The sequence below is a fragment of the Acipenser ruthenus genome, chromosome 4 (assembly GCF_902713425.1).
Source record: "Acipenser ruthenus chromosome 4, fAciRut3.2 maternal haplotype, whole genome shotgun sequence".
Taxonomy (NCBI): domain Eukaryota; kingdom Metazoa; phylum Chordata; class Actinopteri; order Acipenseriformes; family Acipenseridae; genus Acipenser; species Acipenser ruthenus.
In genome coordinates this window covers 58838102-58982280 of record NC_081192.1, presented here as the reverse complement: position 1 = coordinate 58982280, position 144179 = coordinate 58838102, and positions in this window count along the sequence as shown.

Here is a 144179-nt window from a genome sequence, read left to right as displayed (position 1 = left end):
GGGTACTTTAGGGAGACGTGACGTCGTAATCGGTTCCTTTGTTGTGGTTAATGGGAGGAAACAAGGATGGGAAAACGTGAATGAAGTGTTATCCCATTGATAAAAAGCCTGTATTTGTCTTTGCCAGATGGCTGATACGAAGCCGGGCGCTGCAGCCAGAAGCCAGCCCGGACCTGAACGCTCAAACCACCACCACTCAGAGCACCGCACCTGCACCAAGAGCACACACAGTCTGGAGACGTGTTTTTGTGTCTGTGTTATGTGTTTTGTGTTCGCATTATTATTTCAGAACTGCAACCCCTTGTTTTGGCGCTGGCAATACCCATTGCTGGGTAGAGCCAGCTTTATTATTTAAAACCTTTTGTTCAAGGAAATTAAAGAACTTGAACTATGAACTTTGTGTTTGTCCTTTGTCTGGAGCACCTGAAACACCTGTACACCTGAGCACTGCATACCACATTTGCCTCAGGGATATACCTCTTTGTAACCCAGTTTACCTGAATACGTATGTCAAAGCTGCCCTGCGTCAGGCACAGAGTCCCTGCCTGTTAGGGAATAAAGTGCCACGAGCGACAATTTTCTATTCAGGCCTGCTGTGTTGGAGTGAACACAGCGACCTCGAAAGTGGGGTCCGCAGGGCCTCTGATAAGAGGGTCTGCTGATAAGACATAACCATACTGAGCATATTCATTTGGCTAAGAACCCGAAGGGGACGCAGTGGGATGGATGAAGTTGCTGTGCCGGTGTAAGGGATGCAGAACACTCCTTAGACTGGCGGGCACGTCTGCTTTCCAGTATCCGTGTTCCGTACCCAACCAGGACACACACTTATCATGCTTATCCTCCGCTGGAATTTTGCTCTTGCATAAAACTCATGGGTGAAATCCAGACATGGTGCAGAGAGCCGTATACACAACAACAGTTCAGTAAATGTGGTATAATTTGAAGTGAGCATATATTTAAGTATATACAGTAACTTAAATGTATTTAGGTATTAGTAAATACAGTACAGCAGAGCTGTCCAGGTACTGAATGATGCACTGAAGCACACAAAGAGATGCACTAAAATAAAGAGCAATCTGTCTTTTTTATATACTGGAACTGGTTTGGAACCAGATGCAATCACCCAATATCCGTGCAGGACTCGGCAACGACCAGTGGGTTCAGCCCCAACCAGTACGGAGCAACTATCAGAGCCTGATATGTAATGCCAGCACCAGGTTAATGTTGAGCAATCCCGCTCAGATTGAAAACCCAGTACTCACTATTGGGCCGACTGGTGCATGGTTTCTCGGTACCGATTGGTGACTGGTCTTCGTGGTGGGAAGTAATCAGAACCGAGGGCAGAAAACACTCGCGAAAGTATGATATATACTAGAAGCGTGAATATTTTTACTCAAGGAAGAGGAAGTAGAAAAAATGTGATTTCTCACCTAAAACAACTGTGACGGTCAGACAGTCTCTGGCAAAGCCTGATGAGAAAATGGTGCAGATCCCTCCTGCGCGCGACACTTTATCCCCTTGGAGACGGGGTCTCCGGGCCTGACACAAGGGGAGCTCTTTCAAGCAGCTTTGAGATACGTGCTCAGGTAAAATAGGTCTACACAGACGTATCCCAATCAAATAGAAAACATTTGTACTTGAAAAAGAATGCTTGGTTACACCATAAACAATCTAGTGTTGGTAGAGTATCATAGGATCTCATTTCAAACCAGAAGAATAAGCATGTTTAAAAAAAAAAAACTAATGTAGGTTGTTTAAATATCTAATGTAATTTTGAATATTTTTAATTACAGGAACATGATCTAAATAGAGAAGTGGCACAATAAATTTTACTGGTGATTACTTTATTGCCTTAGTCCAGATCCAATTTAAAACCCTTGGTATTTTGATAATGGCAGTTATTACTATAAAAAACACCCTACAACATTTTAAATTATTATTATTTTAAACTAACACATATAGTATTAAGTGATGTATTATGTTATGCACTGTATGTGTAAACAACCTTAATTCCTATCTTTAATTCAGTGCAAATGAAATTAGCAAAAGTAAAGTACCTTTTCAATCACTTTCGGTTACAGTGCACATAATACAGCATTTCTACATTGTAATGGAACTATCAGGTAATTATTTAAGCATTACTGTGTACTATTATTTGGTAGCAGTGTTCCATGTAAATCAGAAGTAACAAAGTTTAATTTTCGTAACAGGACACAGTCACATACATAATAAGCATGTCGCATTAGTAACTGTGGAATAATTTAATTATAATACATTGCTAGTTCAATGATCTCACATGAGACAATAATAAATAAACACATGTAATGTGTGTGCATTTTATAATTAATTGAATTAAATGGCAGTAATGTCAGAGTTGTTACCAGCTAATGCTAACATAATTACTTACTGATGACAGTATGATGACCCTAGAAATAGCTGTTGTGCTCTGGAATAAGAATTATATGCACTGCTGATTGTATAAATAGCTGGTCCTACTGCTTGCATGCTTACCAGTACTGACCACTTGCAACCTTGTACTGCAAGTAAATGCATGCAGAACAGTTTCAGTTCATTTAACCGATTTCCATGTAGAAGATAGTAACAGAACGTGAAAACAGATTTGCTGTTGCATTAACTAGTCTACATAATCAGAAGCTGTGTTTTCCTTCACAAGACTATTTGATTTAAACTAGCTATGTCTAATGAGTTGTACTTATCCATTGATAAGGATTGAAATAACACATTACAGACATTTGTATCATGAAAAGGAATGTCTGCAGCATGATGAATAACAAATTCTCATGCATAGTTTCATCAAAACTGGACAAGTTCTTCCATGATACTGGGGTCTATTCAAATGATCAAAATGCTGGTGGATCAAAATACTGCTTGTTGTTGAAATCATTAGAAAATAACCTTCCCTTGAGTTCCAGAGACTTGCATGCATTGTAAAAGGTTTGATTTTCATAACCTTGGCCTTATTGGCCAATCTAAGCTGTAGTGGTATTTAAATCTGCCACCATTTAGACCTACTAAATAGACTTAACTGACTTCAACAGCTTGGACAATCTGTGTACTGTAACGTCAAGAACATTCACATCTTAGAAAAGCTTTAGCTTTAGCAATATCCATACCAAGGTTCGGTGTAATCAGAAAAGTGATTCTCAAAATGGACAGATGGATGGCACCACTAAATCCCTATTGCCAAGAATATTACAGGTAGAAAACTTGTACATAGCACCTCCACATGTCCCTTAGAAAACAAATAAGCCCATCTTGCCTGCTTCATGGACATTACATATCATCACTCATATTTAGGAAGTGATGAAGCTCCACAAAAATAACTTTTATCTTTAAATGTGTAGTGTCCTCCACAGCTATTAAACACTCACTAGTGATGAATTTAGAAATACTATTATGTGTACGCACATACCATGCACATGCCACATGTTATAGGAAGTGCGCATCTAAAACATTGTACGACTTTAAAGAGTGGGTAAATCGCCTTCTCACGCTAAAAAGCCTTATAATTGATTAAAGAAAACTTTTTTTTTTTTGCTTGGCAACATGTCTGGCAGCCATTCCTTATGCTTACAAGACTTCAGCAGTGAAAATCCTGTTTGTGACGTAACCTTGCGCAACTTTCTACTATAGTAAAGGCCGTACCAAGCAATCCTTTATTACCTGAGAGCTGCTGAAAGTAGCCATGGCAAGGTTCTTTGACCAAATAGGAAAGAATAAGCATACAGTACGAGGGGTTTAGAGACCTTCTCATTCAGTATTTATTTACATTTTTATGTGACACCATTTATTATGCCATTTGACTCAATAGTGCTTGTTTTTTTTACACTAGAACCACCACGGTAGTCATTTTGACAGTTTGAGGTTTTCAAATTTAAATTACTCTGCGTGTCTGAAAGTTATGCGGTTGTGCGTTTATGACTTTTACTAAATACATGTATTAAATACCCTGATGCTGTTTGAAAGGCAGGATCACGAAAATAAGTAAGTTATTATCCTGCCCACCTAGAACACCCAGAGCAGTCATTTTGACTGCCTTTTACGATACATGTTTTTATTTTGAATATAACCTACAATAGTCAATTTTATTTTTTATATACAAGCCTGTTGTTATCTCTACTGGACCTGGCAGCCATCAATTCCTTTGTTTTGTACAAGGAATGCACCGGGGAAAATATCAGTAGGAGAGATTTCATCTTGAAGCTAGCCACAGCGCTTCAGCAGAAACATTTCAATCAGAAAACTGCAAAGCAGCAGCTCCACCTGGATTCTGTGCTGCGCCGAGTGACACGTGCGTTACTTTCGTTTTAAATTAAAAAATAATTTCACGTTTACAGTTGTGTATGTACATATACCTGTTTACACACAAGTTTCTTTTGAAATGTTTATTTTATTATAGTTTTTCATTTTTTGAAGTAGTGCTTTATATGTGGTGAGTTAGAAAAAAAACACTTTTACGTTCAATTGTTCATTTAAATACACGTTTCGGTTGTGATGTTTGATATGTCGTGCTTGAATAAAATGTTTGAGCTTCATGCCTAGGCTTTTCTGTCCCTTAGCAATAAGATGCAATTAATGTATACTAGCCAAGTAGCATCTATCATGGGTACCTACCAAAGAGAAACTAAAGTCACGTTTGTACCAAATATTGTACCAAAATATGTATTCAATTAGCATAGTTGTATTTTTGCTGCAGTATACCAACAACACTAGACTTGATCTCTTAAACTTAATTCATTGTGCAAGATTTGTTTTAAAAATACAACAACATGAAAAAGAAAAACCCTGGTTCCCTGAAATAGAAATGAAACCATTACCAAACAGGTATTTACCTCCTAAAGACCCAAAACCTGAATAAGATATAACAAAGCTGCAAAGCCGAGCTTGTGAGGATGACATGCCAGTCACCGAGGGTATAAAGACTGCACGCACAGATCTCAGGGTCATTTTTCTTTCAAGTGTGCTGCAATCGTTGACGCAGCGACCAGAAGGTTAACGGTTACATTTCTATTTCAGGGAACCAGGGATGTTATGATAACCTAACGTTCCCTTTCAAGTACGAAATGTAAGACAGCATTATACACGAATGTAGATATTAAATATGTAAATAGTTTACTACAGTGTTTTAAGTATTGTTTTCCCTACAGTTCTACATTGGTATATTTAAGTAAAACACACAATGCACAACACTAACGCTGTTGACCCCAGTATGTTATTTAACAGAAGCAGTCATACAAGTACAGCATAAATGGAGGATAACTTTAATAGCAAATGATTGCAGAATGTACAATAAAGTAACATAAAGGGTTATGTTTCTCTTATATTTACGCATTGGTTTATTATTTAACTGAGAATACATATATACACACAAAATAAGCTAATGAAAGACATGTGATGCAAATCAAAAGTACAGTCAGTTTACTAAACTAAATATTGCAGTGCATCTCTGATAACACGGCCGTCTTGAGAACGCTGCAGTGCAGGTACTGCTGGCAGCTGAGGTAGTTGTTCCTCAACTTCCCTGACAGGCAGCAGCCAGTCCTGCCTGTACACCTCCTGACAGTCCTGGCAGAGATTGTGCAGTATACACATGCAGATCCTGGCATTCCACAGCAAATGTCCCTGAACCTGTAGGCATATTACTCAAAATGAAATGGGAGTATTAGGCCATACATAAACGTTACTGATTCGGGACCTACTTAATCTAATTTATTTGACACGAATAACAGTCATTTAAGTTAATTCCGGAGACATTTTCATCTAAACAAAATAAATATTCGTAAACTATGTCAACAAAAAGTTGTGTTAACAATACACACATCATAGTACTCTTTACCATAACGTGAGAAAACAATTACTTTATTACAAAATATGTATATGTTTTTGTTTCCCTTGTCATCGACCACTGTCTGCAGAATGTACGAAGCCCAGAATTTCCTATTGAGATAATCTCTTAGGCACTGCTTTGGTGCTGTAATAGGAATGTGTCTATCATGCCCATTACTTGGGGTAACCCGTACTTTTCACAGACACGTAAAGCGATGCTTTTAGCCTCGGCTTCATCAGGCATCGCTATATATGTCTTGCAGTGCCTCTGCACAAGTGATTTTACAAACTTGTACACATACGTATGCATAGCTGACCTATGCACACCAAACACATTCCTAACTGTGCTGCCAGCCTGTGGAGCTATAACCATTCTTTTCTCAAGTGGTATAGGCATCTGGACATAATTTAATTCTGGCTGCAGGTCTTTTACGAGTTCCACTATTTTGTGGAAGGTTGATTGTGTGACCCAAAAGGATTCCATCCACTTTTGAAATGAAAAAGAGGAATGCAGCACAACCTCTTCCCACCAGCAAGACGGACGATTATGTGCCCACACTGCCCTATTGCTAGCCATAGCCAGTGGGTAAGAGGCATAGGGATCTGTGGGTAAAGGATGTTAGGGGGTTCAATTGCTGTGAACAGTGTAGCATGAGACTTCTACGCTGATACAGACATGCTTTATCCCACTGCGCCGCCGGTCAGCTGTTGGAATGCCCCCAGTTTTGATGCTTACATCCGTACCTGACGAGTTTGCACTGAAAAGGATCTGCTCGACTCAAAATCTCCAGCTTCCGGTTTTAAAACCAGCAGTATCCGGTTACATTGAGACTCAATTTCACATGTTGCTATACATCAAAATAAACCAGGGAACGCAAGCACTTTGATATCCATACCAGTTACACTAAGCTATTTATTTATGTTTTGAAACAGCACATATCGCACAAAAAAATAAATAAATCCCGAGGTTCGAACTAGCAACATGAGTTCTAGGCTGTGACACAGACATGGTTTTACCTGCTGCGCACTTGGTAACTGTTCAAATATGTTTAATTTTTAAACTTACATAAATTAATAAATGGCAAGCCAGGAAAATACATGAATTGGTTTGGCTGATGCTTTTATCCAGAGCAATTGATATTTGTATAGTATGGAGGATACTCCCTGCCAAAATTATAAATAAATAAATAAATAAATAAATAAATAAATAAATAAATACACAGATATGTATTTATTCATTCATTTATTTATTCCTTAATTTATTTATTTATTCATTCATGTATTTATTTCACAATTTCCACTTTTTACATTTCGCTTTTTACATTTCGATGTGACGCTCGCTATTCCTTTTTTGATGTGGTCTCCGTATTTCTTTTTTCTTTTTCAATGCCCTGGATATTGTCTGCTAAGAAATATATTAATAATCTTCAGTCCTGCTTAGTGCTTTGTTTTAAATACCGGCCATGTAATCAACACGTATGAACATTTTAAAAGTGTTACAACTCAAACAGGTCTAAGAGTATATAAAATAAAAGCCACAAGGTGATTAATTCCTAAACACATTTAGAATCATAAATTCAGTAACGTGTTTGAAAAGTGTGACAAATAGCCTACGTGTTTTAAAGTTAAAAACCCGGTTTATAGGCTATGTCTTAGTGATAATATATATTTCAATTCATCATATAGCCCCAAAGGAATCAGTATAGCATTTGGCTCTGAGAAACATATTCTTGAAAACACCTATCATGCCTGCTGCCATGTTGTTTCCCACACCACATTGTGGGAAAGTTTGCAAGGAAGTGGAAGCTTCTATGACTTCTTCACTGCAAGCTGCACATTACACATTTCTTCATTGGATTGATGAAGTAAATGTATGAATGGTATGGGCACTGGAGATTCAGTGAAAAGCTTCAGGGATTTTCCGCATTCTACCAATTGCATATCGACCTGCAACATACCGTACGGTAAGTTAATAAATATATTCCTCACTATTTACTGTTTTTTATTTTATTGTGCTATTGCTAGGTTATGTTGCTATAAAACAAGACAATTTTACCAGCAAGGCATTTTGCTCATTTTACGTTATTTACAAATCTGCATTATTAATATGCCATTAACTATGTATTGTAAATGCATTACGCTGCTTGTATAATTAGAAGACCCCAGACAGCTTTTCTTTCAGTTTACCGAGTGTAAAACTTTACAAACTGAGACGTGCGGCTTTAGGCATTAATATACTTTCACATATTTTATTTAGTTCCAATACTTTATTAACCGACATCGTGCAAATACTGTTAATATATCAATACATCTTCCTTAGCGATATAAACGATTTCAACATGTTTAAGTAGGAAAGCATTTTAAAATAAAATAAACAAAGTTTCTCTCAGCCTATTTACAAACAGCATACATTATATTTGGACATTTCAATTCAGTTATAATTATAATAAGCAGGGAGTGACATTCAATTTGACAGTATTATGGATACATCTGTCTTCTTTTCATACATTTAGTCACTGGCGTAGATTTAGCTAGGGACGGTAGGGACATGTCCCTACCAATGTCAAGGGACCGTTGAATTGTCCCTACCAATAATTTTGATAAATCTGAAACGTCTTTTGTCATGTTATTTTATCCGCTCCACAAAGGGTTAACTCTCTCAAGATCCCCTCGTTGCTCCTCCCTCCTCCAAACCCCCCCCCAAAAAACGGTAATTTGATTGGCTTAGGCACTAGGTTCTCAACCGGGCGGTGAACGTTTGAATAATAACGTACTAGTAATTATAACAGTGACGTGCCAAACGATACTACCGATTTCACGCTTTGAGTGCAGCGAGTTATTAAAGAGAGAAAAAGAGATAGCTTTAAAAAGAATGGCACCCTGGGATTTGTACGTGTTTGGTGGGGTTTTGGGGTGTAATCAGCAGACAAGAAAACTACAAATTCCATAATGCATCACTGTAACACGGACTCAGTGCGCGGCTGACGTCAGGGACCAAGCAGAGTGTTCTGTTTTCATTGAGGCGCGAAAGTGAACAAGGACTTGGGAGTTAAAGGTGATTCTCCGGGTTTAAAATAAGGAACATTCTAGTCAATCTTAAACGGTGTATATTGTGCCACATTTTTCACATTTATTTTAAAAAATAAGAGCAAATGTAATCAGTTAAATTCGATATTTATTTTGTGTTTGTTGGTTAATGCGTTGTCACATTATTTCAATCCTCCTCCTTCCTCCCTTTGTAACTAACTTACTCCTTGCTTGATATTTTTGTATCGTGTGTGTAAAAAGCGAACACGAACATATATTTGATTGAATTGACAGTGTGACTATCCAGGCGGCTAAATAAACGCTCTATATTATATAGGTAGTCATAAATATATATATATATATTAAAAAGTCAAATTAACCGGGGGGGGGGGGGGGGATATAAAAATAAATTTCAGTGGGGCGTGAGTAAAAAAAGGTTGAGACCCGCTGGCTTAGGCTGGACTCTGGAAAGACGCTCATCTGAAGGTGCCGCTTGCCGGTCAGTCTGATATGAGTGTGAGCCACTGACTGAATGAAAGCCAGGTGCCGCGGCTGAAGATATTGTCAGCTCGTCAGCAACATAGTTTGAGAGAATAAACCTACCTACCTACCTAATGGGTAGGTAAGTAGGTTTATTACGTTAGCGACCCATTGCTAGCTGCTAACCCCACGTCCTTGGTGGCTAGCTAGCTTGTTTCACAGCTAATCATTATGTGTGTGTGTGTGAGAGAGAGAGAGAGAGAGAGAGAGAGAGAGAGAGAGAGAGAGAGAGAGTCAGTGTGCATGAGCATGTTTTGATATCGTCAACCAACTAACGTTAGCTAATCACTTCAATTTGGCTTTAGGTGACTAAAGCATAATGGCAGCCAAAAAAATAAAGACGGACATAAGGAAGTTTTTTTTACAAAAAGTCAAAGTGTAAGTAGGAAGATGTTGTTAAAGTAATAAACACAGTTGATAATGATTCTCATAGCAAATGAAAAAATAATTTACTAATGAAGTTAGCAGAGTCATACTTTCTCTCTAAACAGCATGCATCAATTTATCATTTTATCAGGTGAATGAAGCAGTGCAACCTGGTAAAAGCAGTACAGAGGCAGGTGGAGCAACAGGGTCGCAGGTGAGGTTTGTAATGGCTTAGTGATAATAAAAGTGAAAGTGTTAGACTCAGTTTTTAGATATATTATTGTTTGAGGCACATTGTGATATGATAGTAGGCTAATGCTGTATAGTAATACTCAGCAAATAAAGTTAGCATAGCCATATATTTTCTCTCTATATGGCATGCATCAATTTATTATTTTATCAGGTGAATGAAGCAATGCACCCAGGTACGAGCAGCAGCACAGACACAGGAGAGGTAGGCAGAGCACGTGAGTGTGCATGTGCTCATGCTTGTAGCGCCAGGGGTATTGGTAGCTTACAGTAAGGCTGGGATAGGTTATAATTCAGGTTATTAGTAATTCTATAGCAGGGATGTCAAACCAGCTTCCAGGAGGGCCACTTTATCATAGTGTTTTAAGTGTATACCAGCCAACTTCATGTCAATCAGATTATCCTCGATTCATTCATTTCAAGCCACCAGAAGTGACCATTTAACAGCTGTCTCCTAAAAAATGTCTTCCCGGGGGGGCATGCCCCTGAACCCCCCTAGCGACCGCGACTCCACCCCCCTAAAAAATTGTGTCCCCAACAATGTTCAAACCAAACCTACGCCCTTGCATTTAGTCTGTAAAACCAAATAATTTGTGACACGTTTAATATCTAGGTACGTGTATATAGTAAAATAGAAGTGTTCTATTCCTAAACAGCAGTGTTGATTGTCATTAGGCAGAACACTGACTTTAGGCATTTGGAATTCTACATAATTCTTAAACGTTATGGGTTTAATCTGTGCCATATTTATTTGTTTATTTGCTATAGTTTATAGTTTAATGTTGTTTTTTTCTATCTATTTTTGGTTCTATTATTTCACATACACAACATTTTACCCAAATGCATGAAGGCCACACGCCTGCTTTTACTGATTGCTTGCGTACACACTTATCTAGTGTACTTTCTGTGTTTCAACAATATTTCTGTTTTCTTGGATTCTTTCAAATCGTTTTTTCTTTATAATGTGCACTACTTGCATTTGACTTGGTATTTGTATATTCTGAAATACAAGTATTTTCATTTGATTTTCATTTCAATTTCAAATGTATTTAAATACTTTTCTATAATATTGCGCATAATAAAGTGAGAAATAATCCTTTTAGTATTGCTGGTAAAGTTCATCAACCTGAAAGATGCAAACTAAAGGACTCCACTTTACACAACTTCATATTTATTATTAAACATTACAATCAAAACAAGTAAAAATAATATTGTGTAATGCACATATATATATATATATATATATATATATATATATATATATATATATATAATTTATGTCACTTTTTCCACAAACCTGGTCATGTGAACCCACTGTGTCTGCTGTTATTGTTCAAACTGAGATCTCAATTATTACATTCATCCCCCAATTGAACTAACAAGTAGTTAATTCATGCAATGTTAGACATAACTTGAAATATCCAACTCTTTTTGCTGGTCCACAGACTCTTATCAGGACTAATCTTGAACAACCTTACCTGAGTTAACATTAGGTAGTCCAAGATTAGTGCTAATTGGGGCCTGTGCAACTAGCCATTTAAGAGCTAAAAATCATTCAAAAGCTCTGATAAGACAGTTAGTTCAATTGAGGGTTCAATGAAGTAATTCAGATCTCAGTTGGATCACAAACAAGCAGACAGTGGGGCCCGTGGACCAAGATTAAGAAACACTGTTTTATGTAACATGTCTGATATTGGTACATACCTGGAAATTACTATTAACTACATGACTACTGTGTTTATGTTGCCATTATATAAACTATACTCATTCTATGTCACCTTGGTAAAGGCCTGTGCCAAATTCATGATAATAAATTGCTCAATTAACAAATGTAGTATGCCAAAGTATTTGAAATGCATTTAGCATTTGTGACATATTTGCATTTGTATTTAGTTTGGTTGTACATACATGACATTTGCATTTGCATTGAGCAAATTCCAATTTTCAAATACATGCAGTCATTTACATTTAAATGTAAACACATTTGACCCGATGTCTGTTTGTATCACATTATGCTTATGGATACTCATACAATGATGTTAAGGATTATAATTTCTTTCCTACAGGGGCTTATAGCCTGCCTGAAATACTAGAACCATCATACTAGAACAACAAAGGCAATGACGTGAATACCACTTGAACCACCAAAAGGATATGGATCCCAACCACAATTTCAGCAATCTCCAGACCAAACACAGCACATTGAGAGTTACTATCGTGCAACTGTCCATGTAGTATCTCCTTGCCAATCACAGCCCATTGAGAGTTATTATCGCACAACTGTCAATGTAACATATTCAGAACGGAATCCGCCCATTCAGGAATACCATCGCACAACTATCCAAGTAAGATCTCCAGAGCGAACACAGCACATTCAGGAATATCATCGCACAACTGTCTGTAACAGCAGGATCAGCATCTCAATGAACCACAGGCCGGAACCGAACAGCAGCAGGAATAACGTCATTGGGACCAACAACCAAACAGACAAACTCAACAACACAAACAGCCAGATTAGTATTACTTGGAGACACAGCACAAAATAAAACAGCAGAAAGTACAACTTTATCAAGAACCAGAGCCGCAGAACTTTCTATTCCAGCACAACACCAATCATGCCCCAATACAACACCACACCAGTCATGCCCCAAAGTTTAAAACAGAACAGCAAGGAATTTACAAACCACAGCCAGACCGAAAACAACAACTGCAGGAACATTGCCAAAATAACCCAGAACCAAAACAACGAAAACAATTATATCCCAACCATCAGGACCCACATATCCAAACACAAAGGCAACAAGAACAGCTTCTATCAGAGTCAAAGAGACTTCAGGTGAGTGAAAGCTACCATAAAAACCCAGAGTCAAAGAGACTTTGGGAGCACGAAACATACCACTTCAACAGCGGGAACGTTACCAAAAAAACTTAGAGGCAAAGCGATTTCAACAGCAGGAACATTACCAACAAAACGCAGCGGCAAAGCGACTTCGGGAGCGTGAAATCTACAAACAACACGCAGAACCAAAAAGAAACAGTGGAAAGACAAAGCATGCTGCAAATCCTGCTTTACAAACAACTGCAAAGAAAAGACAATACCATCAGAACCCAAACAAAAAAATACTTTGTACAGACCATATTATGCTCACAAATATATCCTTGTAAGAGCTAAAAGAAGACACAACTACAACATTTGCTACAAAGTGAAACAATTAGTAAACACATACAAAAGGAAAAACATTTTAAGACTCCAACGCCAAAAACAATACTATGTCACACGACTAGTGAAAAACTTAAAAGGCACCTTCATTCCACACCTTAATTCCACACAGGTGGACTCCATTCAACTAATTATGTGACTTCTAAAGACAATTGGTTGCACCAGAGCTTATTTTGGTGTGTCATAGCAAAGAGGGTGAATACCTATGCAATCAATTATTTTCTGTTTTATATTTGTAATTAATTTAGAACAATTTGTAGATTTTAATGTTACTTTATGGACTTTTTTTGTGTTGATCAGTGGCAAAAACTCCTAATTAAATCCATTTTGATTCCATGTTGTAACACAATAAAATGTGGAAAAGTCCAAGGGGGATGAATACTTCTGAGAACCACTGTGTGTGTGTATATATATATATATATATATATATATATATATATATATATATATATATATATATATAATGTAATTGTCATCATATTGCAATTATTATTCTTATTATTATTCTCTAATTATAACTACACACTATTACAGAAATGTCACAAGATTTTCATTAGCTAGAAAATAAATATGTATCCTCTGGGAAAAGGGACATTGATTAGCTATAACTATGCTTACTACTTTTCAATGTTAATCGGAAAAGCTCATTAAATGTTGAATTCCAAAAAAAATATGAGTTTGACTGAAATAAATTTATATAGGATAAACTTTGGTAAAACCACTCACTGTTGTTTTATTTGCTTATCAGAAATAATCGTTTAGAAATCATCTCTAGTTTGTGTAGTTTTTATTCTTACTGTCTGTCCCATTTCTGTTCCGCTCTGAATGGCTAGGGGTCGCTGTCAGTCATCTCAGTGGTCTCTTAGTACTGTAGTTTCACTCTCACTGTCACTTTCACCCTGTTCTGACATCGCTGACTGAAGCAGTGCTAGAATGCTCTCATTCGTTTAAATGAGTGTCAATCATCAAAACCTGCATTGACTGTGCATCAAAACCTGCATTGACTGTGCCAGCTACAGCGTCTGTCATTCAAAGCGACTACTTTGAAATTAGCGGTGTTAACCTACATGACCCGAGGGACCTTACAATACTTCCTGAAAGTTTTGTTGAATAATAGTAGTATTTGGGCAGATTACAAGACATTATTTCACATGAGTGATTGCAATGACATAATACATGTTTATTCTCAGGGTCTTTATAAGCAATAAAGGACACTACTCTAGATTTATTTTCTCAAAATCAATATATGTAAATAAAATAATAGTTACTCATTTCATTATTATCAGTAATAAGGAAAAAAAAACGTACCTGATAAATTTAGTTCATGAAATAGTATATGCATATATATTATTAAAACACATGAAACAGAATAAACGTTCTAATATAATGAGTCAAATACATCAGATTTAACTGTGTTTCCCCTTTTTTATTAGCTCTAAACAAGTTTCTGTGATGTTTTGTTTCGGCTTTTGTCTGTGCCTAACTGCTGTAAACTGTCTCGCCCATTAAACACCAAATGCCCCTCTAAGTGACGTCACATGAAACAAAAAACTATCAAGAAGTGAACGTCAGTCCCTCCCCTAGCCATTGATGTGTGTGTTTCAAGCCTGTACTGCAAAGTGCAGTGGCCCTGTAAGTCATCAAAACGAAGTACTTTTTTATCGTGTTTACATGATCGCGGCCCTAGAAGCCCACTTCAGTATGATCGTGTTAACACGATCCTGGTCCTTAAAGGGTTAAGATGTAGGTAAGATTTTGCTATAGGTATATGGTGACAGTTACTAGTTTGATTTGAAAACGGTGCGCAAGAGAAAAAAAACGTAATGAATATTGTGTACAATACCCTGACTGACAGCTGAAGTCTCTGGGGCACGACGAAGCGGGCCCGTCTACCTTGCCTTCCAGTGAAGCAGGAGAGGGGGGAGCTCAGACTCCAAATAATAAGTGCAAGTTAGTTCTGTTCAACTATCTAATGTTTTGTTCTGTGCTATTTTCACTTGTAAATTTATGGTATAAAATTCTCTGTATGCTCGGTTTTCTATGGTTTATTTGAGAACATTTTTTAATTTGTGTATGCTCTTTATCTTTACAGGGTATAGCTCCGCTGTAACCAAACGTTATTTCAATTACAATGTTGGTAACCATGGTTTTGTTGCATGTTGAATATGATAATGTGGTTTTGCTAAATGAGACATTTCTCAATGGCATAAAAAGTTTTTTTTTTAAAGCATAAAGATCGATTTCACCCATTCTCCGCTTGAATTGAAAAATAAAGATCGAAAAAAGGCAGTAAATTCTTTCTACAATAAACAGTGATATTAACCATCGGTTTGGCAAAAAAATAAAAATTGAACAGTAGAAAGCCTAGCTATAACCTATAGTTATTAAAACCCATATAGCTTACATACATTATAAAATCAAAAACTTTTAAAATATGATGTAATTATTAAATTATTATTCATAAAAGAAGCTAAAAATGTCCCTTAAGATAAAAAATATTGTTTAAATTACTAATAAAAATGTAATTTTAGTTATTTCTATTTTATACAAGAGTCTGACATTTTGTGGACATTCAAGTTCTCATTAACAACGCAGATTTTAAAAACAGAACAAGTATTAAGTAATCCATAAATAACTGAATGATATTATTAAATAGAAATCTTAAACAGTCCGTTTCAATATGTATATTTACATTAGCTTTGTTGTTATGTAGACAAAATGACTCAGGCGTTATTCAACAAAATGTGTCAAGCTTGAGATCTTTGTGTGGCGACCTGTGCCATTAGAGGAAACACAGCCCCATAGAAGGATATTAGCACCTCCATGCTTGACAGTAGGTATGGTGTTCTTTGCTTTGTACACCTCACCAGACTTTCTCCAAACCTAATGACGTGACCAAATAGCTTGATTTTTGTTTCATCACTCCACAAAACTCTTGACCAGAACTCATATCCAGCATTCAAATGCTGTTGTGCAAACTTTAAATGACTGTCCTAGTGACATTTTCCTAAGAGTGGCTTTTTCCTTGGCCTGTGACCACTGAGAACTTCAATACTCGACCTATGGTTGAAATGGAAACCCCAGTTCCACTTGCAGCCAATTCACTTTGAATATCTTTGGCAGTCAATCTCAGATTGTTATTAATCTTCCTCACAATTCTTCTACTTGTTCTTGGTGAAAGAACCTTCTTTATTCCAGACCGAGGGAGTGTTGTGACAGTACCATCTTGTACTTGTACTTCTTGTACAGTCTTGTACTTCTTGATAATATAAACAAGAGTTGAAATTGGGATACTCAAATGCTTGGAAATCTTCTTGTATCCTTCTCCAGCTTTATGACAATAAATAATTTTCTGCCTAAGGTCTTCAGATAGCTCTTTACTTTTCCCCATTTTGACTTATTGGTAATGACAGCAATCATCCTATGCCTAACCCTTTTATACTCTCTAAGAATGTTTACCTACAATCCAGCATTTTCTAGACTTTTCTAGAATTAGATTCTGCATTATCATATTGCAATTTCAAGCACCTTGTAGACAATTCTATCATAGCATCAAAGGGTATGAATACTTTTGAATTAGCATTTTTGTAGTTCTGCAAAAAAAAAAAAAAAAAAGGCTGGAATAAATAATTGTAGATTATTTATCTACAATCTATTATCTATTTCTTGGAACTTGTTTTCCTCATCAAAACAAAACTTATGCTACAAAAGAGTTTTCCTAAAATTATTTGTTTTTGAGCAGTTTCTAGAAATTATAAATTTCCATTGCGTATGTAAACTTTTGACTACAACTGTACATATGTTTTTACAAATAATGTAATTGTATGTAAAAATAATGTGATATCTTGCAACAATTGAAAGTAACCCTGGATAAGGACGTCTGCTAAGAAATAATAATAATAATAATAATAATAATAATAATAATAATAATAATAATAATAATAATACATTTATAAATATCAAGAATCAAGTGGACATAAGCAGATGCTATTTCATGAACTAAATTCATCAGATACATTTTTTTCCTTATTACTGATAATAATGGAATAAATAACTATTATTTTATTTACAAATATTTATTTTGAGAAAATAATCAAGAGTAGTGTCCATTATTGCTTATAAAGACCCTAAGAATAAATGTGTATTATGTCATTACATTCAAGTGAAACAATGTCTTGCCCAAACATATTCATCCCTTGGGTCATAAAATAACATGTTTTTATACATGTATCTCTAAGCAAAATACATAATAAAAAATAATTAACATTAAAAAAAAAAAAAAGAAACTGAAATATTGTGTTGAAAAAAAACACGAAAAGTTGGTATGGTTTCTGAAGTACTTTATACTGTTCCTCAGAGTGTTCCTGAAAAAAGAACACCATTTCCAAGATGCTACTGTAAAAAATAGATTTTTTGTGATTTTTTTTTAGGAAGAGAGTCAAATACACCAAAAAACTGGGGGAGTATCCCACTGAAAAATGAGTGGTCCTGAAAGGGTTAAACGCCAGGGGAAGGGGATTGGAATCCAATGTGACCTATGGGGGAGGTTTACAGAGACCCCTAGTGCACGCTACTTCAGCCCTGCTTAATATACCAAAATTCTGGGACCGGAATATTGAGCTGGGGTGGGAGCAGAAAAACGATCCAACTCTAGTGAACATTCGGGGGCAGGTTCGGTCTATTGAGGGGAGGGAAGCTGAGGGCAGCCAACCGCTCCCATTCCCTCACTTCATTGTAACTGGTTATATACTGTATAGAGTATCCCAAGCCCCGGTCACAGGCCAATCATTAGTTCCAAAGTCTTTGCAGCCCAAGGTCATGCAGTTGGCTCACGATATTCCCTACTTCCTTTTTGCATGAGAGAAGTTCCATAGAGCTCACAGGGTTTTCTCCCTTTGAGTTACTGTATGGGAGACAACCCCAAGGTATCCTCAATCTTGTAAGAGAGGGATGGGAAGACCAAACTAATCTTTCCAAAAATGTAGCATAACATGTACTACTTTCGAGAGACTGCCTGGGATTGGTTGGTCATTTGGCATTAGAAAATTTAAAAATTTGCTCAGCATCGACAGAAGTAACAGAACAACAAAAAAGCAAGAATTCGGACCTTTCAACCTGGAGACAAAGTACTGTTGCTATTTCCCACATCGGAATCTAAATTATTTGCTAAGTGGCAGAGCCCTGACTCAGGTAATTGGTAAAGTAAATTATGAGTTTTGACAACCCAATCACTGGGATGAACTCCAAATTTATCATATAATTTTCTTAAAACCTTGGAAAGAAAAGGAGGCCCAGTTTATAGCTACTCATGACCCAGAAGAGGATTTTGGCCCTGGTGTCAATCCACTTAGAGTAATTAACGTTCCAATGGGGGAACAGTTACTTACTGGTCAGAAACAGGAGCTGCAAGAGTTGGTGAAACGATTTGGTGATGTTTCTCTGATGGCAACATCATGACATAGGGTATGCGTTGAACTTGGAGATCCCATTCACCTTACGAAAATCGACACAGAAACAAGTAGTGCCACCCTTCTTCACTCCAGGAAGGCTGAATGACTCCCAGATCGAGCATTGCCCCCACCTCCATGCGGACTGTATCCTGGCGACTTTCCAGGATCTGGTACTGTCTCTTCGTTACAGACCACGCCCCTCTTAAGTGGTTAAATATGACGAGAGACATGAACGTCTGAGTAACTCGGTGGTATCTGGCGCTGCAACCCTTCAACCAAAATGCTGATTTTTTTTTCGGGAGGGGGGACAATCGGGGGAACTAGGGTAAGCTAAGTGTTCCTTCAGCTCCACTCGGAGGAGTGTGATATGTGAATGGTAGCAAATGAATCTGAGCTGCAAATTTACCTCCAAACCAGGAAGGGTGCTAAATAAGGTTGGTGGTATCTTCACAGAGATGGGCCGACTCGATGGTAGGACGAAACTGGAAGTCGGCCATCTTGATGGAAGGGTATAGCAGTAAGACTGCTGAACAACTCTATTGTGATCAGCTGTGCTGTGCACAGCGATTGGATACAGCGTGGCGCCGTGCTGATCAAAGGGAGGAGTTTGGCAGTACAAAGGCAACACAGGTACGTGAGTACGGTCCCTTACGCTGACACGCTGACAAGCCAGAGCGCTGTGTGTTTGTTATTGTTTTTTGTGTAAGCACAGAGCCAGCACTATCACCCAGCGCACCTGCACTACCACATCACTTCAATCTGCTGCAGCAGATTTTGTTTTGGATGCAAGCCCACCGTTTTATCCACATTACCATTGTTGGTAGAGGGGATTGTTTTTGTAAATATATCCTCTGTTTGGACATTGTGTCATTCCTGCACCACTGACATCCTGACAGACCTACAGGAGAAACTAAACAACATCTTCGGACCAGATGAATCTACACAGACACACCATCAGCAACAAAATTGCCAGCACTCCTACTGGCAACCATTTCAATTTAAAATTGAAATTTTATGAGCTGAGCTGACGGTTCTTGTTTTTTTTTTTTTTTTTTTTTTAATTTAGTCGTTGCCAATTAGTTTATTTTAATTATTTTTTTATTATTTTCTCCCCAATTTGAAATGCCCAATTATTTTTAGGCTCAGCTCACCGCTACCACCCCTGCGCTGACTCGGGAGGGGCAAAGATGAACACACGCTGTCCTCCGAAGCGTGTGCCGTCAGCCGCCCGCTTCTTTACACTCTGCAGACTCACCGTGGAGCCGCCTCAGAGCTACAGTGTCGGAGGACAACGCAGCTCTGGGCAGCTTACAGGCAAGCCTGCAGGCGCCCGGCCAGACTACAGGGGTCGCTGGTGCACGGTGAGCCGAGGACACCCTGGCCGACCTAACCCTCCCTCCCTCCGGACGACGCTTGGCCAATTGAGCGCCGCCCCCTGGGAGCTCCCATCCACGGTTGGCTGTGGAATAGCCCGGACTCGAACCGGCGACGTCCAGGCTATAGAGCGCATCCTGCACTCTAGCGAGTGCTTTTACTGGATGCGCCACTCGGGAGCCCCTGGACGGTTCTTGTTTTAAAGTGCAATTTCAAGAACACACAAGACAGGAGAACTAACTCCTGGATTCAATAGGGATACTGGTTTCCTATATATATATATATAGAGAGAGAGAGAGAGAGAGAGAGAGAGAGAGAGAGAGAGAGAGAGAGAGAGAGAGAGAGAGCCAGCTCACAGGTCAACCAGCAGGAGGCGCTGGTTGGCACAGCAGGGGACAGCTGGAAAGATCTGTGGCTGGCTTGGAATTAGCCTGCCATGTGTGATAGGCTACAGGTGCTGCTAGTATAGATTATAGTGTTGGAATTTCCTCGTTGGCCAGCACCTGTGGCCTATCCCGCAATTGCCTCCTCACAGGAACTCCTAAAGTGGGGGTTATTTTCTGTGATGAAGAAGAGAAGGCCATTGTAGAACTATTTTGTGTTTTTCTGTTGTTTTTGTACAAGACCTGCTTCCAGTTTGTTTTGTTTATCCAGTTTGTTTTGTTTTGTTCTTATAAATATATATATATATATATATATTTTTACTATTATTTCTTTCTGTAAATTAGCACTGTACTGTTCAAATGTTTAGCTTATTTGCATTTTACTTATACTTGTACTTTATTTATTTATTTATTTTGTCTTTGTTGTTGTGAATGTTTATTGTGTGGCCACACATCCTGTTTTTTTTTTTTCAACACAGCATTTTTTCTTACAGTATTAGAATTGTAGTGATCAAAATGGATTATTTTTGTAAACATCCATCTCTCTTTTCTACTTTCACCTGTCTTGAAAGCTTTTGATTAGCTATTGTTTAGTTGTCCAATAAAAGGTATCACCTCTCCTTCTCTTTGTTACCATAATACAAAAAAATCTAATTTTATTCAATACTTGAAAATGCTAGAAAACTGAGTAAATTCACAAAAATCTGCTTGTTTTAATCCCCCCTGCACCCCCCACGCAATAAATTAATGCTTACCTTTTTAATAGAAAGTTTTCTGGATCACTTTAAAATATTATGTGCCTGCAAAAATGATATAAATGCAGATAAACCACTTTCTATTTCTTATGCCACATTACTTCTCTTTTTCTGCAGCTGGTTTCCATAAGAGGAGCCAGTCATTGACCTTCAAAACCAAATGCAGCTAGATCCAATATTATATCTCTATATATTACAATACAGTCTGCCCTTCTGATTAGTAAGTGCATACAGCAGGGAACTAAAAGCCTGTCCAGAAGTGAAAGAGCAGTGGCCAGATACAAGTTGTTAGCATATTGGAATTCTGACAGTGGTAAAAACACATTATGCTTTTGCCTTAGATGCTAAGCATTTGGGAGCACAGTGTGTTCTGTTCCATTTAAGTTCAACATAAGTGAAGCTTACTAATGCTTCTCTAAAACCATAAAGAAATCCAATAAATTGGAAAGTATTTTGTTCAAATATGTTTTTACAAATATTTATCTTAAAGTCTGATTATGACTTGTGCAGCTCACATAAGAGTTGAGAAACAGAGTTGAAGCTAACTATCTATTTACCAGTTTGATTATTTTGATTCAGTAGCCTGTCCAAAACTGGAATTAAAATGATTTGGGTACATTCATGTAATATATTTTTAAATAGAAATTGTTGTACTGAGTAAACCTTTAAAATGATTGTGACAAGGTAGATAGATTCCCTGCACGGAAAAGGTCACCTCCCACCAGCAGGGGGAACATGGGGGACCTGTCCATCCAGCAGGCGCTGGTGACTACGGGGTTAACATTCTGTAGGAGCCCGCCTGTTAGGAAGCTGGTGGAGGGGAACGAGGTACACCTGATTCCAAGCCCAGGTAATCCAGTAAAGGGGCAACCTCTCCACCAGTCGGGACAGTGTTCCTGGGAGCAGAGAGAGAGAGAGCGTGCAGATACGAAAGACAAACAGTAAAATAAACAGTGTGTATTTTTTGTCAGACTAAGCAGTGCTGGTTTCCTGCCTGGCAGCTATGAAGGACTTGCTACTCCTGAAACTGTGGGGTTTAATGGAACTGGACTGCTAACCTAAAAAGCTATGCTCCTTTCAGGACCTGTCAACTTGTAAATTGTTTTGTTAAAGTGACAGTCTTTTTGTTTTTGCTGTGGTTTTTGTCTGTGGATGTAAATAAAACATGGTTGCACCTTTCCTTTGGAAATGTGACTCTCTGTGTGTTTTTCTGAGGCCTCCCACAAAGATCATGTAAAATGATCGATATTCAGTTTAAATCAGTGAGGCATCCCAGTGATCACTTACAGACATTGATTCATTTTATTGTGAAATGAACATGTTTCCATTGTGGTCCTATTCCATCAATAGGTCACATCATTGCCCTTTTAGGTCCACTGCATTGTAATTAAATATGTTATTTTAAAGTTATTCCTTTCAGTCCCAAGGTTTTAAAAATGTGGTGTAACTTTTGTTTTAAAATGTCAAATTCAGCAGCCAATTCAGCAACGAATTCAATTTAAAATAAAGACACAATACAGTAAGAGATCCTTGTACAGGAAACTCGCTTCGTAACCGACAAAGTAACTTTTTTTTTTCAACAGCAGGGCACAGTAGAACTATAACTGAAGGATGAAGCAGGAGTTAGGCGCAGTACAGACCCTCACCTTACCCACTGCAGCACTGATTTACAAAACATAGAGGCAAGTCTTGACCATTAACAGGCAAAAGGTTAATTCAGTATAGCTTCTCTTTAGATAAGAAAAAGTGTGTTGCATTCTTTTTAAGTCAGAGCACATTTCATGCTAAGATTAAGATGAAATAATCTTACCTGTCAAAGGATTATACTTCTATCTTTATCTCTGCATAATGCTCATAGACACCAATTGTGAAACTTTAGCCTAAAAAATTCCACCTTTTGGGGCTCCCGAGTGGCGCATCCGGTAAAGGCGCTCCACGTGGAGTGCAGGATGTGCCCTATAGCCAGGACATTGCCGGTTTGAGTCCAGGCTATTCCACAGCCGACCGTGGACGGGCGCTCCCAGGGGGCGGTGCACAATTGGCCGAGCGTCACCCCTGGGGGGGGTGGAGTTTAAGGTCGGGCAGGGTGTCCTCGGCTCACTGCGCACCAGCGACCCCTGTAGTCTGGCCGGGCACCTGCGGGCTTGACTGTAAGCTGCCTGAGAGCTGCTGTAGCTCTTGGGTGGCTGCATGGTGAGTCTGCAGTGTGAAAAAAAGCGGTCGGCTGACGGCACACGCTTCGGTGGACAGCATGTGTTCATCTTTGCTGCTCCCGAGTCAGCGCAGGGGTGGTAGCGGTGAGCTGAGCCTAAAAATAATTGGCCATTCCAAATTGGAAAAAAATAATAAAAAAATAATTGGCAACAACTAAAAAAATAAAGAAATAAAAATTCCAACTTTTCATTTACACTTGAAAGAATTAAAGGCTTCCCTCTGTTCAGGGTTTCTGTTTATATATATATATATATATATATATATATATATATATATATATATATATATATATATATATATATATGTATGCTGTAAGTGATAGGAAGTATTCTAGTCACTGGAAAACCAGCTTTAATAATTTTATGTTGATACAAGGAGCCACCCTTAACTCATAACTTCAATTAACAGTCAATCATAAATCCTGAAGTTAAACTGCAAAGAACTCAAGATGACACATAGCTGAAACATTTGTCTACTTCATTTAAGAAGTCACACTTCCCTGAAGCTGAATCTGTTAAAATAACTCTGTTCAATCATTGGTGTAATCGGGTTAAAACATGCCAGAAACAGAATAGGACAACTTGAACATCCCCTGCATTGACAAAGACTTCTTATGGTGCACAATTCCTGACGCATCTGATATATTAATAAATAAAGATTTTTGCCAGAGATAAACCTGTTCTGCAGATGAAAAAAAATACACCAGTTTCCAATGCTGTTCACAAACTCAAAATTAATTTTTTAAAATATGTAACAATTTATAGAACCTAAGAACATACCTTAAATAAGTGCCTGGTACTCCTCATGGGAAATCTTCTTGGCTTGCAAGTCTTGAGTGCCATGAGCAGCATGAAGAGGAACTTGTGATCCTCATAAAGGCTTTGAGCCGTGTACCTGAACACCTCGTAGGTCAGGTACTCAGTGATGTGGCAATATGTTTGGAGGTGATCTGGGACTTGACAGACTTCTCCATGGACATATCAAACAGGCCCAGGAACTGTCTGAGGGATGTCTGATACATCACGTTCACCAGGCTCATCTCCACAATCAGTATAGGATACTGCCACGGGTGGCCACTGGCGGTACTGCACCCAGGCTGCTCTGATTTTATTCTCCGTTTTTTTATGTGTTACAAAATATTCACATTGCCACAGATAGGATGTGTATACTATAACTGGTGCATCATTACTGTGGTGGGGAGTGGTCCATTATATATATATATATATATTTTTAAAACATTTGTAGGATGTTATCCCTTAATCTAACAACACTCAAAAAGTGAGTTGTTCTACCAATTGTATCCTTTCTTCATTGCTTTTACTCTATAAGAAATGGTTTCTGTAAAGTTGCATTTTTACTGAGTACCCAAAAACCTACACATTTTCAATGATGCACATGGGCTAATAGGCGAATGTCGTGTCTTTATATTTTGAGATTTTGCCAGTGCCCGCTCAGCTGTGCAATTCTCTCACCTCCTTAACTGTGGTTTTAATGATGCAAAGGACTTTAATCAGCGACTCATCATCCACCAAGGAGCTGTAAGGAATGTTGTAATAGTTTTTGTATTATAACTAATTATTCTTTTATAATATGTTATTTTCTGTAACAAATTGAACTGAGAAGCTGGGTGTGGTATTTGAGCTCAGGAATGTAAGGAGAGAAGGGGCCTCTGCTTGCATGGGGGATGGGTGAATCTCAGAGATAACAGATTCAAAAGGAATGTTTGTGAGGCTTGGAAACTTGCCACATACATAGGTATAGGAAAGAGAGGTCATAAATGACATCATTACAAGGGTGTGTTTTGGAATCTACAAAACTAAAGTGAATGCATTGTCCAGTGCTCAGTTCTCAATCTCACTGTAGCCCAGAGTGGCATGACTCTGTTCATTCAAATTATTCTTTTCTGAGCTATACCAATAAACATATATTTGACACCAATAATATTGTTTCTCAGTTTCATATTTCTTACAGAGCCCTGGGTGCTGGTCAGGCAGAACAAGAGGCTATCATCTAGCTCCTGCATTTTCCTTTTGTTAGACCTCACCTCTTCCAAGAGCTTCACTCTTTCGGCTTCCAGTTCCTGTAGAAACCAGAATCAGAGTCTGATTGTAAAAGAGAAAAAATAACTCAACTCATACCAATACTAGATGACACAGAGGGCTAATTCACTTGTCTTTCTTTCATGCCTCTGTAGAGGCTTGGGATCAGGCTGTGGCTGTCAGTCTCTGCTTAAGGCAGGCATCAGATTGAATAGTGGTGTTCAGGTAAGGATTTAGGCGAACTTGCAAAGCTGTCCATACCTGAGTCACTATTCTGTATTGTGTTATGAATGAAGATGCACCTTCCTTTTTAATAGAGATGTTATACTTTAACTTCATTCGACAGAAGCAGAACCAACATGCAGAACTACATACACACTCAAAATGTTGCTTTCTGAAACTTGGAACATAACCAATACTTCCATATTTCAATTTAGAGATTTCCCCCCCGGAATACATCCACAAAAACCTCTGAAGAGAAAATAGTCTATTCTTCACAGATGGGAGATTTGTGCCAAAAAGGAATTGAAATTTACTGTAGTTGTATTGGCTTCTCTGACTGAGGGAATGTTGTAGAGTTGTGCTAAGAGAAAAAAATCCTATTGAAGGCAGGCAATTTTTTTTTGATCTGGAAGATTTACAATAGGCTGATGGTTATTTTTACAGACTTTTTCATTAGTAGATTGTTTGGGGTTTGTATTACAGCTGCATTGTTTGGATATGTTGTTTTACAACTCTTGGGTTTCACTTTACCAGGACAGCACATTTACACTAGAAATATGATGATGTATGGTGACTGCATTAGGGTGATTTAAGGTGGTATTGCAAATTAATGGTTCCAGGCAATACTTACAGTAGCTCGTGATGGGTTAATATGGTTTAATGAACCATCAAAAGGAGTAAGTAGCATAAAAGGAAACAGAACTGGCCTAAATAAGAAAGCAGTTCCTGGTTTTCAATCTTTGTGTGAAGACTTAATACTATTATGTTTTGTAAATGTAGTAATTGATAAATCATGTAAGTGTTTACACACTACCAAATCCACACTACAATGTTACAAAATATTGAATTCATAATCCAATTTAAAATAAGAGCAACACTCAAATAAGTAAGACATTTATTACATTTGCTCTGGTGGAGAAACAGACTATCCTTATGTCATGTCTAACTCAAGGTACTTAAGAAATGGATTCCCCATATGGGTCTGCCAGCATGCTTTCACAGCTACTATTGCTAAAACAATCTGCGGTGGTTCAAAAATGCCTGTCAGGCCAACAGTAAAGACAAGCTGACGCAGCAACATGTTAATGAGTTGTGTCAGAGAAATTCCACTGATCTTGTGAAAAGTAACAATATTTTTGAATGGATTAGTATTGTGTTAAATATATTTTAGCAACTGTTGTGCATAATACTGTATGTGTGAAGGGTAAATTACCCTTCATATTAGAAAACTTAGATGATTTTAAGTTTAAGCTACAATCCTATCTACATTCGACAGTCAAGGCACTCACTATGTCATACTCAATGTAGAGCATGTTTTGTTTTCTTGAGCACATTTTTATTTGTATCAGTTTATTACAATTTATAAATGTATTATGCCATACTGTGGCTGACAGTGTTTGTTGTAATTTACAAATATATTGTACCAAGATGTGCGTGACCATGGGTTGCATTTTGCAATGTGTCACAAAGCAATACAAAAATGCAATACGGAGAGACTCCCTCGTTTCTCAGTGAGGATGACACGTCCCAGTAGCTGGTCTTCAAGCCCCTTCATTGTCACGATGAAGTCGATGACGGCTGTTCTGGCACTAATCTCTGGAGTATAAGATGGGTTAGTTAGTTTGGTGGTTATATAGAGTGTAAACCCCTTCATGGCATCAACCTCTTATGTCATCCACATTTACCTATTGAAAACAACAAGATTTTAATCAAGGAGGGTGAATGGCTGAAAGAATACAAACAAGAAAAAAAATTAAAAACTGTAGTATAAAATGAAGAGCAAACTATGTTCCACATGAAGGATAACCCAAATGGCCTGTTAAGAATTAAGATGGCAAAAATCTCACACAGCAGTCTGCAAATGTCTTTCATGTTGTCTTTCTAATATACTGCAGCTTCATTATTTTCCATGTAATCATGCATGTCATCTGTTTTTATCTTCTTGAATTAATAATCTCCATGTCTCTTGTCTTTAAAAGCACAACTATACTGGCTGTACTTCAGGTTTTTAAAAAACTGTTGCTTTTCTTGTGAGTGTAATGGGCAGTGTTGTGTGATGCACTGCCACTATGGATTGCACAGTGGCTTAAGACAGGGTTCATACCTGTTACACTTGCAACCAAATATCTCCCCTCAAAACATGATGTCACATTGCAGTAGGTTACTCATAATCTCAGTCTTAATAAGCAAAATAGGTAAGGCTCTGGGCTATTTTGGCCAAACAGTTACCCTTGTTAACAGTAGCATTATTTTGAAAAAAGAAAATCAAGCTAGCAGTGTTACACAACTAACAAGAAACAACATAGGTGTGTGAAGAAGCTCAAACTAAATTCTGGTTTATGTATTTTATACTTTTGAACGTCGATGTTTTTTTTTTCTTAGAAAAAAAAATAGTGTAAACTGTGTACTTAAATGCCATTAACACACCTATTATTAATGTTACATAGTATTACCAATAGAAATCTATGTGTCTGGCACTGACATTATATAAAAAGGAACATGGCATTATACTGTTTCTTTAAATTCATCCTATTCTTTGTAAGTTGAACTACATTTAATAAAGTTTTTCTCCAAAATGTTACCCAAAGCTGGGTCCAATTCCTCCCCAACTTCCTCTATCAGTAAAGGTCTTCCCAGGGACAGGTAGTCTTCCAGGTGGTTCCTAAAATACTTGTGGTTTAATGAGGTCACCTGTAACACACAAGAGCAAACAGATGGTGATTTATGTAGGGGTGAGTTTTTTTTTGAAGATATTCTGGAATGTTTAAAAAACTAATGAAGCGATTTCACACAAAGTGAGATGTTATGATTATATTTTTCAGGCAGGGAGCAGGCTGCTGTGTTTAGGGCTGGATGGTACTTATAAATAATGCAATTTGGAACACCAGACCATTCTGGAGTAAAGCACAAGGGTAAGGCAGTTATATGCTTATGCTTAGACTGGAGATAGAAACAGGCACATAGAGACATGTTTTAAAATATGTGCAGAAGGGTCATTCCAAGAGATGTGCTTAACTCTGCTTTCACTCTCGGAAAAGACACCAGTTATAAAGCTGATTGTCTAAATCATTTCTTGTTAAGTTTTGAAAATAGACATGCTACACACTTTGATGGACAGCATTCCCCGGATACCTTTTCAGACAAATAAAAATCAATGAGAGTCTGTTCACCAGAAGATGTATGGGAACAGCCTACTGTATAACAAAACTAAAGGCAAGGTGAACCTGGAAGTGATAGTCTTTTATCAAAGGATTGTCTGACTAACTTCATAATGAATCAGGCAGCAAGGCCCTGTGCCATCTATCTTAATGTATTGAAAGCAGTTAGACCTTGCCTTCCTCCCCAGGTTGAACAATGGATTCACTGACTGTCATAATAAATCAGGTGGCTGTGCTCTAATCTATAGATTTTCTTACTTGTTTAGATTGAATTGGCAGCTATATGTTACAGTTAAGCCAAATTAAGTTTTAACTTGCTTTATTTATTTATTTGTTCTTAACCTTATTTTCTGTTATAGATGGTTAAGAGCAAATAACCATCTATAACATGTGTTTTAACTGTGACTTACCTTACTGTATGTTTGTTTTTAAAATGAACAGCATCTTAAAATCAATGTTTTGTATGGTATTTATCTTGTCAAACAAACAAAGATGTAGGTGGTTATTTGTTTTCACATGGCTGAACAGAATTTTTCCTGATCATGTAACTTTTCAAAACTCAGTAGATGCAACCTATATAAAACCCATGTAAAACTATTTTTTTCTATATTCTAAAATACAGTTAAAGTCTTCAGTAGATATTTTTAAGATGGTATACTTCAAACATTGATAAAGCCTATAGTATATCAGAAACAAATAAACAGTATGTAAGAATCAGAGAAACAGAAAGCTACAGTTTTGAAAAAAAAAAAAAACCTCTTGAAAGGCTTAATTGAATGCAAGAGACACAGTCCCTGTCTTTACCAGAAACTCATTGTCCTTTTCTCTATTTTTAATCCAAACCTTGCCCTGGCCCTGAGGATCGATGAGGAGGGGGTGTCGGGAGGCTTTGGTCACAATGATGCCATTCTGAATGGAGAGGTCATTATTTGGGAGCCCCTGAAGGTTCCACTAGCCGACGGTGGTGTTGTCGACCAGCATGTTGATTAGATTCAGCTCCTGAAGGGCAGAGAAAAATCAAATTTGTTATAGCTACTGTAACTCAAGCTTTTTAAAAGATGCTGGCATAAACATAGATTCATGCCATGGTATACCTTAACATGAACACTCATTTGGTAAGGTCTTTGTGGGAAATTAAGCATTTTGATCAGTGTTATGGAGGGCACAACTCACAACATGTGCTGTTTGATTAGATCTAAGTTATCTTACAGCATACTTTTAGCCTGTGGTCCAGAACTGTCACAGTCAGTTCTCTTTAGAACTATATTAATACAGCATATAATCCCCTCCATAAAACAGGCCAATGTTGTAGATGGCAGCATTAAATCTCTGACTAACTTAGTGAGCTTAGGTACAACGCTGAGATGACAACTAGTTTAAGGAGATAATGTGAAGCAGGCAGAAGATATGTTCATCAAGTTTGAAGCTGCTACCTTCTCTCCCCCTAGACCCTTGATGAGGGCAATGGCATTGTTCATCTTCCTGCTTACCTTCTCTCCCCCTAGACCCTTGATGAGGGCAGTGGCATTGTTCATCTTCCTGCTTACCTTCTCTCCCCCTAGACCCTTGATGAGGGCAGTGGCATTGTTCATCTTCCTGCTTACCTTCTCTCCCCCTAGACCCTTGATGAGGGCAGTGGCATTGTTCATCTTCCTGCTTACCTTCTCTCCCCCTAGACCCTTGATGAGGGCAGTGGCATTGTTCATCTTCCTGCTTACCTTCTCTCCCCCTAGACCCTTGATGAGGGCAGTGGCATTGTTCATCTTCCTGCTTACCTTCTATCCCCCTAGACCCTTGATGAGGGCAGTGGCATTGTTTATCTTCCTGCTTACCTTCTCTCCCCCTAGACCCTTGATGAGGGCAGTGGCATTGTTCATCTTCCTGCTTATCTTCTCTCCCCCTAGACCCTTGATGAGGGCAGTGGCATTGTTCATCTTCCTGCTTACCTTCTCTCCCCCTAGACCCTTGATGAGGGCAGTGGCATTGTTCATCTTCCTGCTTATCTTCTCTCCCCCTAGACCCTTGATGAGGGCAGTGGCATTGTTCATCTTCCTGCTTACCTTCTCTCCCCCTAGACCCTTGATGAGGGCAGTGGCATTGTTCATCTTCCTGCTTACCTTCTCTCCCCCTAGACCCTTGATGAGGGCAGTGGCATTGTTCATCTTCCTGCTTACCTTCTCTCCCCCTAGACCCTTGATGAGGGCAGTGGCATTGTTCATCTTCCTGCTTACCTTCTCTCCCACTAGACCCTTGTCTAGCAAGGTCTGCTTCTCTCTCATGGTCGCGTCGTATATGGCCTGCACCTCGTCAAGCTCCCGCTGCTTCTCATCAAGCTGTTGCTGCGCATTGTTCAGCTCCATCTGAGCAACTATTACTCTTTCACCACTGGCACATCCGACCTGTAAGGGCTCAGTATGGTATGGGTTTGGGTGGTTCTCCACTGGCTATTTGTTGAGCCGAGCGAGAACCAAACCGTGAAACTGTGGCCTCACAAGACATCTGAATCCGAGCCAAGCCAGGGGCTGGGTTAAGGATTTTCAACACTACGTTGCATCAGTAAGTAAACTCCAGAAAGAAAAACAACAAACATGGTGGGCAGGACAAGTGTGATAAGAGAAAAGTACAGCTTTGGGACACTGAGGAAGTGCAGGCTCTAGTTTATCTGTGGGCAGATAGAAGTGTTCAGGAAGTTATTCAGAAATGGTGAAAATGTATGCCTACACTTAACTCACACTCAAAAACACAAAATTCTACCAAATTTCTTATCCTTGACCTTTATTATATTAATATAAAGAAAGAAATGCAGAAAATAAAACAATTCTAAACTTATTTACAAAAATACAGTCAAGCAAAATACTGTACAGCTGTACCATACATACAACTACGGCTCTCGTTGCGCTGCGCAGCTTCTTTTTTTTTAAGCACCCAAATAAAAAAACAACTAGAACAAACAACAAATATCCTTAAAAGGGATATCTTTGGCAAATTATATTTTAGAAACCTTTTTCCCCTTCAACAGAACTAATTGAACTTTTGTAAGTCGATATAATCAGTAAGATTTGTGTATTATAAAGAAATTCCTAAATATATTGACAATATGTAGCGATACAAGATACAGCTGTACCATTGGTCTATTAATTTTTGAATACTGTTTGTTTGTGCATCTTTTAGCAAACTGAGTTAATTAATAACATTCAGTACGGAGAATCTGACAGCTATCCACAATGTTGGCCATCATCTAGTCTAGTGCCACGGATAGGAAGTGGCTCGTAGGACCCCCTCCCCCCCAAAAGACAAAGCCGCCAACCCATGACTGGAAAAAAGCTGATAAATGGTTAATGCAACAAGTGCAGTGGCGCAATGCCGTCTACCCCCAAAAAAAGAAAAAGGATGAATGAAAAGTAAGCAGCTAAAACCTGGGCCTGCCCCTTGTGCATGAAATGCACTGAGGGAGAAGCTGGCCTCTCCGGCCTGCCATGCCCCTGCAGAAACTAAATATGAACCACTCGGCACTCAGGTATGGAAATCCACCCTACTCGCTGGTAGGAGGAAACCATAGGGAATCCATGGCTGAGGGTAGCCTTTCTCCAGGTTCTAAAGATGGCCGTCTCCCTGTTTGGCCAGAGACTCCTAGCACAAAAATCATTTTGATGGGGGAATAATTGGTTCCAGATCAGCAACAGGAGCTGCGTAAGCTTATTGAGGAGTTCAGCGATGTTTTTTTCTGACGTGCCCGGTGGGACTAACTTGGTTGAATAGGACATTTTCTTTCCACCAGGTGTCACCGTGCGTGAGAGACCTTACTGGATCCCAGAAAGTCGACAAAGTGGCGTTCGCAAAGAGGTATGGGACATGCTCAAGCTTGGGGTGATTGAACCTTCCAGGAGCGAGTGGTGCAGTCCTATTGTCATAGTGGCCAAGAAAGACAGCACCAACCACTTCTGTGTAGATTTCTGGAAGGTAAACGCTATTGCCAGGTTCGATACGTACCCTATGCCTCTGGTCGACAAACTTTTAGATAGACTGGGAAAGGCAAGGTTTATCTCCACTCTGGACCTGACAAAAGGATACTGGCAGATCCCCTTAACACGCAGTTCTAGAGAGAAAACAGCATTTTCAACACCAGAGGGGCTGTTTCACTTTAAAACCATGCCGTTTGGGCTACATGGTGCGCCCGCTGCCTTTCAGAGACTGATGGACCAGGTTTTATGCCCACATCATGAATATGCAGCAGCATATATTGATGACGTGGTTATTTACAGCTCCACATGGCGAGAGCATTTGGCTAGGATTGCAGCCGTCCTTCAGCCCGTCTGACAGCTAACTTGAGAAAATGTGCGTTTGCCAAGACAGAGACTAAATATTTTGGATTTTTAATGGGGAATGGAAGAGTGAGACCCGTGGTCCAAATTTAATTAAATGCTCAGCCGAGTGTCAGGGGTTGTTTGATACTATTAAGCGTAGGCTTTGCCAGGCCCCCACTCTTATCACACCGGATTTCACCAAGAGATTCATCCTCCACACCGATGCGTTGGATGTGGGTTTGGGTGCTGTCTTGTCTCAAAAGGTAGATGGAGTAGAACACCCGATACTGTACATCAGTAAAAAGATGCTACCTAGGGAGCGTAACTACTCCGTAGTTGAAAAGGAGTGTTTGGCCATTAAATGGGCTACTAACTCTTTACGATACTACCTGCTGGGACACTCATTTGATCTGGTCACAGACCACGCCCCACTCAAGTGGTTAAGCACAATGAAGGACAGCAATGCCCGGATAACTTGGTGGTATCTGGAGTTGCAACCCTTCATGTACCACATGGTACACCATGCAGGGAAAGACCATCAAAATGCAGATTATTTTTTCCGGGAGGGGGGAGTAATGGGAGAGGTAGATTCAGCCGAGTGTTCCTTCGGCTCCACTCTGAGTGGTGGGATATGTGACAGAAATACAATGAATTTTGGTTGTAAATCTCCCTCCCGACCTATGAGGGTGCTAAGCAGCGAAAGGGGAGGTCTTTGGACGGGCTGGGCTGACAGTTCTTTCCCCGGGCCAGGAAGTCGGTCAGTCTGGAAGAAAGCGAGACTCCATTGCAGGAACATATTGACCTGGAAGGGAAACGACATAGCAGCTGCAGGTAGTAGAGACAGCTGCACTTGTTTACCAAGGGGTCATGCGTGATAGCATAAAGGGAACAAAGAATCGTAAATCTTTTCCTTCACTTGGTTCAGGAGACAAGGAACTGGAAGGACCGGGAGAAAGCTCGTAAGTGTTTTGTTTGTTTTGTCGCTGTTAGTAATTATCTTTAGTTTTTGTAAATTCACTAGATGGCTAACACGTCTCCGGAGCTGTCGCCTTGGGCCAGCACTACCCGGAACAACACTACACCACAGTCACTGTTTAAATTGTTATCAACCACCACGAGCACTACTGCACGCACCCAGACTGGTGACCGTGTACTGTATCATTGTGGGGCGGATAACGTGTGTTTATTATTTGGACTGCAATCCATTTATTATTGTTACCTCAGTGCTTTACACATTGGTGTGTATTGCCGGAGGTTTATTGTTTGGTCGCCAGACCAGGAGTTAAAATAAAAGAACCCCTTTTCCAAATGGATTACAGTTTCCTTTTGTGTGATTATTTCTGCACTGCATCACATCTGCACCTGTTTCTAATCAGCAGCCACTTTGCCACATGGTCATTACGATGGTTACATTTTAAACAACCTCAATATTAAAATGAAAGACAAACTATTGGATACAACTCAAAAGTTTTATTCAAGCATGTGCACAGCTGAAACGCTGTATTTAAATGAACAATTAAACATAAAGGGTTTATAAAAGGGTTTCTTTTCTAACTTACCATATATAAAGCACTACTTAAAAAAATGTATATACAAATCTGCAAAAACGAAAAACATTTTTTTAAAGTAACATAACAAATTAAAATAACTCAATTCCCATTATGAAACGTGAATGCGCTTTCAGGGAAACAGACTTCAAAGTAGCACAATCCACACAGATGTAACGCTTCTTAACTTTTCCTGTGCATTTACCACATACTGCTCTTTCACACTGGTACAGATTTCAGAAGTTTTATTTTTATTGCATTTAGCTACCTGGCATTGTTTTTTCATGTGTTTGTCTCTGGGCACAGCACTGAATCCAGATTGAGCTGCATTTGCTGCTGCTTTGCAGTTTTCTGATTGAAATGTTTCTGCCGAAGCGCTGTGGCTAGCTTCAAGATGAAATCTCTCCTACTGATATTTTCCCTGATGCATTCCTTGTACATAATGAAGGAATAGATGGCTGCCAGGTCCTATACATTGTAAAATACAGCAACTGGCCACCGGTGAGAACCGGCTTTCACTGAGCACTCATGTGCCATCTGGTCTGTACTCTGTACTTTGTGTCATTGTAGAAATCCACAGTCTCAGTTTTTTTCTTGTCAACAGACCCGATGACAACTGACGTATGAAGGGAGCTGAGAATAATTACATTCTCTCTCAGCTTGCACTTGTAAATATTTAGCGTAGCACAGTCATTCTGTTTCAAAATTGTACTGGAGTACAGCTGTGGTTGCAAGTTTTTTGCGCAGATGGTGGAAGCTCTCTTCTTGCTTTGTTCACTATTCCAACCAGGCTGATTGTTTTTTCTTTAACTCTTTTGTCAATTGCATTGAAGTAAAAAATAAAATTGTCAGTGGTATGTTCGCTCCACAAACATACAGGATTGCAATCAACGCTTTTAATTCCTCCAACGAAATTGCCCAGGAATCATCATTCTGTATCCTATGTGCCTCTGCTACAGTACAGCATTGAATTATTATTATTATTATTTATTTCTTAGCAGACGCCCTTATCCAGGGCGACTTACAATCGTAAGCAAATACATTTCAAGTGTTACAATACAAGTAATACAATAAGAGCAAGAAATACAATAACTTTTGTTCAAGTGTGACAAACCACAATTCAATAATACAGCAGATAATAGTGATAGTTACATCAGGATATGATTAAATACAAAATACTACAGGTTAAACACTTGGCAGATTACAGTATTCTGAAGTACAGGATTAAATGCAGTAAAATAGGGGGCAGATAAGAGCAAAATAAAGCACATTTAAATGAAGGGTGATAGTGTCCCAGGATACAAACAGAGGAGTTCTACAGGTGCTGTTTGAAGAGGTGAGTCTTAAGGAGGCGCCGGAATGTGGTCAGGGACTGGGCAGTCCTGACATCTGTAGGAAGGTCATTCCACCACTGCGGAGCAAGGGTGGAGAAGGAGCGGGATCTGGAGGCAGGGGAGCGTAGCGGTGGTAGAGCCAGTCTTCTAGTGCAGGCGGAGCGGAGAGGTCGAGTGGGGGTGTAGGGAGAGATGAGGGTCTGGAGGTAGCTGGGTGCAGTCTGGTCAAGGCATCTGTAGGCTAGTACAAGAGTCTTGAACTGCGAGCGGTGATCGGGAGCCAGTGGAGCGAGCGGAGTAGTGGAGTAGCGTGGGCGAAGCGAGGCAGAGAGAACACCAGGCGGGCAGCAGAGTTCTGGATGAGCTGGAGCGGACGGGTGGCGGACGCAGGGAGGCCAGCCAGGAGGGAGTTGCAGTAGTCTAGGCGGGAGAGTACCAGGGCCTGGACCAGGAGCAGGGTAGCGTAGTTGGTGAGGAAGGGTCGGATTCTTCGGATGTTGCTCAGGAAGAATCGGCAAGTGCGTGCCAGAGTGGAGATGTGCTGGGAATAAGAGAGACAGGGGTCCAGGGTGACTCCGAGGTTCTTAGCGGAGGAAGAGGGAGAGAGTGTGGTAGATTCCAGAGGAACAGAGATAGAGAGATCAGAGGAGGGGGAGGAGGAGGGAAAGAAAAGGAGGTCAGATTTAGAGAGGTTGAGTTTGAGGTGATGCGAGTGCATCCAGGAGGAAATAGCAGACAGACAGGTAGAGATACGGGAGGAGATGGTGGAGTCAGAGGTGGGTAAGGAGAGGAAAATCTGAGCATCATCAGCATAGAAATGGTATGAGAAACCATAGGATGCGATGAGGGGGCCCAGGGAGCGGGTGTAGAGAGAGAACAGGAGAGGACCCAAGACTGACCCTTGGGGGACTCCAGTTAAGAGAGGGTGAGGTGTGGAGGTTGCTCCACGCCAGGTTACCCCCTGGGTTATACTGTGTAGAACACATCGTTGTTCTACTACTATGAATGTGGTGTAGCATTCACATATTGATTTTGTGCAGCCCGTCTTCCCACAGCGTCAACACCGGGATTTATAATTTCCCAAATAGTGCCATCTTTCCCAGTCTCATGAATGCCAGTTCATGCTGGTGATGCAGCTGGAGTTGCTGTCCTTGGTACTGCTGTGGGTGAAGCGGTTGGCATAGCTGGCACGCCTGCAGCTGCTGCAGGAGACGATACAGGCAAAGCGGCTGGCATTGCAGAGAATTCCTGTGGCAAAGTGGTTTGCAGTGCACAGGTGCAGGAGTGATGTGGTGATCAATGAAAGACAGACAATGATAGGTGCAATGGTGTTTATTTATAATCCAAAGTCACTTGACAACTGCAAATAATAATGAATGGTAGTACACAACGATGTGTTCTACACAGTATAACCCAGGGGGTTCAGTCCCGAAATAATAAACACAGTATAAACACACACAAAACGCAACGTCACAAGTCCAAAGTGATGAAACTGTGGGTTTGCACAACCGAAGGGAAGCTCATCTGCGTGCTCGTCGTCCTCACCAGGGTTTTGACCTGACTGCAGTTCGGCGTCATAACCAACTTCAGTGGGCAAATGCTCACCTTCGATGGCCACTGGCACGCTGGAGAAGTGTGCTCTTCACGGATGAATCCCGGTTTCAACTGTACCGGGCAGATGGCAGACAGCGTGTATGGCGTCGTGTGGGCGAGTGGTTTGCTGATGTCAACATTGTGAACAGAGTGCCCCATGGTGGCGGTGGGGTTATGGTATGGGCAGGCATAAGCTAGGGACAACAAACACAATTGAATTTTAATCGATGTCAATTTGAATGCACACAGATACCGTGACGAGATCCTGAGGCCCATTGCCGTGCCATTCATCCGCCGCCATCACCTCATGTTTCAGCATGATAATGCACGGCCCCATGTCGCAAGGATCTGTACACAATTCCTGGAAGCTGAAAATGTCCCAGTTCTTCCATGGACTGCATACTCACCAGACATGTCACCCATTGAGCATGTTTGGGATGCTCTGGATCGACGTGTACAACAGCGTGTTCCAGTTCCCGCCAATATCCAGCAACTTCGCACAGCCATTGAAGAGGAGTGGGACAACATTCCACAGGCCACAATCAACAGCCTGATCAACTCTATGCGAAGGAGATGTGTCATGCTGCATGAGGCAAATGGTGGTCATACCAGATACTGACTGGTTTTCTGATCCACGCCCCTACCTTTTTTTTATGGTATCTGTGACCAACAGATGCATATCTGTATTCCCAGTCATGTGAAATCCATAGATTAGGGCCGAATGAATTTATTTCAATTGACTGATTTCCTTATATGAACTGTAACTCAGTAAAATCTTTGAAATTGTTGCATGTTGCATTTATATTTTTGTTCAGTGTATATGACAGCAGACTATATATGCTCACATAGACAGCCAGACGCCAGTTCTCCAAGTAATTGATAGGACTACAATAGATCTTTGGATAACACATGTTTGGACTTCAAGAGCCATATTCTATTCAAAGACATACTGCTGTAAGCTCAGTGGGGGTAGAGATAACAACAGGCTTGTATATTTAAAAAAAAATAGAATATTTTAGGTTATATTCAAAATAAAAACATGTATTGTAAAAGACAGTCAAAATGACTGCTTTGGGTGTTCTAGGTGGGCAGGATTATAACTTCCTTATTTTTGCGATCCTGCCTTTCAAACTCCATCAGGGTATTTAACACATGTATTTAGGAAAAGTCAAAAACTGACAACTGCATAACTTTCAGACACACAGAGTAATTTAAATTTGTAAACCTCAAACCATCAAAATGACTGCCGTGGCAGTTCTAATGTTAAACCGTCTTAAAAGTGCTGAATACAGCTAGTGTCTACAATACGCAGTGTTTAATACCGTACTCGAGAACCGTACTTGAGACCACCTCAGGGTATTCTCGAGTCCGGTTCAAATTAGATTGCATCAGGTAGTGCGGTTTGTCAGAAGTGTGGACACTGTAATAGCGAACAACATTTACCACTTCAAAGCAAAAACAAATAAATAAAATAAATTGATTTCCTTAAAATAAAATTGACCACACAGGCTGAATGGCAGTCTTCTCTGGCTGCTGGTTTCCATGAAGTTGATGGATGCAGACCTGCCTTAAGCCAGGATCTCACAAAAGGCATCGGATCAAATCTCTCCAGTGGGGGGCCGTTAACATCTACGAAGAGCAGCGAAGCCAGGTTTTGTGCTCGAAGTCAGTCGCGTGACTTTCTGTCAGTGTCATTGAGGTCTGAAAAGCCGTGTTCACATTCACCAGAAGTAGCAAGATATGTTTTGCTTACAACTGTAAGTTTACAGAGAGTTTTTACGCTGTCTTCACCCTGCAGCTTCCAGGCACGAAATTCCTCAACAGCATCCCGAGTAGGCTCTCTTTTTCCAAACTATGTATTTCATTTTCACCAGACGATCCTGATCTTTTGGTCAGAAATGTGTATCCAGAGGTTTCAGTAGGTTGACAAGTTCTGAGTCAGGGAAGCGTTTGGCTAGATAATCAATTACTGCCTAGTAGAATTGCATTTTTTCCACGGTGTCATTTAAAGCAACTCCCTTGAGCACTCCAGTTGAATAGCATTTTTCAGCTTTTTTTGTGGAGTTTCCACCCTCAGTCTTCATTGCCTTCAGCACTTCCATAGTCTGCAGAATGCTGCGATGTGAGTCTGTTAAGGACATGCTCCTTTTCTGAAGTTTGTTCCAAAGAATGTCTTTCATCGTCGCCAAGTCCACAACAAAGCCTCTGGTTGCCAGCCTTTTGTACAGGCCACTGTATTTCTTACGTTCACGGTCAGAACGTGAAGTATCCTCCCGTGCCGCTTTCAATTGCTGCGCCAATGCTGGATAATCTTTCCACACCGCTTTCACTGCGTTAAAGCTGCTTGAAACCCAGTGAATTGTAAAAATGTGACCAATTTTTTAAATTCTCATTTTAAGACTGGTTGCAGCTTCACAGAGCAATTTCACATTCTTTGGTGACTGATGGTAAAGAGCATAGAGTTTCGAAATGAAAAATTCAGTGGTCGCAACCTGTTACCATTTTAAGGGAGTTGTGTACTGCAAGCTCGAGTCGGTGCGCAAGCCAATGGACTGATTTTAGCGAGGGGAAGTCTTTCTTTAGCCGAGTAACCAGTCCAGTTTCTTTGTCCATCTGTAGCAAGACTAATCAGGTATTTTTTCAAATACTCATCATCCAAACCCGATTTGAGAAGACTTTCTTTTAGAGATGTATATACTGCCTCTGTGGTTGTGCCCCGTGTAAGCTACACTAAATCAAGAAAAATATTTTCTATGTCACCATTGCCAGTTACATCAGATCTGAGGTAAACAATTACGTGTTTACATGATACAAGCTGCTTTCATCAATTGTGATGCTGATACGAGACTTGGTGCTTTTTAATGTTGAAATCATTTTGCTTTTCATTTCATGAGCTATGTGTTCGATAATGTTTGCACAAGAGTGGTCTGATCGGTGTACTGACCCCATATCTTGAAGTGAAACTAACGGATCCATTTTGCTAAAAGCCAGCCTTTCTTTGCCAATTAGGTATGCAGTTCGGAATACTGCCGCCGTCTCGTTTAGTAAATGAGAGCTTAACTGAAATCATGTTTGGAAGAACACTTTTCTCCCAGATATTGGCGATCTCGATAGCCTTTTGATGTGCAGTGCTAACTCTGTGCTTGTAGATTTGTTTGCGTATCTGTTTTGCAACAGATGAACTCACTGTGCCACTCAACCATTCTTCTGATAGCTGGACTCCCTTTTCAGATTTTCAGAAAGAAGAAGTCGTTTAGCTTCTTTGCAGACTGTACACCCCAGCTTTCCTTCATTGCAAAACAACCATGGATTATGTTCCTTCCATTTCTCCCGCTGTTTATTGCTCCAGATGTTCGGTTTTTCAGTGTCGTTGTTGTCGGTGTCTACATTCTGTATTTCAGCTTCTTTAATCAAATCTGCGCTTAACTGGCCAGTTGAGCTGCATATTGAAACAGTTACAGCCTGACTTTTGCTAGTCTTGGGTTTCTCCGTGAAACCGAAATCTGACAAATCTTGCTGTTTTCTTTTAGACATTTTCATTCAACTAATCACTATGCGCCAAACCTTTATTTCTAATAATCAGACCAAGGCGCGAAGATAAAAAATGATTGTGTGTGAGCGTTAATTTGAATGTGTTAACTCTACACAGCGCCACCTGTGGTGCGGCTGATCATGACAGGTCCACCTGAGTGAAGAAGCATTAGGCTACGGTCGGAGACCCCCCCCAGGCTACGGTTGGAGCCCACCCCCCCAGGTTTAGATCTTTAACTCTTATAGGGGGCTCTCATCTCTTATAGGGGAGCTAAGCCCCCCCACCCCCCCAATCTCCCCCATAATTCGAACCCAGGGTATACCGTGACAGTTACTGGTTTGATTTGAAAATGGGCCACAAGAGAAAAGCACTTATTGTGCACAATACCCTGGCCGACGGCTGAAGTCTCCGCGGAAGGACGAAGCAGGTCCATCTGCCTTGCCTTCCAGTGGCACAAAGCACACCTCATTCTTCTTTCTTGGACACTTCTTTTGAAGAACAGAGATTTGATTTTCCTCAAAAGACTTGAACAAATTATTTTGATTATTAATATAAATTTTCTTTATTAACTTAAGTGGACAAACCAGTTCAGACCAGTTGTCATAAAACCCGTCCGGAGGCACCCGGGATAAATATTTAAACGCCCAGAGTGTACTAGCATGTCGACTCATAAACTCATGACAAAACGTCATTAGATAGTGAAAAGTAATGTTTATATCGATGGAATGCTATTATGTAGCATGAGAAGTACAATTATATACGCAGCTAAAACCCATGCCCCTCCAGCTGCCTCCGGTCGCCAAAGGCTTCACCGAGCATCAACGGAAACCGGCCCGGGAAGACACGTCCAGAGGCGCATGGTAGTTTTAATATTTAAACCTCCGGGTTGTTTTAGCTGTGTTTGTTGTTGTTGTTATTATTATTATTATTATTATTATTATTATTATTATTATTATTATTATTATTATTAGCTATTAGCTATTAGAAACAGAGACAAAGCAAGTACATTTCACTTTATTTAATAGCAAACTAGCAACCAAACAAAGAACATCAACTTCCTCCGTTCTTACTTCCTGCACTACTCTGCTCAGTAATGTGTAAATCTACAGCGCCAATTATAAATGAAAATTTCAACAATACCACGTTAGCCTACCCCTTTTAACATTAAGATAATGTTTCCATAACAGAATGGGTCAACCTTGTAAATGTGTATTTCTGTACCATTGTCACAACGTTATAGCCAACTTTGGGTGCTTCATGTTTACAACACTATACACAATATAAAAGTGTATTTACACATGCAGATACATACAGACGTGCTCAAATTTGTTGGTACCCCTCCACAAAAAACAAAGAATGCACAATTTTCTCTGAAATAACTTGAAACTGACAAAAGTAATTGGCATCCACCATTGTTTATTCCATATTTAATAGAAATCAGACTTTGCTTTTGATTTTTTATTCAACATAATATTGTAAATAAGAAAACAAATGAAAATGGCATGGACAAAAATGATGGGACCGCTAACCTAATATTTTGTTGCACAACCTTTAGAGGCAATCACTGCAATCAAACGTTTTCTGTAGCTCTCAATGAGACTTCTGCACCTGTTAACAGGTAGTTTGGCCCACTCTTCCTGAGCAAACTGCTCCAGCTGTCTCAGGTTTGATGGGTGCCTTCTCCAGACTGCAAGTTGTAGCTCTTCCATAGATGTTCGATAGGATTCAGATCAGGACTCATAGAAGGCCACTTCAGAATAGTCCAATGTTTTGTTCTTATACATTCTTGAGTGCTTTTAGCTGTGTGTTTTGGGTCATTATCCTGTTGGAGGACCCATGACCTGCGACTGAGACAGAGCTTTCTGTCACTGGGCAGTACGTTTCGCTCCAGAATGCCTTGATAGTCTTGAGATTTCATTGTGCCCTGCACAGATTCAAGGCACCCTGTGCCAGGCGCAGCAAAGCAGCCCCAAAACATAACCGAGCCTCCTCCATGTTTCACTGTAGGTATGGTGTTCTTTTCTTTGAAAGCTTCATTTTTTCATTTGTGAACATAGAGCTGATGTGACTTGCCAAAAAGCTCCAGTTTTGACTCATCTGTCCAAAGGACATTCTCCCAGAAGGATTGTGGCTTGTCAATATGCATTTTAGCAAATTCCAGTCTGGCTTTTTTATTTTTTCTTTCAAAAGTGGAGTCCTCCAGGGTATTCTTCCATGGAGACCACTTTCGCACAAAAACCGACAGATGGTGTGATCAGAAACTGACGTACCTTCACCTTGGAGTTCAGCTTGTATCTCTTTGGCAGTTATCCTTGGTTCTTTTTCTACCATTCGCACTATCCTTCTGTTCAATCTGGGGTCGATTTTCCTCTTGCGGCCGCGCCCAGGGAGGTTGGCTACAGTTCCATGGACCTTAAACTTCTTAATAATATTTGCAACTGTTGTCACAGGAACATCAAGCTGCTTGGAGATGGTCTTGTAGCCTTTACCTTTACCATGCTTGTCTATTATTTTCTTTCTGATCTCCTCAGACAACTCTCTCCTTTGCTTTCTCTGGTCCATGTTCAGTGTGGTGCACACAATGATACCAAACAGCACAGTGACTACTTTTCTCCACTTAAATAGGCTGAATGACTGATTACAAGATTGGAGACATGTGTGATACTAATTAAAGAAACTAATTAGTTTGAAATATCACTATAATCCAATTCTTTATTATCTTTTCTAAGGGGTACCAACAAATGTGTCCAGGCCATTTTAGAATATCTTTGTAGAATAAGCCATAATTCATCTCTTTTCACAGCTTCTTTGCTTTATTCTATGACATACCAAAGGCATGCAAGTATACATGATAAAATAGCTTTTAATTTCATCACTTTTCAGGAGGAATGAAGCATTATTTCAATGAGCTGTAAGGGCACCAACAAATTTGAGCACGTCTGTATTACAGAGAACAATGATGAAATACAATAAATGAATAAACATTTCATTTTCCTGCTTCCTAGAGGGATTCATCTGCTTAAATGGTTTTAAAATCAGACCACAAACATAAGTTGAATATAATATCAGCAAACCTGCCCTTTACTGCATAATAATAAATACAAAAAAGACGCTACATTCTATTCACCTCTGTCACAAGGCTGGCTGAGTGGTGACACGTCAGACCCGGAAGAAACACACAGACAGACGGTGGTGATGAGTAATGCTGAGTGCAATGGTGGCACTCAGCGTTTATTAAACGAAATAAAAGGTTTAAACAGACAGAACACAAAACAGGACACGGCACTTACGCCAAAATAAATATATAAACAAAAAACAGACTAAACAGTAAACAGACAAATGAACAAACACGGTGAGCAGATACTTTAACTATTATTACTATTATTATTCTTATCCTTGTCTTTACCTCCGTCTCCAATCCCGTTCTCCACTCAACGAACACCCAACCCCGAGTGAGTGAAACATGCATCTATATATACTGTTGTGCTGGGATTCAATTACTAATTAATTATTCACTTGAATCCCAGCACGTGAATTAATTAAGTGTACTCCCGTGACCACACATTACATTTTAACCAGCACGTGAAGTGATTTGTGCCATCCTCGTGCCTAAATACAAATCTACATTTTTAAATCACTCGTGTTACACAGACCCATTTATATCCTGTGTACCAATGACTATACACCAACATTTACACACGCAACATACAACATATAACACAAACTACGCACAAGGGCGTGGCCACATTGCCACATATACCCCCCCTTGTGCGCAGCACACATGGCCTCAACGGCCACCTCCCCCCTTAAAAACCCAGCAGTCCAGGACAAAGTCACGGGCTGGGAAGGGAGGCTTCAGTGGGCCCATGGCTGGCCATGCTGTCAGCACCACTGCCGGTAGTGGCACGGCTGACAGCATGCTGGTCCACTCCTCCAGCGAAACTGCTGCTGGGGAAAGTGGTCTCCTGACCTCTCCCCCTGTCTCTGTAGCCAATAACTCCCCTTTCTGGAACTCCGGCCACCGTACTCCCTGTGGTGGAGGTGCGGGAAGCAGAGACAGCTCCTGCTGTTCTGATCCTGGCAGTGGCAGAGGCAGAGGCAGCTCCTGCTCCTCTGCTCCTGGAGGTGGCGGAGGCAGAGGCAGCTCCTGCTCCTCTGCTCCTGGCGGTGGCGGAGGCAGAGGCAGCTCCTGCTCCTCTGCTCCTGGCAGTGGTGGAGGCAGAAGCAGCTCCTGCTGCTCTGCTCCCAGTGGAGGAAGCGGTGGAGGTGGTGGAGGCAGAGGCAGCTCCTGCTGCTCTGCTCCTGCCGGTGAAGGTGGCGGAGGTAGAGGCAGCTCCTGCTGCTCTGCTCCTGCCGGTGAAGGTGGCGGAGGCAGAAGCAGCTCCGGCTGCTCTGCTCCTAGTGGCAGAAGCGGTGGAGGTGGGAGCAGCGTGTAGTCTCCTGGCGATGGAGGTGGGAGCAGCGTGTAGTCTCCTGACGTTGCAGGGGACTGGTGCGGCTCTGCCTCTCTTGCAGGGGACTGTGGTGGAGGCAGTGGCGATGGGGCTGATGCTGGCCACTCAGAGGGAGGCTGTGGCGGTGCTGGCTCCCTCTGCTGTGGCGGCTGGGCTGGTGTGTGCCGTGCTCCCTTCAGCAGCATAAATAGAGGCTGCTGGGGGACACCAGCATTCTGCCCTTCTCCCCCCCAGAAAAATTCAGGGGGTTGAGCCTGTAACTCCTCCCCTTCTGGCTCTCGGGATGGCAGCAATGGCTCCTCCCCCTCTAGCTCTCGGGACGGCAGCAGCAGGTGAACCAACAGGCATGCTTCCTCTGCTGGTGGAGGTGGAACCAGCAGGCATTCTCCCTCTGCTGGCAGCTTGGGTCCTAGGGCTGTGGAAGCACCGACTTCCCCCTCTTTGGGCTGTGGACGCACCGACTCCTCCCTTTTGGGCTGTGGACGCACCGACTCCTCCCTTTTGGGCTGTGGACGCACCGACTCCTCCCTCTTGGGCTGTGGATGCACCGACTCCCCCCTCTTGGGCTTAGGACGTTCGGGCTCCCCCCACTCAGGCATAGGACGTTCGGGCTCCTCCCCCATCTCTAGGAAGGTGCAGCTGGCCATGAATCCTCCTGCTGGAGACCCTGCTACCTGGGCTGCTGTTCCACTTATAGCTGCCTCCAGGTAGCTGAGGACCAACTCCACACCTTCCTTCCAGGTGCTTAGGGTGTGTTCCCTCACATAGGCCTCCCATCGCTCCCTGTCTATCAGCCACAGGATCCGGGTGGCTATGGGCATAGACTGGGCCTCCAGCCCAGCATTGTCCAGGATCCAGTCACGTAGTTTCCTGGCGTCTTCTGCCATTGTCATTTTTTTTCCCAAAGAAACTGCGGTACTCTTTCCGGCCTGAGTCTGGGGGGCGCTGTTATCCCACTCTGACACCATATGTCACAAGGCTGGCTGAGTGGTGACACGTCAGACCCGGAAGAAACACACAGACAGACAGTGTTGCCAATTTAGCGAATTTGTCGCTAGATTTGGCGACTTTTTAGACATGACAGCGATATTATTAATGTGAATGCGACAGAGAGCTAATTTAGCTACTTTAAATAAAATCTGGTGATAATCTAGTGACTTTCTGTTTCAAACAGAATATACTTATCTAAAACATAATACTTGAATAAAGATAACGCCATACAACTTCCTTCTGTTTCTATAGGTTATAGCAACTGTCAATTTGCAGCTAATGACCTAGATCCCGCCTATCCCCCAACTCCCTGCTGTTCCTATAGGTTATAGTGACTGTCATTTAGTATTTTGATGCATAGACTTTACCTACCCCCTCCCCTTACCCCCGAGTTCAACAAATCAAAGCTAGTTATCTTAACGATTGACAATATACGTAACAGCTCGTGCCGTGCTTGCTCTACCTCGGCGGTTATTTCTTTTCGAGGCGAGTTCAGTTGTTAGAAATGGCGGATAAATTGTCTAAAAAATATGAACAACATTTCCGAGAGACATGGTTAAAGGAGGATGATTTCAAACTTTGGCTGAAGTCTGTTCCTGGGATGGCAAACAAAGCTTACTGTAAGCTTTGTAAAACTACACTGAATGCAAAAAAGTCGGACCTGATTAAAGACGCAAATACTGCAAAGCACATTGAATGCACAAAACCCTTCATGGATACCAGGCAGGTTCGTATGGATTCATTTGCTTCATCTTCGCCGAGGAATGTAGTTGCAGAAACAGAAGCATTTTTGGCTCTATATATTGCAGAACATAGCGCAGTGCAAAGTGTCGACCATTTAACCGAGTTGTGCAGAGCTCGGTTTAAAGATTCTCATGCACCTGCACTGAAGCTGCACAGGTCTAAGTGTACGGCTATCATTAATAATCTATTAGGGCCTAATTTTGTTAGTGAGCTAGTGGCAGACGTTGGTGAGAGCCCATTCAGTTTGCTCATAGATGAATCCAACGACATTTCTGTGATCAAGGTGCTTGGCATTGTCATAAGATACTTCAGTGCGAAACGAAAGCAAATTGTTACACGATTTCTCAGTGCTGTGGAACTTGAAGATTTCACGGCAGACGGAATAGTTTCCGCTCTGAAGAATTGCATTGCAACGCTGGGGCTAGACCTCAAAAAACTCACTGGAATTGGTACAGACAATGCATCAATAATGATAGGGAGAAACAATGGTGTATATGCAAAACTAAAATCTGAAATTCCTCACCTTGTTCTTGTGCGTTGTGTGTGTCACAGTTTGATTCTGGCAGTGTCGCGAGCTTATGAACAATCCCTCCCTAAGTTTTTGGATTTCATAGTGAAGGAAACTTACAACTGAGCACCGAAAAATGTAATTAATAAAAAATGAAAAACAGAAGCCCAAATTATAATCACCCCCATCCCCACTCCTCAAAAACCACTCTTCATGATTATTAAATAGAATTATACATTTCAATTTTAGGAACGATAGTACTGTATGGTAATAATATGGATTACTGTCTGTTGGCTGTTGCACAGTTAAGGTTGATCTAGCATGTAGATATTTGTCACTGGTAAAAGCCTAATGCAGACATAAGATTGGGAGAATGTGGTCTGCAAGATTACCACCTTGTATGAGATGTATAGCACTGTATATGTTTAATAATGCTGCCACAGTTCAAACATGATATATTATTAGTACTAATAGTAGTTGTCTATAATCAGGCGAAATGTATATCAAGTTGCTCCAGAAAAAAATGTTTAAAATTCTCATGATCAATTCCCCATACTGAAGAAAAATACTAAAGAGCAGCTGCAGTCATTACACAGTAGGTCTCATAATCTAGTCACAGTTGCAGGTGAAGGCCATGTATTTCATTGTATGATATGCTGATGAATTAGGGCTGTATTCATTCCAACTTAAAGAACCCAGTTCCTGCCACAATGCTCATAACCTCTTCCTAAAGAGGCATTATTGGGACAATGTTCAGTCTACTTGAGGTTAGGATAGGACATTCAGTGTCACATTGGGATAAGATGAGCTCACTACAAACAGTATGTCGGTTACCTTGAAAAACACCAGATCCATCGGTGAACCTGTGACAGCCTCACTGTACTGTACCATGAACACCACCAGACGCTCTGACAGGCTCTAAAAGGAGGGGATAGGCTTGTATATTTTAGGGGCTTCAACCTCAGCATCATCAGACTCATCACCTGTGGCTTCATCTCTTAAAAAGTCAACAAAACAGGCTTCTTTATGTGCAGTCTATCATGGGGTTTCCTTGCGGGTCAAGCAGTGCAACAAACATCCAACAAGTTGTTGATGCCCTCTCAGAACTGCCCATATAAAATTGCAAATGAATTTATTGATTGTGTTTTATTTGTTTGCATCATTAATATTTAAGACAACAGTAAATCCAACACAACTTAAAAGAAAGGAGAGAATCTCTGACAGCACAAGCCACCTCAGATGACAAGCCTCCTCAGATCGCTGCTGTCCAATTGAAACTGGCGGTTGAGGTAACCTTCACAGTTGCCAAGTCCACTTATATTAAGCGGAATTGGGCTTGTTTTTTGAGAGTCGCAGGTTGTAATTTGCATAAACACCCACTCTAACATGGGTTGCGCTTGTTTTGGGCTTGTTGTGAAAGGCTTTTTTTTTCTCGTGAGACTGTAACCTTCCCCTTCTGTCTCAAAAGCAGCCACTGATTCCTGAACACCTCATGTTGTTGTTGACAAAAGTTTGTGTAGGATACAGCAGGCAGTGGCAATTTTGGGAACAAATTAATGCACTTCAGTCTGTTTCATCAGTATCTGCCACCTCCCTTTCAAGTGCCCACTACCCTTTTTTGCCCAAACGTGGTGTTGAATGCTTCCTCAGCAGCTGTCAGCCGTATGGATAGGTAGGGTTTCTAAGCCAGGGTAGTATACGCAGCATCACCTGATCCCCTATATGCTGTATTGCCTGAATGATAGATAGATAGCTGTTTTTCAGCCATGGTGATCTGCAATACCTGTTGGTCAGTTTCATTTTATATCTCTGAGTTTATTTTTAATTAATGAGTCGTAAGATAAATTAGTTGAAACAGTATTCACTACTAACGACATGCTAATGACATTTGAAAAACAATGACATTTTGAAAACAATTTGGGCAAGAGCAGTAAAACACATTATTAACCAACCAGGCACAAGGTATTGTGCTTTATTACAGCAGCTTAGATTCACTCGTGTAGCAGGTCTCTGCGTATGGAAACCACATTTTCACAAAATTTCACTAGTAATCTTCAAAAACAGCACAAGTACTTTACGCATAGCTAATTTACATATCAACCCCCACCTTTTCCATTCATTTGCATGACGTCAGATGAAAAGCCTGGTTTACTCAAGTAAAATAAACTGAGCGAATGGAAACCCAAAAAAGCATTTTACATGAGACATTTTTCTCGTGTAAATGTCTTTACATGATACATGACAAATGGCAGCTTTAGCAAAACGCAAAGTGCTCCGAACACTGACCAGGCTACCCTTGCATATTGTCACAGACGGTTCTAAGGGTGTGCGGTTCTTTGATGGACCCAGATTCAGTTAAAATGTGTTTGCCAACTGATGATGGGAATGGGAATGTAGAGATGGGAGCCCAGCTAACAAGATTTAAGTTTTTGCTGGTATCAGGCTTTTAAAGACTGTCACCCACACCTGTGAGCAGAAACAGACTCACTGAGAGCAGAAACTGACCCAAGACTGTCACAGCTACTGGAAGCAGGCTGATCTTTGGAATACAAATTTAACATTTTTGAAACTGCAACAAATATTGTAATGACTGTAATGTATTTTAAAGAATATACAAACATTAGAAAATATTATAAGCAGATCCGTGTAAGGCCTGTGAGAAGGTGTTCATTGCATTGAAGGTCAGACTGAACTGCTGAAAGTTCCAAACCTCCCTTATCAGGCAAAAGCATCTTTTTTAATTAGACTCAGAGTCTCAAAACATTCTGATCCAGCGAGAGCAGAATGGTAGAATCTATGGAGCACAGTTAATATGCTAGAAGCAATCGAACTAGGTTTGGTTATAGTAAGAAAAAACAAAAGTATTTAAATAAATAAGAAACCTAATATAATAACATTAAATATATATATAAGCAGTCCTAAGTTTTAATATTCAAGGTTGCATTTTCTGGTCGAAAAAGCAGGGATTTTTAATGGTCAGCAATTTAAAAGCAAAGATCATTTTATAATGAGCGATCTCGTTACTATTAACGAACGGAAATACCTTTCGGATAACAGTCGATAGGCGTTTATCTTACAATAATCATTTTCTAAAGATAACAGAAATTAATTAGAACCTGGCAGGATGAGATGTGAACAGAAAGTGTAGGACGTGTTAATACGTTAAGTTAGATATTGGTTTGATATAATGAGTACTGGAAAATGCTTACAATAGTGTTTCATATTAATCAACTCTAAAATTGGCAAAAAGCAAACGTTGTCTTAAAACCCGCTTTGACTGGATTTTGTATGAACAGTGAAGAAGGTCAGACACAGTTCAGTCACTGTAACACTATTATATTTTAATATGTTAATTCTAGCCTGTATTTAGATATAAATAACTGGACCTTCCTTACCATATACTGGAAGGTAAGCATATATTTGAATTGAATATCTCTTTTATATTGATGCATTGCTATAAGGTATAGAAATTATGTTTTAGTTTTAAGAGAATGATATATATTGAATGTTCTAAAATTTAGCGGTGGGCGTTTTTAGCTTTTTGCATTTTATAGCCTAAGAGCTAAATATATAATAACCATATTTGTATTACTGTATTGAAGTACTAATGCTGTTAAACCTGTAAAGCACTGGATCACCCAGGCTGCTTTTTACTTGGAATTTATGGTGGTCTTCGCAAACCAATTTTTAACATAAGCATTTAATAAACTGAAGGGGCACTACTACTGCTCTGATTCGTTAAAACTTCAAATTAAATGAGTCTGTGTGATTTTCTTTATTATTAAAAAGTCATCTGGATACATTGCAAGCCCAGTGCATGAACAATCCACTACAGGAGTTTGAAACATCTTATGTCCTCCTGAACGTCTCCCCTGAGTTTAAGAGTGTTCTCAGAGCATATACATAAATAAAAAGAGTATGTTGCAAAAAATTCTTGACAATATACACTTTATTAGAAAAATGCATTATTTTGAAAGAAAGACAGCAGCTGTCTCTTGGGTAGAAATATCTAATGGTGTCATATTTCAAAACTAATTATATCTACAGCAGGTCTGAAGCAAATTAAAAAGGGTGTCTGGGACCCCAAGGTTCACTTGACCTTTGGTTAATTTTTAAATGACTTGAAATGGAAATTTCACCATAATCATGATTCTAAGCTCTAAAAAGTAAATTGTGTGTGTGTGTTAGTGCTTCCTACATCCTTCAGGCATTTTTTATTCCCAAAACATGAACTCGATATGCAGTCACCTGTTGGTGTCTGTCTTGCTAATCTGAAGATCACACCTTTTTCCTGTATTCAAAAAGGTTTAACGCATTCCTATATATTTCTATATGCTATCATTACAGTAAACTTGTATATTTAAATGACATTTTTTCATATCAATTAATGAAGAAAATTTTACTGAGAACATATATCAATGTAGTTCTGCCATGTACCAGCATTGCTTCTTCAAGGGTCACATGAAGGAACAGAAAGACATGGAAAACAGCCATAGGAAGAGCAGCGATTGGTTACTAAGAAAATGAAGCAAAGCATGGAATATTTACAATGAGTTCTGGGAGTTACAGGTCTTGTAAAAAAAAGTAACAGCAGAAATTCGGAATGTTTGGGGTTGAGAGGAAGATGGGAAGACAATCATGTTTACATTGAAACAAAAAGGTACAGCACTGAAGACTGCACTGAGCAATGTGTTTGTTCTAAACACAAATCACTGTGCAGCTACACTTCATGTCCTCTTTCTGATGTGATTATCTTAAATAATTAATGATTTCTTAAATCCTTAATTCACATAACCTGCAAGTCTCCATGTTTCATTGCAATATTCCCAAATGATTATGTTTTTCCTATTTCTGTTAAATATGTCTGAGCTGTGCATACACCAAGACTGGTTATTTACAATTTCTGTCTTTTATAATGTTTTACTCCATTTAACCCACTTTCTGTGATATCTAGGATACATGACGATTTTCATTGCCTAAAATAAATAAAAATTGTAATTTATGTTGTAAACTAGATTACTCCATTTCAACAAGAAGTTTCAAAATCGCAGATTTTACAATCATTAGTTACTCTAGTTATTCATAGGATGTTTTGCTTGTGGTGGGAGTTGAATGGGTTGTACAGACATTTTGCTCACCTTGAACATGGTTTGCTCAAACCCCTCTTTGTCCTTGTGGTTGGTGAACCTGTCAGCAATGACGCGGGAACACTCATGCTTAAATTGAGCAACCAGGACCTCTGCGTTCTGGCAGACTTCTGCAGTGACAGTCAGGATTCCCTGCCAGATACGGCTCAGGTCACGAAGGTTGAAGATGTAGTGGAACTTAGCAGGTGTCGGCAGCATCAACTAAAAAAAGACCATGAGTTATCGTCAAAACAGCATGCTCTATTGCAACTTTAACTGAGTTGCTAAAGCATAATTGCTGAGCACTGCTTTTTTATGTTATATTATATCTGAAACAAAAACACATTGGAAATGTGAAAAAACACCAAGTTATCAAAAGTGCCCAGCCATTTAAAGTAAAGATATCAAAAACACAACCAAGTTTCAAGAAAACATTGGGGCAACCTTGCCCAGCACAAAGCAAATAGGCACAACTGTAAAACCGATGTGGGCTAAGGTTGCCCCAATTGTTTCTTCTAACTTAGTTTGTGTTTTTGATACAAGTTAGATATAGGGTTGTCACTGACTGTGGGAATGTGGGGTGCGCTACCGAAGAAAACCACTTGAGGCAGTATTGATTTTCTAGAAAGTTCTATTATTTTTTTATTTTCTTTCACAACATCTTCATAATTCCACAGGCTTTTTATTCATACATTTCTCTATACATTCCTTCTTCTTATTTTAATAACTCAAAGTTCCTTTAAAGATCATACTCTCTTAAAAATCCTCCCCTCCTACCAACTATGGTATTCAGTTTAGTTAAAGTCTTAAACGTAAGAGAACTGCTAACCAAGGACTTGCAATAAACAAAAAAAAAATGTTTTTACAGCTTCCTGGAGGTCTTCACTTCATGTGAAGAGTCAGCATCCCGCTGGGTTTTCTGTCTTTCTCTCTCTGGATCTATTTGATAAAAAGTCCACACACAGTGTTAGCGTCCTCTTTTTAACAAGCATCTGTTATAGCAGTGTGCTTGTCTCCTTCCAAAAACCAACCCCAAGCTGTTACAATCTGCCCCACCCCCAATCAGCAGCACTCAATCATCTGCTGATTCGAGAATGTTCCAGCGTGTTCCCAGGTTGCTGCCCCCAATAAGATGGCGACCGCTGTAACTGCACTTCCGCCCCAACGTCAGTCCCACGTCAGGTGATCCTTGTTGGGAACTTTGTGGTCGATTCACAGCCCTCTGGCGGCTGGGAGGTTCAATTGCAGTACAGGATCGCTTTACCCCGTCACAAGGGTAATCGGGAAATATGCAAATTTCAGCATTACAAGCCAATCAAATTATGTGAAAGTCGCCTAACGTGTTCTACATTCACAATGTTTTAAAATCTAAAATTTGCTGAAATTTCCCCGATTACCCATTGTTCTCTATTCATTGCTTTCATTCCCCTTAACTCAAAAGCTACTTGTTTATATATACCGTAATCTGGGGATATTTTGGATGTCGTTGAACATTGCAATAAGACACTATGTTTTACTTTTTAAATATAAACAAACTATACCTTGTTTAAAATCCCTAGTTCTTAGCTTTCTAATGCGAAGTTTAGTTTTATTCTATTCTTGGGTTTACCTTCCTTTTTTGTATGATTTGTGCCAGGAGTGAAAATTACTATACAAATGTCGTGGTCAAACTTTCATCTGTACAGCCCAGCCTGAAGCTCACCAGCAGATCTGCTCTGTATTGTCAGAATCTGCACAAATCACTGATTTGGGGACATATTGTTTCTAATCTGTAGCCCTTCCCATGGCCAAGACAATGACCTGTCCAGTGTTATCTCCAAGTAGTGAGACTTCTTTGGGGTAACTCTGGACAGAAATAGTTCTGCATATGTACCAAGAATAATAAAATTATTATCTTTGATATGTACTATGTTACTATACTGCATACTACTTTACCGCATATCATGTGATTTTCATCTCGTCACTGATCATGTGAGAGTGTTAACATTAAATCTCACGATAAGAATTTCAGACTAGGAAATCCACACAGCTGAAGGGCAGAGACGGTAGAAATGGTTCAAACATGTAAAAGAAAACTTGGTGCTCGAAGCTACCAGATTATACGGAACTCGCCGAAGAGGCGCTCTCCAGTTTGAAGAAGGTCTGTTGATGGACTCAATATTCAGTGAAACTTATGAAAAAAAAGAGGACCCAAGTATTTTTTTGCAGGTTAACATTATGTTTGTTCTCTACAGCTTTTTGAGTAATGAAAGCAAAAAAAAAGTAGTTCAGGAGTTTAACTTTCTGCCTGCACAGCAAAATTGTTTAGATTTTTTGGCCAAAAGGTACAATTTATTTTCTCCTGTGGACAAACGCCACTATTTTTGTTTATTTATTTTTTAAAAAACTTTCTCAGGTGTACAATGTTGAAATGAGGAAGGTTTAAAGTGGTTAAGTCACAGTTTTGAAGGAGTGTCTAGACTCCTCAAAGCACTGGAACACTGGACAAATTTTAAATAAAAAAAAGCTCTTTAAGTCACGTGTTACAAAAATGTTTCAACTCTATTATATAGCCCTAAGGTATACCTGTAAATATATCACAAACTTAGTTCTAAAAAATGATTTATAAAACAAGAACTACAAAAAATATGTCAAAACTGTCCAAAATAGCTACAGATTACACCGTGTAACAATTTTTTTATTTTTTTTGGTTCCTGGGTAGTAAGTGTTATTTCCTAATTGCTTATGCCTCAAAAGTATAGAAAATGGCTATTATTCTCCACAAACTTTGCTTTTGTGACCAGGACAGTGATATTTTGAAATTTACCTATTTCCAATGAGAAAAATTGTGTCTTTTCGTTCACATAAAGTCAGAAAAAAACAACATATGAATCCAAATTAACATGTATTTATACTAAAGTAATACAAAAATGACTACAAAAGATTTAGAAGTGAGTCGTTTTTCGAGATTTATGATTATACTGTAAATCACTTTCACGAATCAGCCCCATGTTTCCAATGATGACCAGAAGAGGGCGCTGCTGAGCTGGCCCTCCTAGGTAAGTAGCTGTAACTCCAAGGCTTGAAACAGACAGCACAGCTCTAGTGCTGCCACTCCTGGATCTCTGTGGTATTACGAGACCACTGGCTCCGTACTGCCCCTCCTGGAACTTTGTGGAACCAGTGGTCACTTTGTGCTTGCAGTGATAAAAACAGTAAACAGACCCTAATCCAACTCGGGGTAAAATAAAAGTCTTGTGCTACTCACTGGTTTCAGTGTTTTATCTTCTTTCCTCACTAAAACCAGAGTGTTGGCTCTCTCAGTCAGTACCACGTTGCTGGAGAGTTATTCTTGTAATCCAGCTCTGGGGATTCAGCGTTGTTTCTGGTTACATGATACGAGAAGAAAAGACAAGCCCAAATTAAAATACAGGAGAATTTGATTTATTCTTGTCATATTCCATTGGTGCAGTCAGATATGCTAATGTACTGAAGTACACAAAACTTAAAATGTGTCCAAAACACTTTTTAAATTATCTTACATCACATATTAAGCAAGTTAAAGGTCTTTATTTTGACTTTTAATTTAATTAAATAATGTCTTATCTGCCCCAGATTTTCCCTTTGTGCAATGCCCATCTAGTTTGTTTACTATGGTGTGGGCATTTTTTCCTCCACACGAATTATTCCCCTTTTGATTACTTAGGTACTTTCTCGTTTTTTACATGTGACAAAAATACAATGATTCTTGGTTGTAAATCTCCCTCACGACCGGTGAGGGCGCTAAGCAGCGAGAACAGAGTTCCCTGGACGGGCTGGCCTGACAGTTCAAGGGAAGTCGGCCAGCCAGGAAGGGGGCGAGACTCTGTTGGAATAACGTATTGACCCTGAAAGGAAACAACGTGGCAGCCGCAGATTGGAGAGGCGGTTGCACTCGTTTACCAAGAGGTCATGTGTGACAACATAAAAAGGGACGGAGAATCGTAATCTTTTCCTTCTCACTGGTTTTGTGCATTAAACTGAGAAGGACTGTGAGAGACCCCGTAAACCATGAAAACAGTATCGGGAGTGTTTTTTGTTTGTTTGTCTCTGTGTAATCGTCTTGTTTGTAACACCACACTAGACGGCTAACACAATTCCGGAGCTGTTGCCGAGGGCCAGCACTAAGCTGGAACAGTACTGCACTACTGTCACAAAAATAAACTGTATCACCCACCACGAGCACTACTGCACGCACCCAAGACTGGTGACCGTGTATGTATTATTGTGGGATGGATACGTGTTGTTAATTATTTATTGTTTGGGTCTGCAAGCCCGTTATTGTTTACCCCGTGCAGCACACATTGCTGTGTATTGCCGGGGGATTACTGTTACTGGTCACCAGATCTGGATACAAAATAAAAAGCACTTTCCAAACCGGATTATAAGGCTCTGTTTGTTTCATTACCGCACTGCATCACTCCTGCACCTGTTTCCACCCAGCCTCTTTGCCACACATGGTGTCAGACATGGGACATGGATCGCAACGCACTGGCAGAGCTGCTGGAGGTGCTGGACAGCAGACGGGACACAGAGAAAGAGGGAGGAGAGAGGAGCGCTACACTGCGCTCATTGAACAGGTGCAGCCAACCGGGACATCTGGCCAGGTCATGCCCCGCTGCCATGCAGTGTGACGTGGCCGTGTGTAATTGGGCACCTGAGATAGGTAAGAGTGGGGAAAAATGGTCGGAAGGGGCCTTGATGTGGTTTTAGGAAATGTGAAAACCCACGCATTAGTGGATACAGGGTGTGAGCAAACCTTGATTAGAACAGCTCTCTTGGGCGGTGTGTTGAGACACAAAAAGTATATTTATCGGTAGGACCGATAAAGCGTCACCTGGTGGTAGGGGCGGTGGAAAGGTTGCCACACCTAATTATTCTGGACCGAGACTGGCCAAAATTCAAAGAATTAATGCAAATAATGGCAGTCTCGGCCGCACACATAAAAGGTTTCAAAAAAAAAGAAAAGGGAACGAATTGGTGATGTATTTCCTTTTCAAGCTGAAATGTTTTCTCCTATTTTCCGTCCTAGAAAAATGAATAAAGAGAGATAGGAAAATGGGATGAAGCATCACTGAGACAAGGCTGAGGTCTGGTGGGAGAGCGCTCGGATGGTAACATGGACATGTGGCACTCAAGTGCAGACATAGTGTGGGGCCAACATAATGACCCATCACTAGTGCACGATTGGGGGCAGGTCCAGTTTATTGAAGGTAAGGATGTTGATGGCGCTGAGACACAAATATTTCCACAATTCAGTATCAAGGGGCAATTACTATATAGGGTAAATCTAGCCGTGGGCACAGGACAGCCTGTAACACAATAATTGGTTCCCCTGTCTTGTCGGACCGAGGTCATGAGGCTGGCGCATGATATCACTTTTGCGGGGCACCTCGGAGCTGACAAGGGAGTGGATATTGGCTCGATTCTATTGGGTATACTGCTGTGGCTACTGATGTGTCAAAATATGTAGCCACATGCCCAGATTGCAAACGAGTAGCACCAGGTCGCCCCTTTGGTTCCACTGCCGATTATTTCCACTACCTTTGAACGCATTGCAATGGACATAGTGGGCACTTTGCTACCTTCTGACTCTGGGTATATGCATATATTAGTAGTGGTAGATTATGCAACGCGATACCCGGAGGCAGTTCCATTGAGGTCCACTAGTGCCGCTGCAATAGCCACAGAGTTAGTGCATATTCGGGATCCCCAAGAAGATTTTGACTGATCATGGAACCAACTTTTTGTCTAACACGTTACAGCAGGTAAAATATTAAAAATACGTCCCATCAGGACATCTGTTTATCATCCACAGATGGACGATTTGGTGGAACGATTTAATCAGACCTTGAAGCAGATGCTGAGACGTTTTGTAATACAAGAGCAAAAACATTGGGCATCACTTCTTCCCTACCTCATTTTTTGCAGCGAGAGAGGTGCCGCAGAGCTCGTCAGGGTTCTCCCCTTCAAGCTCTTGTATGGCTGACAGGCTAGCGGCATCCTCAATCTGTTGAGAGAGGGGTGGGAGGAGCACAAAAGCTTGTCCAAAAATGTAGTGAAGCATGTGCTCCTACTTAGAGATTGCCTGGATTTGGTTAGTTGTTTGGCCCAGGGCAACCTCAAATCGGCTCAGCACCGGCAACAGCAGCATTACAATAAAAATGCAAGAATTCAAACCTTTCGACCAGGAGACAAGGTAATGCTGCTGCTTCCCTCCTCAGAATCGAAATTATGTGCTAAATGGCAGGGGCCATATGAAGTGATTCGGGCTATAGGAAAGGTGAATTATGAAATTAGACAGCCCGATCGCCGAAATGAATGGGAAATTTATCATAGAAATTTATTTAAGCATAGGACATTGTCTCTCCCTCAGGTGTCACAGTACAAGAGAGACCTTACCGGACTGGAAAGTCGATGAAGTGGCATTTGTAAAGAGGCTTGGGACATGCTCGAACTTGGGGTGATTGACCCTTCCAGGAGCGAGTGGTGCAGTCCTATTGTCATAGTGACCAATAAAGATGGCACCAACTGCTTCTGTGTGGACTTCTGGAAGGTAAACGCCAAGTTCAATGCGTACCATATGCCTCGGGTTGACGAATTCCTAGATAGATTGGGAAAGGGGAAGTTTATCTCTACTCTGGACCTGACAAAGTGATACTTTATTCCGTGGATCTAGAGAGAAAACCGCATTTTCAACACCAGAAGGGCTGTTTCACTTTAAAACCATGCTGTTTGGGCTACATGGTGCGCCCGCTGCCTTTCAGAGACTGATGGACCAGGTTTTATGCTCACATCATGAATATGCAGCAGCGTATATTGATGATGTGGTGGTTAAAGCTCCACCTGGCGAGAGCATTTGGCTAGGATTGCAGCCGTCCTTCAGTTTCTAAGGGTAGTTCGGCTGACAGCTAACTTGAGAAAATGTGTGTTTTCCAAGACAGAAACTCAGTATTTGTGATTTTTAATGGGAAATGGAAAGGTGACCAAAATCCAGACTTTGGTCAACGCAGCGATCCCCAAAACCAAGATTAAGGTGAGGTCACTACTGGGATTAGCCGGTTATTACTGACGTTTTATCACCGAGTATGCCATAGTGGATACTATTAAGCGTAAACTTTGCCAAGCCCCCACCCTTATCACACCTGATTTCACCAAGAGATTCATCCTCCACACCGATGTGTCGGACGTGGGTTTGGGTGCTGTCTTGTCCCAATAGGTAGACGGAGTAGAACACCCGATACTGAGTAAAAAGATGCTACCTCAGGAGTGTCTGGCCATTAAATGGGCTACTCACTCTTTACGATATTACCTGCTGGGACATTCATTTGATCTTGTCACAGATCACACCCCACTCAATTGGTTAAGCACAATAGAGGACAGCAGTGCCCGGATAACTCGGTAGTATCTGGCGTTGCAACCCTTCATGTACCACATGGTACACCATGCGGGGAAAGACCATCAAAATGCAGATTATTTTTCCCTGGAGGGGGGAGTAATGGGAGAGGTAGATTCAGCCGAGTGTTCCTTCGGCTCCACTCTGAGCGGTGGGATATGTGACAGAAATACAATGATTCTTGGTTGTAAATCTCCCTCCCAACCTGTGAGGGCGCTAAGCAGCGAGAACAGAGTTCTTTGGACGGGCTGGTCTGACAGTTCTTTCCCAGGGTCGGGAAGTTGGCCAGTCTGGAGGAAGGCGAGCCTCCGTTGCAAGAAGGCATTGACCCGGAAAGGAAATGACGTGGCATTGTTTGGGTCTGCAAAACCTGTTATTATTGTAACTGGTCATCAGACCTGGATATATAAATAAAAAGACCCCTTTTCCAAACTCTGTTTGTTTCATTACCGCACTGCATCACCCCTGCACCTGCATCCACTCAGCCACTTTGTCACAATGATTAAGACGTGTTTTATTTTTGTATCCGGCAATGCAGCGCACGCATTACACCACATATTACAATGATTTCTTCGGGATATTTTAAACATATTTAAAATTATAAATTTATGCTGCATCATTTTTACTCAAAATGACTTGGTCTAAGCACTTCAGACCATAAGATCAGTAGCCCATTGTATTAACATGATTTTTTTAAAAAAGGAGTGGAGTTTGGTTTCACTGGAGCTGGATCATAAAGTTTGTCTTTATAAAGTAGATCAGGTTCAGATTCCACTCACCCGTCATTGTCATCCAACAGTAGTGCAAGGAAAATTAACCAATAGCAAGGCAAATGAACCAATGAAAATCAACTATGTTAACGTCATTCAGTTGATGTATTTCAGTTTATTTTTTATTATCATCGGAAGTGCATACAGACGTGCTCAAATTTGTTGGTACCCCTCCACAAAAAACGAAGAATGCACAGTTTTCTCTGAAATAACTTGAAACTGACAAAAGTAATTGGCATCCACCATTGTTTATTCCATATTTAATAGAAATCAGACTTTGCTTTTGATTTTTTATTCAACATAATATTGTAAATAATAAAACAAATGAAAATGGCATGGACAAAAATGATGGGACCGCTAACCTAATATTTTGTTGCACAACCTTTAGAGGCAATCACTGCAATCAAACGTTTTCTATAGCTCTCAATGAGACTTCTGCACCTGTTAACAGGTAGTTTGGCCCACTCTTCCTGAGCAAACTGCTCCAGCTGTCTCAGGTTTGATGGGTGCCTTCTCCAGACTGCAAGTTTCAGCTCTTTCCATAGATGTTCGATAGGATTCAGATCAGGACTCATAGAAGGCCACTTCAGAATAGTCCAATGTTTTGTTCTTATCCATTCTTGGGTGCTTTTAGCTGTGTGTTTTGGGTCATTATCCTGTTGGACCCATGACCTGCGACTGAGACAGAGCTTTCTGACACTGGGCAGTACGTTTCGCTCCAGAATGCCTTGATAGTCTTGAGATTTCATTGTGCCCTGCACAGATTCAAGGCACCCTGTGCCAGGCGCAGCAAAGCAGCCCCAAAACATAACCGAGCCTCCTCCATGTTTCACTGTAGGTATAGTGTCCTTTTCTTTGAAAGCTTCATTTTTTCGTCTGTGAACATAGAGCTGATGTGACTTGAGGTTACAGTTCCATGGACCTTAAACTTCTTAATAATATTTGCAACTGTTGTCACAGGAACATCAAGCTGCTTGGAGATGGTCTTGTAGCCTTTACCTTTACCATGCTTGTCTATTATTTTCTTTCTGATCTCCTCAGACAACTCTCTCCTTTGCTTTCTCTGGTCCATGTTCAGTGTGGTGCACACAATGATACCAAACAGCACAGTGACTACTTTTCTCCATTTAAGTAGGCTGAATGACTGATTACAAGATTGGAGACATGTGTGATACTAGTTAAAGAAACAAATTAGTTTGAAATATCACTATAATCCAGTTATTTATTATCTTTTCTAAGGGGTACCAACAAATGTGTCCAGGCCATTTTAGAATATCTTTGTAGAATAAGCCATAATTCATCTCTTTTCACAACTTCTTTGCTTTATTCTATGACATACCAAAGGCATGCAAGTATACATGATAAAATAGCTTTTAATTTCATCACTTTTCAGGAGGAATGAAGCATTATTTCAATGAGCTGTAAGGGTACCAACAAATTTGAGCACGTCTGTACTATACTAAAAAATCTAGGACACTAAAAATCTATAGTAGCTTTTATTTTTAAAACAGCCCCAGAGCCAAAGACTGGAACTTTTACCCGCCGAGTTACCCACGAGTCACCCGCTGTTGTTACACTCTGTGTAGTTATATATGAGGTTATGTGCAATGTGCAACAATGAGTGCGTCATGAGTGCGTTTTAACATTATTTTAATTGCTGTAACATAGGTAGTTTTTGTTATTGCCTTTTGATTCCGCATCCATAAAAATAATAATAACTGCATTTATCCTGCATGATGGCAGATTTGGCAAATATGTGATACCTAAATATTTTTTAGCAGTTGATATGGTATAAATAAGTAGCTTAGTGATTCTCTTAACTGTTTAAATTGTGTACTACGGATGTATCAAGGCTTGCCCTGATGTTTTGTTGTTTGTCTATTTTATCCCCATGTGGAAGGGTGGTGGACAATTCACTGGCACACAGGACACAGAACTTTATTTCTAATGCCGCTCAGACACTCTGATTTATTTGAGCCCACAGAGGGCGCTGTTGTCCGTGGCCTGAATACCGGCAACGGTAATCAGGTCCACAGGAATACCAACACAGGTAAACAGTTCAAATGTGGATACACTCACAGGCGCTCTGAAAATAATAATAATGAATGACAAAAGGTGAAAGAAAAAGGGAAAATAAAACTCAGTAATAAAACTACAAAATAAAGGTGCTGCACGCTGCAACTTCACCCCGACCGTCGCTATCCTCACGGCCCGGGTCTCCGTCCTAGGCTCACTTATTCCCTCACTATGCTATGTGGATACTGTTTGGGGTTCTGCCCAAGTTTTTTTTCCCCCGCTACTAAAAAAAATAATTTTCTTTCTTTTTATTTTGTTTTGTTGTGTTCCTCTCCGGCTGTGCTTGTTCCGGCAGCAGCGCTTCCGCTGGCTCGTTTTTCATCTAGAGGGGCAGAGCTGAGGGAACAACAGAGCATTGTCTAAAGGTTCAGCAATCCCCCAAGGCCTGCCTCTCAACCACTCAGAGAGAGGGAAATCCAACACACCTTCTTCCCCACCTCTCCGTGTCATTGCCATGACTGACAGGCGGATCTTTCAAGGCTGCTGCCCGCTTCCTGCAGCACCATGCATATGTCAGACAGCCAGTACAGATCTTCCGTGTTACACACTGTAAATTTGACACATCTCATCCTGATAATTTGTACTATTAATATGTCAGACACAAGCAAGGGAGCTGTTGCTGAGTGAATCTTGGTTCGAATAATAGAGAGATAGTCACGGCAACCGCTGTGAGTATATGATGAACGAGAAGCTTGTATTTCTTTTTATTCATTTGCTCTGAAGTATACTCGCACTGACATCAGGTATTCAAACCACAGTTTTAATGTATGGACAGAAGAAATTTTTTTTGTATGATTTTATTTTTTCATTATACATTAATTAAAAAAATATTGACTGAAAAATCTTTGTATGGTCATTATATCATACACAACCAATACACCAAGCACTTGTACAGTAAAATGTACAGTAATTTTATTTTGAAAAATACTCTGTGTGTGCTGCCCTATAGACTTTATTCTGCATTCGGTGCCTATCCACACTGTACAATAGAGTATTTCTTTTTAAAGAAATGTCAGTTTAATGTGCAGACATTAATGTAGATTTATTTTCCTAATCCATTGTTTTTTGAGATTCATTAAAAAGTATACATATGGTCTGAAATATCAAATGTCATGAGTTGGGAAATTAATCAAAACATAGAAACATGATTACATTGATTTCCCATATGCTACTGTTATCCCTTTGCATGGGTCTAATCTGTCTGTTTTTAGCTTATTCCAGTTTTCATTTTTGTGTCAGAGATGGAATAGAAACAAAGACACAAATGTATTTGTTTTAAGTGGCACACTCATATAATGTGTGATGAACATTTTTTGTGTAAATTTTTACCTTTTTTTAGTCACATCATTACCTTACTTACAACCACATTGTTGCACAGCTCTCGCTCTCAGACGGTATATTATAGTATATAATAGTATATATTATAGTATAACAGTTATACTATTAATATGTCACATACATTTTAAAATGATTGGAATGATACCCCGTTAAATGTTCACACTGTTCTATTATTAAAGTACTATTCATATGGTAGTATTTGTAAGTCTTGTTCAATCTACTAACATTTCATTATATAATATTTATTACATTGATAAAATACTTCTGGCCCGCCTACTCTGAACTTTTTTCTAATCTGGCCCCCTTAAAAAAACTAGTGCCCTGCTGTAGAGATTACTATTGGGAGTAAGAGAGAGAAAACTTGGAAAGCAATACAGAAAGTATTTATTAATATGAAACTGTGTGCCACATTGATAATTATTCAGACAGTTACACAAAGTAACCATACTGATATATAATACTTGGTTTGAAATCTACCCTAATGATGCTACTGCACTGTTAGAGTGACTGGTGTCACAGCTGACCAAAATATTTTTCTTTATTTCATATTAAGTATGGTTTCAAACCTTCATATAGTATAGTACGAAATATGAAAAGTGTATTGTCCATGATGTGTCAGCTGTTCCTTGTTCACCAATGACAAGTACAGCTTCCCAAGCATGCAAAAGCCACCAACTATAAGAGATAGAACTGCGACAAGTAAATTCTAGATGGCATTACTGATGCTGTAAATTGTTAACATCTTGTACAGATATTGCTTTAGGGCACTTTCACCATGTGACAGATGTGATAAAAAAAAAATATGGTTTGGATACCAAAATAATGAAGGGTTTAATTTTGTTGTGAATTTCATTGTGTTGTCTTTCCCAATATGTCTAGGCTATTATATTAGAAAAGAGAGGATAAAATGGCAAATGTTGCCCCCCTTTAGATGTTCTTGATTGCTCATCTAAACATATGACAAGAGTTATCAGTCATAATGGGCATTTGATGATGCTACAATTATACAAACCTGACAGAATGATTTATTGTCAGAGCAGTCCATACATGTGTTTCTGCTCATGGCCTTTGTATTACAGAAATAACCAGAGTAAATCAGTCATACAAACACAAAGAAAATTGGATTATGAATTTTAAAATGATGCTGCTGAAAAGAATGTATCTTTCCTTTAAAAATCTTCAAGCATAGGGGGCTCCCGAATGGCACATCCAGTAAAGGCGCTGGAGTGCAGCCAGGGTGTTCTCGGCTCACCGCGCACCAGGGACCCCTGTAGTCTGGCCGGGCGCCTCCGGGCTTGCCTGTAAGCTGCCCGAGAGCTGCGTTGTCCTCCGACGCTGTAGCTCTGGGTGGCTGCATGGTGAGTCTGCAGTGTGTAAAAAAGCAGTCGGCTGACGGCACACGCTTCGGAGGACAGCGTGTGCTTGTCTTTGCCGCTCCCGAGTCAGCGCAAGGGTGGTAGTGGTGGGCTGACCCTAAAAAAATAAAATAAATAAATAAATAATTGGACATTACTGAATTGGGGGGAAAACAATAAAAATAACTGGCGACCACTAAATTAAAATATATATATATATATATATATATATATATATATATATATATATATATATATATATATATATATATTTCAAGCATAGGTTGTCCTGGTGCTTCTCGTCATTCCTATTTTGTTATTTATTCTTGGATTTTTACATACCTTCTTTAACCAAATGATCCCACTGACCATTCTCATTCACAACAAATTCTTCTCCCTTGGTTTCATGCAGCTCCAGTGTAGTTGTGTGACTTAGAAGACAGCTCTCCATCTAAACCCCCATATTTTTCGACATGCAAAGCAATACCATAGTTCACAAAAAGGGAGAAAAACAGGAAATCACGACTGGAAATAAGAAGCAGAGCATAACTGTAACACTCTGTGTGACAGCAGACGGCCGCAAACTGCATCCATTAGATGTTTTTTATATGCGTATTTGAGTTTGCATCTTTGTAAATGCATCTATTTGATGTTTTATTATTTCCTCAAATTAAGGTTGGAAAATTTGGGCTGTGTCTTAAATTCGAGGGCATCTGGCATTCATCCTTTTTCTATAGAATAATTTGTTCCCCTTATATTATATTCTTAAACAGCTTTTCCGCATCATGCACCCTATATAGGGCGTCCACCATACATGAATCAGCAGGAGTTGTTGCCGGATGGTCCCAGGAAGACTGGATTTCATATAGAAAATCTGGTTGAACTGGGGGGGATATGGGAGTGGCAGTAGGCTCGTCATCAAAAATTGATTGCCTTGTTTCCCCAGCTGTAGGCCAGGGCACTTGCAAGGTTGCAGTGGAACTCTTGATTAGCGGTATGAACTCTGCCTACAGGGAGAGCTTTACTGCTGGGGACGTGCCATCCGACTGCACTCCTCAGTTGGGAAGGCCAGCTCCTGTTCACCCACCTCCTCAGGGACAGTATGTCCTTCTGTGGCACCAAGCGTTTCTGCAGCAATTCAGCAAGAGTAGTTCCCTGGTGGGAAACAGCTGCCAAGATTTTCTCCATGTGCTCCGAGTCTGTCGATCGCCCGGAATGGTGACTCTTCTTGAAGCGGATGACATATGTCATCCACTCTCCCTTGGCGTAGAGCCATAGGATGAGGACACAGCAACCAGTGTAAGAGAGGGTGATGGTGGACATGCTGAGCAGGAGTAAGGGACGCAGAACATTCCTTAGAGCTGTGGGATAACCTCTTCTCAAGCGTGCGCTTAGAGAAAGGAGCACAAAATTTGCACAAGCTGCAATTAACCAGTGCCTCCTTGGCATGCTCTGGCCCCAGGCAGGAAGAGCACCTGCTGTGCTTATCCTCCATAGGTAGACTGGCCTTAGCGGTAGCCTCGGTCCCGATTCGGTACCAGGTCTGGATCAGACACGGGTCGGTGGCCTCAGCACCAGTTCGGTACAGGTCCACCAGGTCACAGCTACCGCTCGGTTCGGCACAGGGTACCGGTGTGGTAGCCGTACTGGGAGCGGGTAGACGCTGCCCTGGCATTCTTAAGGGTGACAATGACCCTGTCAGATAACCCGAGGTGACTTAAATGTCTCCGCTCAGGGACCGCCCAGAGCTGGAGAACTGTTAGGTCTGCATGCCACAGAGTGCCCCGCGCCTGACTCAGCAGGTCGCAATGGGCAGGTCGCAACGGGCCGGCAATTCCCATAGCTGACCATACAGGAGCTCTGCCAGTGCCGAGAAACAGGTACTCCTGGGCCACTTCGGGGCTACTAAGAGCACCCAAGCCCGGTCTTGCCTGATCTTCTCCAAGCACAGTGGAAGCAGTGGTAATGGTTGAAACGCATAGAGTAGAGTCTTGGGCCATCTGTGGGCCACTGCATCTATGCCGAGCCTGTGACTGCTCTCCATTATGGAATACCAGTAGGGACAATGGGTGGACTCCTGGGTTGCAAAGATCTATCTCCGCACACCCAAACTTCTCCCAGATGAGGTTCACAACCTCCGGGACATTCCGAACTGTGGGAGTCGCCTCTCCCCTGGCAGGTGAACTGCTCTTACTGAAAGCAGGTGTTTGTGAGCCTATAGCAAAAGCTATCAGGTAACACAGTTGAGACCGGAGACCACCCTGGTGGTTGATATTGTTATACTAGTGGGGTCTAGTGTATGTGAATATCTCCTGTGTTTGTATTGTCAACTGTATGTATTGGTTGTGTTTTATGTATTGAAACCCCCAAGCACTCCCTCCTCTGTCTCTGAAATTGTTACATTTGTGTGGCGGGAAGGAGCCTTGTTATATAAACTCGGAGCGGGAGTATTGGCGCGCTCTGATTCCCAGCTGCGTTAGGGTGAGGTACTGTACTGCGGGACTGTGCTGCGGTATGAGTGTACTACACGGAGGGCCTTGCAGTGCTGAATACAACCTCTGTACTGTTACATTGTTTTCTCAATAAACGGTTGGTTTCAGTTAAACTGGCTGAGTCAGTGCCTTATTTTCTGCCGCCGGATAAAGCAAGCCTTTGGTCTCCATCCACCCTCCAACGATCTGCGAGACTCGCGCAGCGACCTGCCCGGGGTAAGCCAGTGAGTAAGCCGACCGAGATGGACGGGCAGGAGGTAACAACTGGTGTCAGAAGTGGAGATCGCACAGAGAGGGGAGATATGGACGAATTAAAGGCTATGCTGGTGCAGTTGCTACATAGTCAGAACGAGTTAAAATCTGATATACAAACTAGCACTAAGGCGGTCCAACAGATTTGCAAAGTCGAAATTGCAGAAACTGCAAGCCAACTCCGCGACGAAATGGAAGAGGGTCACAGAAAAATCGGGGAGAAGTTGGAAGGCTTCGAGTACAAATTACAAGCGGTTCGCAATGCCGCTGTTGGCGAACAGAACCTGCTGAAGGAGAGGATCGAGCAGCTAGAAAGACTGCCGACTACAGCGCTCTCCAACCCCGCTGCACAACAGAGCCCGCGGACCTCGCTTCCTGCTGCTGCTTCAGGGTCTGCACAACAGAAAGTTAAACCAAGCAAGTTTAACGGGAAAATTGACTGGGCAGCATACTACGAGCACTTCGAGACGGTCAGTGCACTAAATGGCTGGAATGACAGTGAGAAGCGTGCCCAGCTTGCTATCAGTCTAGACGGAGATGCTATGACTACACTTACCTTGCTGCAAACGGAGGCTGCGTCCGATTATAGGGGGCTGGTTCTGCGCTACGGGCGATCGCAGAAGGAACTTGCCAAAGCCCAGTACGACACCAGGAAGAAAAAGCCAGACGAGTCCCTTGCTGACTTTGCTCAGGATCTACAACGTCTCTTCGCGCTTTCATTCGCTGACGTGCCGGAGAGCTGCAGAGATGCTTTGCTCATCGATAAATTCATCAGCTTGCTGCCGGACCGGGAGTTGAAAATCCGACTGAGGGAGGGGTCTTTTCGCACACTCACCGACGTACTCAATCGAGCGATTCAGCTAGAGTGCATCTATGCAACCGTTGGTGAAAAGAAGCCGGTTCAGCACATCGTTCGCCGCACTCAAAACCAGAATGACTCGACAACTGGTGAGTCTGCTTGCAAGGGAATGGGAGGTAACAATGATCTGGTTATAGGGGAGGTGTTGGCAAATTTGGTTGAAAAATTGGACGCCATGGGGAAGGCTATAATTGATTTGGGCAACTCTAAAACGGCTAAATTTGATGGCGAGTGTCACTATTGCCATAAGCGAGGACACATAAAAAGATTTTGTCAGAAATTCAAAAGAGATCGAAATAAGGAGGGTGAAACGGGGGACAAAGCAATGTCTGCAATTGATCAGGGAAACTGTTAAGTTCCCAGGTTGCGGGGCTGAACCTGGGAAATAATGTAAAGGAGGCCTCTAAAACTGTGTTTAAGGTTGGGAAACTGGGGACTGCGTGTGGTTTGGTTATCCGCTGTGTCATAGAAGGGTTGTATGTCGATGCCGTAATAGATACCGGATCAAATTTGACTGTAATGAGTCCCAAGCTATTCGAGAAGATAGCACCAAAAGTATCAGATTGTAGTGCTCCGGAGACTTGCAACATTAAGACTGTAACCGGAGATGTTACGTCAGCAACTAGGACTGGCGAGCTAAAATTTCTGATTGGACAATACTCCTTTCATCACAGGGTCTGGGTAGCTGATATTACCGATGAGTTGTTAATGGGTTTGGATCTATTACAGGCACACCGTGGGATTTTAGATATGCAAAGAAATGTACTGTCACTGAATGGCACAGAGCTTGCATTAAGCCACACGCAGACCGAATCAGAACCCTCATTTTGTGGGCGTGTTGTAGCGGGGCGTAGACTTACTGTTCCTGCAGGCTCTGAGATACTCGTAGCGGCCGAGTTAGACTGCGAAAGAGCTTGTATCTCGCAGTGGGGCGTAATCGAAAATGATCCTAAAAACAAAGATTACCCTGACATCTTAGTCGCAAGATCTGTAGTAGATCTAAAGTCGAAAACGGTGCCCATAAGGCTGTTAAATATCTCCTACACCGACAAAGTGATTAAAAAGGGTCAAGTGTTAGCTGAATGGGAAGCAGCAACAATTGTACAAGCCGAGAGCGCAGAGTGCTGCTCACGCAGCCAGCCGCCACCCAGTGGTGATTTTAAGAATTGCCGTAGACTAAAAAGTGGTTTGGTTCTCAGAACACTGCCTGACTACTTAACAGGTTTGTGGGAAAGCAGCAGAGCTGAGCTAAACGAGGAACAACAGAGACAACTTAAAGCATTTCTGATTGAGCACCACAATATTTTTTGCAAAGATGAGGATGACTTTGGTAGGACTGCATTGGTAAAACATAAAATAAATACTGGCAATGCAACACCAATTAAACAGGCCCCTAGGAGGATCCCAATAGCTAAACAAGGGGAGGTGGAAAGCATTGTTAGAGACCTCAAGAGGCAGAGGGTTATTGAGGACTCCAGTAGTCCATGGGCCTCGCCTATAGTACTAGTGAAGAAAAAGAATGGCAGCACTAGATTCTGCGTAGACTATAGGAAGCTGAATGAGGTTACTGAGAAAGATTCTTACCCTCTGCCGAGGATTGATGACACACTTCAAGCAGTGAGTGGTTCTGTGTGGTTTTCCACACTTGATTTAAAGAGTGGGTATTGGCAGGTGGAGGTCGACAAAGCTGATAGAGCGAAGACGGCATTCACAGTTGGGCGGGGTTTGTACCAGTTCAATGTGATGCCCTTTGGTCTCTGTAATGCGCCAGCCACCTTTGAAAGGCTTATGGAGAGGGTGCTGGTGGGCCTGCCATGGGAAGTCTGTCTTGTTTACCTTGATGACGTGCTGGTGCACGCACGCACATTTTCACAGGCATTAAGTAATTTAGAACAAGTGTTTGAGAAACTCAAGAAAGCTGGTTTAAAACTGAACCCTGCTAAGTGTGAGCTGTTTAAAAAGGAGGTGGCTTATCTTGGACACATAGTTAGTGAACAGGGTGTTGCTACAGACCCCAACAAAATAGCAGCAGTTAGCAACTGGCCTAGGCCAGTAAATGTAACTGAGATACGCCGCTTCTTGGGTTTATGCTCCTACTATCGGAAGTTTATTGGGTCGTTTGCAGACATTGCTAAGCCGCTGCATGCTTTGACAAAGAAGGGACAGATGTTCCACTGGAGTGAAGCATGTGAGAGTGCTTTTATTCACCTCAAACAGGCTTTAGGCTCTACCCCTTTATTAGGTTACCCTCAATTTAACCTCCCATTCACCCTGGACACAGACGCCAGTGACGTGGGAGTTGGAGCTGTCCTTTCACAGGTCCAGGATGGAGTGGAGAGGGTCATAGCTTACTACAGCCAGACCCTGACAGCACCGGAGAGGAACTACTGCACCACTCGCAAAGAACTGCTAGCTGTGGTAAAAGGTGTCACACATTTCCATCATTATTTGTATGGCCGACCTTTTGTTGTACGTACTGACCACTCTGCTTTACAGTGGCTTTTCAGGTTCAAGCACCCAGAGGGCCAGATTGCAAGGTGGCTGCAACACCTGCAGCAGTATGAGTTTAAGGTGTTACACCGGCAGGGCGTAAAGCATGGCAATGCTGATGCTCTCTCTAGGCGGCCCTGTTCTGTTACTAATTGCAGCTTCTGTTCGAGAGTAGAGCAGCGGGAGTGTAGCAAGGTGGGAGGGGAACATGCTGCCACGGTTGAGAAGGGCTGTGAGGGAGGTGCGGGAAAAGGGGACTACCAGAAGGGCCAGTGCGAAAGTAATACAGCTACAGAGCCACTGTGCCGGTTAACACGTGGAGCTGCTGCAAGGCAGACCGAGCAGCTTATTGAGGGTCACAGTGCTGAAGAGCTGAGGGCTGCACAACAAGCTGATTCTGATTTTCATCCTCTGTTTGGCTGGAAAGAGAATGGGGGTCGTCCACGGTGGGAAAGTGTGTCACACCTCAGCTCAGACGTCAGAGCATACTGGGCTATTTGGGATAGTATAGAACTAAAAGACGGGTTACTGTATCGTAAGTGGGAGGCTCCCTCGGGTGGGCGCTGCAGGTATCAGCTGTTAGTTCCAGGGTCCCTGCGAAGTGAAGTGCTAACCCTGGCTCACAGCACCCGAGCCGGTGGGCACTTTGGGGTAGACAAAACCCTGGGGAAGGTAAGGGAATGCTTCTATTGGGTAAAGTGTCGGCAGGACTGTGAGAGGTGGTGTAGGAAATGTACAGACTGCGCAGCGAGGAAGGGTCCACGGAGGCGGGGCCATGCTCCAATGCAGCAGTATGTAGTGGGGGACCGGCTCCAGCGTGTAGCAGTCGACATCGCTGGCCCATTTCCAAGGTCTGAGTCTGGTAATCAGTATCTGCTGGTTGCTATGGACTACCTAACTAAATGGCCGGAAGCCTTCCCCATTCCTACCCAGGATGCCAACACAGTGGCCCAGACACTGGTCTCTCAGATGTTTACTCGGTTTGGCGTGCCCGGTGAACTGCATTCAGACCAGGGCCGCAACTTTGAATCGGAGATTTTCTCCAGGGTGTGTCAGCTGATGGGTGTGCGGAAAACACGCACCACGCCACTAAGGCCTCAGTCTGATGGCATGGTGGAGAGGTACATACGCACTCTCAAAAACCAGTTAGCCCTGTTTGTAGATCAGAACCAGCGGGATTGGGATACTCACATCCCCTTACTGTTGTTCGCCTATAGAACGGCTAAACATGAAATGACACAGTGCACACCTGCACTACTGATGTTTGGAGAGGAGCTCCGTTCACCAGTGAGGCTGGTTTATGGAACTCCCGATGCGTCTCTTAGCTTTGAGGATCCCCTGGACTATGCTGATTGCCTGCAGCAGTCTCTCGAGCGGGTTCACCGGTTCGTAAGGGAAAACTTAAAATCAGCTGCTGACCAGGTAAAGCGGCGTTATGATGTAAGAGCTGTGGCTGACACTTATGAAGTGGGAGACAAAGTGTGGTTTCATAACCCACGGAGGTACAAGGGTAGGTCACCTAAACTGCAAAAAGATTGGGAAGGGCCATATACAGTGTGTAAGAAAGTAAATGAGGTGGTGTATGGCATTAGGAAAGATAACAGGTCCACACCTAAAATTATTCATCAGGACCGCCTTTGGAGGTACAATGGGGAGTAGCCCTGTAGGTTAAAATAAATAAATAAACCCATACAACTGGGAGCAATGTGGTGTTAATGCAATTTGGTGTCATCGGGACGATTGACCCTTAAGGAGGGGGTATTGTTATACTAGTGGGGTCTAGTGTATGTGAATATCTCCTGTGTTTGTATTGTCAACTGTATGTATTGGTTGTGTTTTATGTATTGAAACCCCCAAGCACTCCCTCCTCTGTCTCTGAAATTGTTACATTTGTGTGGCGGGAAGGAGCCTTGTTATATAAACTCGGAGCGGGAGTATTGGCGCACTCTGATTCCCAGCTGCGTTAGGGTGAGGTACTGTACTGCGGGACTGTGCTGCGGTATGAGTGTACTACACGGAGGGCCTTGCAGTGCTGAATACAACCTCTGTACTGTTACATTGTTTTCTTAATAAACGGTTGGTTTCAGTTAAACTGGCTGAGTCAGTGCCTTATTTTCTGCCGCCGGATAAAGCAAGCCTTTGGTCTCCATCCACCCTCCAACGATCTGCGAGACTCGCACAGCGACCTGCCCGGGGTAAGCCAGTGAGTAAGCCGACCGAGATGGACGGGCAGGAGGTAACAATATAATCCACCACTGTGGTGTTGTCTGATGAACTGCCCGCAGCTCCAAAATATTTATGTGGAGACCCTCCAACGGGGGTTTCCACACACCCTGCACCCCCTGGCCATTCCAGACAGCGCCACAACCTAAGTTGAAAGCATCTGTGGTCACCACCCAGAACAGATTAGCTGGTTGTTTCCACCAGGAGAGAGCTTCCAAACAGTGACAATACACTGTGAGCAGGTGGTGCCAGTCCAAGTCCAAGGTGAAGGACCCTGTGGTTGAACTAGGCTTGAAGAGGGCCCAACGCCTGCCCATTGTACTTAAACAACTGGAGTAGGTGGTTATTGACTAAGCTCAACTCGTCCAATCAGTGGGATGAGGACCTGTGGTCAGTGGACAGAGCCGCAAACAGGCTGGACTGGTAGGCCGCCAGTATGATACAGTAGCTACCCAGATGTGTGCAAAATGCTGAGGCCGCATAGGCCTTCTTCAGCATCCCTTCTGTGACGCAGCATTGTTTGTTGGGACATGAGGCATGGTCTGATTGGGCATTTGCACCAGAGAGGCAATAGAAGCCTCAAGGCCCAGTTTATCTGCATCATACACCCTATATAGGCTGTCCAAACATCTTGAGACAGCAGGGGCAGTCAGCGGACATGCCCAGGATGATTGCACCTTGTGCAAAAAATTTGGGAGAGCCGGGGGGAGGGCAAGCGCTACTGTATAGCAGCGGGAACATTTGTGCTCATCTTCCGTCGGCCATGGCACCTGCAACGGTGTGGTAGCACGTTTGATAAGGATGGCAATCTTCTTGACAGGAGGCTTACCGTGGGAGCCAAGATATCAGATTTCGCGTCCTTGGACAGGAAGATTAATTCTTGGGTGTCCATTTCCTCAGGTGTCTGAACTGTGGGGACTGAGACAACAGGGGGTCCGTATTGCCAGGGGGCACCACGACCTGGTCCGTATTGCCAGAATGCCTGCTACGACGGCTTCTTTCCCTCTTCCTTGGCGGAAGAGAGAGGGGGGCTCTCCGAGCCAGTGGACGAAGGGGAGGATCTAGAGGAGCACGGGCTCTTAGTCATGCTCCTACCCCTAGAGGGTCGCTTCCTAGCTCCCGGCGTAACAGGGAGCAGGGACTCTCTTGACCACACTGCAGAGGACGAATGGGGCGAGTCTGCATGGTGTGCCTGTGTCAGAGATGCAGAACGGTCCCTAGAACAGCGAGCCAGCCTTCTTTCTAGTGTCCTCTTAGAAAAAGGAGTACAAGACATGTAAAAGCTGCTCCCTCTGCATGCTCCCTTCCCAGGCAATGTATGCACCTGTCGTTTTTATCCTCTGCCGGAGTGCTTCTCTTGCAAGCAGCACAAAGGTGAAACCCAGGCATGGTACACGGTTGAAAAAACTGGTCAGCCATGCAATGTATGCGCACAAGAACAGGCAGTAAGCTGACTGGTGATGAAAACTGTTGTGTACACAGAGTGCACAAGAAAAGAGCACTGGTAGCAGTCTTGGTGCCGAATCACACTGAACCAGGTCACTGGTATCGATTCTGATATGAACCAAATCACTGGCCAGGTCACTGGTACAGGCTCTGGTACCGATTGGTACCAGCTCTGGTACTGACCAGGTCACTGGTATCGGCTCTGGTATTGACTGGTACTGAATTTGGTGCTAACCAGGTCACTGGTACAGGCTCTGGTACTGACTTCGGGACCAAACAGGTCACTGGTACCGACCAAGGTACCGAAAACAGGACTAGTACAGACAGACAGCCTACGTGCGTGCTGGGTTTCTGAAAGAAAACAGAAAATAATTATATAATAATATTTTAATAATTTCATATATCCGTCAATCGGTCTGTCAATCGTCGCCAGCTCGGGCCAGGCACATCCAATTCCGTCCTATTTCTTGTCGGAGCTGGTCTCTCCACCGAGTGGCTGGACGACCGAGCGGTCTTTTGATGTCGAGTGGCAGCCATTCAGTCACAGCCAGTGTCCATCGGCCGTCGGTCCTCCTTGCCAGGTGGCCGGCCCAGCGCTTCTTCGACTTGTCGGCCAACTCGACTGCGTCTTTGACCTTGGTCATCTGCCGCATCTGCTCGTTGCTGATCCGGTCCGTCCGCCTGACGCCAACCATCCGGCGCTCGATCGCCCGTTCGGTGACGGCCAGTTTCAGCCAGTCGGCCGCAGTCAGCGACCATGTCTCTGCGCCGTAAAGCATCGCCGGCAGCACGGTGCTGTTGAACAATTCGGCACGCCGGGTCATGTTGTTGCCCATGTTGTTGACCACCTCGGCGATGGAGGCGTAGCTGATCCAGGCGGCCTTCCGTCTGCGCGCTAGCTCGCGGCTGTTCTTGTGCTCCATCGTCAGTTCTTGGCCCAGATAGATGTAGCTGTCGACCTGCTCGATTTGGTTCTGGCCAATGTGGATGGTGTTGTCGGCGACCTGTGCGTTTCGCATCCACTTGGTCTTGGCCATGTTGATCTTGAGGCCGAATGTGGCACCGGCCTGGTTGAGTTCAGTCAGTCGCTGCTGCACGTCAGCCACCGAGCTGCCGATCAGTACGATATCGTCGGCAAAGCGCAGGTGGTTGAGCCATCGGCCGTTGATCTTGATGCCGGTGTTGTCCCAGTTAAGCTGGCGGAATACGTGCTCCAGGCAGGCGGTGAACAGCTTGGGCGATAACGGGTCGCCCTGCTTGACCCCACGTCCAACTGCGATGCGCAGTGGTCGGTCGAATAGGGTGATGTCGGTGGTGCAGCCACTGTTCAATTCCTGCAAGAGGGCTATATAATTGTTACCGATGCCCTGTTGTTGGAGGGCGAGGAGCACGGCGTTCATCTCGGCTGTATCAAAGGTCTTTTCGTAGTCGACGAAGGCGAACACCAAAGGGGTCTTGTACTCGCGGCTCTTTTCCAGCAGTTGGTTCAGCACATGGATGTGGTCCATGGTGCTGTAGCCGGTCCTGAAGCCGGCTTGTTCGGGTGGCTGTTGTTCGTCCAACTGCTTGGCCAGTCGGTTGAGCAGCACCTTGGTGAAGATCTTGTAGGTGGTGCACAGCAGCCAGATGGGCCGGTAGTTGCTGAGCTGCTCGCGGTCGCCCTTCTTATACAGCAGCACTGTCCTGGCCATCTTCCACTGGTCCGGGATCTTTGCGCGAAGTAGCGACTGAAACGGCTGGCCAAGGCTGCCCATAGCGTCGGTCCGCCCTCCTTGAACAGCTCGATCTTGATGCCGTCCAGCCCGGGCGCTCTGTCCTTCTCGGTCTTCTCGATCGCGTATTGGACCTCGCTGATAAGCACCTGTGGAATGGCTGGCAGTGTGTCGTGTTGTAGGTCAGGCGGGTCGACTGTGACCTTGCTAGCGAAGAGGTCGCAGTAGAAGTGGCTGCATTCGGCCTCGATGCCCGATCGGGATCTGGTCGTCCGCCCGTCGGCTGTCTTCAATGCCGGAATCTGGCCGCGTTTCTGCTGCATCAGCCGTCTGCACTTCTTCAGGCTCTTTCACTCTTCGGCGGCTTCTAGCAGGCGCTTGTTCTTGTACTGCTCCAGGTCGGTTTTGAGCCGCGCCCGGATCAGCTTGCAGAGTAGGTCATTCTCGACGTGGTCTGCGCCGTCTGCCTGCATTTGCCACCTTTTCTGAAGAAGGGCTTTGGTGTTGTCCGATATTCGGTTGGCTCGGTTGTTGGTGCTCGGCTTTGCAGCTGCATCGCGTGCTGTCGGGAGCTTGTTCGTTTCAATATATATATGAAAAGGCTCTACAGCAAAATGTATCGACTCTCGAAGAGCTGAGCAGCAAGGGAGAACGCGTGAAAACTTAGCCACAGCAAGGGACTGAATCCCGGGGAAGGGGCTGAGAGCCACACACAAGGCAGCGGAGGGGAATTAATTAGAACCTAGGCTAAAACTAAATAAGAGAGAGAAAAAGTGAATATATCAACTTATCTCCTTAGTTTTGAATAAAAGTCAGAGCTCACTCCTCATCAGGCAGGCTGAAAGAAAAATGGCGCTGACACCCTTGCTACATTCGCTGATATCTCCTGGGGGCGAAGACAGCGCCTGACGCAAGTGGGGCTCTCAAAAGAGCAGGTTTGATATTGTAAGGTTTGTTTACTTCTTAAAAATAATGTCAATCTTAGTCAGGTAATCTTCAATCAAAAGAGTTTAATTCCGGAAACAAAGCAAATCCAAAGACAGTACAGAATGCAATCACAGCAATACTGTAAGCGCAGTTACAGTTTTTAGCAAACAAAGCTGCAGGTAAAAACCTACAGGTCTTTATAGATGGAAATATTGAGCAACAAATACTGCAGGTGAGCCTACAGTTCTCAGAAAGATGGCAGGATTCCAAGCAACTCCGAGCAACGAAATACAGATTACAGACATTCATATACAGGGTAAAGGTTACATCCCACAGGTCGTGGTAATCTTCTACTCTCACCAATGAACAGAGTTACCCCCTACCCCTCTATTGGAGGCATGCCAGCCAGCACCCCGTGACAAATCCTTTAGTCTCAGTTGGCTTGATTGTGGTTAGCACCTGTGTTTAAAAAAATCAGCATTTTAAGTAGAAACAACAATTTGTAAACAAGGGTCATCCGCCTGTGATCAAAAGGGCAGTTTGTTATCCTGATTCTTAGACAAGCAGGCACCTTTTGCTGGGTGCAGATATAAATGCTCAGGTAATTCGGGCTATAAGAGATATATCCCATTTGGTTACATTTCATACTTGAAACTGAATCACAATCAGTACAGAACACTGTACTGTCAGTCTGATAAGACTGGAGTTGCCACAGTGCTGTTAACAACATCTTATTCACAACACCGTGATCCATGCATGGCACAACTCAAACTATACAAATCTGTAAGATGACATATTGGTAACTGTGTCTCTTATTGCATGAGAAATGTCATGCTATACAGGTTGGGCATGAGAATTGATATTCAAAGGTTTTGGCAATATGTTCAACATTTTTTAAATTCAGATTATACAGTACATTTCATAATGTCCACTTACAAATATTGGTCTGAAGTAACAGTAGTGGAATGGAACCAACAAACAAGAAGTGCAAAGGATGACATTTCAAAGACACTCAGCCTTGTTTAACAATAATGCCTTCTTAGCAAAGTCAGATCATTATTTGATGCAATTACTTACTTGTAGCAGGTCAATGGCTTGTCTGATGTACATCGATTCTAGGATCTGTATTTTTTAAGCTACAGCAGTGAACAAAAAATTAATTAAATCCTGCAGAGAAAAAGAGAAAAAAATATGGTTTATTACATTAACCTTCTAATTCAACACAACAGCATTATAGGTTATCCATAATTATATCACTGCCCTGCATTGCAATGAAATATAAATAGCTTAACATCTAATGAATGCCAGTGGGAGGCCAGAGTAAACCCTCAATTGAGGAAAATCTTAAAACTCATTAGTGCGACTAATACTGAATCTCAGAGTCAACTACTGGATATTCATCTTAATGTTACACAGAACTAAGTAACTGCAATTTTCTAAACCAATGTAACCCTTAACCAGTCTCCAGGGAAGTTTAAATGAATCCGTCAGCCATATAAGTCTGAATAGGAGCTTGAACAAACAAACACAAGCACAAAACAGGACACGGCACTTACGCCAAAATAAATAGACAAACAAAATGAACTAACACTTAACAAACGGTGCACGGAGACAAACAAACACGGTGAGTACAAAACACTTATTATTATTTTCCTTCACTTTACTTTCTCCTTCTCTCTCACCCGTTCTCCACTCTCGAACACCCAACCCCGAGTGAGTGCTACGTGTCTCTATATATACTGTTGTGCTGGGATTCAATTACTAATTAATTATTCACTTGAATCCCAGCACGTGAATTCATTACGTGCAACCCTGTGCTCACAATTTAATATACAATTTTGATATACAATTTAAATCACACATGAAACACAGACCCGTTTATATTCTGTGTACCAATCTCTATACACCAACATTAACACACGCAACATACAACACATAACACACACATGCACACAGGGGCGGGGCACATTGCCACATATACCCCCCCTTGTGCACAGCCACCCCCACCCCTTAAAAACCCAGCAGTCCAGAACAAAGTCTCTGGCTGGGAAGGGAGGCTTCAGTAGGCCCATGGCTGGCAATGCTGTCAGCACCCCTGCTGGTAGTGGCACGGCTGACAGCATGCTGGTCCACTCCTGCAGCGAAACTGCTGCTGGGGAAAGTGGTCTCCTGACCTCTCCCTCTGTCTTTGTAGCCGGTAGCTCCCTTTGGTGGGGCTCCGACCACAGTACTTCCAGCGGCGAAGAAGCTGCAGTGGGAGCAGGTCTCCGGACCTCCCCCACGATCTCTGGCAGCGAAACTGCTGCAGTGGGAGCAGGTCTCCTGACCTCCCCCACCTTCTTCGTGGCCGGCAGCTCCCCTTGGTGGGGTTCCGGCCACAGTACTTCCTGCTGCGATGCGGAGCAACAGGCAGCCCCAGGCGATGCGGAGCGGCTGGCAGCCCCAGGCGATGCGGAGCGGCTGGCAGCCCCAGGCGATGCAGAGCGACAGGCAGCCCCAGGCGATGCGGAGCGACAGGCAGCCCCAGGCGATGCGGAGCGACAGGCGGCCCCAGGCTATGCCAGACAGGCATCCTTGGGCGAAGTGTGGCAAGCATCCTTGGGCGAAGCGTGGCAGGCATCCTTGGGCAAAGCGAGGCAGGCATCCTTGGGCGAAGCGAGGCAGGCATCCTTGGGCGAAGCGAGGCAGGGAGTCAGGACAAGCTGGGGTGCGGGTGTTGGCCCTCTTCTCGGCCTCTGCGGCCGGGCGGTTCTTCCCCGTGCTTCCCTCAGCAGCCTATGCAAGGGCTGCTGCGGACCGCCAGCATCTAGTCCTGGTCCTTCTGGTGAAGGGAGAGGCAGCTCCTGCTCCTCTCCCCCTGATGGTGATGGAGGCAGAGGCAGCTCCTGCTGCTCTGCTCCTGGCGGTGGAGGTGGCGGAGGTAGAGGCAGCTCCGACTGCTCTGCTCCTGCCAGTGAAGGTGGGAGCAGCGTGTAGTCTCCTGGCGACGAAGGTGGGAGCAGTGTGTAGTCTCCTGGCGATGGAGGTGGGAGCAGCGTGTAGTCTCCTGGTGACGGAGGTGGGAGCAGCGTGTAGTCTCCCCTTTTTCCAGGGGACTGGTGCTGCTCTGCCTCTCTTGCAGGGGACTGGTGCGGCTCTGCCTCTGAAGGGGAAACCAGCAGGCATTCTTCCTCTGCTGGTGGAGATGGGGACAGCAGGCATTTTTCCTCTGCTGGTGGAGGTGAAACCAGCAGGCATTCTCCCTCTGCTGGCAGCTTGGGTCCTAGGGCTGTGGAAGCCCCAACTTCCCTCTCTTTGGGCTGTGGACGCACCGACTCCTCCCTTTTGGGCTGTGGACGCATCGACTCCTCCATTTTGGGCTGTGGACGCACCGACTCCTCCATTTTGGGCTGTGGACGCACCGACTCCTCCCTTTTGGGCTATGGACGTTCGGGCTCCCCCCACTCAGGCGTAGGGCGTTCGGGCTCCTCCCACTCAGGCGTAGGACGTTCGGGCTCCTCCCACTCATGCGTAGGACGCTCAGGCTCCTCCCGCTTGGGCTGTGGACGCTCAGGCTCCTCCCGCTTGGGCTGTGGACACCCAGGCTCCTCCCGCTTGGGCTGTGGACGCTCAGGCTCCTCCCACTCAGGTACTGGCGAGCTGGCATAGGGGCATCCCGACCAGTCGTGTCCCCCTTCCTCACATCGCCCGCACCAGCTCGGTGGCACCTCGGAGCAGTCCCTCCAGCGGTGATCCACCTTTCCGCACCAGGTGCACCAGGGGAACAGGTTCTCTGGCTCTCTGGCCGCTGTTGCAGTTGTGGTTGGGGCAGTGGGAGCAGCAGTCTACCTCCCCCTGCTGGTGGTGGAGACTGAGGCGACCCCTGCTCCTCCCTCTCCTGATGGACAGGGCAGGGGGCCACAAAGTGCTCACTTCTGCAGATGGGGCATAGTTGGGGTAGCTGTCCGAGGGGGTACCAGGGGCAGTTGGTGCTGGAATGCCCAGGCTCAGTGCAGCAGTAACACCCGGGCTGCTGTTCCTCCGGCTGGTGTTGTGGTTGCTGTTGCTGCTGCAGCTTTCCTTTCCCCCTTCTCTTCTTACTCCTCCTCCCTACCCTCCTCTCCTGGGTCGGTTCCTCCTCCTCCTCACCTTGGAAGGGGCAGATCGCCACCGTGTGTCCGTAGACCCCACAGGCCATGCACCAGCCTTGGTCCTCGAGGCCCCCGAGGAGGTCCTCCAGGTCCCGGCAGCCGTCTCTCCAGCCTTCCATTTTCCCTTTTCCCCTCTCCTGGTCTGACGCTTGGAGGCGCTGTTATCCCACGATGACACCACATGTCACAAAGACGGCCGGAGTGGGTGGTGTCAGACCAGAAGCAGGAATGGTTTCGCTCAGCATTTAATAAACAGAACAGAAAATAAAAAGTTTGAACAAACAAACACAAGCACAAAACAGGACACGGCACTTACGCCAAAATAAATAGACAAACAAAATGAACTAACACTTAACAAACGGTGCACGGAGACAAACAAACACGGTGAGTACAAAACACTTATTATTATTTTCCTTCACTTTACTTTCTCCTTCTCTCTCACCCGTTCTCCACTCTCGAACACCCAACCCCGAGTGAGTGCTACGTGTCTCTATATATAATGTTGTGCTGGGATTCAATTACTAATTAATTATTCACTTGAATCCCAGCACGTGAATTCATTACGTGCAACCCCGTGCTCACATATTATTACATACTTTAAATGCACGTGAAGTATCCCGTGCCTAAATATAAATATACAATTTAAATCACACGTGAAACACAGACCCGTTTATATTCCGTGTACCAATCTCTATACACCAACATTAACACACGAAACATACAACACATAACACACACATGTACACAGGGGCGGGGCACATTGCCACATGGTCCTTTTTATATTGGCCTAGCTTCTGAAATTCCACCTTGCTCGTTGCCCAGATACAAAATATTCACGAGTGCAAAAACAGTAAACAATTATGACTAAGCCATTATAAAAGTTTACCCTGGTAAATGTGCATGGTCATTTTACATACCTCTCTTGAATTTATAATATACCATGCATTCCCTATACTTTATTACAATTTGCTATGTTTTGCTGCTACCTGGAAGTCAGCACACACCTGTGCCTCCCATTCCCATATCGACCTTAAGTTACGCTGGGATGCTTGTCTTGCAACCTTGGTCCTGCAGTCTCTTTTCCTTAAATAGGAGGTGTGCGCCTTTACCCCTCCTCCCACAGAACTGCTAGGAGTCTGCCATAAGTGTGGATAGTGTACCTTATCCACGTCCCTAGAAAAGAGGCGTAACCGTAGTTCTAGGAGTGGTATATGATGCATATCAAACAACCCACTGACCTCCCCTGGCATATGGCACACCGATTCTTCATGCCAGCGTGTAAGCTCTGACGTCCCGAGGAGGATACCACCTGGGTGGGGAGGAGGAGCAAGCTAAAAGACCTTCCAGCCAAAAGTAAAGGGGGAAAAAAATATTACCTGCATGTCTCATGTCACAGCTCCTTGTTCAGGCCCTGGTACTGACCCTCCTTGATTACTGCAACTACCTCCTGGCCAGCCTCCCTGCCTCTGCTATCCGTTCACTCCAGTTCATCCAAAACTCTGCTGCTTGCCTTGTCTTTTCCCTTCCTCATTTCTCCCACGCTACACAGCTGCTCCGCTCCCTCCACTGGCTCCCTAGCGCTGCTCACATCCAATTAAAAACTCTTGTATTCGCCTATCACTGTCTCGACCTTTCTGCTCCCTCCTATCTCCAGGCTATTATTTTTCTCTACACCCTCTCTCATCCCCTCCGCTCCTCCACCACTGGAAGATTAGCTGTACACCCCCTCTGCCACCCCGCTTCCAGAGCACGCTCCTTCTCCACCCTTGCCCCTCAGTGGTGGAACAACCTACCCACGTATATCAGGACTGTTCAGTCCATGACCACCTTCCGGCGCCTCCTCAAAACACACCTGTTCAGACAGCACCTGTACACCTCACAACTCTTGACTATACTGGACTATATGGCACCCACATGTACCAGTACTGTGAACTGCTCCATACCTTGCCATATTCTACTACTGCTCTTATATAACTATTTCCTGTATCTTGTACTTGATTTTACTCTTATAGATATCTATATTCATGTTTTTTTTGTAATTGCTCTTATTTGAAATCGTTCTTATCCATTTATTGTTACTGCATCTTTTAAAGCTCTTTGTGATGGTGGTCCACTACGAAAGGCGTTATATATAATAAAGATTGATTGATTTATCGTATTTACTACATGCTCAATGGACTTTACTCGTATAAGCAAATATCTTTACTATAAGTTAACTGCTCTTAGTTGAACTCGCTCTTACATGTAATTATTTACTGTATTCTTTATTCTGCTCTTATTTGAATTTGATCAGATTTTCTACTGATTTACTGTACTTTATAACTGCTCTTACCTGTAATGTGATATTCTGTAATGTGATACTTTGTATTGTGATATTTTGTAACAACTGTAAGTCTCCCTGGATAAGGGCATCTGCTCAATAATAATAATAATAATAATAATAATAATAATAATAATAATAATAATAATAATAATGTTGTTCAGCAGTCAACCCACCAGTGCTATGCCTTCAAATTGAAGAGATTTTCCATTTGGTGTCAGGGCATGGAGCTAGACCCCCTGTCCAGCCCAGTGGCAAGCATCCTGGATTACCTCTGGTCCCTCCCAGTTGGGCCTACGGTTGACGACCCTCAAAGTGCACTTGGCAGCCATCTATTCATACCAGACGTGGGCTGCAAATATAGTTCTATTTTTGTAAAGTTGATACGGTTCTGCAGCCTGAAGTGGGTGTGTATGTGTTGAAGTGTACATGTATATCCATGGCTACAGCACTGGTGGACCATGATGATGGATGTCTCTTGTGTCATCTGGAAAGAGTTGCATGTTCTATGATGGCAGTCTGCAGTTGCTTGTGTTGTCTGGTTCCTTTGGCTGCTCTTGTGGGGGTGGGAATGGCGAGTTAGGATTAAAAAACCTAACGCCACATCTTTTGTGGCAATGAGTTCAACCCTAACTGCTGCATTAACGTATATATATACATACATACACAGTCAAACTTGCTCATGCGACCACCTTTATTAAGCGACCACAATTCTCTTACCCAGCAACAGACTCAAACCTGTATTAAGCACACTTACACAGGGCTATTGTTATAAGAAAAATATGGTTTTAAATGGTACATCCTAAATTTAAAGGAATACGGTAACCATTTTAGCGGTCTTTTATCCATAATCAATAAAACAACAGTGCTCTCTTGTAAAGAAAAAGAGAAAATGTGGAGAAACAAAAGGTCCTCCCTAGATGACAGAATTAAAGTTATTGAACTTGTAAAGACAGTAAGTGCCAGAAAAACTCCTGAAAAACTCGGCACTAGAAAGACGCAGATACAGCATTTTGAAGCGGAAAGAACTAGGGCTTGAAGTTTTAGGTTTTTATTTTTGTTGACGTGACCATGTTTTGAGCTGATTCAATATCTTAATTAAACTGTTAATTACTAAACAAAGTCGCTTCTTTTTACCTTGATATCCTGATTGACTTGCTGATTCTGTTTCACCTTCTTCATTATTCATTATTCGAACACAAGAGCAATGACATTAATCACTTCCCCCAGATGCTACTTTAACTTGCATTTCATTCTCACACTTGCCTGGGAACTATGTAGCTTCAAATGTGTCCGTTTCGTGTTGTGTTGTTCTTTCCTGCTAATTTAACAGAATGTTCTCATAATTAGGATGTAGCAGCTTAAGACTTAAAGGCAAACTGTTAAAAGGAAAATAAACACTGGAAAATAGAAAAATCATAAATAGAAAATTCATAAGTTATGGGTGCTTTTTTAAGAGACCACCTGTGATAAGGGATATTAGACTGTCCCTTGAGTGGTCTCTGAATACAGGTTTGACTGCATATATATATATATATATATATATATATATATATATATATATATATATATATATAATTTGTTTGATTTTCATTTACAAATGAGGCAAGCATAGTGGTCAAAGTTCTATTAAATCTCTCCACCAAACCATCCGACTGTGGATGGTATGGGGAGGTTCGAGTCTTATTCACCTCCAATAACCTACAGATCTCCTTCCTTGATTGGTATGGATTGTTCTAGGTGTCCCAAACCGGCAGATAAACTGTCCGACCACGATCCTTGCCACAGTAATAGCTTCCTGGTTAGAGTGGGGAAAGGCTTCGGCCCACTTGGGAAAATAATCAAGAATTACCAAGACATACCGATTCCCATTACCAGTCACAGGGAGGGGATCCAGGATATCCATAGCTATACGCTCCATAGGTCGAGATACAGCAGAAGAAACCATAGGGGCCCAAGGTTGTGGGCCCACAATTTTATGTGAGGCACAAATATTACAGTTACGACAAAACACTTTAGCGTCTTTTGACCACCCGGCCAATAAAACCTCTCTTTTATCTTCTTCTGTAACTTTTCTGACCCCAAATGGCCCCCCGTTACCCCAGAATGAAGCATATCCAAAACAAAAGTGACTAATGTCCTGGGCAAAACCACCTGTATTCCCCCCAACAATTTAGAACGGTTTCCCCGAGAACTTATCAAGAGCCCACCCCTTACCTCCAGCTCCTGCCACACACCCTGGAACTTGCTTAGTGTTGGGTGTTAGACTCTTCATCTCCACCGGCACTTCCGATCCAACCCCTTTCCATTGGCACAGCTGCTGGATATCTACATCCTCAGCCTGTGCCACCTGAATATTCAATGTCTCTGTCTCTAACTGGCAAACTGTAATGGCCTCCACTGTTGGCTCTCCACCCCCAATGTAACCATGAACTTCATGGGCAATATCTACTGGACGTCGAGAAAGAGCATCGGCCCAATTTAAAGACGTTTTAAAGATATTCTTTGAGTTAAAAACAGAGGTGAAAAGGTTCATGGAGGAGATTAATATGCCCCTGCCAGAGTTTGAAGACAGAAAATGGATGATGGATCTTGCTTTCCTTGTTGATATTACCCAAGAGTTGAATAAGCTAAACCTGAAGCTACAAGGACCTGGTCAGCTTGTGACAACAGTGCTTGATGATGTGAAAGCATTCACAAACTAAACTGAAACTGTGGAAAAATCTGACTTCTCAGAGTAATCTCACTTATTTCCCATCATGAAAGTCACTTCTGGAAGAGCTGGACATTGTAATGCAGTTCAGTGGTGCTGAATACACTGCTAAATGTGGCCTGCTTTTGGAAGAATTTGATCAGCGGTTTGCAGATTTCAGAAAGCAAAGAGCAAGCTTCCAGTTGTTTGCTGATCATTTCCAGTTGATGTGGGAACATTACCAAGTGATTTACAGATGGAGCTCATTGATCTTCAATGCAACACACCTTTGAAGAACAAATTCAAAGAAACCGTTCTTCAAGCATCTGCCACCATCTTTCCAACAGCTTTGCAAAAGCTTCAGAAAAACCATGGCTCTGTTCGGCAGCATATACATTTGTGAGAAATGTTTCTCTACTATGAATATAAACAAGTCAAAGTACAGAACTAAATTATCTGATACACACCTTGCTGCAACCCTGAAGGTTTCAACTGCTCAGTCACTGAGGCTAAACATCAACAGACTCACAGAACTGAAGTGTTGCCAAGTGTTTGGCAAATGCTAAAAACTCTTTGGCAAACCCAAATTGTAAAAAAGTTCTATGACAGTTCAGTTTAATACTTCATCTTCCGTGATGTCATTGATTGACATTGGCCCTCAAGATTTCAGGATTGACATTGGCCCTCATATAAATTGAGTTTGAGACCCCTGGTGTAGAGGGTGGCTGTGTGTGTGCAAGGGGTTGCATAGTAGTGTGTGTGTGTAAGGGGTTGCATAGTAGTGTGTGCGTGCAAGGGGTTGCATGGTTGTGTGTGCGTGCAAGGGGTGGTGTGTGCATGCAAGGGGTTGCATGGTTGTGTGTGCATGCAGGGGTTGCATGGTGCGTATCTGTGCAGGGGTTGCATTGTGTGTGTATGCGTGCAGGGGGTTGCATGTTGTGCGTGTACAGGGCTTGGATTGCAGGTTTGGCGTAAAAGACGTGGGACCAGGGGTGAAGGGAACAATGGGAATTAAAGGGGTGTGCGTGAAAAAGACTGCGGGAGACAAGAGCATGAGAAAGAGATTGGGGGAGACAAGAGTGTGAGACAAGGTTGTGTTTAGGGGAGTGTAACAAAATTTCACTAGAAATCTTCAAAAACAGTACGAGTACTTTACGCATAGCTAATTTACATATTAACCTCCACCTTTCCCATTCATTTGCATGACGTCGGGTGAAAAGCCCGGTTTACTCGAGTAAAATAAACTGAGCGAATGGAAACCCAAAAAAGCATTTTACATGAGACATTTTTCTCGTGTAAATGTCTCAAGTTAAAAAAAAAACTTGCATGGAAACTCCATGAATGACTGCACATGGGAGACTTAAAAAAAACAACCAAATAAACAAAAAAAAGATTTCTCCAGAAAATGTAATAAATAACATATGTATGGTTTATGTTTACTTATGTGCTTAGTAAGCTGTATCTGAACCTGTATTGTACAGTAGATAAGGGCTCAGCCACATTGTGCATGTTAAGTCTCAAAACGGCGGGACTGCTTTAAGGTGAAATAAATTACCATACTTACAGCAACAATGGCTTTCTTTTTCCCACTCTCCCATAAAGGCCAGTTTTGTGAAGCACCCGAGCTATTGTTGCCGTATGCACAGTGTATCCCAGCTCAGCCGTGGAAGACTGTAACTCCTTTAGAGTTTATTTTGCTCTGTGAGCACTGTGTTTTCTGTTTGAACTTTTTATTTATTTTTGTTATTTAAAAATAAAACGGCGCACGCCGCCTTTAACTGCAGTACTGCTTGGTGTCCGTGTTTCCTTCCTGCTTCTGTCCTGACGTCACCGCCCAGCCACCCTGTCGCAGGGAGATAGAGAGAAAAAGGGGGTAAGGTAAGGAAAGACAAATACACCATCTTTAATTTCATTTTCGACTCCCAGTTACCTTCCCTGACTTTATGATTTTATTTTATTAATTATTTCTGTCAAAAATAAACAGATTAAGCTTTCAACTCCATCACAGCCTCAGTCTCATCTTTGTTGATAGAAGTATCCCATATGTCTGAATTGTCACCTTTTAAATTAGAAAATGTTCTGAAATATGTACTATGGACATAGCTGGGATCAAAAAAAAAGGATGGGAATTAATTCAGTTGGACATTTAAAGAGCAAGGGTATTCTCAAACAGCTGCATTAATACTATAACACGGGCATAACACAGTTCATGGTAAGTGGTTTTATACAGAACTGTAAACCCACAAGAGATATACAACATGACAGACCAGACACAGCAAAAAAACAATAAAAAAAGAAAAACCCGCCCGCATTATCATTAAGGTGAACTACACCACTGCTGCTAACCATAAAATCGCTCATCAGCCACTACTTTCTGCTGTCTTGGAATCCACAGTAACAACTGACCTGATCCCTTGCAATATTTATAGTTAAGAATAAAAACGCTCATTAACATTTACACGTGAAATGCGGGTTTCCATGCGAAACTGGGCGTGGTTTTCCCGTGTGTTTCGTCATTTACACGAGTAAATGAGATTTACCCTATCCCTCTCTTTGGCCGTTTTTTTTTCGGCCACAAACCTGACTTACCTGTGTAATTCTCCCAAACATGCACGTGTATCGCCATTTCATGTGTAAATTGACCCGCATGGAAACCCCATGATTGATACCTTTATACGTTTAGAATGTTAGTGAAGTTAGCAAGCGGTTCGCAGTTCGCAGTTCGCTATTCCAGCTCACGTTAATCCAGCTCGCTATTCCAGCCTGCAGTTCGCTATTCCAGTTTGCTAGTCGCTACTTCAATTTGCTATTCATTTTTTCCAGCTAACTATTCGTTTCTACAGCTTGCTATTGGTTTCTACACCCTGTTAGTGATTTCTACACCTTGTTAGTGATTTCTACAGCTTGATATTCTTTTTTTTTTTCTTTTTTCTTTTTTGCAGGTCAAAAAAGTCCCCTGGGTCGACATTGTCTATACCTTTTAGGATTTTGAATGCTTGAATCAGATCACCGCATAGTCTTCTTTGTTCAACACTGAATAGATTCAATTATTTTAGCCTGTCTGCATACAACATGCCTATTAAACCCAGGATAATTGTGGTTGCTCTTCTTTGCACTCTTTCTAGAGCAGCAATATCCTTTTTGTAACGAGGTGACCAGAACTGAACACAATATTCTTGGTGAGGTCTTACTAATGCATTGTAAAGTTTTAACATTACTTCCCTTGATTTAAATTCAGCACTTCTCACAATATATCCGAGCATCTTGTTGGCCTTTTTTATAGCTTCCCCACATTGTCTAAATGAAGACATTTCTGAGTCAACATAAACTCCTAGGTCTTTTTCATTGATCCCTTCTTCAATTTCAGTATCTCCTATATGATATATATAGACTGGAATTAGTAAGAGGTGAGCCGCTCATCATTTCCACAATGTATATTTATTTTTGTGCACAATAATTGTAAACTTAAGCAAAATCAAGTGTTCCTAATATTTGCACCATAGATTTATTTTTTTTAGCATTCGCTTTATAGATATCATTACACCCCCCCCCCAATTATTATTATTATTATTATTATTATTATTATTATTATTATTTTACCGTTTTCAGAAATTGAAAAACTGAAAATATTGTTTGTTCTTTTCATTTTTCAGTTTTTCTTCATCTACAGTTGAAAATTGAAGAAAAAACAAACAAACATCAAACCGCGGTAAAACTCCACATTCCTGGGTTTTTTTTATTTGCAAAAAGGCAAAAAAAAAAAAAAAAAAAAGAATAGCAAACTGTAAAAATCAATAGCAAGCTGTAGATACGAATAGCAAGCAGGAATAGCGAACTGCAGGGTGGAATAGCGAGCTGGATTAACGTGAGCTGGAATAGCAAACTGCGAATTGCGAACCGCTTGCTAACTTCACTAACGTTGCATACGTCACAACCTTTTGATTTATGATTATCCCTAGTGTGTATAGTATGGTATATCATTTACTCTATAGTAACAGCTCTAGAAAATGACCACCTAATCTCCCCTGCAAACAAATTCACTTAATCTAACAAGGCTTTGATGTAAAGTTTATTAATGTGGCCTTAAGATATTATTGTTTCTTGTTTTACAAAATAATAAAAAAAAAAAAAGTTCAACACCTGATATTACTAATTTATCAGAATGTCACAGTGTATTCTACAAATAACAAGCTCTCAGGTTCACAGGAGAACTCAGTTAAACTGACCTGGGACAGCTGCTTTGCAATGTCACTACCAACAAACACAGATTCCAGATAGATCCAGAGGATCTTCACAGTGAGCCAGTTTTCAATGATTTCTGTGGTGTTGGATAGTTTTTGCATCCATTGTTGAATTGTTGGCTTGAACAGTGCATTGTACCTGAAACAAAATACAAGTTTAAAACCCAACAACCAAAAAACTTAAAATGTTCAATTTATATTTTGACATGAAACAGGTGATATCATAGCGATGATTCTTGAAAAAAAAAAAAGATACAAAAGTCAGCTTAAAAGTGATTTTATTTTGATCAGTTTACTCTCTACAGTGGTGAATATGAACACTGTAGACCTGTATACAGGTTTAGGAATGATAACTCCACTCAAAACAGCAGACCAGTAACCTACTGTAATTTTGCGTGTGGTGATCAGTATGTACGGCCAATTTATTCAATGTTTTTCAGCACAACACAGAGAAACTATTTATTTAGTTACCGTAGAGCTGGAATAGTTAATTAGTTAGAAACAAGGGCAAACCAAGACATCTGAAATAAACGTTTTGAATTATCAGCGACACAACCGTTATAGAAAAGTTAAAGAAGATATAACTGGGATACATTCACAATATACCTGTTTAACCAATGCATTGGCAACTACATGGATTTGGAACACATATTGCAATTTGGTCTTGATATGGTAAAACAGGTACTGTTATGATATCATAATGTACTGATGCATATCAGTGTGATACCATTGGAATGTCAACATATATGAATGTTATCATTCAACCAATGCCTCATGCCCTTTAGTGGTCTTGTAATTTCATTGAAGCCCAACACCCCACCCAGTGTCTTATACTAAAAACATTATTAAATGGGCATACATTGAATTGCATTGCCACTGAAGATCATTTAGCAAAATAAATCCCTATCTTTAAACACTCAGTCATTTATTCTGAGGTACAGCCTTCCAAAAAGTAATCAGTAAGTCAAACCTACAACTTATTTATTGTGTTCTTATAGTTTTTCTCAGTAGGTACTAGCATCACTAACAGTATGTAGAGCTCTACAGTTGTGTTAGAAAATTAAGAAGGCAGTGAAAGAATACTTTTTTTTAGATGGTCCCTGCTAAAATGTAATAAAACTGGGGCTTTACAGTATGATTGGACAGTTCACACAATCCCAGAAATTCACTATTTTCATGCTTCTGAGTATTTATTTGAACCTATTTTATGTAACAACATTTCCAACTGTGTCCTGAACTATATCTTAGTGTGTGCGAGATAAACTCCTTCAGTTCAGACACCCTACTCATACACATAATTCTATACTGCCCTCTGCTGCATATTGAACCACACACATTTCTTAGTAGAAAACAAACACAGTAGACTGTTGGTCATTATTCTATGTGGCTAGATAAGAGTTAATAGCTGTACATTTCAATTGTTTGTTTTTTTTAGCTCGACAGTGGAATAAATTATGTATGAGAAATTATCCGACACTGTTAAAGATTTATCAACATACCAGTACATCATATCCAATGTAAAGATATCATCTTGTGTAGAGAACATAAAGTACAATTCTAAAGTTACAAAAACTAAAACACTTTGGGTCATATTCATAAAAAATGACAGTAATTACGGCCATGAAAGGAAATTACCGGGCAGCATTTAACACACGATTTATAAAACTACTGCCTGGTTATTTTACCGGCCAATAATGGGTTTAGATGTGAGTTACCATTATGGAGACAGGCAGGTTGTCAGAAATATCGAGATGTCAATTTTAATAATAATAATAATAATAATAATAATAATAATAATAATAGCACACACAGGTGCTGGACGCGACTGAGAGGTTAGTGTAGGTGCAGTATAGGCTTTTTGTGTATGTGTATTCATTCAACGTCAGGACACCACAACACAGCCCCGAGCTAAATACAAGCATATAACAAATGTTTTCATTTAATGAGTGAACATTAAGCTGACATGTTAAACCTGGGTTTCTAACAAATAAATCTGTGAATTAAAATATATTTTTTTTACACTTGGCAAGTCAACATTTAGCTAACATGTCTAGCAAATAAATCAGTGAAAAAATACATGTAACTTAAAAAAAAATATATATATATATTTTTTGGCGATTCAACATTTACCTAACAAATACATCTGAAAAGCATTATCATTCAGCAATTAAATCTAAAAAATAAATCTGGGTTTTCACTATATATATATATATATATATATATATTTCCAGATAAATCTGAAGCTAAAGGGCTATGCACACCAGACACAAGCGAGCGAATTCAAGGCGAGCTTGTAGCTAGTCATGAAAAGAAAACACTGTCTCCTTTTGCTCCTTTTGTGGAGACGAAATAAAATAAATAAAACACAAAGAAATAGAATATGGGTACACCACACACTAAAAAAAAACAGGGAACAGTTGTTGAAGAGCTAATGTGATTATTATTATTGGTCAACACTATTAAAACAAACAAGCGTCATTTTACAGAAATATAAAACCAGTGTGTAAGGTGAAATAGAGAGATAGACCATCAATATGGAGCACCAAAACAGTCAAAATTAAATGATGAAATACGAAATCATGAAATAATGAAATTGTGAAATAAATAATTAAATACATACTTTTATTGTGAAATAAATATATACATAAATAAAATATACCAAATTATTATGAAACATTTTGCATTATAATATTAAATAATGGCCTTTTTCATTTCATAATTACATTTTTCCGAATTACTTTTTTTCACAACGGCGCTTTTCATTTCATAATGACACATTTCATAATGACACATTTCATAATGAGAAGGGTTTGTGTCAATCAAAGCAAGTGGGCAGTATCTAGCCACCGATTGGATAATCCTTTAAGATCGATTACCTTGGCCTTGGCATCACGACAGCGCTGACAAGGGTTCAAGCGGATTGGCTGAGCTAAGCAAAAGTATGTTTGTTACTTTTTTCTCGAAAATTGAATTCTCAAAATACAATTGTTAACATAGTTAGCATTTGTTTACATAGAGACAAATGTGGGTTTTTATGGTCGTTAATTTCATACACTAGTATTAGGATCTAAACATGTCTGAATATTTTGATGCATTGAAAAACTTAATGGTCACGCTTGCAGACCAAATCGATACAAATGATTTGCCTGCGGATGTCATTTTGACCCGAGTTGAAGACTTGAAGGAAAGTTTGCGGAGATCACTTCTCTGCAGGACACAGATATCGACAAAGTCGTGTGGAACAATTTGCTAGAGATTGAACTCCAAATTCGCAGAGAGAACGGATTTAATATAATGATGTGTGGAGTTGGACGTCCTTCTCTGGAGGTTCCATTGAGTGCAATCGTGACATACATTCAGTCTGGATTATCAACCAGTGAAATTGCAGATTTGCTTGGAGTTTCAACCAATACCATTGGGAGAAGAATGGCACAACATGGAATATGGTAAGAGATCAAACCAAACCCAGTCACATCAGTTTGTGGTAGTAGCCCACTTAAATGATATAAGGCCTAATTAACATGTGCTAATTGAATTTCTTCACACAGACCTTCTGATCTGTACTCCGTAATCTCCGATAATCAGCTAGATGTATTGGTGACGGAGATTCATCATATTCATCCAAACGCTGGCTATAAAATGATGCTGGGTCATATGAGGTCTAGGGGCCTTCGCATTCAGAGATCGGTGTCACACATTTTGCTTGACACGTCAGATAAGGTTTTTTGGCTTTAGCTGTGTGTGCCAATGTTTGTGATGCACTGTGTGACCCCTGTTAAGATGAATCATTATAGTTCAATTTAATTTATTTTATGAACCCTTGGTTCCGTATGGGACCAGTCCCAGTCCGTACCCCTCCCTAATGTTTCATAGGATATGATCATTGTTGAACAGGACTATTCTCTTGTTTTCATTACCACTGGGTGATTATTAAACATTTGATTGGATCTATAAAGACCTGTCATGGCTCACAGCTTGCTACATATTTGATTAGTTCTCTGTCCCACTCAACATAGTAGTATAATTGATACAAAGTTGTGTCTTTGATAGAACATCGTTTGCAGGCATCAATGCGACAAGTTAATCCCGAGGGAACTGTGATGCGCAGACTTTCACTTCAAACCAGGCAGCGCCGGCAATACAGCGTTCTAGCTCCAAACAGCCTCTGGCACATAGATGGAAATCACAAATTGATCCGGTAAGCTATACAGGTTTTGCATTTCATCACAATGACATGGCATGGAGTGGGTTAGTTATTTGCCAAATTCGCTGTTAGAACCTTTAACAGAACAACATGTTTTTAAGGATGGTAATATCAGCCTATTTTGAAACCAAAATCATTTACCAATTATTTTTGATGTCATTGGATTCATATAAAATTTTGCATTAGGGACTGTTTCTGCAGTAAACACTCAACTGGATTCACGTGTTTAGAGAAAAAAAAAACCCTTACCCTGTCAGTTCCTGTCAGGTCTGGTTTATACAATCAATAAGATCTTTGGTCTCATGTTAACACCAAAGCCATGTTGTTAGAATTCTTTTTTTTTTTTAACTTTATTTTTATTTGGGTGTTAGGTTATTAGGTGTCAGTGCCCAGCATCCCTGTACTCTCAATTACTCTCAGCATCCCTCTACTCTCAATATCGAGGTGGCACATTACATGGTCAGCAAGCAGGGGGAGAACCGGAATTCTCACATCACAGGAAGGAGTGTGCATAATCAGAGGTATGGATTTGCATATTCAAAGTAAAACAGTTGTACCTTCTGTTGCTAGACCTCGTAGGGTTCTAACTGATATATTTGTCCAATTTAAGTTATTTCTAAAGGTATGCACCATGAAGGTTCTCCTAGTCATCTGCTATGCGCAATCCCCATTTTTTATAATCATAATGTTAAAGACAAAAACAAATGACATGACAAACAAATTGGAACTGGAACTTTTGGCATCAGTATCTCAAAACTATACTGCCAGACAGAACTATAATTCCAAGGTCTTGATTGAGCACATATCAGAGATTCACTTGAACACTGCATTACTCTTAGAGGGGTCTTTAGTGAACTTGACTTTTGGATGTGTCATTTTTAAATGTCATAGAGGTATATCTGGCAGCACGGTGGCATGGTGGTTAGCACTGCTGCATCACAGCGCCAGGGTCCTAGGTTCAAATCCGACCTAGGGGGTCTGTGTGGAGTTTGCATGTTCTCCCCGTGTCTTCGTGGGTTTTCTCTGGGTACTCCGGTTTCCTCCCAGTCCAAAGATATGCTGTTCAGGTTAATTGATCACTCTAAATTGCCCTCTGTGTGAGTGTGTGAGTGAGTGATGCCCTGCGATGGACTGGCATCCTGTCCAGGGTGTAGTCCTGCCTGATGCCCAGAGTCCGCCGGGTTAGGCTCCGGCTCACTGCGACCATGTAAAGCAGTCATACTCAAATGGTGGACCGCGGTCCGTGTCCGGACCCAGCAAAGGGTCAATACGGACCGAACAGCACCGAACTTAATGATATCAAAGTCAATAAATTAATTTCAGACAACTTTCAAACATGATCGCCCGGGCGCCGTTTCCCAAGTGCAGCGCAGCCTCTCTCTGTTTCTAGCAGTGGTGAAGCAACACCAGCCTGGGGCCACGTCCTATCCAATTTCGTGCATTTATGCAAATTAGTCTCGTGAAGAGAGCTGCGTCTTATCCAGTCGTATGAATATATGCAAATATCTTCGACTGGTAAAGACAGTGTTGGGACTGGGAGCAAGCAGCAGGCAGACACATACAGAAATACAGTGAGGATGGCTTGTTCAAAGAAAAGAAAAGTTGAAAGCGAAAATCGCATATTCAAAGATGAGTGGACAGACAAGTATGCATTCATTCTCCCCGCAACAGGTTCAAAACCAATGTGCCTGATATGCTCAGAGTCCATAGCGCTCGTGAAAAGTGCCAATGTGACGCGCCACTATGACACGAAACACAGTCATTTCGAGCAAACGTATCCCCAAAACACAGAAGTGAGAACAAGAAAAATAAATCAGCTCAAAGCCCAATATGAAAGGTCCACCAAAGTTCTTGTCCATTCCCTGACAGCCCAAGAACGTGCAATGGAGTGCTCACTGGGAATAGATTGCGTTTTGGGAAAACGCAAAAAACCATTTCCTGACGCAGAGATGGTTAAAGAATGCATGAGTGAAGTTGCTGAGACCTTGCTTGATGGTAAACAAAAAGATGAGCTGAAGGAAAAGATAAAACAGATCCCACTGTCAGATTCCACAGCAATGAGAAGATTCCACAACTTGATGAGGCCATTCAGAATGCACCATGCATTTCTTTAGCTGTGGATGAATCAACAGATACCACCGATAATGCCCAGCGTCTGGTATTTGTGAGATTTTATGACAAAACAAAGAAGGAATTCTGTGAGGACCTGTTGGGTTTAACAACTCTTGAAGCACACACACAAGGGGAGGACATCCATGAGGCCATCAAAGGGATGCTGACAAAAAGGGGGATAGATCTGAAGTCGGTGGTTTCCATCACGACAGATGGAGCTCCAGCCATGATAGGAAGAGGGAGGGGACTGGTTGCACGTTTGAAAGAGGACCACCCTGACCTGACATCTTACCACTGCATCATCCACCAATCTGTCCTGTGTGCCAGTCTGGTAGAAGAGTATGCTGAGGTCATGACAACAGTGATGAAACTGATAGACTTTTTGAGAGCATCATCATCCCCACAGCACCGTCTGCTAAGAGGCTTTCTGACAGAGGTCAATGCCAGCTATGAAGACTTACTACTGCACAACAATGTGAGATGGCTCAGCAAAGGCAGGAGTTTAAAGCGCGTTTGGGCCATTCGGGAAGATATCAAATCTTTCCTATCAGAGCAAAAGAGTGAAAAGGCAAGTCAGTTTACAGAGTTTTTGGAAGATGTGGAGAAAATGCAAACAGCTGCATTTTTGGCAGACATTACATCACATCTTAATGAGCTCAATGTTAAGCTGCAGGAACAGAACAACACAGTGTGTGATTTGATAACAGCAGATAGGGCTTTCCAGAGGAAATTGGAGATTTTCAAGACTGATCTCCAGGGAGAACTTGTCCACTTTCCCAAACTTTTGGAGCAAACCCAGGGAGAGAAAGATGTTCCCCACCATGTTGATTTCATACAAAAGCTGATGGATAACTTCAAGGCTCGCTTTGATGACTTCGCTCTTGGAAGACAACTGCTGCTGTTCATACAGAACCCCTTCTTGGTCACAAATGTCACAGAGTTTTCAGAGGAAGCAAAACAGACCTTCAGATGGGTAAATGTTGCATCACTACAAATGGAGTTGATTGAACTGCAAGAAAATGTGGCTTTGAAAGAGCAGGTTGGTGATTGTGACCCTGTCACTTTCTGGGGAAAGATGGTTTCGGCAGCTGGTTTCCCTTTTCTAAACAAAATGGCACTACACATCCTGACCATGTTTAGCTCCACATACTGCTGCTGTGAGTCAGCCTTCTCCACAATGAACATTATTAAAACCAAATACTGCACCAGGCTCACCAATGAACACCTGCACCAGTGTCTTAGAATTGCACTCAAACCATTTTTGCAAAGTATTGGCAGGAGGAAAAAAAGTCATTTCTCTCATTAGTCATTGATGCAAGGCCCAGAGTGACTTGTGCATGCATGGAACACAATCTGTGCACTCAGAGTTTCTTCTCAATTGGACTCTGCTTTGTTCTCCATAAAATGTGCACTTTAGTTTTTATTATTATTATTATTTATTCAATTAAGAGAAATGCAAGGCCCATGTACATTGGCTCACAGTGACTTTTTTGCATACAGATTACTATGCAACCACTTTTGCTCTCAGTAATGTTGTCACAAATGTGCACTTTATTATGTTTTTGTAAAAAGAGAAACCATTCATTTTTAAATACTTTTTGTTGTACTCATTTCTTAAATTTATTTGAAGCAGCATGACAAATAGTAATAGCCTACTTACTACTACAGTACAGCCTGTACAATGCACATTTTCACAGTCAAAATAAAGAAGTTGTTTGTAATTCATTAAAATGTATCTGATTGGTCTAATTTAATGTATTTAATAGTAGTCCTGAAAACATTTGATATAAAACCATGTATCCCAAATCATAATATGGGCAATGGTAAGTTTGTTACTATGCTGTACTAGAGCGCCGATAAATGACGATATCCATCCGGACCTTTCCCACTTTTGTGTGACTGGACCTTCTCAAATTGTATTTGAATACCCCTGCTGTAAAGGATAAAGCGGTCATTGATAATGGATGGATGGATAAAGGTATGTCATTCAATTATTTCTCCACAGAATTGAACGACTGTGGAGAGATGTCTTTGAAAATGTCCTAGACCTTTTCTACACAGTATTCACCAGTTTGGAGTCTGAAGGATTACTCAATCCTTACAGGGAAATTGAATTGTTTGCCCTGCACAGATGCTTCGTACCACAAATCCAACAACATCTATTTTTTTAAGGATGCATGGAATCACCATGGTCTTGGCAATCAATCACCTTTGCAGTTGTAGTTACGCAACCAGAGAGGAAGAAAGGGAAGATCCTCCACAGGTAAACATCAATGAATTAAATATTAAATTATGGATGTCACAAAACTTTCTCCAATTAAACAAAACTGAGCCTTTGGTCATTGGCTGTGTGGTTCAGTGGTTAAAGAAACAGGCTTGTAACCAGGAGGTCCCCGGTTCAAATCCCACCTCAGCCACTGACTCATTGTGTGACCCTGAGCAAGTCACTTAACCTCCTTGTGCTCTGTCTTTTGGGTGAGACGTACAGTAGTTGTAAGTGACTCTGCAGCTGATGCATAGTTCACACGGCCTAGTCTCTGTAAGTCGCCTTGGATAAAGGCGTCTGCTAAATAAACAAATAATAATAATAAATAATTGGATCAAAAACATGTAGTTATATGCAGTTTTACTATTTCCAGGTTGATCAAGGGTATGGTGTGGACTGGACAGGACCCCATAACCACCATGCAGAGGGCATGTCAGTCCCTGAAATCCAACTTCTTCATCCACTGTCAGAACAAGAATTGGCAACATTACCGAGTCCAGCAGATCCTTTCTCTCAAGCCTTAGCTGTTTATCTTGAAACTGTACATGTCCTCAGTGAGGTTAGAGCATAATGCATAGGGCGAGAATGAAGTAATTTTGAGATGACTGAGGTTCAAGGGCAGAAGTGTGGAGTAGTGGTTAGGGCTCTGGACTCTTGACCGGAGGGTTGTGGGTTAAATCCCAGGTGGGGGACGCTGCTGTTGTACCCTTGAGCAAGGTACTTTACCTAGATTGCTCCAGTAAAAAAAAAACCCAACTGTATAAATGGGTAATTGTATGTAAAAAAATAATAATAATAATGATATAATTGTAACAATTGTAAGTCGCCCTGGATAAGGACGTCTGCTAAGAAATGAATAATAATGAATTATAATAAAGTAATCCAGCAGCTGGTATACTTAACTATTCAGCTGTGAACTTCAGAAACATATAACTCTGTTGACCCTTCGATATTTTTTTTTTTTTTAGTTTATAGTATCGTATATTGTTTTGTGTACAATATTTGCATGAGAATTGTTTAGATCACATATTATAATTTGTAATAAATGATAGAGGCAATTATCTTTGAAATGTTTTTTTTATTAAATGAATAACACAAATTGCATTTATTTTTTCCTTTTCCATTCAAGAATCTGACAGAAAATACAAAAACAATTGGCCTTGGTCCACATTTTAAAACAAAACATATCCAAAGCCTCACTCCCTTAACCCTTTCAATATTTGCCATGCATCTGCGAACCTCCACCCTGCAACATTTTAAAAAAATGAATTGGTTGCTCTGTTATAAGCCCAAGTAGAAGAAGCAGAATCCGGAACGTGAACAAAACAATAGTGTTGCAGTTAAGTGCCCCCCTATAGCATTTAAATGTTTTCCTTTGCAGACAATCTTAATTAGAGTGACTTACAAATATGTCCAGCTATGCCAGGAACATAAATCAATGCAATCACCTCTGAGCTTATATAATTGTAAGAATAAAGGCAAAATAAGTGTATTATACTATAAAATACAACAAGTGAATACAATGTAACACAACTTTCTTTTCTCCACTGCTACTTGAGTTATCAGACATGGCCCAGGTTCACATTCTCTTTACTGATGCGCTGCTCAAAAGTAAACGGCAAGTGACCCAACCACTTTCATCTTCTCATGTTTAATAGAATAATACATTTAAATATACAGTACACGTGCTCTGTACATCCATTCATTGTTGTCAAAACCATATGCCATAAATTATTTAAGTGTACCATCTTCAGTTTCTCTTCAGATTGTTCTCCTCTGAGCATGACATGAGCACCAGATTGAAATTCCTCTTACCATTGTCAATGAACCTGCGTAGGTAGCCAGTAATTCTGCATTTTGTCTCAAGGCTGCATTCCTCCTCTTCCTCTTCATCTTCCTCCACCCTCATGGTGGGCCACGTAATTCACTCAAGAATCTAAAATAAATACCAGTATCTTTGCTATAATACAATGTACAGCATGCTGACAAAGTTATACTTCCCTTTACATGTCAGGTAGGTATAGATACTTTACCTGAGAGGTATACAAAGCATCTGACTCTCTTGGTAAAACCAAGGGAATCACATCTGCCCTTGCATGCAGCAGAGGCCACACCATGGTGTCCTTTAACCCTCTTCTCAGCTGCTTGATCTGGCGGCTTGTACATCCAATCACCTGCAGGGAACATTTAAAATTTAACTATATGGCATAAAAGTGATGTTCCAACATTTCATTCTTTGACATGAGGATAAACAGAATCACATGTCCCCATACAACACTTTTTAGGTTGCAGAATATTTTTTAAAACTGCTCTGATATAGTATATCTCTCTGTCTTGTTGCCTGTTGTGTCTGTTATACTTTTTGTTGTATTTACATCGACCATGACTGTTCAGAAAGGGTCATTACTCACAGCATGTAGGAGGAGTTGTTCAAACAGCCATCTCCTGTTGTTTTGATTGACTCCCGGGAGGTCCCAGGACAATGCTAGGTCAAGGATGGTACCCTTTTCCTGTTCAGATAATTCAGTGTTGCCCTCAAGCTGGAAGACAATTGAAAAAGTGAAACATTATTATTATCACGTTTTGGTTAGTATGGGTTAGGGTTAACTGTCACAAAACATTGCAACTGGCACCTATTTATCTAATCTTCCATTGTTTAGTAGAAATAATTTTTTCAACAACAGTGTGATTTACAGTAATCAAAGTATGATAGATCACTTCTCACAGTAGATAATGAGTGAGTATGCTACATTTGCAAATCATACCAATTGAATGGTGCTGCGAAGATCTAGATCAGGGCAGTCTTCAAGTTGAATGGTGGCTGTTTCGGGTGTGCCTCCAAACAATACGTGGATGATGGCAGGGCTTATCTCAGATAGACAGGGTCCACCATGCAAAGACGAGTGGCCTATCATCCTACCCGCCATCAAGAAAATATCACTCTCAAGGAGAAATTGGCATGTGGAAGGAACCAAGTGGTCTGGCTCTCCCTCAAAAAGTTGTGTGACCTCTGTGTTCCCTGCAAAGAGGAATATGATAGGACAAGACAGAATAGAATATACTTTATTGTTCATGTTGTCATCATCAGCATTATCATCTGTGCAGACATTGACACAGAAATGCAGGCATAAAGGCATACAGGCAAGACATCACTGCAGATACTAATGTCAAGGTCTCAAAAAGTGCATTGTAAAGTAATAAATTCAAACGCCATTTGGTGTACTTAAGGTCAGACCAACATTGTCAGCATACCGAGATTGAGATTAAATCCAAATTGCAGCTTGGATATTGTTTTTGAAAAGTATCTGTTTTTGAAAAGTATCTGTTCACTCCTTCTCCAACAGCAGTATCCCCTAAGAAATAAATCAATTTTTAGAAATGCATTAAAAATTGAAGAATTTATAACATGCTAAAACTAAAATATTTTATATACTGTACCTTAAAGTTTGCATTTAAGAGGACATGCCCACTTAATGTTTAGGTGCCTTGTAAAATGTCATGAGGGCCCGCTCTTGATCCTCAAGACTCTCTCTTATGTCCATTCGCAAATTAAGTGGCTTTCCTGTTTCATGATGGGACAGAATGCCCTCTTAAAAAGCCACATGGCCCTGGTTGGGTCTGGTTCAAGCTCTCACTTTGGAGTGACAAATATTGAGCAAAATGTATGAACTCAAAGCTGTGCACAATAAAAACATATCCTTGTACACTGAAATCTAAAAACCACCCTTATCTACATGATCCACTGAAGGCTCAGTGCTTCTAGTCCCTCTACCACAGATTGTCTTTAGGGACTATTTTCCACTACCTGATAGTGGAGGAGACATGGGAGCATCTTGTCTTTCCCTGTTGCTGTAGCTAGAGGAAGGTCCCTCTTCCCTGGCTGGTGGACCTGGAACTTCCTGTCTCTGTGTTTCACTGCCGACAGCAGCGGTTACCACTTCAGAGCGTGTTAAAATGAATACAGTTCTGCTACTGTAACAGATACGTAGGTTCTGTCTCTTAACTGTTACTGAACCAGTTACACCTGAGCCGGTAAGGGGCATTAACAGCCTATTCACTGGTCTAAAGAAAATATTATTGAATGAGATGACCCATACCCATTGCAACTTTGCAAGTGACCTTTTATTTCCACGAAAGGAAAATCCCTCACAGTTGAGGCACCTTGTCTGTGGTCCAACACTTTGAGAAGATCCAGGGTGCTACATTATGGACAATAGGTAGAGTGAGCATCACAATACATAATTATCCACAAACTTATAGGATGGTGTGTCTAATTCTAATTATTTAAATATAGTCTCATTACAAAGACATACAGTACATTTTTATGTCATCATGCTTTTCCATTTTTCAGTGCTTATGCAATTCCAGACTTTTACAACCCCGATTAGAATAATCAGTATTATAATACACATTATACAATTATAGAAGAGTGCACTATGATATTAAAATACTTCATACTCACACCTTCCAAAGTAATACTTCTCCGTTGGGGCCTGATGTAGATCACTGCCTGACCTATATTCGTGACTGGACTGCAAAGGTAACGTGCTGTGTAGCCTTAATTGGGGTTCGGGATAGTACACAATGCTCGGCTTCTGGTTGTGCCGATTATCCTCATCAACTCAAAAGCACCTACCTCAGTGAGCTTGGGATAGACCTGTATTATTTGTCTTTTGAAATGTTCAGGATCATTATCATTTCCTGAAACATGATTTAGAGCGTCAAAAATGGAAGAGGTTTTAAAAAAAAGATACAAGTATGACTTTTTTGTGGAATTATCTTGTAAATATATGGCAAGCCTATGTAGGCCTAAACCTAAAAATTAGCTGGCATGTGCTTGTCTTTAAACATGTTATATTTTGCTGGAATTACAGGATCAAATAAAAAACATAGCTGCAGCATACATAGTGAGTGTATTCACAAGATCTTATCAGGCAACTGCTTATGATTGGACAGGTGATTCATTAACATGCACAAGCTAATCCGTAATTTGATATTTGGATGAACATGAAACAGGCAATTGCTGCGACTGGGCAAATTAAGTAGGCTGTGATCATGTCCTAATCTGAGGTGCAGCCAGCAGCTCCATTCATGGTTGGATGGAGACTCAGAAGTTTGGAAGTCAGACTAAAACACACATTCGCCCTTGCATCTTTGGCAGCATGCAGTTGGGGAACCGTGGTACTGTGTAGCCTTTCAAGCAGAGTGCATGTGTGTTTTTGTCTGATTAGTCACAATGCAACAAAGAAATACCCTACAGGACAACTTCTCCAAGACTGCTCTTGCTTTGGACTTGCCTTCCTCAATGCTTGATCTTCAATCAAATTACAAGCACCATGCTTTTACAAATCTGGCCATACTGGCCATTTTGTATAAATGTAGAAGTCACCGGTCCAGTCATCAATAAGCAGGTGCTTGCTCAGATGTGGTACTCCTGAACTGATCTGATCTACTAAAATTCATTTTTTCATCACAGCAGGGCAGGTTATGATTTTTAGTAGGTTATTTTTAGTAGGTACTATCCATGTGCACAAATTCATTTACCTTGAAATGTGATTTGTTGTTCTCCGAGTTCTGCCACTGCTAGGTCAATTTTCACTTGTTTGTTTGGGGCAACATCTGCTAAATGGTCATTTAAACAACAAAAGGTGTGTGTGTAGCTTGTCCGCTGCTCAGCAGGACTAGTTGCTGGTCTTCTTTTGGGTATAGATATAGCTCTAAACCTTGGGGACGGGCTTGGAACACTTGCCCTATATGGAGCAAATAATCTGGCCACCTCAGCTGTCAAGAGTGAAAAACAGGATTTTTACTATGTTTCACAAACAGTGTGTGTGTGTGTGTGAGTGTGTATGTGTGTGATTGTGTTTGTGTGTGTGTGTTCGTGTTTGTGTGTGTGAGTGTCATGAGTAAAAAAAGTCTGACAGCTAAATGCACTAACTTACAATGACGTTAATGTGTTACGGCCTTAGTTGGTTAATTAAGCGACATAATGTGAAAACAGCATTATGTTGCTTTTCCTCCCTGAAAAGCAACCTTGTCGTGCATAATGCTTGCTATACTTTCATTACTATATATACAGTAGCATAATAAGCCTACCGCTACAGACAGTATGATATCATAATAATAACTTTATTTGTATTGAGCTTTTCCAGCAGTTATGCGGAAATCGCCCATACAGACGTGCTCAAATTTGTTGGTACCCTTACAGCTCATTGAAATAATGCTTCATTCCTCCTGAAAAGTGATGAAATTAAAAGCTATTTTATCATGTATACTTGCATGCCTTTGGTATGTCATAGAATAAAGCAAAGAAGCTATGAAAAGAGATGAATTATTGCTTATTCTACAAAGATATTCTAAAATGGCCTGGACACATTTGTTGGTACCCCTTAGAAAAGATAATAAATAATTGGATTATAGTGATATTTCAAACTAATTTGTTTCTTTAATTAGTATCACACATGTCTCCAATCTTGTAATCAGTCATTCAGCCTATTTAAATGGAGAAAAGTAGTCACTGTGCTGTTTGGTATCATTGTGTGCACCACACTGAACATGGACCAGAGAAAGAAAAGGAGAGAGTTGTCTGAGGAGATCAGAAAGAAAATAATAGACAAGCATGGCAAAGGTAAAGGCTACAAGACCATCTCCAAGCAGCTTGATGTTCCTGTGACAACAGTTGCAAATATTATTAAGAAGTTTAAGGTCCATGGAACTGTAGCCAACCTCCCTGGGCGCGGCCGCAAGAGGAAAATTGACCCCAGACTGAACAGAAGGATAGTGCGAATGGTAGAAAAAGAACCAAGGATAACTGCCAAAGAGATACAAGCTGAACTCCAAGGTGAAGGTACGTCAGTTTCTGATCACACCATCCGTCGCTTTTTGAGCAAAAGTGGGCCCCATGGAAGAAGACCCAGGAGGACTCCACTTTTGACAGAAAAACATAAAAAAGCCAGACTGGAATTTGCTAAAATGCATATTGACAAGCCACAATCCTTCTGGGAGAATGTCCTTTGGACAGATGAGTCAAAACTGGAGCTTTTTGGCAAGTCACATCAGCTCTATGTTCACAGATGAAAAAATGAAGCTTTCAAAGATAAGAACACCATACCTACAGTGAAACATGGAGGAGGCTCGGTTATGTTTTGGGGCTGCTTTGCTGCACCTGGCACAGGGTGCCTTGAATCTGTGCAGGGCACAATGAAATCTCAAGACTATCAAGGCATTCTGGAGTGAAACGTACTGCCCAGTGTCAGAAAGCTCTGTCTCAGTTGCAGGTCATGGGTCCTCCAGCAGGATAATGACCCAAAACACACAGCTAAAAGCACCCAAGAATGGATAAGAACAAAACATTGGACTATTCTGAAGTGGCCTTCTATGAGTCCTGATCTGAATCCTATCGAACATCTATGGAAAGAGCTGAAACTTGCAGTCTGGAGAAGGCACCCATCAAACCTGAGACAGCTGGAGCAGTTTGCTCATGAAGAGTGGGCCAAACTACCTGTTAACAGGTGCAGAAGTCTCATTGAGAGCTACAGAAAACGTTTGATTGCAGTGATTGCCTCTAAAGGTTGTGCAACAAAATATTAGGTTAGCGGTCCCATCATTTTTGTCCATGCCATTTTCATTTGTTTTATTATTTACAATATTATGTTGAATAAAAAATCAAAAGCAAAAGTCTGATTTCTATTAAATATGGAATAAACAATGGTGGATGCCAATTACTTTTGTCAGTTTCAAGTTATTTCAGAGAAAATTGTGCATTCTTCATTTTTTGTGGAGGGGTACCAACAAATTTGAGCATGTCTGTATATAGCCAGCTATCTACCTTCAACAGGGTTCCTCGGTCTTGTAACATTCAGAGATGGAGCGGCCACAACGGGCGGAGAAGAGTTCTCTTGGACAGGCATCCTCATTTGGGAAGGTTGATTGGGATCTTGGCCAGGGCTGCCTCTGTCAATACGATCTGCAGCCTCATGGAGAAGCTCCGATATTGACTTGTTATCCATATTCTATCAAGAGGAATAACCAGTTAGCATTAAGAGTAGCTGGGTGTGCTCGCTCAAACTTGATGTTTCTATTACTTTTGCCTAACAATTTAGCTTGACAGCATTAAACCAATGACAGATTAAAGCCAGCCCACTTGCTTTGATTGACACAAACCCTTCTCATTATGAAATGCGTAATAATGCTGAAAACCGCCATTATGAAATACGTCATTATGAAATACGTCATTATGAAATACGTCATTATGAAATGTGTCATTAAGAAATGAAAAGTGCCGTTGTGAAAAAAGTAATTTGGAAAAATGTAATTATGAAATGAAAAAGGCCATTATTTAATATTATAATGAAAAATATTTCATAATAATTTGGTATATTTTATTTAAGTATATATTTATTTCACAATAAATGTATGTATTTAATTATTTATTTCACGATTTCATTATTTCATGATTTCGTATTGCATTATTTAATTTTGACCGTTTTGGTCCTCCATACATCAAGTTTCAATTGTTCTGCTATTTCTTGCCATATGACGTCCTTCTTTTTATTGTCTTTATAACCACAGACCTTATAACCTTTATTTCTAATAATTAAATTCTCATTGATGTCCATTTTTTTATAATTATTTCTGTGGTAATCTCTGCGTGAGCAAGACAGTGACAGCCTGGCAGCCACTATCTTTGACCTTATTTCTGATTGGTCCATTGTGACGTGAACAGCGTGTATCCAAATACAAATAAAACAAATGTATTTCTATATTTGCTCGCTTCATTCACTCACTTCTATTGCGGTGTGCATTACTCCGTTTAAATCAATAGTTTTCATTATTTTTTATTCGCTCACTCACGTTGTTTGCGTCCGATGTGCATAGCCCCAAGCCCACGCCCATTGACACATTTGATTTGGCATTGTATACTGTAGAGCTGCGCTTACACTCTGAGATACAAGAATGTGTTTGTAACATTTATGTGTTTAGCTAAATCTGGACTTTTTTTTTAATTAAATCTATGAAAAATATTTACATTAAATACAGGAAAAAAACACCTGTTAAAACATTTGTCCTTTTTGTTTACACTTGTCACCCCATACATGGAAGCTGCCATTTGAAAGGTTAAAACTTGGACTAATTAGCTGTCATTTATGTATTTATTTAAAATGTTCTATCCTTTTAATTTTTTTTTTTTTTTTTTTACAGAACTGCCCCTTTAATCATAGTCATAGTCATAGTCATTACTGATTCTGCCTGCCCCCCCACTTTGTGCACCACTGGTCTAGTAAAATGATTTTGTATACTCTCAGGTAAAAAGTTGCACTTCAACACCATTATGTATGATAATCTCTCATTTAAAGGAAAAGTGAAAGTTTCAGTGAAACCATGGATGCTTTGTTTATGAACATTTGGGGCGATTTAGTTTGCTGTCAGGTAGCACTTTTGTACTTGAGCTCATTGTGGGGGTAGAATCTTCTGGCAGAAGGCAAATAACTAAAAATGAATAAATACGTATCATATTTACTTGTAAACTAAATGGGTTTTTCTTGATTGTCTAAAGTCTGATGAAGGCTTTTATGTTAATATGAAAAAAAAGAACACACTTTTTCAGAAACACAATTATAATGGGGCGTCTGAAAAGGGTTAAACCAGATTAAAAGTGCTAAATATGGTAGTATCTACACTATGCAACGTTTAATCAAAGGCATCAATTGAATTTTTTAATTAATGTTATCAACAGGGGTGTAGTGGAGCCGGAGCGGGGCGGAGCGGCGCTCCGGCACTTTTTCAATCCATGTTTTTCAATTGCAAATGTTCACATTTATAAATACATATATTTAAAATATTTTCGTGTTCGAATTTTGTCTAAACACTTGTAGTAAGCATTGCCTGCGGCTCTGTGCCAGCTGTGCGAATTTGCGACAGACAGACAGCTAGCTATACGTTTAATAAAGACAAGCTGTCGGCTAAAACATCAAGTAATCTGAAAAACGATGTCACCACAATAAGCAGCACAGTTGCTGCTTTTGATTGGTCCATTATTATGCCATTAAAATATGCTGTCATTCCAGTTTTTTTTTTTTAGCAAATCACTTTTGAAAGTGATGTTGCTGACAACCAATCAGAGAAGGAGGCGGTTCGTTCCTTGGCCGTAACTGAGGTGATGATATTAGTAACGGTATTAATAATAATAAAAAACAACTCGCAAATCAAAAATGTCTGGTCTCGGAGGTAGTAAACGAACTCGTCAAGAGACTTTGATACAATATTTTGGCAATAGTAGTAAAAAACAGAAGATCGTTTGTTGTACGGCAGAAGCAGAACCTACAGTGGAACCAGAACCTACAGCAGTTGAAGAAAAAAACGCGGAGAAACAGCCATGGCCAAACATCTGGAGTTCTGAGGTATGGGAAGAAAAGAAACAACTTTACACTTTCCTTGACTGTGCGGATGGTAATCTGGGCTGTCGTGTTTGTAGACGTGTTTCTGCGCTGTCAGTTTTGAAAAGTCAGGGTGTTTCTCTGTCTTCTGAGTGGAAAAATTACAGTGTTGGGTACAATGGAAAAACTCGAGAGCAACAGCTACGATCTTTGAGAAAAAAGATAGCTGAACACAAGAAATCCAGCGCTCATAACAAGGCCACTGCATTGTTACAGCAGAACACAGAGGACATTATTGGGAAATGTGTTGACAGTGCAAAAAGGCGAGATCACGAAACTACCTGTAAAATATTTTCTACTGCTTACTACCTTGCAAAACAAAATCGACCCTATTCTGATCATCAGGCCTTACTGGAACTGCAAGAAATAAATGGTGTTAATGTGGGAACTGGTCTTCATTCCAGATACAGCGCCACTCAAATTATCAACCACGTTTCTGATGAAATGGTCAAAAAGGCCTGTGAGAGAATAATACACATCGATGGAAAAATTGCTGTGTTAATTGATGAATCAACAGCTCTGAATGGTTCCCCAGCACTTATTGTGCATCTCAAATGCGAGACAGACAAGACACGTGACCCTCACTTCATGTTTTTGGAGTTAGTTGAACTTTTTGATCAGTCAGCTGAGTCCATAGTGTTAGCGCTTACTTAGTGTCTTCAAAAACACGGGTTTGACCATGCATACTTACAGAAGAATCTTGTTGCATTTGCAAGTGACGGTGCAAGTGTAATGCTTGGGAAAAAATCTGGTGTGGCAAAACGAATTTCAGACATGTACCCCAACATTGTTGTCTGGCACTGTCTAAATCACAGACTCGAACTTGCAGTTGCCGATAGTGTTTCTGAGACTACTGGCATGAACCATTTTCATTCTTTCATGGACAAGCTATACTCAGTCTACAGTAGATCAGCACTAAATCAGCAAGAACTCCGAAATTGAGCGAAGGAACTGGATGCTGTCTTGAGGAAAATTGGTCGTGTACTGGATGTGAGATGGGTTTCCAGTTCGTTCAGGACTGTCTCCGCTGTGTGGGAAAGTTTTGAAGTTCTGTCGACTCATTTTAAAGCTGCCGTAAGCTCTAAGCGGACTTCTGCTGAAAGAGCGACATACAGCGGTCTACTGAAAAGGCTGTGCTCGCCAGAATTTCTCATTGACCTCGGAGTTATGTACGATGCCTTATACGAACTTTCACTGCTGTCAGAGATTCTCCAGAAACGGACTACTACATATGGCACGTAGAACAGTAAGGATTTTTGAATCCATGAATGAGAATGTAGGTACAAAGACTCTTGAAGCGCAGCTAGCTGCCATGGAAGGAACATTTAAATCTACAGTGCTGACGTCGAATCCCAAACATGTAAAAATAAATCATAAACAATTCCTTACCAAACTCGCCAATCATATGAAAGAACGACTTTTTACAACCACTGCATCAATTGAGAAGGTATGTTCATAACCCTTGTACAGATTTTTTAATTTTAATAACTAGCCTAATTGTTTGCAATTAACGAGCAGAGGGGGGCGTTAATTTCAGTTTCATGTGTAGTATAAAACTGCAACTGAGAAGTATATACAAATAAATTATAAACATCTGCACTCCTGTCAGTCTCATCGCAGGTGCATAGACTAATGTAAATATAAGAATAGAAAAACACTCCCGCACAGTATATCTCACTTTTATTATTTACTTTATTTAATCCTACTCAAAACTACAAAACGCATATATATATATATATATATATATATATATATATATATATACAGTTAAGGTTTCGAAAATACATTTTAGAAATGCTACCATTAATTTCAAATAGCTTATTCTTTCAGGCTTCTTCCGAGGTGAATTGCCAAAAATATGAAAGTCTTCTTTCTGAGCTCTTGGTCCTGGATCCACACCACTGGCCTGCAGAACTACCCCAGGGTTATGGCGAAAATGAAGTTGAAAGATTGTGTCGGCGCTTTCAGCTAAATGAACGTATTATCAAAAATGCATTTCGAGATTTTAAGGAGAACAACGGAAGAATTCCAGATGATTTAGCTCCACTTATTAACTGCACACGTGTGATCCCGTGCAGTACTGCTGAATGTGAAAGGGGATTCAGCCAAATGAACTTAATTATAACTGATCAGCGTTCCAAAATTTTAATCAAACATGCTTCAGCCTTAATGTTTATCAAGCTTCATGGACCCCCTTTGAGACAGTGGAATCCAAGCCCTTATGTGACCACTTGGTTGCGACACAATCATCGATCCGCAGATGACAGCCATACACGGGTGGCAGCTCCAATTTCCAGCGACTCCCCTGACGCTCTGTGGCAGTTCCTATAGTTGACTAAAAACAACCTGTGATTGGTAAGTGCAACTTTTAATTTTCTATAGAGAGGGGAGATTTTACAGAAATTTGTTAAGTAAAATATGTGTTATATTATTATTAAAAAAACCCCGATTAAATCGCGTTAAATGGAAAGTGGGCGTAACTGTTAATACCTCGTTAACTATTTAATTGATTCTCATTGGGACCGCTCCGCTACTTTTTTTTTTTACCACTACACCACTGGTTATCAAGTACAAAAGTTAGTATGAAAACGTTTCTATAAAAAAAAAAAAACATGGCTGCATCTCAAAACCTAGCCCACAGTACAAATGCATTCATTACAATTCATATGCGAAAACATCATTCTATGAACACACTTAACAAATTACTATCCCAAAAGCATGTACTCTTTTTTTAATACTGAATTTTAAGGCAGAATTTCGTGAGGCAGACAGACTCTGACATGTTCAGCTTGTTTGATGTGGAACAGGAACAGGTTTAAGCCTTTTCACTAAATCATTTAGTTCCATTTATGTTCTAGCATCATGGCTGACAGTGATTTGGGGATGATGTTTGTGCATTGTGATTTATTTTTTTTAGACAGAAAGTTCTAAGCAGTAGTTACATCACATGTAATAAACTATAACATTAATATTATGGATCAAATATATACAAAAAATCTCTCTATACAGTACAGACCATCGTAAATCAAGACTACGTTTATTGCATTTTGTCAGTATTGCATTGTGACAGAGAGCGAATGAATCCTAGTCAACAGTCTCCCCCCCGACCTGTGAGGGCGCCGTTTACCAGGAACAATGTGCCTCGTACTGATTGAGAGGACCGGCATCAGAAACACACCCCAACTACCAACAGGACCTGTGATGGCGCCCCCTAAAGCGCGGGCACAGAAGATGACAACGGAGGATGACCCAGAGGGATACCTGGTTGCCTTTGAACGACTGGCTTCTGCCGCATCATGGCCTCGGGAATCCTGGGCTGGCCAGCTGGGCCCCTGCTTAATCAGGGAAGCCCAAGCAGCCGACCAGGCCATGATCAATGAAGAAGACAGCCAGTACGACCTGGTCAAACAGGCCATCCTCCGGTGGTTTCACATCACAGGGGAAACGCATTGGGTGCATTTCAGGGAGTGCCTGAGGACACCAGAGACCCGCCCCAGGGTGGTTTCCCAGTGATTGTGAGACCACATGGTGTACTGGCTTTGCCCCAGCGAGAAAACGGTGGTACAAATGGGCGAAGCCATCGCCTTGGAGCAGTTCTGCCATGTGGTCGGCGCCGAGACCCAAACCTCGATAGAGCGCCACAATCCGGCCACCCTGGAAGCCGCGATCCAAAGGCGTAGGATTTCGAGGACTCCCTGATCTCCTCTCCGATCAGCCTACGGACCACTCCCTCATCACGAGCAGGGGACTGGTTCCACCTCCACTATCACCCCTCATCCCTCTGGAATCCAGACTGCCCAGATCACCGACCCCAATGGGCAGCCCAACTTCCCTACCATGGAGGTGATGGCTGGCCCCCAGCTGGGGTAGATTCAGTGTCCCTGACCCGCTGCCTTATCAGCAGCGGGACAGATATGTAACCCCAGTGCCTTCTGCCCCTCCTATCTATCCCAGGTGCAATCCCACAGGACATACCACTCGGCTGCACTCCCCGCAATAAAGTGCAACGTGGCGGCATGTTATTTGGCATCGGAAGTAGGTAAGAGATGGGGAAATGGTCGGGAGGGGCCTTGTATTGTTGATGTGGTTGTCGGTAAGTTGGGTACCCATGCATTACTGGACTCAGGGTGTGAGCAGACCTTAATTCGTACAGCTCTCTTGGGCGGTGTGTCGTGGCAGCCACAAGGTCAGATGGCAATCTCCTGTATCCATGGAGACACGGCGGCATACCCCACACTAAAAGCATACATATCGGTAGGACTGATGCAGCGTCACCTCATAGTGGAGGTGGTGGAAAGGCTACTACATCCAGTAATTCTGGGCCGGGACTGGCCAAAGTATAAATAATTAATAAAAAATACAGTCTCAACCGCACACATAAACGTCTCAGATAAACAAGGGAAAACGATTGGTGAGATTTTCCCCTTAAAGTTGACTTGTTTTCTTCCCTTTTTCATCCTAGAAAAATAAAGAAAGAGAGACAGATCGAAAAATAGGAAGATGCATCAATGAGACGTGGCTGGGGCTTGGTGGGAGAGAGCTTGGATGGTATCAAACACCACTCAAAGGGAGTCGGTACACAGTGTGACCGAGAGGGTGAGGTTACCAGGGCAGATGTTACTCCGGCCCCTCTCAATATACCGGACATGTAGGACCGAAGCGTGGACCTAGTGTGGAGCCAGAGCAACGACCCCACACTGGTGCACGCTTGGAGACAGGGCCAGTCTATTGAAGGGAAAGATGTTGAAGGTGCTGGGGCGCTAGTATTTCCACATTTTATTATCAAGGGGCAATTACATGGAACTAAATTTTGTCTCAAACGTTACAGCAGGTGTATAAAATTTTTAAAAAAAATACATTCCACCCAGACATCTGTTTATCATCCACAGACGGATGGTTTGGTGGAACATTTTTATCAGACATTGAAGCAGATGCTGAGACGATTTGTGAACCAAGAGCAGAAAACATTGGGCAACGCTCCTTCCCTACTTCCAATGAGTGGGAAATTTACCATGTCAATTTATTGAAGCCCTGGCGGGCAAGGAAGGCCTTATTTATAGCCACCTTCGAGGTAGAGGATGATTTTGTACCCTGTATAGAGGCCCCTAGCACACAGAGCATTCCAATGGGGGAACAGTTACTTCCTGATCAGCAGAGCGATCTGCTTAAGTTACTTGAGGAGCTGAAGGATATTTTTTCTGACTTGCCCTGCAGGACTAACCTTGTTGAATATGACATTATCACTCCCCCAGGTACCACGGTTCGAGAGAGACCCTACCGGATCCCGGAAAGTCGATGAAGTGGCGTTAGCAAAGCGGTGTGGGTGATGCTCGAACTTGGGGTGAATGAGCCTTCCAGGAGCTAGTCGTGCAGTCCAATTGTGATAGTCACCAAAAAGGACGGCACCAATCGCTTCTGCGTTGATTTCCATAAGTTAAACGCTATTGCCAGGTTCGATGCCTACCCCATGCCTCAGGTCAACAAGCTTCTCGATAGACTGGGAACGGCAAGGTTCATCTTGATTTTGGACCTGACGAAGAGATACAGGCAGATCCCCTGATGGTCTGTTTCATTTCACCACCATGCCGTTTGGGCTACATGGTGCACCCACTGCCTTTCAGAGACTGATGGACCAGGTCTTACGCCCACATCGTGCATATGCAGCAGCGTATACTGATTATGTGGTTATCTACAGCTACACCTGGCGAGAGCATCTGACTAGGCTGAACTGTTGTGTAGAGCCAGGTATTATTTGTCAGGAAATATAGAGCTGCTTTTTCACTGTGAACTGTCTTGTGTCTATCATTCCTGAGCACCGCATCACCACTGCACCTGTGCACTACGAACCACTTTGCCACATGCAGGTACAGTTGTAATTTAACTATTAGAATACAATGAATTAGCAGTACAGCTATGTCCAAAAGTTTTGCATATCCCTATAATATAATTAATTAATTTTGCTTCACAGAGTTGAATGAAGTCTGTGGAATAATAATAATAATAATAGTTTAAAAATTAAACATCTGGTGAATTTATTGGAGATCATATCAACTCATTATTTTCTTTATATTGTCATCTAGTCAAAACATGTTAAATGTACAAAAGCCAGATTTAAGCTATTACCATTTAAACCATATGGTATACACATAATCAGAATGATTAAACAAATAATTCATAAGATTGTTTATTTTATTTTTGAATGGCGCGAACACACAACCTAATACATTACCCTGCTATTAACATGCTAAGCATGCTGATACAGTTTTGTACTTAAACAAAATAATACAATAGCAAAACCGGAATGATAAACAACTTTATTGTTTCCAACTGGAACAAAAAATTAATGCTGAAAACTGTGACAATCTAAATTTTCCCGGGATATCTGGAAACCCTAATGTAGTTCCCCGAGACATTTTTAGTTTTTTGCTCTAATGGTTCTCAGAATATTTACTTCCTAGTCAGAATGTTTGCTTCCTAGTCAGGTTACCTTGTATAGTTCGTTTCCTATGTGCAAAAGGAAGGTGGACTCAGGACGGTTCATTTCACCAAATGTACCGTACCGAGTGTGGACCAAACCCTCCAAACCGGGGGTTTTCAACCTTTTTTTTGGAACTGTACCCCTTCTGTTGGGAGGTTTCACAATTTGCGCTTACAGTTGCAAGAAAAGGTAGAATAATCTGTTGTAAAAAATTATATATTAAATAAATGGGGAAAAAAAGAAAAGTGTTAACCAGATTATTCTGCCTTTTATTGCAACTGTGGTACCATTCAGTGAGCGAAAATTGTAAAGGGTACTTTAGCTGAAACCTCCGACAGAAGGGGTCAATATTTTTTATTATTTCTCTAAACCACTGTGTATAAGTATTTAATCCTTGTTTAGCAGCTCAAAGTGAACTGCAGATGAAAAAAAAAAACCCACAGAATCCATACGTCCTGTGATAAGTGCGGGTGGTGTAATGAATAAATAAACAGTCCCGAAACAATGCTTCCCAATAATGTCCGTGTTTTATTGATTTTAAAACAAAAGAAACCACCCCTCTACCAACTATGGTATCGGGGGGAACACGGCTGGCTTGCAGGCCAAACAAAAACACACAAAAGAAACCAAAACAATCCACAATAATCCCCACATGTCCTGTGCACAAAAGTGTGCTCCTTAATCCACGGAGGGGTGTGCTGGTGTTTGTGAAGTGAAGATAGTGCTCTGGTGATTCAGGCTGGTTCCGTGGCTGCAGCTCCTCGCTCCTACTCCTCCTCTGTAAACACACAACAAAACAGCACATAATACAAAACAACAAAGAGCTTTGGCTGGTCGCTCAGTTTCTCAGCACAAGGAGAGGTACTGACGTAGCCGCTTCCCCTTTGTACTCACAAAACTCCTCCCTGCAATCAACCTGTCGTCATGGTTTCTCCAATAGAGGGCCGTCCCGCAGCTGACTGCAATGGAGTTGTTCCGAGTACTTGCAACTACGCGCTCCCCCTAATATGGTCACCTTCCGGTTTCCACCTACCATCAAGGTGGCCCATCTAGGAGGCAGTGTATACCGTCCTTACACAGCACCCTTTCTAGTTGGGAGGGAGATTTACAACATTGATCCTTTCTCTGTCTATCACAGTCCACATTTTCCACCTGTATGCATGCGTGATTTCCATTGAGTGGCTTTCCACTCTGATATATAGGTGAAGCACCTATGGAAAGTGCTCTCTGCTGCTCATGAACTTTGCTGTTTTCAACTTGTCGTATCACTGAAGCACAATGTTTCTGCGTTTTTTAGAAGTATAAATGTTCCGGTAAACATAAGTAGTAATCACAATACTCATACTTTGACTGTTTTTGTTTTATTTATTACCGAGGCTGCATTTTATTAACAGCAACAGCGGCTGGTTGAAGAGAAAGTGCAAAGCGACAGAAAGTTATACAGAGGCCCTTTGGATCATTTTTATGCTGGCTTTAATAAAAAAAAGTGTATTGTTACTAATTATAGTTTATCTTGAGGTTAATGTTTTTGATACTGTAAACATTTTAAATGGCACACAATTATGCTGAGGTGGGAAGTAAATAGTAACATGATAAACATTTACAGTGCAGACTATTTTGTAGTATTTATAATAAATACTCCACGCTACTCGGGAGAGTAGTGGCTAGGGCTCTGGACTCTTGACCAGAGGGTCGTGGGTTCAATCCCAGGTTGGGGACACTGCTGCTGTACCCTTGAGCAAGGTACTTTACCTAGATGGCTCCAGTAAAAAAACCCAACTGTATAAATGGGTGATTGTATGTAAAAAGTAATGTGCAAAAAAATAATGTAATTGTATGTAAAAATAATGTGATATCTTGTAAGTTGCCCTCGATTTGGGTGTCTGCTAAGAAATAAATAATAATAATATAATGACTTTGCACAACAGAAAGCGAATACAAGTGTTTTCAAAGATTTCTAAATACTGTTGTTTAATTCTGTGCATCCAAAGACATGTAATTAAGTTTTAAGAATGAAGCCTACTGTTTGGTTTTCTGTCTCAGCAGTTTGTCAGTCACAGTGGTTTAGAGAAATGTAAACTTGGTTGCTTTTCTGCAAGGAGAAGCCGCCCCTAACCAACACATCATCAGCAAGCGCATAAGGCTCTGTGTGTTGTTCACTTGCTGGGATGTCCATTTTAGGACGTCCTCAGACCTCACCCCCCCTCAAGTCAATCGTCACCCCTCCTCGAGTCAGTCGTCAGACATCAAACCTCACCCCTCCTGGAGTCAATCCTCACCCCTTCTCGAGTCAGTCATCAGACATCAAACCTCACCCCTCCTCGAGTCAATCCTCACCCCTCCTCGAGTCAATCCTCACCCCTCCTCAAGTCAGTCATCAGACATTAGACCTCACCCCTCCTGGAGTTAATCGTCACTCCTCCTCAAGTCAATCCTCAACCCTCCTCGAGTCAATCCTCAACCCTCCTCAAGTCAGTCGTCAGGCATCAGGCATCAGTCCTCGAGTTTTGGGGTTTTTTTCAGGGAGAGTGAGGGGATAGAGTCATCTGAATCACCCAATCAAAAGAGCAAAAAAACTTTCGGTGCTTCCATTGGATGACACAGATGTCAGTGTAGCTGCTGATTGGTGCATGCGTGTTAACTTTATTTAGCATTTCATATGTATACTGTAAGCGTTTCAAAAAACACTTTAAAAGTTACGATGTGCAATTTCATTATTTTAATTTGTTTGGATTTAAATTGTAAGGCAAATCTTCTCAGCATACAGCATCACTTTGGCATATTGATTTCCATTATTTAAAAACTTTTTTTCAGTTGTTATAAATGCATATATGAATTTGTACAAATGTAAAAAAAAAAAAAAAACGATTTACAGGTTAATGAGTCCTGCAACACAATATTTCGATATTGCCAATTAATTATACAGCGTAACAGTTACAGTAATATGTACAAAACATGCTTATATTATTATGTGCATTTTTTTTACATTATGTACTCTAGCTTTGAACTGATAAAACTTTACTCTTCTCAGGTGGCGTCTAGTTGTTTTCGTGGGCATAGATGGATTCAAACAACAATAATGCATCAACTCTGTTAAGCATATTTTGTAAGGCTATGGAAATACAAGGCTTGCCATCGCGAGTGAGGACTGACAAGGGAGGTAAAAATCGTGGAGTTGCCGAGTTTATGGTAGAGCACAGAGGAATTGGTAGACGAAGCCACATCACTGGTCGCTCAGTTCACAACCAGAGGTGATAATAATTTAAAAAATAACCCCAGTTCTTTATGTTAAGTTTTGTAAATTGCAGTTTAAGATGTACATCAAAATAAAATTATCTATTTTTTTAGGATTGAAAGGCTTTGGGTGGACGTTTGGAGGTGCGTGACCTCTCTGTACTATGCACAGTTTCATCAGATGGAGGATAATAGCATGTTGGACCAGAGAGTGAACGTCCCTTGTATGCTCAACACTATGTCTTTCAGCCGAGAATTCAATAAAGCTCGCACCCAGACCAAATCTCCCACCAGGAACTGTACATTTCTCCGATGGGCATTATAATATTTGGCTTGTCTGGTTTGGGCTACCTCTACTCTCTGACGTACCGTATTTAACAATGTCTGTTGACGTTCTAACAAGTTATATTGAGGACTGCTAGGAGGTGGAGCTGTAGTGATCAAACGGTCAAGAGGACCTTTCAGCTTCCTCCCCAAGGCTAGTTCGGCTGGACTAAACCCTGTGGTTTCCTGCTGGGCAGTGTTAATTGCAAATCGAAACTCTGGTAACCACCGATCCCATAGCCGGTGATTCTCCCCTACAAATGAGGCGATCATGGTCTTCACCGTCTTGTTTATTCTCTCTGTTAAATTGGTTTGAGGATGATAACTCGTGGTTAATTTTTGTATTACTCCCCACATCTGACACACATCTTTCATTATTTGGCCTGTGAATTGGGCCCCTCTGTCTGACAACAGAAATCTAGGCGTACCCCAGCGAGTAAAAATCTCCTCGGTCAAGAACTTTGCTATCTTCGTGGTCTTGCTGTCCCGAATAGCCACCATCTCTACCCATTTGGTAAAGTAATCTACCACGACTACTAAAAAGACATTGCCTTTCTTACTGCGGGGAAATGGTCCCATTAAATCAATACCGAACATCTCCCCTGGTTCAGACACTTCAGTTGACTGTAAAAGTCCAGCAGGTTTTTGATTGCTGGATTTATACTGCTGACATGTAAGGCAGGTTTTTACATGTTTCCAGACTTCTTTCCGGATAGTAGGCCACCAAGCATTATTTAATATCCGCAGCAATGTCTTTGAACGGCCGAGATGACCTCCCAACGGATTGTCATGGTAGTGCTCTAGGAAGATGTTTGTCAAGCTCTCAGGAACCACCAACTGATAGCTCACACCATCGCCTTTGGTTGGAGCTCTTCTGTATATAACCCCTTGATGTTCCTCGTAAGAGATACGATCAGGTTTCTTAACAGAAGATGACTGCAGATTTATTTTAATATCACAGATCATGGGATCTAATGATTGAGCATGTAGAATTTCTGATAAAGAAGTTGGTATCTCCGAGCTTGCCGGAGTACTAGACATGGCAGCGCATTGGCTTGCCACAGGATCTGAAGAGAGAGGAGCCCTGGAGAGAGCATCTGGTACAATATTTAGACTGCCTTTTCTATACAGAACCTTAAATTGAAATGGCTGAAGCCGTATAGTCCATCTTGTAAGCCGTGAGCTGGTCTTGGGAGAATTAAACACCCAGGATAGTGCGGCATGATCGGTTACAACTTCAAATTCTGTTCCCTCTAGGTAGTGTGTCCACTTTTCTACAGCCCAAACCACTGCAAGACATTCTTTCTCGGCTGTTGAATAATTACATTCAGCCCCCTGTATGATTCTTGAGGCAAAAGCTATTACTTTCTCACCTTCTTCTGCCTTCTGGACTAATACAGCCCCAAGTCCTACTTCACTGGCATCGGTGTAAACCAGGAATGGTAGAGCTTCACTGGGCTGAGCCAGTACGGGAGGTTTCAACAATGCTTCTATCAGCTGATCTTTACTCTCCTGGCATTCTTTAGTCCAATTCCATGGAACTCCCTTCTTTTTAAGGTTATTCAAGGAAGCCGCCAGGTCTGCAAATCTTGGTATGAATTTGTGGTACCATCCCACAAGCCCTAGGAACCTTTGTACCTCTTTGAGGTTACGGGGAGTGGGATACTTCTGGATAGCCTCCACCTTGTCCGGATCAACCTCCACCCCGCGGCCTGAAATAAGGTGACCAAGGAAATTCAGTTGACTTTTGAAGAAGTGACATTTCTTGAGGTTGAGAGTCAGGTGAGCCTCTGATAGCTTGTTAAAGATGGCATTTAGATCCTGAAGGTGTGTTCTTTCATCAGGCGAATATACTATAATGTCATCTATGTATACAAAGCACTTTTTTCCCCTCAATTCAGCCAAAACCTTCTCCATTAATCTCTGAAATGTGGCTGCTGCATTTCAGTCCAAAAGGCATGACTTTAAACTGAAATAGTCCAAATGGAGTGCTGAATGCAGTTTTCTCCTTACTCTTCTCTTCCATAGCTACCTGCCAATAGCCCGATTTTAAATCCAGGGTGCTGAAAATGGTGGCTCCATGCAGTGATTCCAGGATGTCGTGAACGTGGGGCATTGGATATGCATCAAGTTGTGTTTTTGCATTGATTCCTCTGTAATCTATGCAGAAGCGATAGGATCCATCTGCTTTCTTCGTAAGAACCACTGGAGCTGACCAGGCAGAATAGGATGGTTCGACAATGCCATCTAATGTCATTTGTTTTAAATGTTGCTCAATGAGTGATTTTCTGAGAGGAGAAACCCTGTAAGCCTTGCTACGAACTGGTATTTCATCACAAGTATTTATCCTGTGTTCAATTATTTTGGTTTTACCCAGACTGGAACCGCAAACTGAGGGCCAGGAATTAAGTAGTGCAGCCAGTTCAGGATTTCCCACAGCCTCTGGAATGTTCTCCGCAACTGGAGTTGAAACTGCCATGTAGAGCTGACCAAGTGGATTAGTTGGAATGGTTGGCTGATGTAAGGGCCATGTAAACTCCCTTGGCCCCTGTTTGAGAAAAGGAAAAAATACCCATCCTTCCTCTTGCCTCATTCCATATGTGTAATCCTCCAGATTGATTAGCGTTCCAGTCCTGCTGAGAAAATCCAGTCCTAAAATTAGGGGAAACGCAAGATGTTGGTCATCCATGATGTATGTGTCTACTGACCAGAAAGCATCATTCCAAAGATAGGCGAGTCGAGTTTTACCAAGAGCCCCATGGGATTTGCCATCAGCTAAAACAAAAGTTTGCTCTGGGCAAGGACATATAATCTCCTCAGGTCGTTGAATTTTCTGCCAAAGTTGTAGTTGCAGAAGTGTAAAGGTGCACCCAGTGTCTAGCAAAGCTTCCCCCTTAATTCCTCTTACTTCAATAGGTACCAACAATAATGACATGGAATGCCCAGAGTGACAGGAAGGTCTAGAGGTGCGTATATGCTGTACAACGCTCATCTCAGCTGAAGACTTTGCATTGCTCCCTTTTATATTCACCTTCTTCGTTGTTTTTTCTGTGCTTGTTTGGCTGTTAATTTTGGTCCAGTATTGCTTCTGAGCAGCCCAGTCCCTCTCCACCATGGTGCCTACTCTCACAACCTCATCCACTGTTTTCACTGATCCTCTCACACAGCTGGCTAGTTTAGGATTGCAGTTGTTCAAGATCCTCCGTACAATCTCAGCGTCCGCCATATCAGCCTTCCATTTTAAACACAGTGCTCTATAGTCATACGCAAAATCTCTGATGTTTTGACCTGGTGATTGTATCATATCTCTCAGACGATCTTCTAATTCCGATAAGTAGTCAGTAGGAAGAAATGCAGCCAAAAATACCTCACAGAAACTACTCCAGTTATGAACCTTTCCCTTCTCAGCTAACCACCAACTTCTAGCTGAACCTTTCAACACAGAAGACAGGGTAGCCATAATTTCCTGGTCTTCCATAGGACGGAGAGCCAAGAAGTTTTCACACTGTTCAATGAAACCCAATGCATCACAATTATCTTCAGAACCTCCAAACTCAGGGAAAACTAAACGTATAGGAGGTTTTGCAGACAGACCTGATCGCAGGGAAAGCCTTGCTATGGAATCGTTGGTAGGCACCGGGCTGTGGTATTTGTCAGTACTGGGGTGAGCGGATACTTTTGGAGTACTGGCGAGTCGAAAGTATCGCTTCAACTCATCTTGCCACGCTTCGTCCCTTCTCTTCAAACAAGCCACCGTCCTCTTTTCTAGTAATTCTAAAGCTAATTCCAAATCATTATACACCCTCTCAAACCGCTGATTAATGTAATTTCCGAGTGACTCCTCCCCGTTTATCCCACTTTCATGAGCCAATTTGCTTTCTTCCACCATGCCATCTATACGCGTCGTTACTTGTGCAATAGTGTCTTTTAATATTTTCTATTTCTGAAAAAACAGGGGGATATTCTGCACTCGCATCATCCAGATCCTTAACTTCTGAACGGGTAATGTACAACTGATCTAATAAGGATGAAATCTCTGCAACTGGTTCTCTTCTAGTCACAAAAGGTGTCAGGGTAACATCAGACAGGTTAGAAAAGTCGGCGCCTGGGCCATCCTCTGAGAGAGACATTATTAAATCAGAAAATAAACCTTCACACAGTTTAACAGCTATAACAATATAGCAAATATAATGTTATAAACAAAAACACTGCATTCCCTGTACGGGCCACCAATCTGTAACAAACCCAATCCTTAAGCAACGTCCAATAACTAGTATTTTGTGACGGAATTACAAGTAAACTACCCTGAACAATATAAACTCTCCAAAGTAGTAGGATTGTGCGACAGAACCAAGAAAAAATTGCTGGGTAAGGCAGGATTGTTTACAACACAGACAATATTAAGAAAATTAAATCAGAAGACAGCACCAGAATTCACATAGCAGATGTTATTGAATATGTGTGGAATATTATACTTGTCAACAGAGGTATCAAACATTTGATGTACATGAGTTTTAATCAGACAGCATTTGGACCATTCACAAATGTTCAGCAGAGACCACATTAATATTAATCATATAGGACAGATCAAGCGTTTAGTAAATGTACAGCCTAACATGCCCATGTTGATTAAAGTGTTTCACAGAGTCCATCAGGCAGTCCTTATAGAAAAAAAATGTCCATGAAATAACCACAAGCAATACTTTAAAAGTCCCAAGCTGTTATATCAAGTCCATATTGAGAATGCAGGTTGAGCCAGTAAAGTTTAAACACAAAACAAAAAAACAACAAAATACAAAATGAGACTTCTATGCGAGGTGCTTGTTAAACCCCGATAAATAAACAAAATGATAATAATCCCAAACAGTCAGAACAAAACAGATAATCCAGCAGCGAAAAAATAAGATTCCTCCCCATTAGGGGATCTCACCCAGTTCTTCCTTGATCCTGTCGAGCTTGGAGTTTCCAACCAGGTAAGGAGACAAAAAGTGATGATTTGGGTAATAAATGGATTAGTCACCGTTGTTGCTCTTAGGATAAAAAATAAACAATTTGAATGATGTAAATAGTTTCCATTGGGCAGGAGATTTGATAACTGGTTACTTTCCAACTGGGAAATGGCAGATTAGTAAAAAATACACTGTTTCTCACAACCAACCGATCATTGCTTCCCAATCTCTCTTTTATAGACAGTAACCTTCTTCAAAACACTCTGCATCCACACTGAACCACACCCGAAAAAGAATCACCCAGAAAAGGAACCACCCCCTGCCCAGGAAGTAATACCCATATTTAAAGGGTTCCCAATTAAGATACTTAGACAATGATAAATCAAGCTTAATAAGCCCTTTGCCAAGGCAATTAGCAACACCTGACTCTAATTAGAACTTCCATGTGGAAATTTAGGAAAAGATCATTCAGTTAAAACAAGAGAGACCAGTGCAGAGATAAACCCCTTACCAAAAACTGACAGTAAATTGATATAGCTTCACCTAAGTTTTACCTTATGAATCTGAAAAGCCCACTTTAGAAAAACGAGGACAAAATTACTTATTTAGCAATTTAATACCTGGCCAGGTATTCCGATACTCAATTAAGAGCAGCAGGCAGCACATTACTTATGCTGCATTCATGTAGCTAGTGCTACACTGCATTTGTTTTTTCTGTTCCTGCTTCTGGCCTGACGTCACCACAACGTCATCCTGTCACACGTGGTGTCCTGTGTGGGATCCCAGCGCCTTGGAGACTCAGGCCAGAAGAGGATACTGCAGTTCTTTTTTGGTTTTTTTCTCGTTTACTTGTGGAGTGAGGGAAAGGAGGATGTGAAGGAAGCTGCAACAGGAGAGAGGTGAGAGGAGAAGGAGGCAGAGAGGAAGGAAGGTGTGGGAGAAAGAAGAGTGGTGCACCAATTGCATGCGCTATGGGCATGAGGAGCACCACTGCCTTCCAGGACACAGACCTGGAGTGGGAGGACCCAGAACGTCCACAGTGCTTCCACAGCCCAAGAGGGGGAAATCGGTGCGTCCACAGCCCAAGAGGGGGGAGTCGGTGCGTCCACAGCCACCAGAGGAGATCAGCTGGGAGGTCTTCCTCCGCACTGTAGAGGCGTCCTGCTGGTGCCCCATCTGCAGAAAGCAGGGGCATTCCCCACTCAACTGCCCCCTCCTACCAGAGGGGTGTCTGCTGCTCCCAGTCTCACCAGCAGACGACTTGCCGCTCCCAGCACCACCACCAGGGGGAGAAGGGGAGGAGCCCCTGCCGCCAGAAGGGGAGGAGCCCTGTGGTCGGCGCCGAGACCCAAGCGGGGATACGGTGCCACAACCCTGAACCCTGCCACCTTGGACCAGGCAGTGAAACTCGCAGAGGACTTTGAGGACTCCCTGGTATCTGCCCAGACTGGTCTACTCACCACTCCAGTCCAACAGAGCAACCGAGTACAACCTCCTCTATCAGGCCAAGTCATGCCCATCTGCGATGGAATGTGACGTGGCAGCATGCAATCTGGCATCAGAAGCTGGTAAGCTAGGGGAAAATGGTCGGGAGGGGCCTTGTATTGTCAATGTAATTTTGGGAAATGTGAAAACCCATGCATTAGTGGACACAGGGTGTGGTCAGACCTTAATTAGAACATCTCTCTTGGGCGGTGTGTTGTGGCAGCCACAAGGTCAGGTGGCGGTCTCCTGTATCCATGGAGACACGGCAACATACCCCACAGTCAAAGTATACCTATCAGTCGGACCGATAAAATGTCACCTATTAGTTAGGGTGGCAGAAAAGAATGAAAGGGAAATGATTGAGTGACAGGATTGAAAGGAGTCCCTATCGTAATTCGCCCTCCTGACCACCGGCAGCGCTGTATAGGGTTGACCGTGATTGGGTCAGGAGGCTGAACTCTGACCATACAGTAAGTTCCGGGTCGGGCGGCCATCTTGGCCCAAGATGGAACCATGCGGCCAAGATGGCCACCGAGTCCCATTATTGCAATCAGCTGTGCGGTTCTTGTTGATTGGTTGACGTGGGGCAGCGTGCTGATTGCAGGGGTGTTGAATTTAAATCAAGGGAAGTAATGTTAAAACTTTACAATGCATTAGTAAGACCTCACCTAGAATATTGTGTTCAGTTCTGGTCACCTCGTTAGAAAAAGGATATTGCTGCTCTAGAAAGAGTGCAAATAAGAGCAACCAGAATTATCCCGGGTCTAAAAGGCATGTCGTATGCAGACAGGCTAAAAGAATTGAATCTATTCAGTCTTGAATAAAGACTACACGGTGATCTGATTCAAACATTCAAAATTCTAAAAGGTATTGACAATGTCTAGCCAGGGGACTTTTTTGACCTGAAAAAAGAAACAAGGACCAGGGGTCACAAATGGAGATTAGATAAAGGGGCATTCAGAACAGAAAATAGGAGGCAATTTTTTACACAGAGAATTGTGAGGGTCTGGAACCAACTCCCCAGTAATGTTGTTGAAGCTGACACCCTGGGATCCTTCAAGAAGCTGCTTGATGAGATTCTGGGATCAATAAGCTACTAACAACCAAACGAGCAAGATGGGCTGAACGACCTCCTCTCATAAACTTTCTTATGTTCTTAAAAAAAATTATTCTTGAATCACCTATGTTTTTTTGTTATGTGTTATTCAATTTGAATTAACTACCCTGTCCGGGCCAGTCCAGAGGGTTTAGTAGCTGATACTGGACTGTCATTCTGCCTGCTTTATTATTATTATTATTATTATTATTATTATTATTATTATTATTACGACGACAAAGGTTACATAAGTTACGTATGGGCACAGAGACAGTGAAGCTTCCTTTTCTTCCATTACTCAAGTTGGTTCCTAACTTCGTATATTCCTGCTGGTCTGCAGATTTTCTTGACACAGGGAGCTGTTCTTTCAGCACCAAAAAGGGAACTTGGAAAATCGATAATTAGTATTGTTTCGTCCAGAAGCATTAACATATTTTTAAAAAACAGGGAAACTGCTATAATGATAATTATTTTTATATGTGGACTATGGGGAGGTAATAGACTAACCATTTGATGTAGGTTTTAGGAAGAACAGACCACTTTTAATGCCCTGTCTGGACAGTTTAGTCATGGTCCTGCAGCTTTTTTGCTTATTAAATAAAAAATAAAAAATCGTAATATGATAATTCTTTTCATTTGCTCGGTCCTACGAATTACCATAAAGTACCACAAAATTCCACAAAGTTACCACAGAGTACCACAAGCAATCTTTAAATAGCATAAACAACAATGCATTTGTATCATTTGAGCCTATGTACTTATTGAGTTTCAATGCAGTACTTCACAAGTTTGTTTTAACGCGTTTCTACAAACTAAACGTAACTTCATTAATGTTTTTTGTTATTGTGAAGTACTTCACTGCAAGACAATAAAGTCTATCGCCTCAAATTTTATATATATATATATGTTTTGTGTCTGTTATATTCATTTAGCGTGCATGATTTTCTAAGAGTAAAATGTATTGTTGTTTATATTAATTAAGGATTGTTTGTGATACTTTGGGGTAACAGGGGTACTTTGTGGTACTTTGTGGTAACTTTGGGGTACTTTGGGGTAACTTTGTGGTACTATGGGGTAACTGTGGGGTACATTGTGGTAATTAGTAGGACCCCCAAATGTTTCAAATAATTAAAATGTTTATTAAGACATTTAAAACTTAAAAGGGTTACATTCCACAGATGGTTAGGATATGGACATTATAAATCGGTCTTCGAATTGCCATACGTCATCTGAAGGCTCTCCCAACGGGGTCAACATCTTGAATACTCTGCCTTACACCCCAACGCTGAGGAAAAAATATTCTACAGCGTTACTACCAAAACAAAAGCCTTGACTTTCAAATAATCGTTCTCATCACTGTTTTGCCAATTTTAACAGGCAGTGTATGAGATTTCACTATGTAGCGTATGCGATTTCACTATGTAGTGTATGAGATTTCAGTGTGCACCGCATGCAATTTTAGTGTGTAGTGTATGAGGTGTTAGTTTGAATTATGTCCCTAACGGCGGCTCATATTTTTTCATTACAGATGGTGACTAATGCACAAACGATAAAGGTGAGCCCCAAAATAGGCACATTCTATGTATGTATGTAGAGGAGTTACGCTTTAGTATGTTAATAACAAGTACTGTAGCATTTGTTATAATATTAATTTAACATATTTATTTTTTTGTTATTATTATTATTATTATTATTATTATTATTATTATTATTATTATTATTAATAAACAAGATAACATATTCAAAACATGTTGTATAGCGAAAACATTTGTAATCCCTGGAGTATGCTTTAATGAATTCATCCATTAGCCAGATTCCAATTTACTAATTCAGACCGCTCTCCAATTTAATGTAGTACCCTGTGCAAATCTCTGATCCTCACTTCTACAATAAAAGTCCCCACTCACCAGTCCTTGATGCATAGGGTTTATCATACCTTCTGGGTTTAAGAGACCAGTGCACTTCAACAACTTCAAATAAATCTTATTGTATTGTATTAGTCAACATTTTCCTTATCTATTCCTGATAGTTTATACTGTAGGCCAGGGGTTTTCAACTTTTTTTTAAAACTGTACCCCTTCTATTGGAGGCTTCAGCTCGAGTACCCCTTTACAATTTTTTCTCACTGAACGGTACCTCAGTTGCAATAAAATGGAGAATAATCTGAAAAATATCCAAAGGGATTCAGTATAACTTTTTGTCGCTTTGCACTCTGTAGACTCTTGTGTTTTCTTCCTTTGTTTTGCAAGTAAGTAATGTATCCATTTCATCAAACACTGAAAAACAAATTCAACCCGTCGCTGTTGCTGTTACTAAAATGCAGCCGCGCCTAATAAATAAAACAAAAAATGTAAAAGTATGAGTATAATGAGTAATAACTACATTTACCGTTATTATTTATACTAAAGAATGCAGAAAGATTGCATTTCCCTGATTAGGAGGCTTGGTGGTCCAGTGGTTAGGGTTAGGAGCTCACCTATGTTTTTGTAAAAATGTTAGTCTTTTTAAAAAAATGACAGCCTTTTGACGGCCTTTTTTAAAAAATGATGTCCATTTGACGGCCTTTTTGTAAAAGTGACGGCCTTTTGATACCCAGCATACACTGCAATACCCAGCAAAGTTATACACTGATATTGTGATAGCACATCAATTTAAATGAAGTTCGTAAGTGGTTGTGTACCTCAAATACACAATAAAAAGTGATATTTATAGGGTATACTGTACAGTTATACAGCGATACAGTGATTTGGGACATCTAGGACAGGTACTGCATGGGAACCAAATAAGCTAGACACTCAAGCTTCTGGATTCATTATCTGCATGTCCCATATATAACACCGTGTAAAAAAATTTTTTTTTTTTGGTTCCTGGGTAGTAAGTGTTATTTCCTAATTGCTTATGCCTCAAAAGTATAGAAAATGGCTATTATTCCCCACAAACTTTGCTTTTGTGACCAGGACAGTGATATTTTGAAATTTACCTATTTCCAATGAGAAAACTGACGAATTTGTGTCTTTTCGTTCACATAAAGTCAGAAAAAAACAACATATGAATCAAAATTACCATGTATTTATACTAAAGTAATACAAAAATGACTACAAAAGATTTAGAAGTGAGTAGTTTTTCGAGATTTACGATTATACTGTAAATCACTTTCACGAATCAGCCCCCAAATGTAGTCTCCCATCATGTTCTCGTTATACTGTCCTTGGTAGCGGCGTTCAAAGTCCAGTATATCCTGGTGGAAGCGCTTGCCTTGCTCCTCCGAGTACGCTCCCATGTTCTCCTTGAATTTATCAAGATGAGCATCAAGGATATGGACTTTGAGGGACATCCTACAGCCCATTGTGCCGTAGTTCTTCACCAGAGTCTCAACCAGCTCCACATAGTTTTCGGCGTTGTGATTGCCCAGGAAGCCCCGAACCACTGCGACAAAGCTGTTCCAAGCCTCTTTCTCCTTACTAGTGAGCTTCTTGGGGAATTCATTGCACTCCAGGATCTTCTTTATCTGTGGTCCGACGAAGACACCGGCTTTGACCTTTGCCTCAGACAGCTTAGGGAAGAAGTCTTGAAGGTACTTGAAGGCTGCCGACTCCTTATCTAGAGCTCTGACGAATTGTTTCATAAGGCCCAATTTGATGTGCAGTGGTGGCAACAGCACCTTCCGGGGGTCCCAGTCGTACTCATCATACTTCAAGGCGTCCAGCAAGGTCTTGATGCTGTTGTAATCCTCTTTGAGGTGCACCGAGTGAGCCAGGGGAAGAGACGGGTACTTGTTACCATTATGGAGCAGCACGGCTTTGAGGCTCCTAGATGAGCTGTCAATGAAGGACAGTATAACGAACACATGATGGGAGACTACATTTGGGGGCTGATTCGTGAAAGCGATTTACAGTATAATCGTAAATCTCGAAAAACTACTCACTTCTAAATCTTTTGTAGTCATTTTTGTATTACTTTAGTATAAATACATGTTAATTTGGATTCATATGTTGTTTTTTTCTGACTTTACGTGAACGAAAAGACACAAATTCGCCAGTTTTCTCATTGGAAATAGGTAAATTTCAAAATATCACTGTCCTGGTCACAAAAGCAAAGTTTGTGGGGAATAATAGCCATTTTCTATACTTTTGAGGCATAAGCAATTAGGAAATAACACTTACTACCCAGGAACAAAAATTGTGTTACATAGTGTAATCATTCCAAAAACACTTGAATCAGTTAGGGACTACCAGTCTGACATTACAGGCCTTTAAATTGAGTTCCTACATCATTCTATGGCTGAAAAACACTTAGAAAAGGGACGTTTTCAAGTACACTGCAATATAGTGATTTGCCTCCATCTAAGACAGGCTGTGAAATGGGAACCAACCTGCTAGACACTTGTGCTTCTGGATTTATTACCTGCACATCCTACAGGTTCTCAGTACTAATTCTCAGCCTCCTAGCACATTCACTGCTTGTTTGACACCCAGTTGTACATGCCTGTTTGTGCATATAATGCATAATACTGTTTGTGAGTGTTTTTTTGTTGTTGTTTTTTTTTATAAATCAGCAGGAATCATTCTAGAAACACTGGGACCAGTTAGAGACTACCTGTCTGATACCATATCCATTTAAATGGAGTTCTAAACCCTTAACAAACATAAAAAACGGCTATTTACAAGTATAGCGCAAGAGTGCATTTTCATCCTTCTAAGAAAAGCTGCTCCTTGGGAACCAAAAGAGCCAGACATTCATGCTTCTGGATTAATTATCTACATGTACTACAGGTAGCAATCTGTAGCAATTTGCAATCTGTAGCAATTTGCACACTCCTAGTCCATTCACACACCCAGTTGTACTTGCTCGTAACGGTGTACCGCAATACTGCATTTCAATGTGTCTAAGAGATGCTACTGCATGGGCAGCAAAATAACTAGACACTTGTGCTTCTAGATTCATTATCTGCATGTCCTACAGGTACTCTGTACAAAGTTACTAAGTGGTTGCATTCCTCAAATTTGCACTACAAAGTGATATTAGAATAGTATATAGTGCTTTTTGTCGCCTCCGCTCGCTCAAAACTTTTGATGCAAAACAATGCTCCGAAACACTCAAGCTGATACTGTTATCACAAAACACTTCGAATGGACTTAAATTGGTGCTTCTGTTGCATAAATACACCACAAAATGTGCACGTTTCAGGTCTTATATATAATGGACATTTTTTGTACAGTATGTATTTTGCCATGGGAAATCACGGTTGGAGGGGAGGGGGGTCCTCCTGTCGTATAAGTAGGGCCACGGAAAATTCACGGTACTTTTTCAAGAAATTCACGAATGACAATAAAAAAAAATACATTTCACAGATTTTCACGGAAGTGCCATTTTATTTAAAAAAAAAAAAGTTTCTATTGTGAGTTGCCTAAAATTAATAGTGCATCAAAGAAAATCACAGAGGTTGAAACATTTTAACATTTAATGGCAGCTACTGAGTCAATTTTTGCCATGTTTCAGACCTCACCCAGAAATCAACAATATTGACATTTTTGTCATGGTGCTTGTAAGATTCAATTTCATCTCTACAGCTTGTGAAATCAGGGATTACATCTAGTGGCAAAGATGTGACATCCAAGACTGACACCATGATAAATATAAGATCTATTATTAGTCGTAGTTTTATTATTGTTGCAGACATTTTCTATGTAGTTGTCTATGGTTTCTACATGATAAAAGCTGGTGAAGAGTAATGTAACAAAAAAAATTAAATAAATAAATAAAGATTTTCACGGTAGGCAGTCAAATACACGATTTCCGTGAAATCGTGAATTTTCCGTGGGCCTACCCATAAGTCCACAAATCCTGGGCCAACAAACTCGGAAGTACTCTCTTTTGAGCACAACATTTGCCGAGCCTTACCCCGATGGTGTTTTTATAATGGGATTTGCCATAGGGAGGGAGGTGGTCTCTTATTGTACCCATATCTCCACGACCCCTGGGCCAACAAACTTATACTCAAGAGTCTTAGCTAAAGAAAGACATCGGCCATGTGTTCGTATGACACCCCGCCACCAGATGGCGAACGTTACCCCGAAACATTTATGTTCATAAAATGTGACTGTTTTTGAATGGGATTTGCCATAGGTAATCACGGTCGGGGGGGAGGGGCTGCTGTCGTACCCCATATCTCTACGACCCCTGGGGCATGGAACTCGGGAGCACTCTCTTCATGTGCACACAACTCTCAACTAAAGAAAATCACCGGCCACGGGTTTGTAGGACACCCCGCCGCCAGATGGCGGGCGTTGTTGCCTCAAAGGTGTTTGATAATGGGATTTCCCATAAACATTTTTCAGGGTGCTATATCTCGGGTTCCGGGGGCCCCCAAGACTTGAAAATCGGTACAGGGGTCCACCTCGGGGCCCCTGTCGATCCCTTCAAGCGACATGTCCCCAGCTGGAAAGGACCCAATTTAGACTTTTTGCCAACCTGGGGCACGGTGGTTTGGGGCACTCCCCTGAGTCTATATCACTTTGAATGGTGGTTCTACGTGCTCGGGTTCGAGAGATATGCCTGAAAATGTGTTTTTCAACCCTGCCATAGACATGAATGAGGCTGAACACCCCGAAAACATTTTATGCAAAGAATTGCTACGAAACTGGACATGTTACATTCAGCCTGGAATTCAGTCAAGAACCATTTTAATAGGGGTTCTAGGTGCTTCTGTTCCAGAAATATGCACTAAAAGTGATGATTTTAAGCATAAGGCGATAGTGTGATTTGTGCCACCTAAGGACAGGATTCATTATCTACATGTACTACAGGTGCTCTGTAGCAATTTCCAGCCTCCTAGCGCACGCGTTTGTTACTTAAGTAATTTAGGGTACAGTTGGAACAAAAACGTTAGGTTACTTACCGTAACCTTACCTACCGGTTACTTACCGTACCGAAGACGACCACTAACATTATGTATGGGATAATGTATACCAGAACCGTCGCGAGGGAGAAGGAACGGCAGCCTATGAGGGACGCACAAGCACTGCCTAACCCAGAGGTTAGCGGCGTGAACCTCAGGACTCTTGTGCCTACAGAAGGCAAGGCAGAATCTACCACATTAAGATGGTAGAACCTGAAGAAAGTATGTGGAGTAGCCCAGCTAGCTGCAGTACAAATATCAGACATCGAGGCACCTTTAAAAGGGGGCTAAGATGTAGCCAACCCTCTAGTTGAATGTGCAGCTACCCTACCAGGTGGGGGTAAGCCAGCACCATTATACGCAGTCGACACTGTATCCACAATCCAGTGTGACAGACGCTGCTTAGAAAGGGGCTGTCGTAGAGTCCGTGTTCCATGACAGACAAAGAGCTGGTCAGATTGATGCAAAGATTTTGTCCAAAGTACGTAACATTTCAATGCCCGCACTGGGCAGAGAAAATTAAATCTCTCATCCTCCGTTGAAGCAAACAGAGGTGGATGAAAGACTCCAGTTCCACAGACTGGTTAATGTGGAAAGCTGTAATCACCTCGGGGAGGAAAGCGGGGTTGGTGCGCAGCGACACCCTGCTGCCATCCTCCCAAATACACATGCAGGAGCTGTGCACAGACAGCACCTGCAGCTCACTGATCTGCTTAACGGAGGTGATAGCTAAGAGGAAGGCTGTCTTCATGGACAGGTACTTCAGCTCTATGGAGTGTAAGGGCTCAAACGGGCCTTCGTGAGAGCCTCTAGTACAATATTAAGGCTCCATTCGGGGAGAACAGTCCTCCTAGGAGGGCGTAATCACCATGCGCCTTTATGGAAACGGAGACCCAAAAAATGTACACCCGGAGACATAGAATCGACAGGGGCATGGCAAGCAGAGATAGCCGCTGAATACACCTTCAAGGTGGAAGGTGACCTTCCAGCATCAAGCACTTTTTGCAGGAACTGCAGTATGACTGGCCTAGGGCAAGTGATGGGGTCATGGTTTCTAGCCAGACACCAAGCTTGAAAATACTTCCACTTATAGGTATACAAAGACCTAGTGGAGTCCGCCCTAGTGCTCTGCATCGAACCCACAACCACGTCCGATAGCCCTAGGGCTAGCCAGCAGTCCTTTACAGGGGCCAGACCCATAGCTGGAACCTGCTTGGTTCCTGGTGCCAAAGAGAGCCTTCCGCCTGACTGAGGAGATCCAAACGAAGTGGAATCTCACAGGTCTGGCTATGCAACAGCTGGCACAGGGTCGAAAACCACATTCTCCTGGGCCACATGGAGAACTGACACTTTCTCTAACCAGACTTTTCCTAGAAAAGCCGCAAGCAGTGGTATCGGCGGGAAAGCATACAAGAACGCTTTGGACCACTCGTGGGCTGCTCTCAGCTCCGACGCATTATGTGCAGGGATGTCCAGCGATCCGACCAGGGTCCGCAACTGGCGGTGTCTGTCGCATTGGGTGTGCAGCCGAAGTCACTGAGCCACACTTGGATCAGGCACTTGTGGAGCAACCCTAGTTGGGTGGGTGATGAAGCTGTGGCCATCAGACCCAATAATTTTTCAACACAACACCAATTGTACTGTGAACCCTTGTTGAACAGGGCCAGAAAGTTGCAAATGGCAGCTACTCTGTTGCCCGACCAGTAGGCTTGCACTGTGTGGGCCACTGCTCCTTCCTGCGACTGGGCAGATCAACCAGTCGTTCAGGTAATTCATCACCTTGATCACTTGCAGCCGCAAGGGAGCTAGCATGGCATCCATGCACTTTAAAATGTGCGGAGGCTAAGAAGAGGTTGAATCACAGCACAGAAAACTCAGGACGCTCCCCCGTAAGGCGAAGCAGAGATACTTCCTGTTCGCTGGACAAATAGGAACGTGGAATCCGCGTTCTTTCAGTCCAGTGTGATAAACCATTCGCCCGGCCGGACAGCCTAGTGAGTCATTCTCTACCTGCTGAGACGCCTTACGTTCTCGGTGGAAGCGCTGCAGTAATTCCTCAACCGCTGGTCCAAACTAATGGTCAGGGTTGGTAGGGGCTGCTTTTGAAGGAAGGAGCCACCTTCTCATGAGGCCACGACATAATCACATCATGGTCCTCCTCAGCAAAACTGAAATCCAGTTCAGTAACACCTGGGGCAACCACCGGTGCAGGCGGGTAGCTCCGGGGCTGGCGTTATTGGCTGATCTGGGGCCACAGCAAGGGCTTGAGCCCGCTGCCTGGCCAGAGGCTCCCAACACCGCGTACGGCTCAGCCGTGTATTGAAGCACTCAGGCACCAAGGGTGCAGATGCACCGAGGACACTGAGTGAGGTAGAATACAGTACTGGTGTACCGAAGGATCGGGGGCACCAAGTGCAGGTGTTATTGACATGCTGTCGCGCTAAGCACTGAGGCATGGAGCATCCAAACACCGAGGGCGCCAAAGCACTGAGAGGTGCCTAGCCTTAACCACGTGAAGTCAGCACAACCCGGGGTAGTGCATAGCATACACTGGGGTGGATACACAGACTCGAGTGGCTGCAGTAGGCAATCAGGAGAGCAGTACAGGGGAGCGCACAGTGCTGCACCATGGTGCAGAGCGGCGATAACCTGGTTCTGGACCGAGTGCAGTCACACAACGTGGCAGCGCATAGCGTATGCCAGGGTGGAGCACAGGCTTAAGGAGCTGCAACATGTTATTTCTTTTTAACTACAAAGGCAGTAATAGGAAAAGATACAGGCTTATACACACAGCCATTTGGCTATGGGAGAACACATTCCCCATGCCAGGCGGGTGACCAAGCGTGCCGAGTAGGCGGACTGAAACAAGCCAGCGGATTCAACTCAACAGTGGGACACAGCAGAGCTGGGTTCCCGTGGAAGAATAACTCTTGTTATTTATTGCGCACACACACCAGCTAGCTGTGTGGGTAAAAATATCAGTCACCACGGCAACGCGGGTAACTGGTTTTGTGTTGTTTTTCCAGCCCACCAAGTATGCGGGTTGAAACAAGCCGGCATATGCAACTCAACAGCGGGGCGCAGCAGAGCTGGGTCCCGGCGGATATCATACTACATTTTATTTTTAAACTGCAAGGCAGTAAAGAAAAAACACATATACACTAACACAACAGCAAGGTTGTGAGGGTAAAATAGCAATCACCATGGCAGCGCACCGAGTAGGCGGGCTGAAACAAGCCGACAGAAGCCACTCAACAGCGGGGCCAGCAGAGCTGGGTTCCGGTGGAAGTCACGCTTGTATTACTTTTTATTTCTAAACTGCAAGGCAGTAAAGAAACAAAAACATATACACTCCACGGCAAGCTGTGCGGGTAAAAATAATAGTTACCACGGCAATGCAGGTAACTGATTTTGTTTTGTTTTTACCAGCTGTCACAAAGACGGCCAGAGTGGGTGGCGTCAGACCAGAATGGAATACACAGACACAGACAGTGGTTGTGATGAGCTGAGTGCAATGGCTGCACTCAGCGTTTATTAACAAATAAAAGGTTTCAAACAGCACAAAAACAGGACACGGCACTTGTAGCCAAAATAAACAGACAGACAAAACGGACTAACACTAAACAAACGGTGCACGGAGAGACCAACAAACACGGTGAGTACAAACAAAACACTTCTCTTTACTTTTACGATCTTAATTACTCCTCTCTCTCTCTCTCTCACCCGTTCTCCTCTTTCGAACACCCAACCACAAGTGACTAAAACGTGCATCTATATATACTGTTGTGCTGGGATTCAATTACTAATTAATTACTCACTTGAATCCCAGCACGTGAATTCATTACGTGCAACCCCGTGCCACACATTTTACATTTAACCAGCACGTGAAGTGATTTGTGCTCTCCTCGTGCCTAAATACAAATCTACACTTTTTAAATACACGTGAAACACAGACCCGTTTATATCCCGTGTACCAATCTATACACCAACATTAACATACGCACGCATACATACATACATACACAGAACACACAAATGCACACAGGGGCGGGGCACTTTGCCACATATACCCCCCCTTGTGCGCAGCACACATGGCCTCAACGGCCACCTCCCCCCTTAAAAATCCAGCAGTCCAGGACAAAGTCTCGGGCTGGGAAGGGAGGCTTCAGTGGGCACTTGGCTGGCAATGCTGTCAGCACCCCTGCCGGTAGTGGCACGGCTGACAGCCTGTTGGTCCCGTCCTGCAGCGAAAAAGCTGCGGGGGCAGGTGGTCCCCCGACCTCCCCCTTCTTCGTAGCCGGCAGCTCCCTCCTGTGGGGCTCCGGCCACAAGAACTCCTGCAGCGAAACTGCTGCTGGGGAAAGTGGTCTCCAGACCTCCTCCCCCTTCTTCGTGGCCAGCAGCTCCCCTTTCTGGGGCTCCGGCCACCGTACTCCCTGCGGAGGTACGGGCAGCAGAGGCAGCTCCTGCTCCTCTGCTCCGGGCGGTGGCGGAGGCAGAGGCAGCTCCAGCTCCTCTGCTCCTGGCGGTGGTGGAGGCAGAGGCAGCTCCTGCTCCTCTGCTCCTGGAGGTGGTGGAGGCAGAGGCAGCTCCTGCTCCTCTGCTCCTGGAAGTGGTGGAGGCAGAGGCAGCACCTGCTCCTCTGCTCCTGGAAGTGGTGGAGGCAGAGGCAGCTCCTGCTCCTCTGCTCCTGGCGGTGGTGGAGGCAGAGGCAGCTCCTGCTCCTCTGCTCCTGGAAGTGGTGGAGGCAGAGGCAGCTCCTGCTCCTCTGCTCCTGGCGGTGGTGGAGGCAGTGGCAGCTCCAGCTCCTCTGCTCCTGGCGGTGGTGGAGGCAGAGGCAGCTCCAGCTCCTCTGCTCCTGGCGGTGGTGGAGGCAGAGGCAGCTCCAGCTCCTCTGCTCCTTGCGGTGGTGGTGGCGGAGGCAGAGGCAGCTCCTGCTCCTCTGCTCCTGGAGGTGGTGGAGGCAGAGGCAGCTCCTGCTCCTCTGCTCCTTGCGGTGGTGGTGGCGGAGGCAGAGGCAGCTCCTGCTCCTCTGCTCCTTGCGGTGGTGGTGGCGGAGGCAGAGGCAGCTCCTGCTCCTCTGCTCCTGGAGGTGGTGGAGGCAGAGGCAGCTCCAGCTCCTCTGCTCCTGGCGGTGGTGGAGGCAGAGGTAGCTCCAGCTCCTCTGCTCCTGGTGGTGGTGGAGGCAGAGGCAGCTCCAGCTCCTCTGCTCCTGGTGGTGGTGGAGGCAGAGGCAGCTCCAGCTCCTCTGCTCCTGGCGGTGCTGGCTCCCTCTGCTGTGGCGGCTGGGCATGTGCGCGCCGTGCTGCCTTCAGCAGCATAGCTAGAGGCTGCTGGGGGACACCAGCATCCTGCCCTTCTCCCCCCAAAAAATTTTCAGGGGGTTGAGCCTGTAACCCCTCCCCTTCCGGCTCTTGGGGCTGAACCAGCAGGCATTTTCCCTCTGCTGGTGGCTTGGGTCCCAGGGCTGTGGAAGCCCCGACTTGCCTCCCTTTGGGCTGTGGACGCACCGACTCCTCCCTTTTGGGCTGTGGACGCACCGACTCCTCCCTTTTGGGCTGTGGACGCACCGACTCCTCCCTTTTGGGCTGTGGACGCACCGACTCCCCCCTCTTGGGCTGTGGACGTTCGGGCTCCCCCCACTCAGGCGTAGGACGTTCGGGCTCCTCCCACTCAGGCGTAGGACGTTCGGGCTCCTCCCACTCAGGCGTAGGATGTTCGGGCTCCTCCCACTCAGGCGTAGGATGTTCGGGCTCCTCCCACTCAGGCGTAGGATGTTCGGGCTCCTTCCACTCAGGCTGTGGACGCTCAGGCTCCTCCCATTTGGGCTGTGGATGCTCAGGCTCCTCCCATTTGGGCTGTGGACGCTCAGGCTCCTCCCATTTGGGCTGTGGACGCTCAGGCTCCTCCCATTTGGGCTGTGGACGCTCAGGCTCCTCCCCATAACTGCGGAAGGGACAGTGGGCGAACAGGTGATCCTGGTCGCAGAGGAGGCACCCCGGCGATGGCTTGTTACATCGCCATGGATGCCTGGCCCTTAGGCGGCACTCCTCCTCCCTGTCCTTCACCTCTTTATCCGTCTCTGCCTCCCGCTTGGGCTGTGAAGGCAAAACCAGCAGGCATTCACCCTCTGCTAGTGGAGATGGGGACAGCAGGTACTCACCCTCGGCTGGTGGAGATGGGGACAGCAGGTACTCACCCTCTGCTGGTGGAGATGGGGACAGCAGGTACTCCTCTGCTGGTGGTCCTGCTACCTGGGCTGCTGTTCCATTTATGGTTGCCTCCAGGTAGCTGAGGACAAACTCCACACCTTCCTCCAAGGTGTTTGGGGTGTGTTCCTCCTGATATGCCTCCCATCTCTCACTGTCCATCATCCACAGGGCCCGGACGACTATGGGCAGAGACTGGGCCTCCAGCCCAGCATTTTCTAGGAACCAGTCCCGCAGTTTGATGGCGTCTTCTGCCATTGACTTTTTTTTTTTTTTTTTTTTTTTTTTTTAATCCAGACCCCTCCTGGTCTGACGCTTGGAGGCGCGGCTATCCCACTTCTGACACCACGTGTCACAAAGACGGCCAGAGTGGGTGGCGTCAGACCAGAATGGAATACACAGACACAGACAGTGGTTGTGATGAGCTGAGTGCAATGGCTGCACTCAGCGTTTATTAACAAATAAAAGGTTTCAAACAGCACAAAAACAGGACACGGCACTTGTAGCCAAAATAAACAGACAGACAAAACGGACTAACACTAAACAAACGGTGCACGGAGAGACCAACAAACACGGTGAGTACAAACAAAACACTTCTCTTTACTTTTACGATCTTAATTACTCCTCTCTCTCTCTCTCTCACCCGTTCTCCTCTTCCGAACACCCAACCACAAGTGACTAAAACGTGCATCTATATATACTGTTGTGCTGGGATTCAATTACTAATTAATTACTCACTTGAATCCCAGCACGTGAATTCATTACGTGCAACCCCGTGCCACACATTTTACATTTAACCAGCACGTGAAGTGATTTGTGCTCTCCTCGTGCCTAAATACAAATCTACACTTTTTAAATACACGTGAAACACAGACCCGTTTATATCCCGTGTACCAATCTATACACCAACATTAACATACGCACGCATACATACATACATACACAGAACACACAAATGCACACAGGGGCGGGGCACTTTGCCACACCAGCCCACCGAGTATGCGGGCTGAAACAAGCCGGCGTAAGCATCTCAACAGCGGGGCACAGCATAGCTGGGTCCCTATGGAGGAATCGTGCTTGTATAATTTTTTATTTCTAAACTGCAAGGCAGTGAAATAAAACCACACATACACACACACAACAGCAAGATGTGAGGGTAATAGAGCAGACACCACGGCAACGAGGGTAGGCTGAGGCAGTCCAGCAGAGTCAACTCCACAGCGGGGCACAGCAGAGCCGGGGTCCGGTGGAGGATCACGCGTCTCTTTTAAACTGCAATAGCAGCGGAAAACACAAAACAGCGATCGCTGTAAGGTTTTCAGCAGACTGCAATCGCAAAGCGATGTAGGCTGTTACACAGAAAAAGAGTAAACACAGCAGAGTAACTGGACAGGGGTGTCTAGCCTGGACTACGTGCAGTCACACGACCGGGGCAGCGCATAGCCTACAGTGGAGTGGATCACCGTCTAAAGGCAGAGGGCAACGAGGGCAACACTATGTAAGCACTATGTGCACCGTGTACTGTGCAGCACCGTATGCTCTTGCACTAGCTTTGCACCAAGCACTGCATGCAGAGGGTATTCCTCCTGTGGGATGATGGCGTTGTAGGCCGTACAGGGATGTACACCGCGTGTAGCGCTTGAGCTGAGCTCCGTGCGCACTGGTATTACCGTGCAGCACCGCAAGCTATGCACTAGTAGAGCAGTACTTACACACTTACTGCGTACCGTGCGCACTGTGCGTAACTGCACTAGAAAGGTAGGGGTACTAGCACCTGTGCACTACGTGTGCTGTGAGTACCGAGCACTGCGTACACTGCGTACTGAAGCCATGGTGGGTGATGTTTTATTTCAGACAAAAATATCACAATTCTAAATGAGAAAGATAGTGAAGGAGAGAGAGAGTACACCGAAGGTACATGAACCGACTCACAGCAGCGGTCAGGTTCGGCCGGTGGCTCCACTCGACAATGGGGATACGACAAAGCCTAGCCCCAAAGAGGAGAGCGCGGCTGGAGGTCACTTGACAGCGGGGATATGGCCAGGCCTGGCCCCGAGGAGGATACTGTGTACTCTCAAGAAGAAAAGACAACTCACTCATGGATGACTGCACAGACAGTCGCTCACATACGACAGACAGTAAAAAAGAGTGGCCTACCACGCCGTCGGGGAGGCCGCTGAAAGACAGAAAGATAAAAGTCGTTGATTCCAGGAAAGTGGCAAGCCAGCTTTCAGCACGAATGCTAGGGAAATACAACTGACCCGTATCGACTTGAGGGCTCTTTCCAATCAATATGCTCAGCTAAACACAGAGGTCTTACCTTACCGTCTTGAGAAGGAAAAAGAGGGAGATATTCCTGCGAGTGACGGTTTTATACCCTTGGTGGGCGGGACCGAGAGCGTCATCCCAGGAAGGGGCCTTCGGCAGCTCTGGTATAGAGAGCTCAACATTACCTACCTCAAGGACAGGAATATCCCATACATAATGTTGGTGGTCGTCTTCGAATTGAAAGGGAACCAGGAGGGACACTGGCCCTCCATGACCAGGTTTGGAGACCCATGCTAGAAGATTCCTTGTTCCATATCACCAGATTTATATTGCACCCTTTTTAATTCAAACACCTAATGAATCTCCCTATTGTTTCTTGCTAATTCTGCATTTGTTATGTGCTTCTCCAGGCAGAATGTATGTATTTTATGAAACAAGCGGTGTGTAGTGTAGTGAGTACATCTTCTTTACAGTGAGTGTAAAGCGATCAGTTTTGTTCAGGGA